General features: G+C 38.9%; 4 protein-coding genes across 12 annotated transcripts; 2 read left to right on the top strand and 2 right to left on the bottom strand.

The window, feature by feature from the left end:
• The first annotated feature begins 32,673 nt into the window (after positions 1–32,673).
• Positions 32,674–45,272, top strand: TSEN2 (tRNA splicing endonuclease subunit 2). Of its 3 annotated transcripts, XM_064454326.1 has the most exons (12): positions 32,674–32,801; positions 33,595–33,790; positions 34,599–34,680; positions 35,427–35,463; positions 37,305–37,836; positions 37,949–38,026; positions 38,643–38,693; positions 39,351–39,489; positions 41,215–41,251; positions 41,912–42,023; positions 42,623–42,712; positions 43,183–45,272. In XM_064454326.1, the coding sequence occupies exons 2-12, from the start codon at positions 33,617–33,619 to the stop codon at positions 43,240–43,242; spliced, it is 1,392 nt and encodes a 463-aa protein (XP_064310396.1). In that variant the 5' UTR covers positions 32,674–32,801; positions 33,595–33,616; the 3' UTR covers positions 43,243–45,272. The 3 variants fall into 3 exon arrangements, with proteins under 3 accessions (XP_064310396.1, XP_064310398.1, XP_064310399.1); XM_064454328.1 differs by lacking the exon at positions 37,949–38,026; XM_064454329.1 differs by lacking the exon at positions 32,674–32,801 and having other exon boundaries at positions 33,736–33,831.
• Positions 45,273–46,000: 728 nt separating this feature from the next.
• On the bottom strand, positions 46,001–51,701 carry MKRN2OS (MKRN2 opposite strand). 2 transcript variants are annotated; one of them, XM_064454334.1, is made up of 4 exons: positions 51,448–51,696; positions 50,505–50,554; positions 49,428–49,590; positions 46,001–46,759 (listed from the first exon to the last, which is right to left on the bottom strand). In XM_064454334.1, exons 1-4 carry the CDS (start codon positions 51,660–51,662, stop codon positions 46,540–46,542), a joined length of 648 nt encoding a protein of 215 aa, XP_064310404.1. In that variant the 5' UTR covers positions 51,663–51,696; the 3' UTR covers positions 46,001–46,539. The 2 variants fall into 2 exon arrangements, with proteins under 2 accessions (XP_064310404.1, XP_064310405.1); XM_064454335.1 differs by lacking the exon at positions 46,001–46,759 and having other exon boundaries at positions 49,435–49,590; positions 50,246–50,554; positions 51,448–51,701.
• A 45-nt stretch (positions 51,702–51,746) lies between these two features.
• Positions 51,747–70,146, top strand: MKRN2 (makorin ring finger protein 2). Of its 2 annotated transcripts, XM_064454331.1 has the most exons (9): positions 51,747–51,905; positions 52,329–52,457; positions 53,995–54,173; positions 54,977–55,281; positions 56,784–56,998; positions 58,531–58,641; positions 60,736–60,880; positions 61,488–61,643; positions 69,716–70,146. In XM_064454331.1, exons 1-8 carry the CDS (start codon positions 51,880–51,882, stop codon positions 61,629–61,631), a joined length of 1,254 nt encoding a protein of 417 aa, XP_064310401.1. In that variant the 5' UTR covers positions 51,747–51,879; the 3' UTR covers positions 61,632–61,643; positions 69,716–70,146. The 2 variants fall into 2 exon arrangements, with proteins under 2 accessions (XP_064310401.1, XP_064310400.1); XM_064454330.1 differs by lacking the exon at positions 69,716–70,146 and having other exon boundaries at positions 61,488–61,658.
• RAF1 (Raf-1 proto-oncogene, serine/threonine kinase) lies at positions 64,925–110,348 on the bottom strand. Of its 5 annotated transcripts, XM_064454321.1 has the most exons (19): positions 110,092–110,346; positions 99,395–99,450; positions 90,710–90,925; positions 89,717–89,829; positions 88,563–88,665; positions 86,874–87,031; positions 85,811–85,909; positions 84,211–84,364; positions 82,604–82,663; positions 80,822–80,849; positions 80,608–80,735; positions 79,457–79,574; positions 75,248–75,332; positions 74,096–74,272; positions 73,033–73,079; positions 71,457–71,575; positions 68,941–69,072; positions 67,067–67,201; positions 64,925–66,072 (listed from the first exon to the last, which is right to left on the bottom strand). In XM_064454321.1, the coding sequence occupies exons 3-19, from the start codon at positions 90,914–90,916 to the stop codon at positions 65,932–65,934; spliced, it is 2,004 nt and encodes a 667-aa protein (XP_064310391.1). In that variant the 5' UTR covers positions 90,917–90,925; positions 99,395–99,450; positions 110,092–110,346; the 3' UTR covers positions 64,925–65,931. The 5 variants fall into 5 exon arrangements, with proteins under 5 accessions (XP_064310391.1, XP_064310394.1, XP_064310392.1 ...); XM_064454324.1 differs by lacking the exon at positions 85,811–85,909 and having other exon boundaries at positions 110,092–110,348; XM_064454322.1 differs by lacking the exon at positions 99,395–99,450 and having other exon boundaries at positions 110,092–110,347.
• Between the last annotated feature and the right edge of the window lie 9,450 nt (positions 110,349–119,798).

The following is a 119,798-nucleotide window of genomic DNA, read 5'->3' as shown; positions in this document are numbered from 1 at the left end:
CAAGAAGTTTTAGTCTAACAAAGCCAGTAAGCAGTGGCTATATATCAATATGCTCCCAAAATATGAACGGTTAGTTCCATTCACAGTCTCTTTCATGACACAGGTCTTTATTGTTTGATGTATCGAATCCTGAGCTAAATTATTGCAAGAACATAAGCTCTACACTGTACCTTATCTAGACCATTTAGTGGGAATTCTCTGGGCAAGTCTTACTCTGGGCAAGCCTTACTCAAGGCCATAACTTCTAGATCTTCAGGGTTAAATTCTTTGGGACCTCTTAAATGTGAAATTAATTTACTTGAACAGATTTTTGCAAACAGCTAAAATCAGTTCTCAGCTCTGAAATGGGACAAGTTTCTAATTATGATTTTGCTAGCTGAATATAACTTTCAGCTCTGCTTTAGAAAAGGGCATGCATGGTAAATCAGAAAAAGAGCTTTAGCTGCAAATGAAAATAACCCTTTTATTGAGACACATATTGTTTAAGGACTTTCTTTTTAATTATTAAGCTTCCTTATTGTGCTGGAAATGGGCAGCATTTTCATAACAGCATTGGCCAAGAGGAATATCCATTGCTCATTATTTTATATGCTGTTACCCAACAAGGTTTTTTTAGTTCAGTGGAAACAACAAGGGAAAACTGTACTCTCTAGAGGCAGGGGAGGGAAGGAGAAATACGCAGCACCATTGGTTCTCACACTGGGAAGAGCTGGCAGTGCAGGAGAAGATCTTGTCCTGCTTGCTGCAATGATGATTAAAGCATTCTGTTGTGTCAGCATATCCTCAGTTTGTTAGTGCTAACTCTCAGCTGGCCATATCCTGCCAGATTTGCAAGCAAAGCCTGCCAAGCCATCTCAACAAAAATGTAGCTTTAAATATTATAAATGATGCTGCATTTTGCTGTGGAAATGTTTCCTGAAAAGGCTGTTCCAAAACATCCTTTATTGTTGGGGGAGGGGAGCAAAAGGGGCCTGGGAGAGGGAGGAGGGAGGAAAAAGAGCTACTTTTAATAGACTTTTCTTTTCTTTTGAGGCCAGAGATTCATTTCACATCATTCTGTAAGACCAAATGGATATTTTTTTCCCAGTGACTATAAAACATTACAGTAATAATTTTGTATGTAAGTTTTGGCAACTAAGCTTGGGGTGGGAGGAAGGACAGAGGGCATCTTATTTTATAAAGGATTGCAGTGAGAGATTTTGCAATTGATCAGTTAGTAAAGCCTTTTTGGTGGACATCTGCTTGCTGGCAAAGGAGATCTCTCTTCTTCCTGTTATATGAAATAAAAAATCACAGCAGAGCAAAGGAGGTGGCTCTCACAGCAAGGGTATGGTATGGGTTCTAAACAAAAAAAAAACAAACAAACAAAACAGGATTTGGGTCTCTATTTGATAACAGGATAGTATCATGAACTGTTCAATTAAATCTCTCCAAATCAGCTGTTCTCGTGAAACTTTTGTGGCTAGGTTTCCTTCTTTTTATGTACGTGACCAAGAACCAAAACCATGGGGACTAATCTACCTGTAGATTTCTCAACATTTGTGCAGACGCACACAGAAATTCAAAGCTGTTCAAACTCGAAATTCTAATTGTGGCCCATTTGTATGGGAAGGTCCTTTTAGAAAGAACATTGTCTCACCAAATTCCTTCAGAGTTCAGCCTCAGAGCAGAATAAATTAAAAGGAACGGCATGATTAGAGTCATGTAATCAGAATTGGATTTTCTGATGTGCCCAATCCAATAGTCCACCCTAATGTGCCAACAATAGTTTTGTTGCAGTGTGTCTGAATCCAGGTTGTATTTGCTATCTCTTAGCTGAACTTTAATCAAAAGATCTAGTAGCTATTTAGCTGACCATTTCTACACATCTTTTATACTTCCTTTTTTTTAGTTTTCACATTTTTCTGCGTTTCACAGGAGCAGTTTTTTGCCAGATTAGTTCTAGACTGCTAGGCAATCAAACACATAATAGCTGTGCTCTTACAGGCAAGATACAATGTTAATCTGGCTCTTCTGCATCCAGAATCTGCATATACAGTTTGAGGTACAAACATTAGGTATTAGTCTACGCGTTTTTACTATAAAATTTAAACAAGGGTAATAAACCCAGCTTCAAGGAAAACTGGACTTTCAAGGTACTTTGCCTTTGCAAGATCAGTTTATGGAATTGTCATGGTTTAGCCATGGCAAATCAGGAAACTGATTTTGATGAAACAACTGAGGAAAATTCTGAGTCGTCTTATTAAGCTTGCACTTGCAGTCCAGCGGAAAAAGATAGTGCAAATGACTATCATAAACAGCTTTTTTTTAATTATTAAAAATGAAACTATTAAATGCTTCAAAAATTAATATATTTTTATTTTGCAGCTCTTAATGATAAAATGTACAAAGATAATGGAAAATTAAGCCACTGGGAGTTCTTTACCTTTATTTCTGGGTGAACTCTAGAAGTAGTCATTGCATTTACCATTGTAATGCAAAGGCCCAGAGTCTGCTTGCAAGTATAATTCAAATCCGGTATAATGTTAAAGGCAATGGTGTTATACCAAAATTAAATCATAGTGGATGAAATCATTCTAAAAAATTGATTTTGAAAACATGACAGAGTTGTGAAGGTGGTATGTAGGAGTTATTTGGATAGCCTAAGTTCTGAAGAGGGTACTTATGGCACCTAGCAATAAAAACTTCTGTACTCATAAAGTGGGTATTTTCTGATGTAAGCTATTTTTTGATCCCCATAACCATAACCTTTAATTTGCTCTTTGTAGAAGATTGTGAGGTGCTTACCTCCAAGGTACAATACAAATGCAGTGTATTTCTACCTTGTGCTACCATAATAAACTGTCATTACTGGAGATTATACAACTTCACACACATATTATGAGAGAAGAAACAATGAGCTATAAAGTATCCACTTATATTTATAGGTAATCTTTCAGAGATGTTCACTCTTCACTGCACTCTATTTGCACATAGTAAAGCTATGTATGTTAACTAATACCAAGCCTGGAATGCAATTAACCAAGTTATATAGAGTTTGACTGAAAACCTGCTGAATTCAAGGAAAAATCTCCAAATCTGGTTCAAGCCCACGATGTAGTAGCTGTTTGTGTTTAGAGGAAAATCACATTTGTATTGTATATGATGTGACCTAAGTGCTCATTGTTTGGATTCTGGCAGCTCTCAATCAGACAAGATTTCAAGTTTAGTGGAATGGACAAGGGCTGTTCTATGCCAGTTGGCTTCAATGCACATTCAGTTCTCTAGTATAATCACATCTTCAGTCTCATTTGGATGTTTCCTTATCTCGCATCCCATTATGCATTTTCATCCAGATCAGCTCTCCCAAGTATTGGAAAGGGTCTGCTAGCAAAGGAGGAGAGACAATACAAAAGAACTCCAGGTACAACACTTCTAAAAATATTCCTGTCTCTACTCAGTTATACTATGTTTTTGTTCACAAAAGTGCTTCTGCCAGCGCAGAGTCCCAGTGAAATCGCCTTCACACCAGGACTACTTGTTGAATTGGCCTCCAGAGAATGAAAAGTAATAACGAGTTTCAGGCCCTTGACAGCTACCACTCACTCTTCAGTAATATATAAAGAAATACTTACTGTACAATTAGGACAGAGTGGATTTGGAGAGCAAATCTCAACTCAAGTTGTGTCAGAAGCATTCCTTAGTATCCATATTGCTTTTTGGTATTCATTGCAATGCCTACCAGACTACACCACAGCCCATTGCAGACAGATTGCGCACAAACAGTACTCTCCACTATGCTGTTAGAGTGAGGAGTTTGAGTACTGTCTGGGTACTGTTAGTACCCAAAGTGAACAGGACTTGATCCTAAATGGAACACTGGGGTTACCTGTCCCAAACACACAGAAAAGGTGTTTGCAAAGAACAATAAATGCCATGTATTTTTAAAAATAAATTAGAGATTAAAAATAGTGAAATGTATTGTCAGTGCCATTGCCGCCCACTTAGAAGCAATACATCCATGCTCAATAACAAGCACAATGTGAATCTCTTGCCAGCGCTCTGCCATCTCTGGGGTAGGCTGAAGCCTGGCTGGTTTTCAGTAGCTGAGAAATTTCCTTCTGTACCAGCAAGAATCATCTAACTTCCACTGGCAGGAACATTAATATTCAGTTATGGGCATTATTCAAACAAGAAGAGACTTTGTTGTATGAAGGAGTGTGTCTGACTGGTTTTCCTAGTTCATATCTTTCCATAAACAAACATCTGCACAAGGAGCTGACTCCCAGTGCAAACTAGAGGACAGCTTGTGGCTGCTGCTGCACCCCAGATTCTTCCCATTGTCCCCAGTTCCTGTTCTCTGCATCCGGCCTGTGCCCTTGCTGGGTGTGAGTGTCTGTCTTGCTCAGAGTTATGATAGTTTGGTTAGCAGCCAAGGGGCTGAGGATACAAACTGTAATAGCATTTCCTTCCCCAGAAACCATTGTGCCAGGGGATGGGAGCTATGCAGACCCAGCTGTTCCTGCCTTCTGCAGCTATCCTGCGGTCAATGGCAACCTTAAGGCATCTCAGGAAGGAGCATCTTGCCAATTCCATAAGGCAGCAAGCCTTCTCCACAACAGCTCTGATTGTGAGAGAACTAAGCGAGAACTTACAGGCAGTTTTACTGCTCAGCATGAGTGCATGATCAAGACTTTTAAAAATTATTACAGTGGGGCTGAAAACGGGAGTGCACTTCTGCAAAAGCAAATACATATATAATCCACAAAATGAGCTTCTAGTCTGCACCGGGACAAAAATGAGACAGTTCAGAACTTCCATGACTGTATCAAGAAAAGCCCTTGTGAAAACCCAGGTTCAGACTCTTACTCTTCTTGAGCCACAGTATTGTGATCTAGTTTTCCTCATCTCTGGCAGGTATCTTAGCCATTGCAGTCAGCTTCCCCTCCAGTTTTTTTCTGATGGACCTCTTCTACTTTGCATAAATAAGGCACAGAAAGTTACAGTACTCATCTGGAGGGCAGTGCAGGGACTTGAAACCTTTGCCTCTCACATTACAGCGGAGTGCTTTAACCCATTGGCCTTTCCTTGTCCCTTGTTTGAGCTTTCTCTGATCTGCATTTAGTCAAATAAATACGAGGTCTGGTATTGAGAAGTGCTGAGCAACAAGCAATTGGGCTGCAAATACTTAAATATAGATTTAAGAGGCTAACTTTAGGCACTGGTTTTGAAATTCTTGTGCAATTCACATTGTGAGATAGTGTAGGGACAGTAGTGTGTCTAGGAGACACAAAAAAACATTCTCCTTTACATTATAAACAAGCCTTAAATAAGTAGTAGATGAAGCTATTACCCAAACTGTTGTGGTGGGCTTTTCTTTTGGTTTTTTGTTTGTGGTTTTGTTTTTTTTTTTAAAAAAAAAAAAACACATTCCGAAGTACCCTACAGATTTTTGGAAAAATGTCTTGTGCACATTTTTTTTCTTTCAGTAAAATAACAACAATAAGAAAATGAATGAGTCCCATGTTACAGATCAGACAATGTTTCTTAACAGGGTTTTAAAGCTTGTTACACAAATGCAATTCCCATTGCCAAGAGTAAGCTAATATATTCTTGGCATGCCTGGTAAGTCTTAAATCACAGGCAATGGGTACATTCTGCTCAACATCCAGAGGAACAAAATTTCACTTTGATAGCTGCACGGTAAAGAACTTCGCATTCAAAACAAAGCCTATTCCACTATGCTTAGACACAAAAGACCTCCTCAAGCTCAGTAGGCGTTTTGCGTATGTTAGGACTGCAGGGCACAAGAATGTTGTCGTATGATTATATCTTCTGGTTTTCTTAGAAATTACCCCAGCTGCGTTTTAATGCTGCTGCTATAATTTGAAATGAGTAATTGCTCAATGGATTGAAAAAGCCAACATGTTTTATTGGGCATTTTAATATGTCTTTCAAATGTGGTCTCAAAGATAAAATCTCAGCCTCCAAATTGCACCTTTACCGAAGAAAACACGTTACTCTACTCAGACCATTCTCAGCTCTCTGGTTTCACAATCCTATGTATGACCAATCCAATGGAGAAGGTTAGCGAAGGAGTGGTCTTTCAGCAAATAGCTCAAAATGCTTTATAGCAATCGTTATCAGCTAGATTCATTTGACTGATGGGGGAAGCTGGACCACTGGGGTTGCAGGTCAGTGATTAGCCTGAGATCATCCAGAAAGCCAGCTGCATACAACCTCATTTCTTATTCCCCAATACTACAGTATTTTCTGCAGTATTCCTAAAAATGTTTCTTTTTCAGAGAAAAAAACCACTGGTCGTTTTATAAAACACCACCAGAAAGATTTTAATTTAAGAACAAGAAAGCTAAGCAAGGACTGCTCCTTTAAAATGTTATTTCCCCAGTTGTGTGTTTGCTAGCAAGTGAGCAACTCTTTTTTTTTTTTTTTTTTTTCTCCTAGTGGTTTTATGTGCTACTTTGTCATGCCTCATAGAAGAGCAGGGGTTCCTGGATAACATGTGAAGAAGCACTACTCTAGATCACCTCAGGTCAGTGTAGCTGTTTAATAAACAGTAAATCAAAATGAAAATCTCTAATGATATATTCTCTAACCATTGTAATGCATCCAGTTAACAGGCTAGAGCATATCACTGGAGCTGGCTTTGATTGGACAGCTTTTTCCCTCCTCTACGCTAGCTCTAAAAACAAGTGCTTCTTTTCTGATGTTGCAGACTTACTAAAGCCACCCACGATGGGAAATATCCATTGGTGTTATAATATTAAAGTAGAAAACTACAGTTTGCAAGAGGGATTAAAGGAGATGAGAAAAGATTCTGTATATTAAAATAATAATAACAGAAAGATAGAAATAGCAGGGGTCCTGTACTACTAAGAGAAGATGAGAAAATAACAGAAGACAAGTAAAGATTAATTGTTCAATGTCGTCTTTGCTTAAGTCTTCACAGTAAAAGGTTAATTCCTACCAGATGCTTAGAATAATTAAAACCAGCAACAAACTGGAGTATAGAGAGTAGGAAAAGAATAGGTTAAATATGTTCATCTGGGTTAGATATATTCAAATTAGCAAGCTGTAAGGAAATTTACCCTGGAGTATTTAAGGAAATAGCTGAAACAATCTGAACCATTACATGATTATCTTTAAGGACTCATGGATCATGGAGAAGTGGGGTCTCAAAGGACTGAAGAAAGACAAATTTCCTTTTTTTTTTTGTTTTTTTTTTCTCTTTCATAAAGGAAAAAGAAAGGACCAGGATAATTTCAGATTAGTCAAGCTTCAAATACCCAGTTGGTTACTGATTTGTTCAAGTAACTATCCATCTTAGAATATCCAGCCAATAGCAAGATAATAAGCAGTCCACATATTTTTGTCAAGAGTAAAATCACACCACATTAATTTCCTTTTCTGACAGATAATTGGCTTGTGAATAAGGGGGAAGCAGTAGTTATGCTATGACATTACTTTGCACAACTGAATGTAACATTCATAGAAACAAGCTAATGAAGCATTGAAAGGTGAAGCTATTAAGGGTGAAAAATTGGATGAAAAAGTATTTTTCAATAGTTTGTTGTCAAACTGAGAAATCATATCAACTGGGATGCACAAGAATTTTTCTGGGTACTGTTTGCTTTGAAGTTGTGCTTAATGACTAAGATAACAAAATATGTAGTGCACTTAGAACATTTCTAAATCACATCACAGAGACTTAAGCACTCTGGAGAAGAAGATTTTAATTCAACCTCATCTTCAGATATTGGAATAAGCGTCTGGAATCAATACAGTAAAGTTCAGCAAACATAGATGTGAAGCTTTACCTGTACAAGAAAAAACTGTAATATGCCATTACAAACTGTGGAATAATTGACAATGTGACATTGCTGCATGACGTATCTGGCTGAAGCAAATCATGATCCCAATACACAACAGTATTATGTTGCTGTTGCTAAAATAGGCAGGCTCTACTTGGTAGCCAAAACATCTGTTTGGCTGACAACTGACTCTTACCACCACTATCCATGATTGTTATGTCCTTCCCTTGAGCTTGATGGCACAGTCTTAAGATGCCTGAAAGGGAGACAGAGAAGGAGAACTGGAAAATAAAAATTTAAAAAAGCCCCTTATTTAATTTCTTGTGTAGGATGTTAATTTCTTTCCATAGGAAGACCCTGTTTCTTGGTGAGGAAAGCCATCACCCCAAGCCAGCAGTAAACCAGCCCATAATACATTCACTGTAGTTTTTCTTGATGGCATTTCAAATATATCTATGTCAACACTGGCTAACTACGGATGTTTCAAATCCAGGGTATACTTTAGAGACAGCAGCACTCTTTCGAAAGACATTTTGAAACCAGACAATTGTATTAATCTGTCTCTCCCTCTCTAACAGACTTACACTAACCAGTCTCTAGTGCATAGTCTACTGTTCCCACGAATTGCTGGAGAGTGAGGACTTGATGTTCCCCAGTTCAAGAAAAAGCCTCAGGAAATTGCAAAAAGTCCTAAAAAGCCACAGTTTGTTTTCATAACATTCTTTTCCTTTTACAGAAGTAATAGTTTTTTTTAAAAAACATTCTCTCTGATATTTCAGGAGTTAATGGACAGTAATGTTCTAAAAACTGAAGAAAAAACTATGGCACAAGACACGGGAAAGATAGCTTGGCTAATTATCAGGGCTTCGTTTATGTAAGAAGAAAGGATGGGTAAGTTACACCAAAGTGTCTCAGATTTTTTTTTGGTCAGCATCTGCTTCTGAATGGATTTCCAGGTTCCCTCTAGATCCTCTCCTCTAGCAAGACAAAAATGTGCATGTATACTATGGCTTGATTTCATATTACTTAATTTAAGACTGTCTAAAAGCCAAGCATCAAAGTAGTCTCATTCTACAGAAGGGGGAGTTCAGCATGGCATTAATCTCCTGCAAAGATCAATGTTTCAGGCTGTGATATGGCTTGCACTCTGGAGATGCCGCTCCTTCTACAGGCTATGGATGTGAATTTTAGATGACTAAATAAAAATGAGACAAGTCATAGCTTATAATATGCATCACAATAATGTGACAACCTATATCGTCTTTCCAGTCATATAGAGAAGGCTTCTTTCTCTCACATAATATATGAAATTTCAAAGGAGTCTGCTACTGTAACTAAATAATATCATATATCCATAGAACCTAGCAAAGCTGATGTCACTAGTTCACTCTTCTCTTTCTCTTTCTCTTCCTCTTCTTCCTCTGGTCTCCTTTTTTCCTTCTCACCTTCACATTCATGAGACTTGCAAAATAACCAGGACACAATTATTTTGTGTCAGGAAAAGGAAGTCTGAGGCACAAGAAATTTCGGGTGAAAAAAATCTGAAAAAAAAATCTAAAATTTTACTCTACTATACATCCCCTCCACTTGATGTGATTGCATATACTTCTCCCCATACTGGGATGTGGTTGACAAGATTGTTTCTAAGTCTTCAGGGTGCCCCAGTGGTGCAGTGATTTCACTTCACTGAAGACAGTTATCACTGGCATTTCCTAGGGACCTTGACACAACCTGCTGACAGAGTTGAGAGATTTGCTGTACCAAATATACACTCAGGCCTGTGCAGTGCTGAGCTTCTTCAAGGGGGATCTATCTCATTCATTTGCACTATATGCACAAGATTCATTCAGTATTTTCAGAAAAAAAATTTAATTTCAGGATGAAGTTCTCAAAGACCATCTTAAGTTTGAATTTAGAGCTTTCATTATGAATCCATTCACCTGAAAATCATTGCAAGAGGATCAGGTTGAGTTTGTAATACAGATGTGATCTGACGATAATATTTCTCTTAATATTCAAGAAAAAAGGATCAAATTTGCCTTTACAAAAACATGGTCCAGTCTTGCCTGGGAGCCCATTTCAAAATGCACCACACATGTTGGGTGCTTTGAACTGGCTGTTCCAGGTGACAGTTCTCCTCTTTGTTTTCAGCTGTTGCATTTATTATTAGAGAACAAGCAACAATACATTGAAAGCTTTCTTAATGTTTGTTTCTATTAGGCAATTGTATCTGCCAAGGGGATAATATGCAATCAGGGCTGGAAGAAGCAGCAACATTCGCAAACTACGGGTGGGTGAGGTGAAAATGTTTAGTGGGTGCATCCAAGAACAGAAAGAGAAGGGTCTACAAGGCAGACTCTTCATTTAAGTGTGATTCAAGTATTCAAATGTGGGGAATTGCTACTTCAGCAGAAGGTATAAACTGCCTTTAATAGATTGAACTGAGCAACAGATATCACATGATCAGCTGCTGCTGCTAACGTAACTAGTGCTACTATCCTTAGCCCTATAAAGGAGCTAGTTAGTTATTACTTTCAAAGACAGAAATCCTTATTCTATATATATGTCCATACTGTTCTCAGTAGCGAAGGTTTATGCACTGAAAGAAAGAACTTACTATGTAAATGTCCTCACCAATGTCCTGTGATAACAGGACCTGCAAGTTAATTGGATTTCATCGAAGTGTTTTCTGTATTTAGCTGAAATGTGTTGGGTTTTTTCCATTTCACTGGTAACAGGATTTTCAGATCTGGAGCTGCCAACAAAGCCCGCAAAACCCCACGTTTGAGACAACAAACATACTGACTGTATGCTTAACTACCTGTGTGAAGGTGCAGGTTTGCTCATAAAAGCAAGAGATTTTGCAGGAGCACAGGCTACACCTGCTATTGTACAACAGCATCTTGTTACCCAAAGTTTTGTACATTTGACCTCAAATAAACCTAATTCAGAAAAAGGGAAACTATACAGAAATGAAAGGTTGGACTAGATGATCCCTGAGGTCCCTTCCAACCTGAGATTCTGTGATTCCTCCCCAGCCGTCACTCTTTCAGATACCTCTACCACCAACTTCTTTTATTTCCCTTCACTCTGTCAGGAATAGTTCAAGACTCTCAGCTCCTGCCTTGGAAAAGGAGAATGGATTAGAAGATCTCTTGGCTCTCTATAGCACTATTCTTCTATTTTTCTGTTTCATACCATGATATTCAGGTCCTTCTCCAACTCCTCCACCCCACTTTCCTTAAATGGCAACATCTAACCTTGATATCCCAAGTGCTCTTTACAGCTTCTTTGAATTCCTGTTCTTCAGAACTGAGAACAACTTGATTATTCATTTTATCTGGAGTAAAAGTAGGCATCATGTAAAATACAGTCTTGCCTCAAATCCTTTATTTTACTGAATTTTCTACGCCATTTCTGTTTTAAGGTAACAGAAAGTATGACAAAAACACACACTGGACTAGTCTAGCAGAGGCTGAAGATTTCAGCTTCCTAATTACTGAAGACTTTTCTTTGATTTAGATGATAGATTTCAACACTTAAGAGATGACAGAAACTACAGCTCTAAGAAAGAAATAATTTTTCTGACTCAATGCTTTTGGAAATCTGTTCCTGAAGCAAATGAAAGCAATCAGTGTTTATCTATTTTTCAGCATAACTATTCTCCCTGTTATCAGCTGCCTGAAAAACGTGTGCAGTAACCTATAGCTGAAGTGAGCCTCCAATCTTACCATCAGCTTTTGCAGTTGCTCCCTGAAAATATAATGATATTTCATTATTGTTCCCACATTGCCCTGAGGTCTGTTACGGCATGTACTAAGACTACACACCCTTGGACAAGGTATAATAGAAAGAAGCAGGTGGAAAAATAAAATATTAATTCCTGCCGTATACTAACCTTTTACTATACCCAAAGAAAAGAAGGATTACAAATAAGATCTTACTTTTTGTTTGTCACTTGATTGATGGACTGTTTAAGTAATTCTCACTAAATGTATTTAAAACATATTTTTCCCTGCCACAGTGCTCTTGGATTTCTTCTCTGGGAACCTGTGTTTACAGAGCTTTGCAAGGCATAAGTGCTGTGGCTGAGTTAGCAAAATTCCTTGGCTTGCTTGTGTAGGATTGGGCATGTAGACAAAATACTGGAGTGACAATCTGTAAGCAGAATACCACTGCTTCAGTTTCTGCCCTGTTGATAGCAGTGGTTCACTGCCAGATGATAAAGAAATGACGAAATTATCAGCAAGAGAACTTTGTGACTTACAGACTGTACTGATGTCTGATTTTTACTCCAGTTGGGGAATACAGGATTGGGTAAATGTGTAACTATAGCAGAATCAAACCAAAGCACTTGGCACTAGCCTGGAGAAGCTGGCCATCTAGAAGGAGTCGGTGACTGATTAACTGAAGAGCAAATGCCAAGCTAAAGCAGATAGCACAGAGTGAATAGAAGGGCCTCTCTCTATGTTTTTGACTGCACTGTGCAGCTCTGGATTTACTAAGGTCATGGCCCCGTGCCTATTCTGAAATAAGCAATGCAGAAACGGCCATTATAAACAAAAATAACAACAACCAAAAAAACAAACACCCCACCACCCCCCCAAAAACCCCACACCCCCAACCTAATGGTTGTTTCCAATAGGTGATCCACTGTGTGCACACTCCTGTCACCTATACGGCAACGTACCTTCCTTCATCAGTAGTTCTACAGAAAACAAGGTGAACACTCAGAGCAAAATACTGCTTGGACCTTGTATCCACACATGAGCATTTCATCTCTGGTTAACGGACTGACAATTAACTCAAAGTAGATAATCCCCTTATAAAACCTAGCTTGGACACTCCCCAAACATTTGTTCCAGATGGCAAATGTGTAAACTTTTCTCCTTGTTCTGACCCTGTTTGGCAGTAGGATACCAACCCCATGCATACCTACTGCAAAGAATCTCAATCCGATTGCCTGTTTTACTTGGTTCAGAAGTGCAAGGTGCAGGCAGCTTTTCACAGGCACAACATTCTCTCTTCCCAGTCTGAGAAATAATGTACATTGTATTGTTTCACAGAACACTTCCCGAAGCCACACTTATGATGGAGAATTGCTCTCCATTAAAAGGTGAATGTTCTGAGGGTCAGAAAACACTAGTGGAACAGAAACACTTTTAATAAAAACTGCTGCTTTTATGCGCCGTTAGAAAATTTTCTGCTCCGTGAAGGATAGAGTATTCTGTGACAAATGTTCTCATTCCTCTTTCATTTTTAATCCAAATTCCCAGCTGTAATTGGCCTCAGGTCACATGCTATTTGTTCTGCCTGAACATCCTCAGATGATAGCAGAAGTCATTGTGAGTCATTTTCTCAGAAAGAGAGACTACATTGCACATTCTGTCTGTATGCCAGTCAGAGTGGGGAAAAAAAGCTCTCAAACACAGCAACACAAGAGAATTCCCTCAATTCTTTCTGTGTACAGAGAGGCAATTTGCACACCTCCTTTCCCCACACATTAGGCAGCAAAGATTCTTGGGGCAGTGGCCTTTCCTGGTTGCTCACCGTGAGAGAAAAGGCTGCCCTGACATCAGAGGAAGGGATAGCGTAGCCTGGGCTGACATACAGAAGAGGCAATGTGCCAGCCATCAGTGAGAAAGAGTTGGAAATCGCTCATACCAAAGCGGTTTAAGACAGATCTGTAAGCAGAATCACAGTGTGAAGAATTATTGCCAACCTTCTAAAATCTCAGCAGTATTTGGATAAACTGGCTTTAAAAATACTGATCCAATAAGTGTTTGGGCTCACATATCTGACCAACTCTCTGCAGGTACCTGTCTTAACTTTTGACTGTTCATTTTCACTCTCAATTGTTTTAGCAAGCAGCTAGATGACATCTAAACATCTTAAATGGGCTAAGCGGCTCTGCTCCCTGAAAGTCTATTCCCACCTCCTTGTCTTGGAGGCCTACAAATTTTTGGTGGCTGATCATTGTCTCACTTTGTCTTATGGTTGCCTCCAAACAGGACAAGCCTCTCTAGTTGTTGAAAAGTGAGTACTATTGAATTTATGTCTACACATCACTGTTCTGTTTGTGAAGATGAGAACAGCATCATTTACTTTGTGAAATGTTTGCTATTTTTCCTGATTAGACAAAATTGACTCATTTCGAACTTCTTGTGTCATCTATGCTGCCTCTGAGCCAGCAGCCTCTGAGCCAGCACCCTTTCCTGCGATTGGTGCTCCAAGGTAGAAGAGTATGGGGTCCTTCACATTAAAGAATTTGTCTTTTGGCCCTTAGTCTGAGCCAGCATTGATAAGCAAGATTTCTGAAACAATAGGGAGGCATGGGGTGTATTTCCACCCTAGTCCTGGAAATGGCTACACATGTACCACCAGAGCATACAGGCAAAGTTCTCTTATTTTCCTTTTGTGAATGGCAGCCACATCTTTGACCGAGAGACTCTAGATATCTAATATACCAGATTTAATACCCTGGCTCTGCCTCACTATCACCCAGTAGCTTGGGATATTAGATAGAAAGAATTTTTATTTTATTTTCACAAGTAGTAGCTCTATGAAACATAATAGGTAGGATCAACAGCCTGTATCATCTGCTTCTTCTGTCACATTCCTCTGAGGTAATATTTGAAAAGAATGGCTGGATTTATGGAATCCTACTGGGGTTCCATTTTACACATTTATTTCCTCCTCTGTTCATACATATGAGATAAATCAAATACCAGTGAAATCATTACCCTCTGGAGAATTAAGTCTATTTACCTACAGAACAGTTCAATTCTGGCAGCAAATTGTAAGTACCTGTTTGTGAAGTCACTCATGGCTACAGACACCAGCCTGGAAAGGCACTTCAGGGGTGGCTGTTAATTTAGCATTTGTAACCATTCATTCCTTACCTTGGCTGAGATAATCAACAACAGGGCTTGCTAATTGACTGGGTCCTCTTCCACATGAACAGGACTGCAATACCTATGTATGCATACAACACATACGTATGCAATACAAACAGCTTCTGTCCATATTTCATTACCTTTACACTATTCAATAGTTTTGCTGATGTATTTGGAAGTTCTTTTGGTTTGTGTTCAGTACAAACATTTTTCAAGGAAGACAACATTTGTATAAAGTAAAAATAATGCCTGTTTCATGATGCAATGTTCATAGCATATTTTCTAACGTTAGGTTTAAATTCTGGAATTACTGTAATTTTACACAGTACTATTTCTGAAATCTTTTTGTAAATGAACACAGCCAGTATTGCATTTACCAGCTTACCAGACTCTCATGGGAACCTTAGTCATTTGCACTAGCGCTGAATTTGGACCCAGAAATCTTGTATACTAGAAGCTGCAGATAATACCATAGCTGAGCTGCTGCTGATTATAGATAAATATATGTTGGCCAGATAATTTCTATAGCAATTTTTAAGCTTTCACAGGAGAAGAAATGGAATCATTTCTTGTCTGAGCAAATGATATCTATTTGTATGCAACTGTGTTAAGCGTAAGTTTGCACCCAAATTAGTAACTTGAATACAGCCTGAACTATGAGGCAATGTGTGGGGATGGCAGGGTGCTAACCGAGGGAACAAAACAACAAATCTCTTTCCTTTACATTTTACCTAGCAGTTTAAATAGGGAGATTTTAAGTTGTTTCAATCTTCTAAACAACACAGGCAGAGAAACTGCTGTATTCTGACTAGCCATAGAAGCGGATTATCTTTTGCAGCTGGTCCATGTGAAGTAGTGTATCTAGAAATTAAAATTAATCTTTTACAAGTGCTATGTAAGTCAAACCCACTTGCTAACAATATGCCGTGTCTTGTCACCACATGGGTGACTCAGCACAGCATCACCCCATAGTATCAGTATACAAAAAGAGGAAATGATGGGGGCAAAAAAGATATAGATGTCAGATGACATACTTCTGTAGAAACATTTGCTTTTGGTCACACAAAATGTGTGGGTCAGCATGTGCATAAACATTTATGACAAAAGAATGCTTCTGGTATGCTAGGTTTTTTTAATGCCATAATTTATTCTGAAATATGATAAAGAGTCTGTATTAATGCAGAATCATCCTGGATTATGCTGAAGACTTTGCACAGAAAAGATTTTAAACATCCAATACTGTTTTAAAAGGTGAGTAACTTTCAGAAGAGATTGTGCGTGAAATAATACCCAGGTTATATCTTATCTTCCTATGCCAAAGCAAAAAAAAATTTGTGGCAGAATGGTTCATTCCTTTCTTTCTGTGCTCCTTTGGGAGAACGGAGCAAATATTGACAGCAGAGTGTTCTGGTGAGGAGCAGAGGTGAGCAGGGGATCATGTGCTTCTGCTGCATCTATTGCCAGAAAATATGGAAGCCCCAGTTTGTGTCATTTAGCAAGCTCTGACTTCTGCTGCAGCCTTTAATTCAAATTCTTGGTGAATCCTCATCCCAGTAGCCAAAAAACTCCAGGGATGCTCTTGGAATAATCCTCAGACCATAGAAAACTAAAGGATAATTCTTGGCAGCGTGCTAATGTATTTTAAGAGAGCCTTTCCTATATGCATGGTTTATTAAAGACAGTGAAATTGCTATATATTCTTCTTCCTTCAAATAATGCACCTCCACATCTCTTTATAACAACTCCTTTATTCCCACAATGATGACATTGTCACATAAATCACACACATACAACAAGTAGGATTAATTATAGTTCCAGAAATATGCTTGCCCACATTCCCACCCCTTCACAGCCCACAAACTCCTGTGGCAATTAAAATATGCGGATTATGGGTTGCTTCCCTAGGGTCACTGGAAAGCTAAGGACAGATGCTTGGAATCCTCTTGCTGTCAGTAATGCTACTACTCTTAGACATTAATACCAAACAAACAAACAAACAAATAAATAAATAACCTAGGGCCAAGTTGGTTTTACTGTATTTTGAAACCTCATGTTGATGCAACAGGACCTTGCAGTGCTGCAATAGGCCTGTGTTTGAAAAAGGCAACAAAAGTTTCACCTCGTCTCAGTAGTACCAGACAAAGCCACACGAAATTCATGAGTAGCAGACATTTGGCGCAACTCCAAAACAGGAAGACCTGCTTGTTGTGTATTTGCCCTAGGTGCCCTTCACATGCCTTCAAAGTGATGGGAATGAAGTATGATGACCAAATGTTCTATGTTAAGATGTTAGAGAGCATTCATTTGGGGAGGGATACAAGACAGTGTGTTTGCAAATGCAACTGGAAATAATGGAACACAATTAAGAAAAAGAACTTTGGTTAAAAGATTAAGGAAAACTGAAAGACAATAATGGAAGAGTATTTTTTTCCATGGTAACTTCCATTTCTTGTGAACTTAAGAGCAAATTTACCCTAGTATTTAAGGTCAGCTTTGAAGTTACCTTTATCTTCCTGAGATGCCTCTTTCTCACTTACATAAGAGTGTCTGAAAACTAGGGAAGATCCTAGTGGAGGAGTAAGGAGTGGAGGAGTATGAATGTGGCAAATTGAAGGGAAGTCCTGACTTTTGTTCCTCTTCTTCCCCCTTTTTTCTCTATCCATTTCTCTTCCCTCAGAAAATGCTCTCCTTTCTGGCAGAAATGTGAAGAGTGAATCAATGCCTTCTAGCCAGGAAGGGTAAAGGAGACCAAAGGCTGCAAGCTTAGACAATACACGGCATAGCCGTGGCTGTTCTGACTGGGTCACATTATTACAGGGAGGAAGGGAACAAATTCTAAAAAACTTGAGAAACACTGAATTGTTGATTGTCTCTTTATGACAAGGAGCTTTTCCTGGATTTATTTTACAGGTTATCGTTCTTGCCTTATGAGAAGTGCAGCAATTCAGATCAAAGAAATATGCAGGTGCTACTGTGGACTTTCTAGCCTTGACAGAAGTTTTAAAACATTGTATGAAGGCAGACTGGGAGATTATTCAGATAAGGTTTGCTTTAAAACCCAAAGTTTTTTATGTTTCTCTCAGTTTCAATAGAAAGGAGGAATTTACTTCAGGATCATCAGAAAGTTTAGGCTGAGGACATAATTAATATTAATGATCAGTAGAGACCTAAAGATAGATTAAATAAAATGCTAGCAATTTTATGGTAGAAAACAATTCTGTGTGGCCTAACAGCCAATTTTACCCCTTTCACTTCTTTTTATGGTTGTGAACATTGTAGCACCGGTTTCACAAAAGGAAGATTCTGGCCAGTCGTGTAAAAAAAATCTCCTAGAATTAATGATACTAACATTGTTCCTAGACAGCTTTAACACATTCATTCTACTGTGTCTGCCTTTATTTTCCATTACAGTTGATGAAGTGAAGCTTCCCTTCTTCCTAGAAGACTTGCTTTCTTTTACTGCTAATACGAACTGATTGCTACTGAAAATTCTTCTCCCAAAAGTGGCTGCAAATGGGTAGTAAATGATGAACCCCCTTGCTTTCCACAGAGTTACATGTCCTGATAATGTCACCAAAATATTGTATACCACAGTCAGACCCAAATGACATTGGATCCTTTGGTTCAATGGCACTAGACAGATAGCATTGGAGTATCTCTGAAGAAAGCTAGTACTTTGGCACCTCCTTTTTGTTTTGGCTATACAGTGATAAGATATAGCAGACTCCTGTTTTTCTTATGAAACTAGTTGTTATCCACTACCTTCTTTCTTCACTGATAGAATCTGCTAATTCTGAATACATAGTGCCTCACAGAAATGTAATATAGATCACAGCTCTTAACTGTTCTCTTCAAAAAGTTAGCAGCCTGAATTTAGGTATCCTGTGGTGCAAGTAGAAGTTATTATATTGTAGGTAGTACATATATTTAAGTTATTTATGTACAATAACGTGATGTAACTTTGCAGGAATGTGACAAGAGACTAAACAGTTGAGCTTGCCTTGAAATTCTGATATGTGGAAGAAACACTGGCAAGATTATCTACATGGATGTTCTATGCAGAAGTCTAAATTACAGCGATGAGCTCCAGATCCCTCCTAATCCTAAACCTCTTATTTAAAAAAATGAGAGGCAGAAATAACATCTAGCCTTCCAGCAGTTGTCATGCATGTGGTTATTTTGCATGCCTCTGAAAAGAGTGCACATGTGTAAGTTAGCAGAGAAGCAGGGCTAGCACTGGAGGTCTCAGACCATGGATCCAAAGCCCATCTCACTTTATGTGACACAGTCTGAATGGGAGCCATTTTACTGCTGCATCCACAGTTTCAGAACCAGTATCAAGAGGAGGATTTCTTTCCTCTGAAACCTAATGTAACCTGGCTATTTCAGTTGTGTGTTGAGAAAGGGATTGCCTCTTGAGAATGAGTTCAGACACATGAAGTTTAGGTCTTTACTCAGCATGCCACACGTACTTTTTTTACAACCATGGTTATCATTGAGCAAAGGCAGTAGCTTTTGCAGAAATGAAACATTTAGAATTCTTTTTTTCACACTTTCCTTTGAAGTAGGAGAAAAGGTCACACTGGCGTACATGCTACCAGATTAGAAAGACCTGGGGTCTGATACACTTCAGCAATTCCTAACTGTTTTGTTCTGGCACCTTAGGAGATACTTATACTTAAATTTGCCATCCATAAAAATACGTATGGACTTACATAGGAGGATTTTGTTTAACAGAGCATGGGTTTATTTCATCTCTCTGTTCTGATTCAGTGTCACTTGACTACATAAAATCAGAAACAATAGAAGGCAGAAGCAAGGAATTAATTTTGTGTGTATATCTGCCATGTTTTAATTGTTAACATAATTCCTCAGTGATGTAAACAAATTATGGTCCTCAGACCCTCTAGAATTAACATCACATGAACAAATAATCTCATTTTATCAGATGTCATGGAGTGGGCTTCTCTATGGTTCAGAATCTGAACTTCTGCCATTACTTCCAGTTCAGAGTTGTAGAGGGGAACAAACAGTTAAATTTTGTCCTTAGGAACAGCTTGACTGTAATCTACATTTTCTGGGTCTTTGCAATTTGCTGCAATGTGCATACAGATCATGAGTGTGCATTAGAAAGACTTTTCAGATTCTTGCTGCTTACCTATGAGACCAGAATATTCCTTATGGAGTAAGGAGGTTTATGGAGATTTTAAATATGTATTATAGATACTTAATAGGATGAAGGAGTAAATTTGCATTTAGATAGATACTACTATTCCTATGAATACATAATTATTTTTAAATGAATTTTTGTAAAAGAATTACTTTTAAAGGATTTTTAAAAGGAATTATGAGAAATAATAAGTCTTAAATAACAGTACCATTCTCTACTAATATCAAGGTAAGTGGTATGCAAGTGGTTTCATTCCATTTTGCAAATAAGGATACTGAGTGACTGAGGTGTTACTTGCTGAGTGCAAGTCAGAACAGGGAATAGGACCCAGTATTCATATTTGCAGTCTACCATCCTGTCTGCCCAGACCACGGTGCCTCTAAATAGCCTGCTGGAAAGGTGTCAGAAATGTGGCATTTTTGTGAAAGTCTGTGGGGAAAGTATATAGACCTTGCATAATAGTCAGTTGCTGCTTTATTTATTCCAAGTATTCAAATCCAACCACGAGTCATTTTTTAATCAGTGTTCACTCAAGGGATTCATACACCCATTGCAAGAATTGATGTAATCATGCTACAGTCTTGCAATGAGTTGTGCTAATAGTCCCAAGACTTTCCATTAATATATATTACTGACAGCAGGCTGTCATTGGATAACCATGCCATTAATATATATAGTATCCAGCACTCACAAATCCTAAGATTTTTGCAAGAATCCATGGGTACTTATGTCGTATGATTTCTGTAGCCAGCAACAAGGACTGATACATGCATATGACTTTATCATGTGTTTGAGGAAAAGTGGCATGTAGATTTATGTGTCTAAAAAGTTATAGTGACTACAGACATTGTAGAAACATATATTTTTTTTGCCAACTACAAGGCTAGCAAATTTAGCTTAGGTTCTGGAACACAAGACAAGAGTCTTTCAGGTTCCTTGCATGTGACCAGAAGTATAAAGTTCCAGAGGTCAGATTAGACCCTCAAATTCATCCATGGTATGCCCCATATCACCAAATTATACCCTCAGGGACCCACCTGTCACTTACAATTACTTTGTATAGGTGTAACTGATTGAAACTCAGTAAAAAATTCTGTTTGAAGTTTGAGGAGATGAACCGTAATCAGCAGTTCACTCACTTGAAGTTGTGTTAACTCTACAGTATGAGGAGGAGAGAAAAAACCAAGTTTTTTAACTGGCCAGCTGATATGAACAAAGTACAACTCTATTGAGGAAGCAGCATTGTGTGCAGTCTAATTTTCAGAGTAAAGTTGCACTTAATTTAAACCAAACAGCATATTTACCAGAGACTAGGCATGGATCTCAGGGAACTTCTCAAGCATTAACTGAGTTAGTCTTTCAACACTGAAAGCTAGATGACAAGATAGAGAATGTGTTCTTTAATAATGTAGCAAACACTTTATGCTGACTCTACCAGAATTACTTTCTCCAATGACGTGTTGATTCAACAAGATGGGAACAGGAGGGAAAGGTAGTAGCTCAGCATAAACTATAGTTTGGTAAACAGCACTGGTGGACACAAATACCTTCAGCCGCAAAGGAAAACCATTCATTTAAAAGCTGGATCTCTTGGATATCTCAATTAAGAATAAGGTGACAACCTGCTTAGAAAAACTGCACAAACAGCCCAGCAGGCATCTAAAAAATCTCATTCTGTCTTTTACCAGCTGGTTACCAGGTTGTCTTCTGGTGAGGCTGACCATATGGTGAGAGACCTATTTTGAACTATTTTATCTATCACACATTGAGACTGATATTTTTGTTTTAAAAGAGCAGTATGGTTATAGTGCCCACAACCCATCAGACTTCCAGAGGGAATAAAAGCAGTTGCCAAATGGTCCTGCTTTCAGATTGACAGACAAGAAGACAAGTCTTCTTGTAGACAAGAAGACAAAATGCCAGCTCCATTCTGAGTCTCAAAGTACTGCAAAGTTCAACGCCAGTAAAATCAAAGGCATGAAGCTCAAATACTGAAAGATGCTTTCACGAAGATAAGAACAGGGACTCAGATGTAAGGCAGCTTTATAGCCTTGGCAGATGCCAACTGGAAACTTGTTTCTAACAGAAAGTTAAGCTAAGCCACAGTGAGGCGAATGAGTTGACACCGAGTTGGAGTGTACGGTAGTTTATTTAGCATGCAGATATCTTGATTTTCAGCCTGCTGTCTTAATCTATACTGTTCTTGTGACTGAAAAATTTATTTTTCAGTCTCCACCCACAGTAAAGAAAGTAATTTACTGGCAGTTGGGCCTGATTTAAGAATTAAAAAAGAAGGAAACATTAGTTGCATTTCTGTAAAAAGCACTTAATCAGCAAAGCAGGGTTCCTTTAAAACCTCAGTATGTTTAATTCTCCTTCCTTTTACTAAGCAGTCTTCCCCTTCAAGCCTCAATAATTTGTTTCCCAACAAAAGACAGAAATAGTTTTAGAACAGCTTTTACTAGTGTTTACTGTGGCATATCATGCTTATAAAATCTTTTTAATATGTAACCATTTAACTCCTCTTGGCAAGATAAATTCATGGTGATACAGATATTTTGTAAATACCATACTAACTTAGCATCTGAGTCAGAAGAGATTATAAAAGAAAATGGCATTTGAAATAGACTTGGACTTGCAGCACAGTGAGGTATATTAAGCAAAATTTTAGGATGAACTAGAGTTGAGAGTTCAGTATGTTCTTTATGGTACAGATGGCAGCTATGTGCCCTGAACTTCTGTGAGGGTATTTCTGAGGTCATCAGCTATCCCGTGGGGGAAATGAGTCAGCAAAAGCGTAAGTGATTTCAACACCTCTGTTATAAATTCCATAGAATAGTAGTAGGAACTTTACAAAGGTTTTGCTAATTTGGGACCTGTGAGACTTTCTACTGAGTAACTATCTTTAAAAAATTGCATGCACTGCCACAATATTTGCATTAAAGCACTGTTAAGGACTCAAGCAGGAACAAGATTTTATTTTGCTGCTCTATGGCTGCATTTGAAAACAGTCCCCGCCCTGGAAAAGGTTAAGGCAAGACACAAGTAGCTATTATAAGCTAAGTGAATCAAGATCATTAAGAGCGACAACACTTACACTATTGAGACAGAAGTATATAGCTATTTATATCACAATTCAAAAGTTATAGAAAAACATTTTTTACAAAGGTAGATATATCTAAAATGCTTGTATCAGTAAGCAATACCAATTGGAAAATTTATACTTCAAGGTAAAAACAAAGTTAAAGAAGCAGTTTTAAGGAAAAAGGTATCACAGACCCCTAGGACCTGGTAAAAGAGTACGGAAAGCATGCATGGTTTAAACTGTAATATTCTTTAGAAGTAAGCACAGAAATGTATATCTGAATGCTAAAGGGAATTACATTTTCAGCCATCAGTAATATAGGTAGTGAAGTTCAGATGTCATCACATGACTGTGGTCTGTTAAATGTAATGAATGTCACTTTAAATGACTGCAGAATTAGGCTTTAAAGTTGCAGCTACCCCCTGACAGCAACTTGCACGTAAGATGAACATATGCAAAATGCAGATACATGTGTCTTGGAGACTGTCCGTTCACAATTTTATTCTATTATCATTCTCCAAATGATTAAGCTCTATGTATCAGCACACAATGATTCTCTGGTCACCCTGGATGGACGAGGATGTGACAAACCAGGCAATTTCACCCCACTGTTCTAGGCAGCTTATATATGAAACTCATACAATTTTATCTAGAACAAATTGAGTACGTATAAGCTGTTCCAGATCTTAAACACTTTGAAAAGCACACATGGGAACCTTCTCAGAAGTGTATTCATCCGGGTGCTCTCTGGTTACAAATTATTTTCCCAATCCAAGATCCAAATACATAATCCAGTGCCCTAAGGACATTTAGCAGGATTGTGATTCTCCTAAAGGACTTTCTGGGTATAATACAATGAATGGAACGTATTCATCTATAGATGGAGTTTTCCATCTGCGACAGGTTGAAGGTGTTAAACAATTCAAATATCCCTCATTTTCCTCCAGTGTCTGAGGACACAGCAGAATGGAAATCACTTATACGATGTGGAAAGCCAATATATTTTAAATCAGTAAATTATGTGTGTAATTTCTATCTGCTATTGTCAGGGAAAGGATATGAGAAATGGGGTGTTTGTGTATAGTTTTGCTGGGACATTCAATTAGAAGTGAATGATGTTTGTATGTATCATTTTACAAATCTGAATACTGATATCTAGTAGTCATGTGACAGTTAATCAGCTTCTTCCCTTGTGATACAAAATCCAATCATGTCATAAATTGCACAGTAGGTTTCATAACATGCTGGAATGTGATGACAAGATTGTTCGTATTCAAATACTGCCACCCATATTGCTTGGCCACATGCCTCTGTTCTGGATTTATATAAGAAGCAAAAGAATTGTAGCTTCTTGTAAATTTTATCATGTGTGAAAATAACCTTGCAGAAACACACAGTAAGGGCTCGGCTTGGCTGCTAAAAATGCTATGATTTTTACTTTGTGACAACTAACACGCAGAAGCAATCCTGAGGTAAAAGCACAGTGAAGACCAAGCGCTTCAGTTTAGCCTTGAGTTAAACACACCAAGGTCAGCTCCAAGTGTGGGCTTGGATAATAGCATAGTTACATCATGGCAAAAATAAAGTGCTTAGCCTTCTCTTTTTACTTCAGAATACTTCCAACAGTTATTTATTCCAAGGTCTAAAAGCCTGCATTTGAGCAATGAAAACAAAGCCTTCTGTAATATGGTAGCTTCTCTATTAGTTTATCCATTTCCAAGTGAAGTGTCACATAAAATGCCACTCTTGCAACAGGTTTACAGAGGTAATTTTCAACCTACAACACATCCTCTGAGATTTGAAGCACTGTTGACTGGTTGGACTGCTCAGAAGAGTCCTAACCAAGCAGTTCTGTCCTGTGCCAACCTTTTTAATTTGCTCAGTTAAACAACATGTTTATATCTTATTAATATGTCCATGCTAACCGTCACTTCTTTCAGTGCCCATGCTCATGATCAGGGTTAACATGCCTGTTTTTGAATTCTTGGAATAATGTAGGATGTCTTTCTGAACCACCTCCTTTTTCATCCTCAGATTTCCAAATCATGTCTTGCTTACAGAGCTCACACTACGACATACCAATTCCACTTGACAGACTTGCTATAAAGACTTCCACTTTAGCTGAATCAGGAGATAGATATGACCGATGAAGCCTGGGTCTCTGAGCCCGAAGTTTACCTCTAAGGCTTTGGTGTCTGTGCCAGAGATCTGTTGTGTCGGTAAGTTAGCAAAGATGCAGAACAACTGGGTGAAGATCATACATCCTCCCCCAACTACTTCAAGAATATAAGATGTCCTTGAAGCCTAAGCCCCAGCAGCCTCTGTAAAGCTAACCATTCTTTCCAGCATGACTGTCCTTTACACAGCTTGACAGATAGAAACAAGATTTCCCTACTGTTTGCACTTCCTTTTATGAGATATTTACCTTTTTTTAAACTGAAACCTGGATTTCAAACACTACTGTGCCCACAGTTATAATCCTAGGGAATCCAGTTGCTAGCTGTTTGTACCTTACTCACTGTTTAAACAAGCCTGCATGATGTTATAACTACGTGAAGAGAACTGGCCAAAATTTGCTGTAGTTACTGCAGTTGCCACAATAGAACAGGCAAGGCCAAACAGATTAAAGTACTTCTGCAAGAAGCTTAACGATCTTTGAAAGCTATTTGTCATACTTTCAGAGCCTAGCCTAAGGGCTATGCACTTAAAAAGCAGCCCTTCAGTTTTAGGATTCACTTCTTTGTGCTAGTGACAATCCTTGTCCTATGGATCCAGTACCAGATGTATGATAAACCTTTAGCCCAGTGTTCATTATGGCTGAGACACCAAAAGAAGCAGAGCCCAGCAGGTAATGGGGAAATTAAAAAAAGGACTTTTTAAATTGAGTTCAAAAGGTACAGAGAGAGGTAATGAACAGAATACAGGAAGGGCAGGGACAAATGAGCCACCAAGCCATTAGAAGTTGCTCCCTTGGTTTACGATAGGTAGTTGTTTGCCTTTGTGTGCTCATAAGTGCATTTAAAATAAACAGAACATTTCCTAGTATAGGCCATGGCACTGGTTTTTTTCCTGGTAAAAGTTTTAAGAATACCGTAGGAATATTAAGATGCTGACATGTAAAACTCAACAAAAGAGCTACAAACCTTTTCCTGTTATTAAACAAACGGAAAGTAAATATTCAAGATTGGGATATATTCCATAAGAGGATGTTCTTGTGGGGGGGGATTGTATTTAAAAACATATATACTTTTGGCAACAAATTGATTTATTTGGTTTATTTCAGTTCTTGGAATGTGATGATTTAGGGATTTATCTTGATTCGCTTGTTATTTTGTCCTTTTGTCAGTTGTGACACACAAACCTAGACAGCATTTAGGATGAGCTTTGAGACACATTTCAGATAATATCTGAATCCAGTAGGCTTGTTTATGTGTTTAAAGGCAGCCAGCCATGTTAAAGCACATTCCCAGATCAGGCATGGTCTAGATTAAATGGAGTGACACCAAATTTTCATTTTGTTATATAATCAAAATAACCTATTCTGTTTCCTTAATATTGTAAAAGAGTTAAAAGCATTGGAGACAAATTCAGTTTTAGATGTTATACTTACATCTATGGGAATTTATAAATCACGAGTGCCTAGTTTTCATGTGGTCCTGGAAGCTGCCTTAAAATGATCTGGTACATAGCATTCTCTAAAACCTATTCTATCCTTACATTTAACAAAACTGAAAATGCCTGGGAAACCAGAAGAAAAACAGTGAAAAAAAATCTCTGGGTTATTCCCAGAATGGAATTCAGTAATTTTAAATAAGGCCTTCACTTCAGCTCCTTGAAATTCCCTAGTATTTTAACTAAATCGCTGGTCTCTGACCTATTATTAGTGCGTGGGTATGCAAATCACAAAAACATCACACAGGACATAAACTGGTATCCCTGTTTGCAGAGAGAAGTTTAGATAGATTACAGGTAATCAAAGAAGTGAGTAAGAATGTCACTGATTTGGCAAAGTAAAGATGACTCTCTGGATTTGCTGAGGCAAATAAGCAGAAATCATAGAATCATTAAGGTGGGAAAAGACCTCTAAGTTCATCAAGTCCAACCGTCAACCCAACATCACCATGCCTCCTAAACCATGCCCTGAAATCCCAGAGTGATGACAGAGATCCTCTTCTGCCAGTGTATACAAATAGACGCTTGGAGTTGTAGTCTGGCATTTCCCATGCCACAACACTCACCTCTTCGGCAGAAAATGAGCACACGCTTAAAATGGAGTGCAAACCTTGCTCTTGGCAGTTGCCATAAGGCTCCCTTGCCCTGCCAAAGCAGTGAAGAGGACCTTTAGTAAATGAATATCAAGGCCAAAAGGCTGTCTGCATACAGTTTGTTTAAAATTGTGAGCATAAAAACGAATGTGTGCTCAGTCACCATACTTACGTGCATGCAAGCATAACTGTGTTTTCCAACACCTGTCAGATACCCAGAAAAAGTAGGTAAATATTAGACTTCAATATTTGAAGAGAAATGTAACGAGAAAAGCAATTATTTTACAATTATGCAGGCATATCTAAAAATCTGAGCCAATTATTTTGGAATCTGCACACATCTGAACGCAAAAATGAAATGTGCATAGAAAAACTAAAAGCCAAGCTGAAAAAAGCCCCAAACCACTAAGAATCTTGAAAGCTTTTTTCCAAATATTTATTCCTACAGGTTAATACCAAGTACATAATAATTTAAAAAAATAATAAGAAAGGCAAGGTTGTAAACAACCAGAGAGATAACAAGATCTGAATAAGATCTGAAAAGTCTGTCAGCCTTAAAGGACCTTTTTCTGAGAGTATAAAATACACAAAGCAAAAGGTGGTTCGAGTGTTTTGAACTAGATTCAGTGCCTTTTTAGACAAAGAGCCAGGTGCACAATTTCACTAATAGGAAAATCTATCTTGTATTTACATCTTTCAACGGAGCATAGTATTTTTATGCATTTTGCACAGGGCAGCTACCTTCATTGAATTTATGATTGAAAATTGCTGAAATATGGACATCTAGTGGAGACATGTAATGATTACAGTTTTCTTTCCAATGGAAAGACAAAAAATGAAATGGACTTTTTACTGATTATCTTGCTGGAGCCTGGAGTTTTGTCCTTGCTTTTCGCTGCCTGGCCCATTGCTCAGTTGCATGAGGTGAAGGTGACAGAGCCAGAATTTGGCAAAACAGAAGCTATGCGTCATTTAACAACTTACCTAGGTGATTGATGAAGCAGAAAAACTAATGACCCATGAAGGAACAAATGTTTCTTCAACAAGAGGTAAATAAACCTGATATGGGAGCTTAAGGGATGGGTGAAAATCAGAGGTTCTAAGTGCCCTTAATTTCCCCTGAAACTGCAAGCTCAGACCTTTTCCATTAGTTTCCATGGGGAGAAGGAAAGTGATCATTTCAGGGGTGCTGAGAGCCTCGAAGCAGCGAAAATTAATGTTTAGATTTTCAAACACATATAGGTTGTAACACAAATTGAGAGCTAGCTATGAGGACAAAAGTGACACTGTGCACTGCGATGTCTGCAGGGAGAGGCTGATGTCAGCTCGGCCAAATGGTTCTATAAGAATCCCTCACCAAAGTGTATTTCATTTCCAAGAATACAAAATCATTTTCCATGTCTGAAGTAAGTATGCTAACTACAGACTCATTTCGAACCTTCTCTTTTCTCATGCTATTCACTTTATTGCCATCTGCCTCGGGATTTCTGCTATTATGGGATTTCTTACTGGGTTGATGCTTGGCCAATATTTGCCTGATTTCTCCTTTTTTGTCTCCTGTGAAAACCATCTGAAACTAAGCAGAAACGAACCTTGATTTATTTCTTTAATAAACAAAATGAAGATACTGCATATTAATAAAAATGAAAACTATTCCCTAGTTGTTTTTTTAAAGTTTCCAAAAACAGTGTCGTATCTCTGTCAAAGTTAATGTAACCAGAATTTCCATGGGAATTTCTGTCAGTCTGGGGGAACTGGAACCGGCTAATGTAAATAGCTACAGTCCACTCCCCAACTACTGCTCAGATCACCTTGTGAGAAAGTAACGAGCTTTATTGAAAAGTAAGTGTCGAAATGTTTCTTTTCCAGACTACATCTAGTATGGGATAAGAAAACTTTACAGGAACATCCTGTGGAAAGCAGAGACAGAAGTGAACCTAATGATGGATCATGTCTGGAATTTCACGGGATTCTATGCAAAACTTTTTCTTTCTTTGGTATGCAATCCAAAATTACCTGAAGACACTAGAAGAACAGGTCATTCTTTTAGGATTTTCTAACTTCCTCTAGAGTGCTACGTAGGCAAATAGCTTCACAGGTTGACTTTTCTGTTTCTTTTAATAAGCTTAAGAATGTAAAATATGTATTTAAAGAGTACCTGGCCTCTATGTTTTGGCTGAGAGAGGACTGGGAATTAACTTCCCAACTCCCTGTAAAAGTCCCCAAACATTCAGAAAACAACCACCTTGGGTAACAAAACTCCCTAGCACTTCCCTGCATATGGCAACTTAATATTACTGGCAATGAAAATTAGTTATCATGAGCTGTTACATATTAGTTAATATAATATTAAATGAGATTTTATTGGATAAATGGCATGTTTCATCTAAATGATTCCAGACAAACTTTGTAATATGACTGTTACTGTGGAAGGGCACAATAAACCACAGAAAGGCTGAGAGTACACGATTGCAAATGCTTACGTAGGTTTTAAAGGATATTACCGTGTATGTGGTCACAGAAAGAGTTTAACAAGCCTGATGGTGACAGCATGTCTTTCCATTTTAACTACATTTCAGTTCTACCCCTCTACCAGTGACTGAGAAATCAGGTAACAACACAGAACAGAAGCTAGCAACTTCCTCCTGGAAAGACATGTTGCTAGTTCAGAGGGACTCCTATGCATGCGCTGGTGTCCCCAAATGGGACCATGCCATAAGAAATTCTGGGTCTGGCAATGTAGACATCAGGATGTTGGGAGTAAGGCAACAGACAACTGAAAGTTATGTAGCAAAGGCAACTGTGTCAAAGTTTAAGGCAATGTGTTTCTAGAACTGCAGGGTTACAACCAAGTTGTTCTCACTGTGATTTGGAAAAGAGGGTTATATCAGTCTTTTCAGAAAGCTGACATGGCTTTGGACCTTAATTTAATAAAGAGCAATGGAATAATTCAGCTGAGTATCAAGAAATAGTAAGCAATCAAGTACTCTGCAATAGAAGCAATGAATCAGCCAGAGACAACACGAAATAGTCTGTTCTCATAATGCCGTTCCTGAACCGAAAGACTGTAAAAAAGAAATTAAAATCTGTAAGATGATTTACCAAAAGCTGTGGGCTTTCAGCCTCTGTAGGGCAGTATAGAGTCTTGCATTTTCTGCTGCACTGCAGAGATCAGAAAAGCACCTGGAAGGATAAATCCTGAAAACTCCCATGAAAGGGCTCTTCAGTGCTCTTAGTGCAGCCCCCCATATCAAGGCAGGATTAACTTTACTTGAACTGTTCCTGAAAGACATTTGTCTAACTGTTCTTAAAATTTCTGGTGATGGACATAATACAGTCCTCCTAGGTAAGACAGTGTTGTCCTCACCTCACAGGTACGATATTATTTTGCAATATAACCTCCTTGCTCCTGCTATTGTTTTCCAGTGGTCATGCAGAACAATGTATCTCTCCCTCTTTGCAATGGTCTATTTTGCCAATTTTACCATTTCTAGACTGAGTTATTTCAGCCTTTCCTCTTAGGTCACTCATCACTGTCTTCTTGACTCTTGACAGCAACATGGCATTTCTGACTCATTCCCAGTTTGTGATTCACTATAATCTCAAGGGTTTGCTTTTCAGAGCTACTGCCTAGTCATTTAGCTGCCACCTTGTCCTTTGCTGTCTCAACATAAAAAGGGAGATCCAGATATTTGTGAAAGTGCAAGTACAATTAATGATATTCTAAAAAAAAAAAGGCCATGACTCATCTTAAAGCAAGCTTGTCCTTCAGATAGCAAAATCTCTGGTTGAAGCACAATCTGGGCTTATAATCAGAAACGGGACCAGATACTTGGTTGAAGAAATAAGAGTGTGAGTCAGTTAATTGGCTGAATGGCACACGCTGCGTTTTCCTCTCAAGGCTGTATGAAGATAATGAGATGTGAAGGAAAGCAACTGACCTATAGCTTTTTTATGTTTTGTCTACTTCTCACTGTAATGTACGGTCTTGTAGTAATGTGTCTGCACAATGAGAAAACATAGATATATCCAGCATAGATAAACTCCACTTCCATTTAAATGAGACTTGATTTGACAAATTTAGAAGGAATTTTGAAACACAGCGACATCTTTGGTACTGGCTTACCTTCACATCGTTACCTAGAACACTTTAACTCATGGGTGTTTTAATAGAGGAGCTGTAAGAACGAACCCCAGCTTAGAGCTGTGTACTTTGGTGACAGGAATCCAACAGGGTCCTTTGTGGTTTAGCTTCAACGCTTTGTATGTGAATCAACATTGAAAATAAGTTAACACTCATGAGCTGGTATATAAAGTGGACCTCTGTAGGAAATAACTGTAAGAACACCAGCTTAGTATTCTCGTACTTTGCACATTTCCTGTGTGGTCTTATAACCACCACTGCCTCCCCCTCCCCCAGACTGTTCGTTAAATAGGAATGAGAGATAAAATACCTCATAAGAATAATGTATTTTTACAACTTTTCATCAGTGAATTCACTGATCTTTGCTGAAAATCAGACAGAATTCTCTACTGGGAGTTGGTTTCCCTGGAGCCAAAATGTCTTGATCCTCTTTCTTTGACAGTGGTACCTCACAAGATAACCCCACAATAAGAAAAAGTAGTTGCATTGTAGTCACATGTATGATTATGAATTCGATGAGCAAGGCTCAAACTGGTAACAAGTTCACTGTGTATCAAAACAGAAAAGGCGATGTTTGCTCCTCACTAACTAGTTAAAATGCTTTGCATTTTATTCAGGTACTTTTTTTAAATTGCACCACCTGCATTCAGCTCTGGCAATAAGCTGCACGATGACAATTGCCTCTGTTAACAAGTTGTGTAAGTAGCACTGCATTATCCCAGGCAGTTAGTTATGAGTCACGGCCATGTCAAGGGCTTGCTGCAGAACCAAAACCAATTGCTTCAAGCTGAAAATTTTCTCTCTGCCTCACCTCCCACAGCTATAAAATTTCATCCACTCATGTATCTCAAATGCCCCTCAGCACGAAGCTCATCTTTCATTTCAGGAGGGGTGTCCCACACGAAATGTCACTTTTCTCTCACTTTATTAAATCGCCCCAGTTGGTTTGCCGTCTGCGGACATTACTGCAGTATCGAGGTTGGCAGCGACTCGACACGCAGAGCTGCAGTGTGGCGGTCCCCAGGGAACCCAGCGTTTCTCCTTCTCGCAGCGAAGCGACCTGCGCGCCTCTCGCCCGGGAGCCCAGGGCCGGCCCCTCTCCCCACACATCGCCCAGCTGCCCCCTGCTCACACCTCGGGGCGGAGACGCCCGTGCCTGGAAGCGAGCTACGCCACAGCCAGCCTTCGCCACCTCCGCCCACAGGCGGGACGGGGACCTCACAGCCATAAAGGAAAACGGCAGCGCCCGCAGGGCCCACAGATCCCGACCCGCTCCCGCTCCCCGTCCCGTTCCAGTTCCCACCCCCGCCTCAGCCCGCTCCCGCCAGCCAGACGCGCACGCGCGCCTGCCGCGGGGGCGGGGCCGGGGCCTGGGCCTGGGCCTGGGCCTGGCAGCGCTACCCGCAGGCGAGCGGCCTCCTCGTGCGGCGGTGAGGGATGCGCGGGGTGCGCGGCCGCTATGGCGACGGGCGAGCGGCGGGTCGCGACCTGTGGCCGCCCGCTGGCCCCGGCGGCGAGGTGCCGGGGTCCCGAGGTGCCGGCGGGCTGGCCGGGCGGGCGGATGGAACCGTGGGTTCCGGTATCCTGCCGGCCCCGGCCCCGGCCCCGGCCCCGTGCAAAGGCCGCTCCTCCGTCTGGGCACCGGCAGGGCTTGTACCTCTCTCGACCAGTCGGCCGGGCGCGGGGGGGTTGAGGGCAGGGGGCTGCGGGCAGACCCCCGCGGCGGTCTTGCCTGACGGCAGAGGTTACGTGTCCTCTGCCCGCCTTCCCTCCTTAGAGGGATTCCCGGTTCGAAGGAGACAAACTTGACAAGCCGCTGCTCCTTCTCCAAGATTTATTGCCGTCATTATTCAAAACAGTTTATATTTAGGCACTTGCCTGGTGTGGTTTCTGCTATTCTACTCGGTCGTCTATTATATTCTTGAAGGGTTTTCAGCAGTTTATGTGCTCGCCTTTCATGCTAAGTTTACTTTAGCAACTCTTGGCTGGGAACTGTCCCTGCCTGGTCTTCGGGGGATACTGCAATGCCTGAGAGAAAAAGATTAACAAATAAGAGTAGCAAATCGCTGCTTATGTTTATTTGGCCTAATAGTTACAGAATTAAACTCAGATTATACGGTAGGATTTATTGTTGATTTGCTATTGGGAAGGGAATATTGCTGAAACATAAAAATGGGCGAACTTTAACTCCTGAACATGAAATGTTTTGTTTCTACTTTTTAGGAGGAAACATTAATGTTAGGAAATGGCAGAAGCAGTTTTTCATCCCCCAAGAAGGAAAAGAAGAGTTTTTGAGTCATATGAGTCTCCCTTTCCTGTGGATGTAGGTGGGAAGGATTTCAGAATATGCCAGGCTGAAATCATTAACAACAATGTTATTGTGAGGAACCCTGAAGATATTGAACAGCTTTATAACAAGGTGCTGTACCCTGTTTGCACAGCATTTTTAGTCTTTTAAATGTAGGTAAAGCATAATACTATATAAAATATGCCTGCCTTTATGCTTTCCTTCCCCTTCAGCCTCTGGTAATCCTCCGTGTCTCCCTCCTCTCCTGAAATCTGTACAAAACATGTATTCTGTATTGAATGTGAGGAGTATTTTGTTCTTATACTAGTAAATACATTTTGGAACAAAGTGATGTTGTGAGCTAAAAAACGACTGCAAAGGCTTCATGTTTGTTATGTTTATTTCTCCTTTCAACAGTTTATGCAACCTTGCAAAAGCCTTTTCTTGTTTTTAAAGCTCAGGAGGTTGGAATAGTAATCTTACAAATGCTTGTATAGTTCTTTAAACTTGAGTATTTCTTCCTGAGTAAAATAAACTACATTAAGCCTTTTATGTCTAATTACTGTTTCACCACCATTCTTACAGTGTAAATGCAGTAGCTTTATCCATCTCTCTGTTTTCTGTTATGCATTGTCACAGCATTGATATACAGGAGTTTCCTCTGCATCTGCTTTCAGAAGTCTATTTGGAGATGTTGACTGACAAATATGTAGAAGTGAGGAAAAAGACCCAACACCCTCCACTGGTTAAATCTTTGACTGCAGGTGTTTAATATTGAGCTAGTTATCAGAAGCTAAGCAACAAGCTTTAGGCAAAGCTTAAATGCTGCAGAAATTCAGTTATTTTTCTCAGCTGATCTTGGCAGTCAACATTTTATAATTTGGAAATAAGTTAATTTTTGTGTCGTGATATAACAGGGATTTTTTCCTTTTATTTGAAGGGCTATTTTGGCAAAGGTATCCTTTCAAGAAGTCGACCGACATACAGCATTTCAGACCCTTTACTGGTTACTAAGTGGCAAGGTAAATTGTGCCCATTTGTACTTCCATCACTATTCTAATAGTACTTTTCACTTTTCTTCACTCATTGAAGATCTGTGTTTATAAATTACACACAGAAAAATAATCTCTCTACCGGGTCAGATCAAGGATCTTTCTCTGCCTCCCATACCTGATGATGGCCAGTACAAGATGCCTAGGAAAAAATATAAGAACAGGAAACGTATGTCGATAGCTCTTTAGTGCATTCTCCTAAACTTCACTAGGAGATTTGTTGCTTAGGAAGTCTGTAAGTAAAGGTGTCATCATTGGACTTTTCTTTGTATAACTGCCCAGTTTTTCTTGGTTTTAATCTGTACATTTTAGTCTCTATGAAATCATGAGGCAAGGATATGTGAAATTTTTAATCTGTTTATAGCTGATTACATCTAATCTGTTCTTGGTTGTTTGTAGAAAGACTGACATTCTTTATTCAGCTTTTCCATGACGGTTAAGTCTCAGTGGGGATCACTGGATTTTATCATATCCCTCCATAATCGTCTTTTTACGGATTGGAGAAAAATAGTGTATTTATTTGTTCCTGTTGTACAGGCTGTTACCTCTGTAATTTTCCTTGTTCTGCTGTGTCCTTCTTGAATACAAGTGGGACCAAAATGGCATAGAGTATTGAAAATGGGGGTAATTAGTAGGCTGCAGGTTACCTCAGTAATCAAAATCACATGAAAACATTTTCATATTGATGAAACAATGTATTATTTTTCTTTATACAGGTGCTAACTTAAACATGCCTATAATTGCATCTAAAAAGTAAGTTAGTTTAATTCTCCTTTTTTAGGAAACAGATTATTTTATATTTTATCTTACTGGTTTTCAGATTGTTGGCTGTATAAATGAGGATGGAGACTTGCTTCTATTTCTTTTTTTCACTTATAAATCACATTAGAAAAACTAGAAATAGGTAGGTCATATTCAGCATGGTTTTTCATGTAAGCTTGCAGGTATTAACTGATGAATAGAAGCCAAAACTGACTGAATGCATAGTAGTATAGGTAATTAATAATAATATCAGGCGTAATAAACTTGTTTCTCAGCTGAGGAGGATAAAGAGAAGTTTCTGGGGCAGGCTATTTAAAATAACTCTCCCATTTCCTTATTGAAGTGTTACAGTGTGGGCTGAAGCAGCTCTTGAACCTTTGTAATACATAAATGTTTAACTTTTTTTTAAAGTCTCTATCGACTTTGCTATTTTGTACATTTAGCAAAACAGAGTGTTAGACCATTGAACCACGTATTTATTTTGTTCCACTTAAATAGTATATGAACTAATTGTTACACGAGTGTGCAAGTTAGTTACTCTGTTTGCTTTAGTCTTATGATAACTCTAAAAATTTTACTTTATTTAAATTTAAAAGATATGTTCCTTCAGTCCTCAACTTTAGGTAAGACAAACTGTAACAGTATCACTATTACTATTGCTACTGCTACTTGCAGAAATGCTTGTTCTTATTAGTCTACTTTGTGCCTGCTTTATGTGGCAGCAAATACAGGTGAGCATCAATGAACATGACATTACTTTCGTGCAGAAGGTGCACCGTGATCTGTTTCAGTAGAGATCTGTAAGTGCAAATTATATGGTTATTAAATCATAGGACAAAGGGGAGAGTATTTTTTTATAACATAATTCAGTGCTATAGTTTTTATAGCTTTATTATGAGACTTCAGAGGGAATTATGTTTTGTGTTGACACATGAAATTTGCATTTAATTGTCTTTGTAGTTCTTCGTTACCTGGTCTGTAATTGCTGTGTTAGGATTTTGTTTTGGGAAATGAAGAATATTGTATTAGAGTTGTCCAGGTTTGAATAAGGACAGCTGCCCTCACCTACCTGTAACTTTCACAGAATGAAGATTTATGTCTTCAACTGGATAAAAATGTTATCTTCCAAGGAGAAATAATTGAAGAGGCACTAAGACCTCTGTCATAATTGAAAAATATTAGGTATATTTAGAGCTTTCAGCTGCTGTCTCACTGATAGGATTACTGTTATTTCTCAGGGATTTGAGGGTTTTGGTTAAAACCGAAGGTAGCTTCTGCTTAAGACTTCTACGCTGGTGTTTTTCCTAGGCCATTGCTGATTCAAAGACAGCTAAAACTGTTTTGAAGATATTGTTCTCAGTAGTTAGCTGTATAATAGATGAAGTGTGTGAGAGCTCTATATGCAAAGTCTTGTTGCATATTTTAATCGTGCAAGCTCTGATAGCAAGATGTTTTTGCAGGGAATTCAGGCTTAAGGCTTCCGTGGGAGAAGGGAGTTTTTGACTGGTGAAGTTCTTGCTTCTTGAAACTGTATAGGAGTAGTCCTCAATGCATGGCTCTTGTGCAGTGTTCGGTAACAGTGTTTGTTGCCACAGAAATTTAAAAGGCAAAACAAAGCTCAAGAAGGTAGGAGAATCTTGATGTTCAGTAATGTGATCTGCAGCTTCCTGAAGACTGGAGGCCTATTATGCTGTGCATGCTTGTATTTTGCATAGCAGTTACTGGGGTCTGTGTGTTCAGATCTGTTTTGTGAACTGTGAATCTTTTTTTTAAGATACTAATTAAAGGATGTAATGCCCTAGAACTTCTCATTTATTTTACTTGTTTACTAGGTACCAGTGTCATGTTCAGTGGGCTAAAAGTATTTTGCAAGAGCAAGGATTTGATGATTGCTCAGTTACCAAAATTCTTGAAAATTACACTAAACCTCTTGAGCTGCCATTTTTGGAAGAGGGTGGAGCTGAACAAAGCAGTAATAGTTGCCACAGAATGGGCCCAAATACAGAAAATACAGAACTTTCCAGACAATCTTCTACAGACACTGGCAATGTAGTAGCCCAAAGTCCTGAGAATCAGAATGAAGGCTACAATGAAGCCTGTTTGGAAGGAGATCCAGTGTTTGATCCTGTGGTCGTATGTGGCTCTAAAGAACAGGAGCAAGGTGACTTGAAAGATGTAGCTGAAGTGTCTTGCCAGAAGCACAGTTTTCTCGTGCATTGCGGCTGCCAGGCTAAGGAGAGCACTGAGCAAAGGTCTTGTGAGATGATCAAGTCAAAAGAATGTGCTCCAGAATATGTATTGGTGCAAGAGGAAGAAGGAGGTAGTTTACGTCCTGAAGACGGCTCTGCTCGTGCGCAAGAAAATGTAAGCATAAAGAGCATCCTAATCTTTCAGAAAAATTATATCAGTGCTTTTTTCAGACTTCTGTATTTTTTCCAGTTTAAAGTTCTAGTAATTTAGTAAATTTTTCTTGTAGCTTGTCAAGAAGGAAAAACTAGTATGCAGAAGAAATCCATTTAGGATTTTTGAATATTTACAGCTCAGCTTGGAAGAGGTATGTTTTAAGTACAATACAAGTTGGTTTACTTCTAATCTGATAAGTAAACATTAATCTATTTTACAACATAACTGAATACCTGTTTCTGAAGTACAAGGTTCCTCTGTGTCTCCTAAGTATTTGGATTGTCTTAGTCATGAAACTTATTTTTCATAACCTGCGATAATTAAATGATATGGTTAAAAAAAAAAGTTGGGTCCAGTCCCATTTGCTGTAGTTGAATAATCCCACTGACAGAGTCCAGTGATAGGACTTAAGTATAGAAATACCAGGAATATAACATTTGTATGAATCCTGCTTCAATTGTGCTGCTTCTAAATATATTCAGGTGTGTTAGTTTTAACACAGTGCCTTCAGGACTCCACAGCACATGGATTGATTATTTTTTTTTGTAGCCTGTTGAAATGTAAAGGTCATAAAGGCAAATCTCAGAGGAAACTTTCAGGCAACTTGTTTGTCTCGATGGCATTAGGATTCTTGTATAAAATTAATTTGAGCCTTTGTTCTTGTATGGAATATAAACTACAACTATCAACCTAAACATACTCTGTTTATTCTTTTGTTTTTCTTTTCATTTTCTGTTTATTTTGGTTTATTCTGTTTATTTTTTCAGGCTTTTTTCTTGGTGTATGCTCTGGGATGTTTAAGTATTTATTATGGTGAGGTAAGAGATTGAATTAATTTTGGATTGTTGGGGATACCATTAGTTTGGCTACATTTTGGTCTGAAATTTTTACCTGCTATGGTAGTATTTTACTCTGTTAATTCTGAAGGAGGAAATACCAAACAGAGTAATTGGGAAGTTTTTCTTATAAGTAATGATAATTCTGTTTACGAAATACTGGTCTGAAAGTTTTATGTTTACCAAGATAGCTGTAGTTAAGCACAGTTTTTTGGTAGAGAAAGGTTTTTGTTGTAACTTAAGCAGAAAATAGGGGAAAGCAAGTATGGGAGGAATAATACAGTGAATAGTCTCTTTCCTGAAACAGGAAAATTCCTTCGAGTTTTAAGCATTAATCTGTAAGTATATCAAGCTACTGTTAAGGTAATGACAAAAATAATTGAAACCTATGAGATTTTCCTTCAAACAAGGACGTTGTGGGACTGATTGTGAAATGCTTATTAAAAAAAAAATCACAAAACACTAAATGGAGCAACAGGTTTCTGTCTTGTATTTAGGGATTCTGTATTTTATTGCCTGAAGTTCCTGCTCTTTGCAGTAGACTGTGAAATTTGATATTTGGCTGTTACGCTCTACTACACACAGTATTCTATATCTGGTTAATATAGTCACATTAATGCCTTTGCTTATGATTTTTAGGAGCCCTTAACTATTTTGAAGCTATGGGAAGTTTTCAGTGAAGTGAAGCCCAATTTTAAAACTACTTACATGGCATATCACTACTTCCGCAGTAAGGGTTGGGTCCCCAAAGTCGGACTGAAGTATGGAACTGATCTCTGTGAGTAGCTTCCTTAAAAAAGTGGAATCGTTTGCAACTGACTTCTTTTCAGGCACTGCAGGAGTCTGGTGCCAAAGATTAATTCAGTAACAAGGAGCTGCTTGACTGGAGCAGGCTTTGCTATTTGCAGTTGGTGAAAGACATCTTTGGCTGGACTATGGGTTAGCAATAAAGTTAGGAGGAGTGGAGTGTAACATCACATACCTAGTAGCTGAGGAGATGGCTCGAAAGGCCTACTGTTTTGCATCATGACGTTAATAATTAATACAGGATTGCACTGAAATTCACTTCCCAAGGTTCTCTATCCCTTTCTAAACACATCTTCTACAGTATTAACATGACAGTCTCTGGAATAGCAGGTTTGCATCTAGATCCCAATTCAGATTGAAGTCCACGCATCTCATTATGCATCCCGTTTAATGGAAGCTGGACTTCAGCTGAGCTTACTGCTAAGACTTTCTCTGTATGTTTGTTGTGGGGGGGATTTTTTGTTTGTTCTGGGAGGGGAGGAGGGGGAAGGGATGTGCATGTTTAACTGTAGGGTTTTTAATCTTACAGAAAAATTAGTAGTGTCCAAAATCCCTTGCTAAATAAGTATGAACTACATCAAGCTTATATCAACATAAACAGTACAGTAATGGCTGTCGTTACAGGAAAATGTGCACGAAGGGAGATATTTTTAATGTATGCACGCAAGTCAGCAGGTGTTGTAATACTGCTGATGCACTTATATAATTTTGGGGTTTGTGTATTTGAATCTGTTGAGGTTATGCCAAGCCAGTCATTAGGATCAGTGAGTAGGTTTGGCTGAATTCAACACTACTGTTTGTAGTAAGCTGGGCTGTAGATGGAGTATATGTGAGATTGATACTAGTTTGTTCACTGTTTGCTTGTGTTCTGGCCTGAATTTGGATTTGTGCCAGGCAAAGCAATTGGACTAGTTTAAGGTTAACAGTAATTCTGTCTTACTCCTGAGCTCCTCTAGTTTCTTGTTCTTTGGTGGTACCCTCTTAGAGTTGGTATTACTACAATTGCTTATAATGGATAATTTGCAAATCATGCTTGTCACTGGAATGAAGTGCTGCTCGTCCTTTACCTGACAGGGCCTTTGCTAGCCAGCTGTGTAAGAAAACCTGCACTACATAAAGTCCCCTCTTACAAGCTCGCGACAAAGGGACGAGGGGAAATGTAACCATTTAGCTCAGTTCCAGCAGTCCAGCTGCAATGAGTCATGTGTTCCCTTGGACAGAGAAGGAACTTTCAGTGGGTCTGGTGGGCAGTATGTAAGAACTTGTGCCCTTTGCCTCTCTTGTGGAAAATGCTTGCTTGGAACAGAAACTCAATGGCTTATTGTGATCTCTTACTTGTACTTCAGTGGCTCAACTTCTGTTGCAAATACAGTGCTAAAAGCATGAGACTGTTACAGAAAAATTCCATCCTAAACTTTTTTCCCCACAGCAATTGCTAACTGTCCTTTTTTTCTTCTACTTTTATCTTTTACTGGCTACTACCCTGCCCCAAGTCACCCTGCTGCTCCCATGTTTTTTTGTCTCTTCCCTCTCTCTCCACTTGCTGGAACAACTCAATTCTGAGCAGAATTCAAAAGCGTTTGTCTTGTGTAATTAAACCTTACAAAACATTTGAAAATATTTATGGACCCAGGTATTAATCACAGAGCTTCCAGCTGAGTTTATCTAACACTAATGTGTTTCTCTTTCATTTCAGTGCTGTATCGAAAAGGGCCCCCTTTCTATCATGCAAGGTTTGAAGCTCATGTTTCTAATTCCTTATTTTCAAATTAGTAAATTTCTCTCACACAAATTCAGTGTCTCCACTGGTTAAGCACATATTCTTCACTCAAAACACTTTGCCACATGCATTAGTACTGGGAATACAAAAGTCATTTTAACACAATTTCATTAAATTCATGTAACAGTAATAAGATATTAAAAATTAAAAGTTGCAGTGAGCATAGTTAGCACTCATGATGAATGCACTCAGGAAAGTGACTTGATTTAGTAAAACTGACTTAGGAATATGTGGGATGGATAGTCTATGTAACTTGGGAGAAAAATCTTTTAAGGGATGATAATTGTCTTTATTCATAGCTAGTCAGGTTGAACTCCTAGATAATGAATGATTATAGGTAATAAATTGATGATAAATGTCAGATTGGCATTTGTAAGAGAATGCTACAAGCATCAGTAGAAGAGTGGGGAGGGGACATGCCAGTAAGCACATATTCACAATGTCATCTTTTCTCCTCTTTTCCTAGTAGAAAGAGACGGAAGTTTCACTACTTGTTTACTGCATGCTGGCGTATTGTTTAACACCAATTTTTAGGCTCTAATTCTTACGTTTCACAATCTTCCTAAAATGGTAATTTTTCTTTGTGAGTTGTCCTGTCTGCTTTGTTTTCCAGTTACTCAGTCATTGCTGAATTAGTTGATGATAATTTTGAAGGTTCTCTTCGCAGACCACTCAGCTGGAAGGCCTTGTCTGGGTTGAACAGAACAACTGTTAATGCTTCTAAGGTAAGTGTAAGATGGTAGCTTTAAAATTATAAATGTACAGTTTAGTTCCAAAGAACAGGGAGTTGGAGTGAGGCTGGAAAGCGAACCCTTCTGTTTCTAGTCAGCTGAAGAGCATGTTGAATTGCCAGTAGGCAAACAAGAGCTTCCTTTGTCAATATCCAGATAAATTCTGGAAGAAGCTTATTAAAGTTCTGTCGCCCGTAGGAACACTACAAGTTGCATGAGGAACAGAAGAAAGACCTGAGGGACACTTTCCTGCTTGCCACTTCTGTTTTTAAAACCCTTTCCATCTACCAGGACTTTCTTTTGAACAGTGAGACTGAAAGCTTCTGAAAGATGTTCTCTGTTATAGCGCCTCATACACAGTGCTTCCATACTCACAGCCATGCTGCTCGGGTGTTGTGTTATAATTGTAGTTTATCTTACAGCAGTATTATGATTTGATAAGGAAAATGACATATGCATATTATACAGCTCTCCCCAACTTGGACTGCAGAAGACATAATGTAGGAAAATTGGTATCTGCACCTCTAATTAAAAACTTGTATAGAAAGAAATTAGTTGAAATTCATGTATTCATGTTTTCTGTTTACCACCAGGAACTTATGTTATGCTACTTGATTAGACCATCTGACATGACTGAAAAAGAGATGTCAACACCAGAATGTATGAAAAGAATTAAGGTTCAGGTGAGTAATTACTTCTCTGCTTTGCCTGTGTAGCTTTGCCTTGGGGCAGCTGGAGAGCTAATGGTAAGAGGCCCCTTGAACTGTTGCTTGCTCTTTAGCATGCTTTGGTTTTTGCACGTGTAGCAATAAAAATAACTAGATTCCTTTGTGCCCCAAGGCATGAGAAGTGCATTGCAGGCTCTGTAAAGACTTGAGGTCTTCAAATCTAAATTTTAATGTCGCTGCTACTGTGAGCGTAAGCATTTGCATGGGGAAATGGGGATACCTATGGAGACTGTGGCATTAATGTATGTTTAAAAATGGAGAAAAATGTATGAGACCAGCTCACTTCAGGAACAAACGTACTCATCCACTAAAATTTCTCAGAGGTCACATAATATACATAAATTTGCTAAAGGCTTAATCCCCATCCCTTGCTAATTATCTGTAGCTTCCCCCACCCCGACCCTAATTGCTGGTTTTTATTTCAGGAACTGATTGTAACTCGTTGGGTTTCTTCCCGTGAGCGCAGTGAGCAAGATGAACTTTGACTGTATAGGGAAAAGTTGGGTTTTTTTACCTGACCTTCTCATGATGAACCATTGCCTCAGAACAGTTTCTATCAATGTATTCAGCTGGTATGTGTAAACACTAAAGTGTTTCTCCAGTCCTTCCTGTTTACTGGAGAGAATTCTGTATTGAAAAACATAACTGAACTATGATAATGCATATGAAAGGGAAAAAATTAAAGCTGTGTCCCAACTCAAAATACTTGCTTGTTTCCTTACACATTTGTAAGTTTTATCTTTGAATAGTGGCTAGACTGCAGCAATTAGTAATGGTATTTTAAATATTCTGACAGATCCAGGCATTAGTGCTGAATTGGCACTACAGCCTGCAGAGCCACTGAAGTCCAAAACCTGAATGTCTGCCTGAAAGCTGATGCAATGAGGGATCAAACAGTTTTCTGGGAATACCTCACAGATCCTTCAGAGGTGAACTTGGGAATTGTAAGGCTAACTTTGCACGAAGTCCTACATTTCTTCAGAAATAAGGACTTAAACTTGATAGTCCTCAAGTTTACTGTTAAAAGCTAGCAGTAGTTGTAGTGAGTCAAATAACCTTTTGGGATACCGATAGTACCATTCTTCTTCAACCAAAACCTGACTTCATAGCCTTGATGAAGCTGCACAGACTTAGATCTGGGGAGAGATTTGGTTGTTGCAATATTAAGCATTGTAACATGTTGCTGCTAGGTGCCTAGACCCTGGAATTTAGTGGTCCCAACTAAAAGTGCTTATTTTCACAAGCATTGCTCAGAATTGAGGAACTCTTCCCAGAATGTGCAAGGATTTTAATTAATTCTTGGGTCTAAGCATTGAACAGCAGCGTTAGGTGTTGGGCAGTAGGTAATGCTGGGGTACCTTTCCCCATTTCGGTAAAATGTCTTACTTCACTTGGGATTTGCAGCTTAAGATTTCTCCTTGAAAGTAAGAGCCTATAATCTCCCCCGACGACAGCAAGATGCTCTTTACTTTTTTTGAAGATGCTGAGCTAGTGAGAGGAATTCAGTCTCTCTAGCTTGGCAAGTATAGGTCTGTGTTTCATCACCACTTTTTTCTCTTTTATCTAGCAACTACCATGGTTTATACATTTTATTTTTCCATAGTGCACTTGTAGCTTTCTTTGCTCTGGTGCATCGTATGTTGTAAAACAGGCTGAGAGACACCACTGTGTTTTGTAGAGTGAGGTATAGGATAGTGCTGAGCAGTTCTGCCTTGCCACACTAGGTGCCTGCTATTTTCTGACTTTTTCGTAAGATTTAATCATCTAGATTGCAGGTTCCTAAATCTGATGTTTGCCATTGCTAAGCCACATTTGGAAAAACAACCCCAGCAGGTATTCAGCTGTCTTTCAAGTAGAGCCAGGAGGTTTAAGTATCAACTATGCCGCATTTTAAGTATTGCTGCTTTAGATTCAGGCATTTGAATTCCATCTAAGCCTTTGAAAAATAGGCTTCCTTGTGCTGTTAAGATTTCCTCCCTGCCATGTTGTAAGAGAACACATTTGCTGCAACAGTAAGGATATGTTATAGGTGGTGACAATGACGCCGTTTTGGATTTTCTTTGTGCTGTTTTCATTCACTAGAAAGGGGGCTTTGCCTCCTGGGTGCAGGAAATTTTCCAGGGCTGGTAAAAATTCTGTCAACTCAGCCTGCTCCCAGCAAGCACAAAATTACAGTCTGGTTTACTGAGGCAGTTTAGATTGTAAAGCCACGTCACAAATGCAGGAAACTACATACAACTCAAAGTGGAAGATCTTCTAGTATTTGCTTTCATTTAATGACTTCTACTGGAAAGCTCTAAAATGAAAATGTTAATTGCATAATGGCTTCTTCAAGCTGAACGGGTATGTATATGTTAACTGTACATGGCAAGGCATTTTATTCTAGCTGCAGATGACTGTACTTCATGTTTCAGTACTGTTGTATCAAATAACTTACATGAGATAGTTGTACCATAGCACTGATACTTGCCACTGTATTTATATTTTACCAATTAAAATACAGTACTTAAATGAAGTATGGATTCTGACTCACTCAGAAATAACACACCATAATCTCTTTTTGTAAGCCAAATCCTAGCTGAAGAATTCTGATTTGCACCAGGAGTGGGTGGATAGGAGGTCTAACAGCAGCTGAATTGCACGTTTCAAGCTCTTTGTCTCTATGGTGTTTTCTGAATATGCTTTTAAAGGAACTATAATTTAGAATTTAGCAAGAAGTGGAAGGACATGGGGGGGAAGTGTGTAAAGTGTAGTGTATGGGGCTAGAGAGAGTTGGGGGGACAGGGTAAATGCAGTTTGTGTATATAAAAGCATAAACTAGATGCAGACAAAACCCCAATCACTGACGATTACTTCTCAGTCTTTGAGAAAACAGGACTTAAACCTATACTAAAACCAACTTCCTTTAGTAGACGGAAAAAAAGCTGAAATTATTTTCTTAAACTGTAATGTAAGTAAAGTGAAATTGCACAAAACTATGGACTGCACAATTTTGACCCCAGCATACACTTCCATGTAATGTACAATACGTAAAAGTGCTGTTGGAGAATCTTTTTAATTTTTTTAACTTAAGTTTCTTTCTGTTAAGTTCTGAAGTTTTAACTCTGAGATAAATCCTGAGGAGTCTGTTGCTTATTACAGATACTAACAGATCCAGACATTGAATTACCTTTTAATACTAAGCATCTTTCTTGGTTTGAGGAATAAATGTGCAAAATGTAAAGAAGAATTGGAAAATAAATATATCTGGCAAAAAGGATGGATTTATTTGTTGCTATATTTATTAGTAATTAAAGGAAGATAACTTTGCATGTAGTGAATCTGCATAAAGTCACAGACTTTGGATCAGCATGCGAGCACAAATTCCCTTTTTTAACTCATCAGTAAACAAATGTGACAGGAGAAAAACATTTTAGTTTGCTACAGCTTAAGCTACCACAGTTCAATTTTTAAAACCCTTAATTACATAGTAGTCATTATTTCTGATATTAAGTGTCTTGGCAGAAGACAGCATATGGTGAATGTAAATAGGAAAACATTTTTTCCTATGAATAGTTCCCACAGAAATTTTCTAGTAGTGTCAACATTGTATGTATGTTATTTCATTTGAATGTGTAAGTTCAGTTTCCTGATCCTTCCATGGCAGCAGGCTAACATCTGAAGTTAATAGTGTTTTTAAATACATGAAGTAGATCATGGATCTTAAACCCTGGCATCTGCAGTCTTAAGACTTTCTTTTCCTATTGCACGTTGTAGATGTTTTAACATCTACGTTGTAATTTTCAGCACTGTTTTTCTTGATCAGGAAGGGGTACAACGTAGAAATCATTAGCTGTTAGCTCCTGATGCAGAGTAATGTATTTTGAGGCTTTCTTTGTCTGTGGGATCACAAATTCCTCTGTAAATTCACTTTTACTCATTTGCTGTTTTCCTTGTGCAGTCAGTACACTGTTAATGAACGCCAGTGCATATGTGTAGCAGTTGTGGTCATGTTCTTCATACCTAGGAAAAGTATCTTGTGAGTAAGAACACTAATCCATTAATTACTGTGCATGGAGGAATATTTTACTGGGTGAAATAAGGAAGCACATGCTTTCCAGGAGCTATTGCCATGTTCCTTTAATGCCGGTACTTAAATATATTTCTATTCATCACAGGTTGTACGTTCCAGCCAGGGATACTAGAAATTGTGAGCATTAAAAAAAATATTATTTTTTATACTTATTTGGCTTTTACCTTGTTAACCTTTGCTCTTCCATGTATTGTTACTGTGTTAACTTGAAAACTTCTTCCTGCGGCAGTAATGTTAATTGTGTGCCACCACATGCACTTCTTTCAGTGTGGCATTAACTTGGAAGCTTACTTCAAATCAAGTAGATTCTATCACTAGTATGTTGATCAGTTGCTCTGTGGTGTGCCAGTCAAACTCCCACTGGTAGCACTGTGCCAGTTGTGCAAGGACAGAAATACTAACTGAATAGGAGAAGCAGCCATTTAAAAATGGTCTTGCCTTTTTTCCTGGTTCACCCCCCCCCTACACTAACCTAGTAGCATTTGGCACTTACCCGTTCTTTCCACTGTCAGAATGTTTCTCAGATTCTCCCAAATGTTTAATGCTGCCCACTAACTACTTCAGTAATTTATTCCATTCCCTCACCATGTTGCACTGCTTTTTCCACTGGCCCCGTATAACTGCACTTGATAAGGACCTGCTCAGACTCCTGTTTGCCATCTGCCTAATCCTCAGGCTTCTTCCATAATTGCCTCATCCTGTGTCACTTTTCCCTTGTTCTTCCTAGCCCTGTGACTCATTCCTTGCCTCATACTGCCAGTTGCTCCATGGTCTGTGTTGCCACAGGGAATCTTCTGTCAGGCTTGCCTGTCAGCCCTGGGAGTTTACAAGGTGGTTTAGCATGATCTGAGGACTGCAGGTATCAAAAGCGACCCTGAACCCAGTTCAGGACAGCCCACTGCTTCCTTCAAAGCTCCTCTGGTTTGTTAAGGGTATCTGAAGTGACCTGTAAGCTCCCATTTAGGAAGCAAGCAGTTTGCTACAGTGTACTTATTTACCAAAATAATTGTTAAGGAAAAATAATTATGAGTAACTTGAAGAGTGGCCATCATCACTGTTCAGTACAAAACATCTGGAAATGACAGTGGAAAAAAAAGTTGGGTTCACCAGCTCAGGGCTGAGTCTGGGGAGCGCCGCAGCATGTCCGGATAACTTCTGTGTACACGAGTACTTTACTGAGTCAGTTCCACAATTAAGCAGAGCATGTAACTTTCGTTTTTGTATTTACAATGCAAGAGAGTCTGTAATATGCTTCTTATTACCATCTATGTCTTCCACTTAGCATCTCATTTTTGGGAAGCATGTCTTTATATCCTTACAAGCAAACCCAGTATCTCTCAGTAATTTAAGATATTGTTGGTCATGGCTGTGGCTGCTGTTCTTTGCTGCTGTTAAGTGTCATCCTTCTAGTAAATGAAAAGCAATCAATAAAAATAAAATTGGGCTCGGCCTGCACTCAACAGAATTACAGGATTAATTTAGTGCAGTTCCTGTCACTGAAAAAATAAATAGAGGAGTTACCGGAACTTTTTTTAAGCTGTTAAATTTTCAGCAGTTTAGTGGTCACTGGTCTGTTTGTGGAAAAAGTAGGCCACTTTGTCAGAGGTGGCAGACAGGAAAATGAAAGAGAAACTTGTAGAAGAGATGCACACATCTACCTACCTTCTACCAGTGCTTCTCTGACGAGTTAATTTTAGTAACGATGTTAACACACTGGCAACTGTAAAAATATCAGAGACGCAAATCCTAATGGCTTTACAAGTTCTGTAGACAGTGAAAAAATTTATTCTAGGTCAAATTCTTTCATCTCCTGGTATTAGGGAGATAATGTATTATCTCTGAAATTTTAGTCAAGCCCATACAGAATTGCTGAAACCTGATTTTGATTTATTGTGGGGTTTTTTTTCCTTTTACATAAAATGACATCTATTTTCACTAACATCAGCACTTGACAGAACTATGCTCAGACAGGCTGTTTGTTAAATATACTGTTACTGATGGAGCGGTTCAAGGCCTGGTGTTTTCTTGGAGAGCAGGTTGCATTGTCATCAGCAGGCCTGGTGATGTGGCAGTGCATGTTTTAGCTAGGCTGTGTAACTTGTAACGCTGTCATCAGGCATTAACTGGGCAAGTTACGATCTGGGCAAGAATGCCATCAGTGTGTTCAGCCTCTAAGCACAAATACAGCTAAAACTGTTGCAACCTGGAAGAAATAATTACAGAATTGCACCTGGACTTTTCTACTTCTGTACTCAGCAGCACACTCTTAAAGGTAACGTTTCATTGAACTGGCTTTCTTCATGCAAAATTCTTTTGTTGCTGAAGAAAGCTTCCCTAAAATTATCTCTTATTTTAGAGCTTTTACACTCCAGCAGATGAGTGTGTTACTTCCAAGTTAAAAATACTTTTTTCTGTTTAGCAAGGCCACTAAGTTTAAGACAGCCTGACAGCGCTGTTTAGACTGGTTTGCTAGAAATGTGTGTTCTAAAGAAGCAAGGCTCTGAACGAACCACAAGCCTCACAGGATCCAAAACAGAATAGCCCAACTTATGATCCCAGATGAAAAACTCTATTGCATCCAGCTTTTAAACTGCATACCTATGAGGAAGCCAGGCCTCTCCCGCAGAAAACTCCTCTAGGAGCATATCCCACTGCTGAAGCATTCCAAACGCATCTGGCTGTACTAGTGGAATACTAATGCACTGTTCCCATCCAGTGTCAGCTCTGTGAACACCCTCTTCATTGTAATTGTACACCACACCTGAAAATACAAAGCAACAGATTGTCAGGTGACACTGGAGAATCATATCCAAATCTTGCCTCTTTTTTTTTAAGTGATGAAAGCTAGCATTAATTTTCTACGCTGCCATGTTTTCTTAGACTAGCTGTACCCCGCCTTCCTATCAGCAGCCTTCTGTGGCTACAGAGTAGAAAATGCAGTGCTTGCTTTTATCAAAAACCTGTTCTCGTTTTTACAGTGTAATTACAGATGTCTTTTGATAATGGAAGCAACTTAAGGACAACCAGGCTTCTTTTTTTAAACCCACAAATTAGACGACTTTTAGATTAAATATCTCAGGTGAAATTTTGCAGGGTGGGCCTACTCTAGGACAGCCTTATAGGATTTTTAATGTGGCTTTTTTAATGTGGGGACTTTTAAATTTTGTTTTTCAGTTGGGGGTATTTTTAGAATTAGCAAAAAACTTATGTTTAAGTCAAAATTTCCTGAAACTTTTTTAAAAGTAGTCTGCCTAGCTTTTTATTTCCCTGTGTCAGGAATAGAAGTCACCTGTCAATTCCATTCTATGCAGCTCTTCAGCACGAGAGGAGAGGTGTGTACTTTTGGTTTGAAGCTCTGTGTGCTCACTGCTGCAAGGTGAGATAAATTCTTGGACTCAAGGGTCTTTGATCCTTACATGATACTCTTTGGCAGGGAACAGTTAAGCTCCTGGTTCCGATTCTTCAACAGCAAAGCATCAGATATTTGGATGCTGCAGCCTGCATTTTTAACAGGTACCAGATACTGTTGCAACAGCCGAGGTGGCTCTGAAATAACCACCACAGCATTCAGATGATCCTGGGCGGAGGAGGCAGACCTCACCTGCGCGTACAGTGTAAATACAAGGTATGGGAGGCAGACAGTAGTTTGTAAGGCAACCTTAAAGTACTTTTTACCATTACTATTAGTTATTCCAACATGAAGATCAGATTTCCCGTCGTATCCCCTGAAAGAAAAGGAACAGTATTGGAGATGGATTTGAGCGTTGCTTGTTCCCATTAGAAACGTCATTATGCCATCCCCTCTTCAGAACAAGTGGTGCTTGTCAGGCTACTTAGATTCATAGAATCATTCAGGTTGGAAAAGACCTCTAGGATCATCAAGTCCAACTGTCAACCCAACACCACCAGGTCTCTTAAACCATGTCCTGAAGTACCATGTCTACACATTTTTTTAACACCTCCAGGGATGGTGACTCCACCACCTCTCTGGGCAGCCTGTCCCAATGCCTGACCACTCTTCCAGGAAAGAAATTTTTTCCAATATCCAATCTAAACCTCCCCTGATGCAGCTTGAGGCCATTTCCTCTTGTCCTATCACTACTAACTTGGGAGAAGAGACCAACACCCACCTCACTACAGCCGCCTTTCGGGTAGTTGCAGGTCTCCCCTCAGCCTCCTTTTCTCCAGGCTAAACAACCCCAGTTCCCTCAGTCGCTCCTCGTAAGACCTGCTCTCCAGACCCTTCACCAGCTTTCTTACCCTTCCCTGGACACGCTCCCACGCTCCAGCAACTCGCTGTCCTTGTAGTGAGGGGCCCAAAAATGAACATAGTATTCGAGCTGTGGCCTCGCCAGTGCCCAGTACAGGGGCACGATCGCTTCCCACTCGGGCCCAGGGCGCAGCCTGGGAGGCGAACCTCTACTGCGAGCCCAGAAAAGGCAGCTTCGTTTCCAGAACGGGGTTTGGCCAGGACTGGCGGGAAGCTCGCTCGCTCAGTCACCGCCTCCCGGCGCCGGCCCAGGGGGAGCGGGAGAGCCTGTGGCCGCCAGGCGAGCACTGGCCCCTTCCCCGGGCCTCCCGCCGCTCCCCTCCCCCGCCGGGGCTGTGCCGCCCGTACCCGAGGAAGGTGCCGGCGGTGGGCCGGAGGAGGAAGGCGCGGGGCTGCCGGTGCCCGTGGCGGAAGGGGCTTGGGATGCGGAGCGGGGCGGCGCGCAGCCCGGCGGTGGGCAGCGGCTGGTGGCAGGCGGGGCAGCACGGCGGCACCCGGCGGCAAAAGATGTCGGCCCCGCAGTGCCGCACCCGCAGGATGGCGGCGGTGGCGGCCTCCGTCATGGCGGCCGTGGGTCGACGCTCCGCCCTACCCGCCGTCTCTCTATGGTCCGGCTGAGCGGCGCTCTAGCCCGCCTCTGTGGGGCGGCGCAGCGGTGAAATGTGTCCGGGCGAGGGGATTGGCATTGCGGGCCCGTGTGGCTCCGCCCTTCCTCCCGGTGGCGGAGCGGAACGGAGCTGAATCCCTACGCGGGACGCCGGGCGGGCCGGCGTGGCGAGGATGAGCACGAAGCAGGTGACCTGCAGGTGAGCGCTGCTGCCTAGGCCTGGACCCGAGCCCGGGCCTGGGCCTGGGGCCTGCCTTCCCCGGCCCGGCTGGCGCGTCTCGGGGCCTCCCGGGGCCTGCTGGTGGCTGGGGCAGGGTGGCGGAGGCTTCCCCGGCCCGAACCCCCGCACAGGCCACCGGGGAAGGCTGCGCCTGGCCGTGCTGGCCTTGGCTCGTCCTTAGGGAAGCGGCGGCGGGTGCTGCCTGGTGCCCGCAGCTGCCCGGGGCGGAGCGCAGGGAGCTGCTGCGCCCCCGCTTGCAGCCCCATAATGGCGGGACTTTGCGAAAGAGGCGAGGTCGGGTTCGAGGGAAACGTTTTTCGAAGTTCCCTCTGGGAAGGAAAACCGCTCTTACGCTTGTCTTCACAAAACAGAGTTGTCTGACCAGAGGTGCTTCTCCCCCAGGTACTACGTGCAAGGAGTGTGTCGGGAAGGAAACAAGTGTCTGTTCTCGCATGACTTATCTACAAGTAAATCGTCCACCATCTGCAAGTACTACCAGAAGGGACAATGTGCCTACGGAGCTCGGTGCAGGTAAAGACCCGACTCTTTTTTCGAATAGTGTGTTTGGAAGAACTGGGCATAAAGATCGAGAAAACCTAAGATGACAAAGGGAATGAAATAATATACTAAATACGAGCTTTTTCTCCTAGTACCAAAACCAGTTTATGGGTCCAATATTATAATTTTACTTTGTCTTGGCTTCAGCAATTATTTTCCTCTATAGGAATTAAACTTCAGGTTTCACAAATGTTTTTCATCTGGTTCTTGCTATAGTAAGACCTATTAAATGCAAAAAACAGAGCCTGCAACTTCACACGAAACCGCATTTGGCAGCATGCTTTGCTTTCTGAGTGACTGAAGGGGCTGGAAGCGGGAGGTGTTTCAGCAATGCTTCACTCAGTTCTCTTGATGTAACCCGTAGCATCCTTTGTGCAGATTCTAATGCATGATTTCAAGGACTTTCAGTTCTGTCTTAGAGCAAAGTTGTTTTCTCATGCTCCCCTGGGTTTGGCGGGAAAAACCGGACAGTACCACACCTTCTCCTGAAGGCTTCTGGTCTTGAGAAACGCTCAAGTAAATACTATGTATTAGTTAACGTTGTTACATATCGCTGGGGACGGGCCGCAGGGCAGCCCATGGCTCCTTTGTGGAAAAATTCTGGTCGTGGATGAGAAACCTGTGTTTGTACTGTCACCTGACAAGGAGGACAGGGGATCTCGCAGCATCGCTGCAATTGCAGCAGCTTGGTTGTATTTCGTTTCCTCTGCTTTGTTCAGGGTAACAAACTTGGATCAGAAGATTGAACATGGGTGATTTCTGCAGCTTCCATTAGCTGCTCACACAGAATTAGTAATGTATGATGTCCGTGACGGCTGTGTTATTCACGGGGACCACATCATACATTGACTCAAAGGTGATGATGGTCGCAAAATGTGCTGCAGTTTTATTCCGGCTGTTTTGCTGGGTTTTGGGGTACTCGATGCTCACAAGTGATTCACATGCCTGTGGCATGTCTGTGGGCAGGTAGAGGTCCTAAGTGCAGGACCAGAAACAGATACGGAGGATATTTTTGTCTCCATCAGAAATATTCTCGCATTTGGGTATGGCCACGGCTTTACTGGACCAGCCTCATTACTGCACTGATTGCTTCTGCTCTGCAGCTGGAGCATATTTCCATTGCTTTACCAGATGTTTTGAGCCCTTTCCTATCCTGTGTGCAAATACTGCATTTCTTCTGTGGTGTGGGAGCATAACGTCTAAGCATTGCTGCTTGCAGGGGGAAAACAGAGGTCATGAAATGTTGCTCCTTCCTCACAGCATTTTGATGTTACTTCTCTTAGAAATGCCAGCAAACCTGTTTGTATGAGGGGATGAGGAAGATCTAATTTAGTATGCACATGAATAATGTTCTTTCAGCTATGCTGGGTGTCTCTGGAGAAGAAAATATAGGTGTGCTTTCAGAGGCATCCATTTTTTGAGACTGAGAAACCTTTCAGTCTGGCATCGGGGAGCCATCCCGCTGCTGTGCCAAGTTTAGCCTTTGTAAGCTTTGTTTTGTCTTTTGCAGGTATGATCACACCAGGCTCCCTGTGTCAGGGGGTGCAACAGCCCCTGCGCCACCTCCTCTCTCAGCAGCAGCGCTGCACAACCCTCGCCATCCTCCTGAGCACAGCGCACCCATAATCAGGAGCAAACTGCATGAGACTGGCAAACGGGAGAAGAAGACGCTGGTGCTCAGGGACAGAAGTGAGTGGGAGCGCTGCTGGGCTCGTCCTTGGTGCTTGTTAGGAGTTAGGGAGTTTTTCTCCTCTTACTACTTGACTTTTGTGGACAGCTGGAGAGGTTCAGTCAGACTCCCTACCTGATGAGGCCTCTTCCCTGGAAACACCTGTGCCTGTCAGTGCCTTTTAATGACTCTGTCTAGCTGATGGGCTTTTAGCCTGGCATTCCCTGAAGGGTGGCTGTTGGGGGGGGATTTTTTGGGGTGTGTTTCTGTTTTGATTTGGTTTTTTTGGTTAAAATATCTCTGCCTCTCAGATCTTTTTGTGCATTTTGTTCTCAACATGAGGGCATTTGAAATGGTGAGAAACTACTTTTTGTGAGAAACCTGTCTGCTTTGTGCTGGGGCACCTGGCATGCACTCTGTGGAGGATTGTGCCAGCCCTTGGGAACACGAGCACAGAGACATCCGCCGGTGCCTGAGAGGCAGGGCAGAGGAGCCGAGCCCTGCTGCCGCCTGCACACTGTTCCCACCTGTTCTCACTGTCGTACCGAATGGGCTGGTTGCCCTGCTGTGAAACAAGAGGAATTTTTAGCCTGTTTGTAAACAGAAAATAGCTGAAGAAATCTTGAAACTGAACTTTTCAGTAGGTAGCTTGTGAAAATTCTTGTGATTTGTGAGCAGAAGGGGCTCAGAGATGAGATTTCATTGAGAAGAAAACTTTTTTTAAAAAAAAAATCATAGGTAGTCATTGGAAGGTATATGGAGCTTCTTGTGTGGGTTTTGTGCCATGACTTGTATGGTCCATACTATGTTTCTGTCTCCTAAGACCTGTGTGGATTGAATGAAGAAAAGCAGACGACCAGTGCCACAGGTGATGCAGTGTGTTGCAGTGACCAAAATGATAATCTGGAAATGAAGCCCCATTCCTATTTGGAAGCAATTTGCAGTGGACTGGAAGATTCAGTAGCTGGAAGCTCCTGCGCTGACGGAGAGCAGCTGTGTCCTTATGCCGCAGCGGGAGCATGCCACTTTGGAGATCGCTGCCTTTACCTCCACGGAGATGTGTGTGAGATCTGTGGATTGCAAGTACTTCACCCTTTTGACCAAGAACAGAGGAAGGCTCATGAGATGGTAATATTAACAGGAAATCGGTGTGAGACTTGCTTTGCTTGGTGCAAGATCTGGTTCATTTGCTCTAAAATCCAAAGACATGTTTTGTAGGAGAGCCTGTTGTTCCAAAGAACTTCTGTTTTATTGTTTGTCTAGCTATAAAATGATTCTAAGAGTGGTCTGTTCAAGCATCTGGAGCTTAATTGGTAATGATGTTGCAGCGACTTCTTTTTTTCTCATTTCATTCTTATTGGAAACTTGCCTGCAGCCTCCTCCCAGAACACCCTAAAACTCTACCAGGAAAATGTCTTCTGTAGCTTATGCAGTGTCTCCATAGTAGGTTATGTACAGTGGGGGAGAGGAACAGTAGACTGCTGGTGTGTTCTGAGGCCTTGCCCTGCCACTCTGCCGAGCCACCAACCAAGGGTGTCTCCTCTTGGTCATCGCTGATTTCAGGGCAGGGCCAAGTAGGGACAGGTGGAAGAGAGTACTGTGATTTTGGAGCTGAACGTGAAGTAAGATGGCTGGAGGGACTGTGTGAGGAATTGGTTGGGTGAAGATGGGATTAAGGGGCTGCTCTTTTCTCTGCCTGGCTACCAGACTGAGGTCAGGGTTGGCCAGGAACAAGAGTTCTCAAAGCTGAGGAGAAGGACCAGCAGCTTTAGTGGTTACTGAATCGTAAGTGTCTCCAGAACCTGGAGTAGAATCTGAAGGGTTAAAAATCTCAGGTTTTGTGCAGTAGGTGTATACTTGCAAAATGTATAGGTGTAGGAGTTTTCCCTTCTCCCCAGGAGCTCCTTGGTGTCCACAGGGAATCCCGTCACTGCTGCTGGCCGGTGCTCGGCTTCAGGAGCAGAGGTGTGTGTCAGATGAGAAGGTGCAGTAGTCAGTATGCTGCTGTTAATGTGGAATTATTTTGTGTCCTTTTTTTTTATTATAAAGTCTTTTAAATTTATTTTACTTGTCTAGTCCTGAGAACCTTGAAAAGCAAGAGGTAAAACTATGCGGGTATAACCACCAGCTCACCTTGTAGTGCTGTGAAAGCGTAAATTCGTTATTGATAGTCACTACTGGGATACAGTGCTGAGAAATGTCTGTAACGAGAGACTAATTCCTTAGCTAGGGTGAAGCTTAATATCCGGTGAATGAGTGTGGCCTTAACGCTAAGTGGAGTAACATCTTGGTGGTGTGGCACCCGTTCTGGGCCCTGAATTAGATGGTTTTAGAGGTATTTGAAGCATTTCCTTGTGCAATACCTGTTCCATGACAGAGATACAGAAAGGTATAGATGAAGAGTGTTCGGGCAGTTTTACTCCTGAAGCTGCAGAGGACATTGAAGGGCTGAAATATGTGACTGAATTTAATATTCTTAAAGTTAAATATTGACAATGAAGGGTAGGAGTGATGCTCTTAATCAGCATACCTTGTTTTTCCTGTAATAGATCCCTTTCATAGACACTTGTTTTACAAGGAACAGGCTGACACATGGACTGCAATAACCAGTGACATCTCTCCTGTGACAGATGTGCATGGCAACATTTGAGCACGACATGGAGAAGGCCTTTGCCTTTCAGGCAAGCCAGGACAAGGTGTGCAGTATCTGCATGGAAGTGGTGTACGAGAAACCATCGGCCTCCGAGAGGAGGTTTGGGATCCTTTCCAACTGCAATCACACGTACTGCTTGTCTTGCATCCGGCAGTGGAGATGTGCCAAGCAGTTTGAGAATCCAATCATAAAGTAAGCTGATGTGAACCAGAGTCTCTCCTCTGTAGCCTGTGTCAGGGAGATGGGCTTTCCGGTCTGCTTTGACTTGATACGGGGATAAAACGGGTGATAAGGGATTCCAGAGCTGGAAACAGTAACATTAATAAGATTTGAGCTCAGAAAATCCTAGTTCAAGTGCTGGCAAATCCCAGGACGATGGAGTAGGGCTATGAGGAGAACTACCTTTGAGGCGAGTAGGATGCACCAGGTATCCTTTGGTAGCAGTTTACCCACATGCTGTGGTCCGGTGTGGGAAGAACGCGGCCTTCTGTGACTCCGCCTTCTCTCCTTGCATTGACAGTGGGGCAGAGGGCACATAGATGCTCTCTGGAGCAGCCGAGTCCTTGCTAGCCTGTGCCCTTTGCAGCACCTGGTGTGAGAAACCAGTAACTCCTTTTTTTTTTTCTGTGTCTGTATGTGCTTAATGACTGGATTTTTCTCTAAATGATAGCTTACCTAAGCTAAATGTCCCATTAATCACACATTTATCTTTATCTGAGTAAATGCCTTCATCTTCTAGCCAGACAAAAAAATGCATTCAAAACATGCTCCTCCTTAGATGACAGAATTTAAAACCTCCAATTAGGGCAATTTCCTTTTTCAAGCATCTCTTTGAAAACTCTCAAGTTACAAGGATGCTAAGGAAAAGGTGGGAAGTATTTTCAGTCTTCTGACAAAATAGCCTTTTCTGCACACCTTTCATTATGAATTTCACTGAAGTGAATGTTAGCTCCTTGGAATGCAACCTGGAGTTGAGCTTCTGGGGCCAGGGACTGAGTGCTGTTTCTTTCATAAAGAGTGCCCTGGGAACCAGTTTGAATGTGGATTAAATACTAATACAAATTCTTCAAACGTGTTTTTTACGATGGCAAACATACTGGTTGTTGCAGTTAATCTAAAGGAGGAACTTGACTTAGTTCTAAAAGCGCTGCCTGCTGGGAGACAAGGCGTTTTATGGGACTTGTGGGGAGAGCGTAATAAAGCCTTTCCTGGGCTTGTTGAGGTACCTGAAGTTGCATATTTGAATCTCAATCTTGGTTCCTGTGTAGAAATTCATCTCATAAAACCACCAGGCAAACAACTCATTGCTGCTGGTAGAAGCCAGATCCCGTTTCAAAAGGCTGAGAACTTCCTTTTCTTTTTTTCAACTGGTTTGGCTTTCAGCTGTGTGGGAGCAGCAGTACTCACATAATAAAGGTTTATTTCTGCCTGTTGGGATTAACAGATACAGTTTATTTCTGTCTGTTGAGGAAATACCTGTTACTTTTGTTCAAGTCTAGAAATAAATGCAAGGCAGTGCAAGCCCTGACTGGGCTGAATTGGATTATTTCAACTGAAACTAATGACAAAGGTGCACATGTGCGGTACTTAAGTGTGCAGGGGTGCTGCTTCAGTGTGACAAACCATCTCCCCTTTGCTTGGGAGACTCCTGTTTCCAGCTGATTTATTGAGGAGTATCGCTCTCAGAAAGTAACAGCGTTGCTGTTTTGTCTTGATCCGTTAAGGTCTTGCCCAGAGTGCCGTGTGATATCAGAGTTTGTCATTCCCAGTGTGTATTGGGTAGAAGACCAGGAGAAGAAAAATGAGCTCATTGAAGCATTTAAGCAGGGAGTGGGGTAAGTTCTGTAACCACAAACACTGTTTACATTGTCCTTAAGTCAAGTTTACATTGTCCTTAGTCAAAGGGCCTCTATTTTTCAACTTTATGCAGTTACAAACCATTCTACAGAGAATTCTTAATCTCTTTTAACAGTTTTATTTAACTTTGTGGCTGCTACGAAAGGGTCTGTTGCATAATTATAGGTCAGAAATTATTCAAACTCACTGTGCTCTGAAATGTTGATGTTATTTCAGTTTACTTGTCAAAATGGGCTTTGTGCATTTTCTGTTGATCCCTTAGACATAATTGCCTGGAAGGTTGTCAGTTACAGAGGAAAATAAACAGAGGAGGAAAATGTAATAGCCTCTGGAGGTATGGGATAAAAATTCACAGGGCTTTTGTAATGTCTACTGGAAATGGAAAATACTACACGAGTGCATTCCTTTTATTTTCTAATAAGTATTTGCCTGTTGCTTGGAGCGCTGGGAGAGTGCTGCTGACGGGTAGATTTACAGCAGCTTTGCAAAGTCGTGCTTGCCCTGCGTAAGGGTTATGTAGTTTGCAGAACAGTGAGGTACCGTTACTTAGCTCCTTGCTTGCTCTTTTTAAGGGTAAACAAGCAGATCTGTGCTTGAACCCAAGTGAGTGCTGACTATGTTGTTCAAGGCTGCGTGGCTTTAGACATCCTCTTTGGAGTACAGAAAAAAATAGGCCTAACTTAAACCTGTGTGTAGCTGTTGCTACGAGCTTTTCAGCTGCTTGGGAAGCTTTACGTCTCTCAAGCCCTGCTATAACACAGCAGAAGAAGTGTTGAAAGCAGTACTGCTCCATTAAGTGAACCCAGCATCGTCTTGTTTTCTCTTTTAGTCAGGCAAGATATTTGAATAAAATTAATCACTTTAAACTGAGGTTCATCAGATACGGTTTGTTTTCAGTGCCTTCTTGCTGTCATGGTTCTTCATGTTAATTTGCCTTGAGGGTAGAAAGTTGTTCTCAGAAGCCTCAGCTTAGTGCAGTTCTTAAATGGCCGTGCTCTCAGTAAGGTAAGCTTTTGTGTTGCTGGATAGAGGCTTAGGTGGTGTTGGACTGTTGTATAGAAGAGAATACAAGGGGTTTTGCTTAAGCAAGTGCTCAGCTAAGACTGAGCACTGAGCAGTAGTGTTGTAAATGGATAGAGTCTCTGTACAAAAGCGGTTTTTATGGCTAGATCTCTTGGCAGTCAGTTTAACTTGAGGATTTAGTATTGCATGGAATGAAAGAATGCTACTGAAGGGGAGCCCAGGTGAAGAGCAGGGGTCCTGTCAGCACAAATCCATTCTGATTTATGTGCCAGTGAGTGAGGGAAAAAGCCTGACCTAGAAACCTGGAAGTCACAGACAACTGCCATTCCAAACCAAGATTAATTCATTACACTTTTAATGCATTGCCAGGTTGGCGGGGGGGGGCGTGTTTGGTTGTCTGGGGTTATTGCTGTGCTTTCTTCTCCTTTTAGTTGCTATTTGAGAGGCTGTATCTATGCCTCAGGAACCAGTTTCATCAGTTGCATTTTCTTGAGTTTCCTCATCAGATGTTTTGCATTGTAGAACAATTTATCAACCCCCTCCCCACCACTGTTCCATGACCTCTGTAGTGAAGACCTTTATAAACATTTGCCACACAGCTAGAACAGCTTAGTTGAACAACAAAGCTGATGGAACCTTAAATTAGCAAAGAATTGGAATAGACCTTCCAAAGATGATGAGTAGGTTCATAAAACTGTAGTGGTAGAAAATACAGGAATGTTGCTAGAGAAGTGGCAATGGATTTTTTTATGATGAAAATGCAGGTGTAGGATCAATGACATTCTTTGAACATCCCTCACTTTCCATGTCTTAAGATAGTTTGGGGTTTTTTTACTTATTATGCTCTTGTATTTATTTATTTGTTTGCTTTTAATGGTCTTCCCCAACTCTTTTGACTGCTCTTGGTTTGGGACTGGGAGACTAGAACGCCTGGTATGTTAACAGTATTTTGCTGCACTGACTAAGGATGAGACAAGCAGCCATGCAGAGTGAAGGGTATCTATTTCCTACTTGCTGAAGGCAGTACTCTCTCCTTCTAATTGCATCAGGAAAAAGCCCTGCAAGTACTTTGAACAAGGGAAAGGAACTTGCCCGTTTGGAGGAAAGTGTCTTTACCTTCATGCTTATCCAGATGGGACACGAGCTGAGCCTGAAAAACCACGGAAACAGCTCAGCTCTGAGGGGACTGTGCGGGTAAGGGAATGTGCCAGTCAAGTGTCACTACAACCACATTTTGAATGTAAAGTGTATTACTTAGAGCAGCAGTAGTGTACAGCCTCAGATAAGTGAAGACAGCACCCCTCCATTTCCTTGATGCACAGGCTTGTTATTAGGGAAAGGAGAAGGCACCTTTCATTTAATAGCAAAAATTTATCTTTTTTTTAACCAATCCTTCTCATGGCAAACCTTTTGTCAAAGGAATGCTGCTGTTCAAGCTTTTGTCTGCAGTATTAAAAACATCTCCCTTGCCTACATAGAGCTGGGACTATGCCTTCTCAAAACCTCCTTATGACTTGGCCACGTCCCTGACTGGTCAAGGCAGGTTTAATGTAGACACAGCTCCATAACGTGGGCTGGTTTGCCCTCGCTTTATTCATGCTGTAACGTTAGAGAGAGCAGTTGTCACTTTGACTGGAATGGCAAGTGTTGCTGAGTATTTGTAAAGTCTGGCTCAATCCCAGCTTCTGAGTCTCAACTTCTGACTTTTTTAGACTAAGAAATAAGACTGATAACGGATAGTATTTTGATGGAACCATGACAAGTACCAGTTTGTGCTCAATCAGATTTTCTTTTATTCCAGTTCTTCAATTCTGTTCGTCTGTGGGACTTTATTGAAGATAGAGAAAGCAGGACTGTGACCAGCACAGACAATGAAGTAACAGAACTTGGAGAACTTTTCATGCACCTTTCTGGGACTGAGGAGGATTCTGCTATTTTTCAATAAAGAGAACTAAAGGTGCAGTAGCCTAAAGCAATCTACCTATTTATTTAGCAATGCTTTTACTTTTTACAGCAGTTTTAGAATGAATGTGCCCTGTGGTTTGCTTGTGCAGTCCTGGTTAAGTTTTCAGATAGTTTTTCTATGGCAAAAATACTAAAGTGTATTTAAATAGTTAAATTGATTGCATGGAAAAAACAACCCTTACTCCCAAGCGGGTTTTCTCCCTCTTTGGCCTAACATATGCTGTCTAGTGAGCTGAGTGGTGGTGTAAATGCAGCTCCTCTTTTACCACGCAAAGCTTAAGCTGTTAAAAACTGTTGTTAAATCTATTTTGGGTGGGGTTTTTTCTTCTTTTTTCCACTGTATCAACTAAATGTATATTTACAAAAACCCACTGGGAATAACGGTCAGTGTAGCTTTTTCTTCCTTAAAAAGGAGATTTAAGAACTAATACATTATACCTCAAAGTAGTACCTAGAGTTTGGAATCAAGTTTATTCTTATAGCAAGTGTTTCAGGAGCAGGGTCTGGCCATTTCCTGGCTCTCAGAGACTCTGTAAGTCAAGTTCCTATCCTTGTTTTGAAAGAATTTAAGTGTATAGTGCCAGGAAGCATCTCTTAAAACACCCGCTGTAAAGCAACTGCACTGATTTAATGTATTCAGGCAGAGCAATCACAAGTCACAACATACAGCTCAATTTAACTTACAGCACAACGTGCATTTTGGAAACTGTAATGAGTGCAAGTAATGTAGTCATTCCAACACTAAGAGTTAATTTTTTCTTCATTTTAAACTAGTTCAAATGTATTTCACCTACATTTTCTGATCTCAGTCTGCAACTCTACAACAAAACTGTTTCTTTTGTAACTGAAAATTACTTATAATTGCTGCTTTTCTTAACTGCACGGCTGATACTTGGGCTTCTCCATCTCCACACACCTCTAGCAGAGCAAGAGACACCTTTCTGAAGCTGCAGTACAGTCTTAGAACAGCCCAGGTCATTCTGCGAAGTCATTTGTATTAACTTTGCAGTTAAACTAAAAATTCAGTCTGGACACAACTGAAGTGGCTACAGTGTAATACAGCGTTAACGCACTGCAGCACGAGTGGAGTTCTCAAGCACATTCAGCGTACAACCTTGATGGCTTGAGGATAAGGCTGCATACCCTTGAAAGGTTGCCTGTATGCTTAGAGATTTGAGCAATTCAGAAAGCTTGATTGCTGAGACAACAAACTATTTGTATTGCAAAGCAAAGTATATTTAGAGACACTTGTGCAAAAAAAACCTTACCTCAGCACAGCAAATAGGGTGCTGCTTTGATGATGAAAAACTAGGATCTGGGTCACTGCCATAAAGCAAAGAGCAGGAACCTTAATCTGGCATTCATTTTTAAACACCACTGAGTTAGTGATTCCAGGATTACTCGCTTTGGCTGTGGGTTGGCATTTCTCAGTCAAAACTGAGAAATACACTGGATGAAAATATTGCATTCATGTATGGGTTCCAACAGAAAAGGGAGACAGCCCCCATCTCTGCTGGCCAACAGTTCCTCACGTCAAACATGTAAATTTTGTTCTCTGTTCTGACCTGGGAAATGTTAAAAGTTAACTTTAGAGTAGAAATAATTGTGGAAAAGTTACAATGCTTACTGCAGAGTCAGGCCTTAGCGTGCCAGTATCTATAACCACATACTCAGCTTCTTTTTAAAACCGGCATGTGAAGGCCTGCTCTAGTAAGTCGTATTGGTGTAATTCTTCATCAGTAGTGACAAAGGTGAAGGAAAAGAACGTAGCAGTAGGAGAGCTGTGGTACTGGAAGAGGAATGTTCAAGAGCGCTTGCCCAGACATAGTTTCTAACCCAAAATACAACCCTTAGCCTCCCTGCTGAAGCTTGTTCCTAGCAGCTATTACGCATTATTCCTTGCTGGGAAAAAAAAGGGAACTTTTTCAAGCAATGAAATATACCCAAAAAAGGTCAATGGAGAGGATGTTCTTTACCTTAAACAAGACATTCCTGGTTTACTTTGCCCCAAGAAGACATAAACCAGGTAACAATACCCTGTCATTAGAAAGACAAGTTTTTTTGAGCGCTACCTAGGGACAACAAACAGAAGTTTTAATGTGAGAGCAGTAAGACTTAAACTCACTCCTTTTCAATTCTTCACTTAGCAGCTTTCATCTAATTTGACATCAAGTGCTGGTCAAAATAAGCCTATTTATCAAAAATATTTTAATTTTAAAATTAGAAGTTAATGGTTTCTTTTTGGAAATTAGAGCTAAAGTAAAAGCAGCTTACCATTTCTCCTCCCCCCCCCCCCCCCCCCAACCTCACTCTTATTAATATGAAGATAAAATGAGAGAAATGATGTTCAGAGAGGGCTGCAGTTAATATCAAGATTATTAGAAGTCCTGCAGAAGTATTTCAAACAGTTTCTGTCAACCATCAATTTACTTTTTCGCAAGCAAATTTCATGGTCATGCTCAATTATCACTTAAGAATTAAAATTCCACCCTTCTTATAGTGTTAGACAATATTTTGAGGACAGTCTAGGTATTGGTTTTTAATTATGTGCCTGGCTTACATGCCTCAAGTTCCTCTCTTTCCTTTCAGAAGCACTTTGTGGGTTTTTTGCTTGCTGCAAATAAACTGAAATGACTACTTGGACATGTAAGCTGTGAAAATTCACAGCAAAAGTACCTCACCTAACCAATTTTAGGCAGCAGTTTAGATTGAGATAACAGTGGTAACAGACATCTTGTCTCTTCACTCGCTAGACCTCAGCAATGTATTTGGAGAGGAGTCCCACGCTTATCTGTCTACACCGAGAAACACAAAATCCCAAGCTTCCCTTCCAAGAACATAAACTTTGCTCTAACGAACATATTTAAACAATGCTATTTAAAAAATTCATTCCTATATTAAAGCACCCATTTTTTGTCATCTGCAGAGTTCAGCCAAGACAAAAAAAACCCACTTGCTTCTAAGTAGAAACAGGTTCACAGAAAATAAAATGCAGAGGAAAAATGATGCAGTTAAATAGCTTGATAGTAATTCAGTGTAGGTATCTTAACAAGTAGATGCTGCTGAAAGATTACAGTAGAATAAAAAAATCTTGTATGTGATTGAAAACCTATAGGTTGTCATATCAAGTGTGTTTTTACTTGAACTGCTATTAGCTATCCTAGTAACTTTTAAAAAGTTATTCAGAATGTAATTTTCTGAGTTTTTCAAATCTCAATGTATGTGTCAGAACTATGGATTACTACATTAAATGATGACATTGAATCTTAAACCTAAAATTTAATTTATTTTATTAAAATAAGATAATCAGAGGAACCTTGGCTTATAATAAATGCATTTTCTCAGGAGCAATAAAAACAAAATTAAAACCCAAATCAGCAAAAAAACCTGTATATGCTCAGTTTCCTCTTGATAGTGCATCTCTCGGACGACAGCTTCAGATGGGATGATGACTACGCTCATTTTGCAGAAGTACACTGATAATGTTAATTAGCCTTTTCTCAGCCAAAACACCTGTCTTTCCGCACTTACCACCTCATTGGGGTGCAAGAAACAAGTCAATAGTACCAAAGTAAGCTGCTTAGGTTGCTGAAGATGACTGTAGCAAGACTGGCTGGCTTCCTTCTCTGAGCAGTACAGTTCAGAAAATATTCCATTCTTTTGCAAGAGTTTTTCTTCTATGTGCAAAACTATTGCAAAACTATTTTGTGTTGAATTAGCATTTTAACTTATTTCATTGGCTTGATGAAAGCTCTTAGGCAGGAGCTGATTTCCAGAAAGTTTTTTCCTCTTCTCTCAGTCTTGTTTGCAGATACCCATTTCAGGCAAAACTCCCCCAACTTGAAGTGGCATGGGGCAATCAAGGAGCACCATAATGCATCAGCTTTCCTCAAATGCTGAGGCAAACCATCCTTGCTGTAAAAAATACCAATTTATCAACAGATTCAAATCAATCCAGGAACACTGCCAAAGAAACATCCATCGCTTCGGTGTATGGGGAAAAATAAGGCTCAAGTGCATCTATTAAAAAAATAGTTAATAGATCTCTTGATTTATATTCTGTTAACTATCCCAGTAAAAGAAAATGTAGAAAAAGGCAATGTGGAGCTGTGTCCCTGCAGGATAAGAACTGCAGAAATCCTTAGCAGCTTGTTCTTAAAACTGGGACACAGATAATCCTGCTGGCACCGATCCTGTACACTGAGGCATTAAAAGCACAACTTCTGTTACTTCTGTTCCTTTCCCATTGCTGGAGAGAACCAGGGAAGGGGAGCATGATCCTAAAACACAGGTAGTCTTGTGGATGTTAATGTGCATGAATTTATGTCCTCTGTGTGGGCGGCGCGATGCAGAGATGGTTCAGAAGCACTCCGGTTGATTTTGGGTAAAGAATGTTGCAACAATTCAATCGACGACAGTATCTGAGGGAAACACAAAATGAAAAGGCAGCTTGTTAGAGCTGCTTGTCTTTAAGACTTAAACCTTCGTGTATTATGGCTTTAAGCATATGGTTAAGAGCAACAATACAGCATGTGGAGACACTGAAAATAACACCCTAGGACTATGCTGTATGGTTTCATTGCTACGAGGAGTCTGAGTTTCAGAGGATGGGAGGATACTTCTCATTAGTTCAGACATTAGGATCAATTAACAAGCAATTCTCCAACAGAGTAACAGGGAAAGAATTGCATCTTCTGCCTAACAGTCTGTTTAGAAACAACATTTTGAAAGAACTTTTTAAACAACAGAAATTAAACTTGATTGTAACAGCAAGAAGTTATTTTTCCAAAATCTGCTAATATTTAATTCCAGCTATTTAACGAGTATGATAAAGCACCTTCATCATCCTCAGAGTGACAGGAAAAGGTGAAGTACCCTCTGTAAAAATACCAAAAATTGCTACATGAATTTAAATCCCCCCGTGCGTTTTGTTTGCGTGTTCATAGCTGTGGGGAAAGAAAGGAGGAAGGGTTTCTTATTTCCCTCAGACCTATACTAAAATAAAATACAAATACAGATTTGATTTTTTACTGGGCTAGGGTTTGGGGGTTTTGTTTGTCTGGGTTTGGTTTTTTTGTGTGGTGGTGTTTTTTTTCTGCTTGCCTCCAAAATATGTCAGCTGTTGAAAACCAAATTGCTATAGTGTTAGTCTAACATTGCTTCAGTCTGCATGCAGAGTATTTGTTAATGACCTTTACAGCAATTACGCACAATCAGAATTATGAACTGCCTAAGGGAGCTGCATTATGAAAGATGAACATATGAATAAAGACAAAAACAGGAAGCAGGCTGCACTTTATTCCTACGTCTACCTTCAGTTTCTCAACCAAAGCTTGTATCCCTGTAGGATGTTTTGTGTGCTAATAGCCATTTATAAAATACTCTGGAACTGGTTTAGACAAAAAACACACTTACTTGTGGAAACAGAGGTCGTTCTTCCCTAACTTTCTTCAAACAGTCTGCTACAAGCCTCTTCATTGCTTTGGGGCAGTTCTTGTACAATTTACTGAGGTCTGGAGAAGCATACCCTCGGCCAACCATGAAAATAATCTGGAAAAGCAGCAGCAAGTAGCAGAAAACCAAAGTTGTAGAAGTTGTTTCACTGGTTGATAGCTTTAGTGTCCCAAAGTCATTAAACATGAAAAGGCACACACACTAGCAGATACTTGTAGATTTGTCCAAATTAGTTAACTGAAACAATCGTCCTGGTTTTGTGTAATGCCGGACATGACTAAATCAGAGTGACACTGTGGTTTGTAATGCTCAATAGTGAAGGCACTATTGCATTCAGAATGGGACAGGAGATACTGCGTGACATGGACATGACATGGCAAGTTCCTTCAACTGATGGCTACAGCGACAAATTATCCCCAATTTGGGCAGTTAGCAGCAGCCAACCAATTTGGCACAACAGCTTAATCCATCAGCAGAGCTGTATTTTCAGTAAACATTTTGCAAAAGGAGATGTATGGCTAGCAAGTGGAAAGAGATCATAACCAGTGATAACTAATGCAGCAAAAAAGGAAGAGGGGTTTGGTTTGGGACAAACAATAAAAGACATAATTAGTGTTGGAAAATACATTTTCCATTTTCATCCAAGTTAATATGGTCATTCTTTAGGATTTTCATCAGACTTCCTGTAACCTTAATAGTTGACTATTTAGTATTGGTAAGACTGTTATTCGGCTTGGTTGGTTGAGGGGAGTTTGTTTCTTTGAGGGTTTTACTGGGGGGGAGGAGGGGTAAACAGAATTAAATGGGCTATTTCTTCTTCAACTAATGTTGCCTCAGGGGAGGGAAAATAAAAGTCCATATAATGTTGCTAAAATGAAGTATCATTGTTCTTCTCCAGGAAATATTCTATCCTTCCCTGGAAAACTTAACTTGAGGGGCAAATGTCGCATGTTCTGTGAGAGTAATGGTTTTATTAAAGCTTGCATATAATTTCAATACTATGAATTAAAACGTGTTCCAATATCCCAATTCGTAGACAGCCTTAAAAATAAGAAAATACTTCCTTAACAGAACTGGCCTCTTCTACTTGGAATACAGACTATATAACATAATAGGGGTAAGATCTAATATTTTGTCCCCATACACACACACTGCTTATTATTAAATCTTAATTAAAAAAAAAAAAAAAAAACAACAACAAAAACACAAACCATAACTGAGGATTCAGTAAAATAGAGATCAAAGAGATCTAACAGTCAGAGGGTCATGTCCTACAGAATAAGTTAGCTCTACACTTGCTAAGCCAGAAAAAGCATTCCTGTAAAGAACACAGTTGAGGTTTCTGTCCTTAATGTGCTTCTTTATAATTATTGGTTAACTGACTTGGTAAGATTACAACTTAGTAAAGAGTAAATCACCCAAACTAACATTCAATACTAAAAGGTTTGACAATAGCCACTGTTTGGTTTTTTTTTCACTTGGTAGAAAGCACAGAATCTAATCTTGCTGATAAAAGAACAGCACAAAGGGGAAATATCACATAACTGCAAATATATAAACCCAGATTCTACTGATGTAGCAAAAGCTTTAACCCATTAATAAATTAACAGGGCACTTCAATTGTTTATAAATAGAAATTTTTCTTCCTTCCAGTAACTGTCACTGTCAATATTTAAGTAAACATACATTTACACAGGTTTACTACTGAAACAAATAATGTTGTGAACAACATTTAAGTTCTTATTTTGTGTTTGTCTTTATCTTACATTTCTCAAGGGCAACAAAATGTACTGTGTCCAGAAATAAAATGCAGTATCCCAAAGAATGTTTCGCACCTGATCTCGGTTGTTTATGTGGGAGTATGGCAGTTCTCCTGTCATTAGTTCATATAATACTATTCCATAGGAGTAGACATCTGACTGAAAACTAAATGGGTTACTGTCCTGCATCCGTATCACTTCTGGTGCCTGTAGAAGAAGGAAAAAAAAGAAACAAATTACGAGCAATATTAACAGAACGTAGAAATGGAACGGATGAGAAAAGGGGAAAACGTTTGGAAAGCAGAGAGAATGAGCTCAGCTCAAAATTTATGAGCAAAGGATACCTCAAAACCTTTAATGAGTTTACCTAAGGCTCTGGAAAGCGGTAGTACTACTCTACATCTCAGGGGCGGGGTGAGGGTAGATCAATACAATTGTGAGTAAGCAAAAAAGCAACGCTTCACCTAACATTTTACCATTAGAAAATTATTCCAATTTGCAATATGTTTAGACTTTTGTTACATCTTACATACAACTGAGTTTGAGTCTTTCAGACTCATTATCAGTTCTTACACAGGGATTGATTGATGCTAAAGGGGAAAAACAAAATTCTGGTACAGACAGTCTCTTGTAAAATTGATACCAAAATATTTACATGAAATGTGAAAGCCAATACCATATATTGAAGATCAGGGAAGAAATGCAAGAACATTCTTGAATCATTGCAAAACAAAGCAAAATCGTGAAGTTAAAGAACCTAAAAGAAACAATGTGGAATGATTTAATAGAACAAGATATAAACTATCAAATATCTTTCCTGTTGACTAAGGTAGCTTTTTCTCCCCTACAGAAGTCCCTCAGAATTACTGAGCAAAGTATGAGTTAAAGTACAACAGTATAAAACTAAGTAAGAGATTACATCAACTTTCAAGGAAACAGAATCAACCTCCCCTTCTAAGGAATGATAACTCAGCAAAGATGGCCTATAAATGATTAAAATTTTAAAACTGCAAAGAGCAAAAATGCAGGGGTTTTTTTTTTCCTGTTTCATTTATATAGGCATACTACTATGTAAGTTAGTTTTAAAACCTTTTATGGAAAACTAAAAAGTTTTGGCTTTTGCATTTTTTTTTTTAAAGAAAAAACTGTTTCTGGTTTTGTAATTTTGTTTCAGGTGATTTGTGTATTTTAGATGACACAAACAAATGTTGGCCAAACATCCTGATATGCTTAATGAACACTTCCTGACTTTTCTCACAATACATATACTTAAGTAACAATGCAGGCTGCAAGCCTAGTAATAAAGAATTATTTTTTTTTAAAAGGAAAATCTGTTTCAAGTAACACCTGCAGCTCATTCTGTGCTAAATGTCAAAAGATTTAAAATGTACTAATATGTAGCATCAAGCAAGTCATTTTGATTTGGTTACCCTTCTCTGAAGTACCCGCCACAAATATTGCTGCATGCCCTACCCTGGGAGATCGAAAATATTGGTAACTAATACTATGCCGTTTACTTAAATTCAGCATGTAGACTAACAAAGATGGGTCAAATGAAACTTAAAATATTTTGTTCATTTGGTACGAGTGTTAAATAAGACATTCTTGCAAAAATCATAATGATGCCTTTTAACCTCGTAACAGGCACTGTTCCACTTTTTCTATTTTCTCTATTGAAGTTGCACATTTGAAAAGTCACTAAATAGATTTTCTCCCAGTAATTTTTGGAAGGAAAATTGTGGAACTGCCTTTTAAGTTCCAGCAGAAGTTAAACATAAAGGCAATTGTTGGGAACGCCCTCTCAGAGAAGGTCTTTGCAGTACCACTTCCAAAACGAACTCCATGAACTTTCCAGTAGAACGTGAGAACTTCTGCACCTAAACAACATTCATCTGTTATGGTTCTGAGCTGCCTCAAAAGCCACCGCAACTGTCTGGTGCAGGGTATGGAGCAGTAGTGGGTCTAACAGCAGTATCTCGGTATACATCAAAGGTCTCGCCACAGTACCAAAAATGAACTGCGCTCATTCCTGTACTTCAAGAAGCGCTCCCTACTCTTTCCCCAGTCCCCTGCCAAAGCTGCCAAATGTGCCATCAGCAAGTGTGCGTGAGAAGGGATGTTGCCAAGTCCTGAGCAGGGGAAGAAGCAGCTACAATGAAGAACATCGAAAAAGACAGGGTTTCACTGGCCTCAAAAAGCCACCGTTAAGCAGATTAAAGGCTGCTCTCCAGTGAGACAAGCTCATTTGGGGAAAGGCAGGATTACAGCAGGAGAAAGGCTCTCCTCTTCCCTCAGAACAGCTCCTTGCACTTCCACTGACAGCCCTGTCTCTGCCCTAAATATTTAAAATAACTCCCAAAATCAAAAGGAGAATTCCTTAGGTGAATGGCATCTACTTTGGACAATTAAGCACTCCAGCACTTCACTCTTCAATTTTAACCTGTCCTACAACTGGAATAAAAGTCTACGCAGTACTAACAGCATCTGTTGATTCATTTAGATTTTAAACTTTAAAATAGCATTCAACTGACAAAACATGTATTAACAGCATGAAAGCCAGCTACTTAAAAGCAGTGAAACATTTTGCTCACCATCCACAGGATCGAACCAGTGGGCTGTTCCACCTGTTGGGATCCACTCCACCTGGATTTTACAGTTGCCAGACCAAAGTCTCCTATTTTCACTGTGAGGCCTTCATGAAGAAATATATCTAAACATTTGTTAAAGGAAGTCTGTAGAAAACTTGAGTATACAATTCTGAATTTTCTGACACGATTACAAAGTGCCTGTTTAGGTTATCACAAATGCAAGCCAACTATCCAAGAATATTACCAATTATTTTTTTAAACCTGCTACAAGTTGTAGCTTAAACAGAGGAAAAGTCATTTTATGGCATCCATATTTACAGAGTTCACATTTAAGACTAAACAAGACCAGATACTTCAGCATTATTTGTACATTTGTCTTTATGGTGAGTTAGGATAGAAATCAGTTGTGTTAATTAACATCAGTGTCTGCAGGCACTTCAACTGGTGTCAAGAGACACATTGGGAAACAACACAGAAGTCCTCACAACTCAAAAAAGAAAACTAAGAAAAAACAATTACAATTAGAAACAAATCCCAAAATAAAATATATTTACATAAAGCTCTCTGGCAGATCTCCTGAGATTTAACTGTTTCAACTGGAAATATTTGTAACCTACCTACTTAACAGATTTGGCTGTTAAGATTGCTAGCTAGCGCTTTCTTTGTTGGGTTTATTTAAGAAGATATCATTTTACAATCTCATTTAAGAATGTTTTAAGTTCAAAATGATGACTCAGAAATATAAACATGACAGACTCTTACTTCTCATTTCCATGTCAGGAGAAGAGTTAATTTATTTCACAAAAATGGTCATCGTTACCAGGAATCACAAACTCCTGACCTCCTAAATATATTAACATGATTGTTTTTCTAGCTCACCTGAAAATAGGAATCCATTTTCATTCATCCAGTTCCATTATGGAACTACTGAATTTGGCGTATTTTTTTTATGATGTCATTTGCAAAACATTCTGTTCACATTTTATGAAAGGAAGCTGAGCTGCTAGCTCAATGGATGCTCTTCTTGGCAATTTCAAAAGCAGGAATTTTCAAAGGCAAAAGACATCAGAACATTTTTACTCCATATGCATTATGAAACTTACATTTTTGAAAGAAATATAGTGGTAAAAGGTTGCCTCTTCTTGAGTTTAAAGTAAGATTTTTTGACTCCATTTCTGCCAGTCATGTGAAGATGCTTTAAATTTATTGAAAATATATGGGACACAGTAACAAAACCCGCATGTGCACACATACATCAGCATGCACAGGCACACGTATCTCCTGTCAAGTAAATGGTGAAGCTTCTCTCCAATAGAGCATTTGGATAACAGAATTGCATAAACATCATTTAAGTAAAATAAGACACTTTTGGAGCGTAACTGTTGCACATCTTTTTTCATCTTTATCACAACAGTTTGACAAGCAACCACATGTTCTATGAAAGCCCTTCCTAAAAAGGCATTTCTTACTCATTAGTAGCTACATACATTTGAAGCAGCTATTTCAACCCCCCAAAAAGCTCCATATTAACAAATCACTCTCACATGAAAATAAATATGGTTAAGTTAGTAAAGGATACTATTGGATTTCATGTCTCTGTGGATGATATTCTTTGCATGTAAATAGCTGTGAAAGAGAAAAGCAGATAAGTACCATTAGGAAGGCTGTCAGTAAATTGCAAGGCTGAGTTTACGTGAACAGACGTGACAGTTTACTTCATACTCAACCATTTCACAGACTTCTTGCTTTAGGCAATTTACAGGATGCATCTACTTTGAGACCAGAGAAATGTGGCAAGTGCTAGCTGATGTCTACTGCCTTATGCATTACAGAAAGTAGAAGCAATGCAGTAAATAAATCTCAGGAAGAGAAGAGTGGCATCATTGTTATATAACTGTATAATGCCCTAGAAGACTGGGGGCTGTCCCCACATGCATGAAATTTGTATGCTATGCTAAGGTTTACTTTTTACAAGCTGCTTTAATTTGCCATCACAATAGATGTCCTCGTTTTCTGGGTCTCTGACTGGTAACCTGTGTCCTAATCTACAAAATGGACGAGTACTGACAGTGTGAGCCAATGTCAGCATCTGCTATGCTACAAACATTGTAACATGTTCTGAAAGAGAAGTGAGGTGGTTACTGCATCACCTCAAAACATCTGGAGAATGCTTCCAAAAATACATGTGCATGTGTGAGTCCTGTAGCTGTAGAATAGGAACAGCCATCCCCTCCTCTCGCAGTATACAGTGCCATGAGTATAAATTAGTGTTTGCCAAACACTGCCATGTTTAAGTAACACAGGGAAGGAAAAAAGTTAATTCTGTGTTTAGAATAGGATCTTACCTAGTGATTACAGTAAGACCTCAAGCTACAAAAGACGATAAAATACAGAAAAGCTGACTGTTAAGTGACTAGTGGTCTAACATGAACAAAGGCAAGAATCTATGGGAAGAGAAATACTAAATGAAGAGAAGAAAGCATACAATAGTGCTGAATTAAGGATGCACGAAATCCTGACTTAGTATACCATTTTGACCCGTTCCTATTTTAGCACAATAATTCCATGTATTAGGGTTTGGGGAAGAGAAGGGAAACACCATTCTAAGAACAAAAATAGCCAGCATTGTTTATGCTACTCACTCCATTCCCTGCGCTGTCTGTCGAGCAATATCAATGAGCTGGAACATTTGGAACTTGGTCTCTTGAACATGCAGGTGTTTATACAGACTGCTTCCTTCGCACCACTGTGTAACAATGGCTAGGTTATCTTTAGTCATGTAGCCCATAAAAAGCAAAATATTAACATGCCGAGTCTTCCTAACAGAAAGTAGCAAAGACAGAAATTAGTATCTTTTGAAAGAAATTTTCAAGTTTAAAACAAAAAAAATGCATTCCCAGAACATATTTCAGCTTTTGAGTCCAAAAACACGAGTTTCCTGCACAATTTTTGTTAAGTGACTCTGTGTGTAAAGTTTGTTTTTATAAAAATAATAAAATATGCCACGGTTGCCAATTTATAATTTTTAAATAAAGTCAACTGATTTGCTGCTTTTTAGTTAAAATACTTCCTTTTGGTTCCAAGGAAGTTATTTAAAATCAACCTTTAAGAAGATGTCATGAAAATTCATGGATTTTGAAATTACTAACCAACATTCACACTTGCAAATGGTATTAGAAAAAGTTTTGGAACAACAGAAATCACCCTGAAAGCTGTGAAAAAGTGACAACTTTAGATAGAAGACTGAATCCCAACAGGAAACTAAAGGGTCATTATAAACTGCAAAGGAATTAACAGATAATAGAACTGGTTCAGTTCCAGGATTAACACTACAGACAGTTAATTGGACACTACAAGAACAGTATTCAGAAGCAGAAAACAGTTATGCAGATCAGAGCATACACTAAAAAAAGGAATTATGCTCCAATTTTAAAAGGTACAGTTCAAGTATTCTGTCCAGTGATGAGATATGGCAGAATTTATTAATCCTCACCTTTTACAGCATGGCAAAGGTGACCTGAACAATTATGGATGTTAGTATCATTTATCTGAAAAGACGACTTTCAGAAACAGTGAAGAATCACCGAAACACTCTGAATTAAGATTGCTGCCTCACAGCTCCACAACAATATTCAGAAGTATCATTATACAATCTCTTTTTTATTCTTCTGCTCTGAAGATCTGCCTTTTGCGCCTATCAAACACAATATTGGGCAAGATGGCTTAAAGGAAGGGTAGTAGTCAGATTCAGTGCCTTGGAATAACAGGATTTAGCAATGAGACTACCAGCTCACCTTAATACAGCCACTTCATTTCTGAAAGCCTGGAACTGTTCTGGGGTTGGATCTACAACCTTTAGTATTTTCACTGCTACATCCCCTGAAAATATATATACACCATAAAAGTTACTAAAAATGCAGCTCCCCCACCCTCCCCTCCAATATCATTAACATACAGTATACTTAAAATTCCTGATTTGTGCACAATACACCTCTACAAATTTGTACATAGGTCAAGGCCTTCCTGCAGACACATGAACTTCTGTAGTATCGAGCAATTAATTTACCTGAATTCAGCCTAATGGAGAAAGGCATTAATTGTTCACGTGCTTCCCCTCTATTTTTTAACAGCTATGGCCAGCTAGAACTACACATATGCTTTTTCAGGATACAAAGCTACTAAAATCTCAAATAGTTGTTGAAAAGGAAGGTATTCTAGTGTAGGTGCATTCTCAGCACAATATTTCAAGCACAACAACACATCAGAGTCTCTCTGCTTCCAAACAGTAGCCAAAGTTTCATCACTTTTCCTTTTTTCTATCCAGCTTTAGCACATACAAATATACACACACACCTTTGTATTTTTATATAATTAAGTTTATATATTAAAGTTTTAATGTATATATAAACTATATCTATGTATATATACACACACATCCTTTTTAATATAAACTTTATTTAAAAAACAAACTTTCTAAATTTAAATATTGCTAAATTTCAGGAATGGGAGGGATAAATTTTCTGTCCAAGAATACCAGAAAAATCATGAATGATACAACTGATTTTAGTATTTCAATAACAAATTTGGGGACCATGGAAAACAGAATATCTTACTCTGCTTTTAGCTTATACATTGTAAAATTTTACTTCAAAGCTTCATTTGAAATGCTTTCAGTGTCAGTGCTTGCTTTAAATTTCAGTATCTATTAAAGGGTAATACAGAGAGGAACATAGATGATCCAATGCTATGTGTTTAGAACCTGTTTCTGAGAATAAGGTTGTAAAAACCTTTGCAGTGTATGTCCAGAAAACAGTAGAATTGAAGTGATTTTAAAAAGGTACAACAGTGGAATAAAGTCGACTGTTATAACAAAAGCGAAAGCACTAACAGCAAGACCCACCAATTCTTCAGTGAAAGAAGTACACATCATTCAATTTAACTACAGATGGACAGTGTTTTAGAATTCAAGAGGGGAATAAACTTGCCTTGACAGGTAAAAGCAGCTTAGGAAAACTGAAACTTCGATCTTAGTCCACATGCAGTAAAAAGATTTGAGAGATGCTTACTCCAACATAGGCTTAACCTATAGCTTAAAGGCTACTGCCGCTTAACATTACAGAATCATCACCTACGTTAAAAAAAACACCTAGAATGACAGATTTCTCTGCTACCGCAATCACTATTTTCTTCTTAATATGGTCTCTTTTCCAAGGTAGATTTGAAAAACATGTTAGCATGTCTTTAAAATAGAATGATCAACTGAATGCATTAGGAATACTAACCGCTCAACTGAAAAAAAAAAAAGTGCTGCCACAAAGTATGAGAAGGTTTGCAAACTGGTACTTGAAAGTTTCAGAGTACATCGAGTGAAATGCTGTATCTTCCACTATAGTTACCAGTCACTTAATTTGCTGTATAATTTGAAGTCACAAAGATGCACAAATATGGAACATATTATTATACATTTATATCATCTTTCTTTAACTTCAGTTAATGCACTGTACTTCCTATTTCATCCTCTAGCATCTTCATAAAGAGAACCATCTCGCATTTGCAGTATGCGTAATGTTCTGTAACTTACAGATAGATATCTCTGCTTGCAGACTGTAACAGGAGAACATAACTGGTAGAAAGACTACACTTTCATGTGACTACCAAAATCACAGGCTTTGAAGTAGCCAGTTCCTATGGCAACTCCTGGTGATGTACAATGAGAGACCAACAGATGGTCTACAATACTTGAAATGTATTGCTATGAGCTATGCCAAGACAAGGCAAGGATGCAGTATCCACTGATTACAGGCCAAATGTTTTCACATAATTTTTCAATATATTCTCCATTATGATCCTTGCTTTATGGCTGAAAAGATATTTTTAACCTTACACTGTTCCTATTGAGTCAGGTGCCACCCTTTTTTTAGGCTTGATGGCATTTCCCAAGCAGAATTCTCTACAGAAACAAATACACAATAGCACTTGTTTTGTTTAGCAGCAATCTGAAGACAAATCAGCTTCCACCAACCCCCCAACCACCAAAACCCTAGAACTGATTACCAGGGTCAAAGGGGAAATGTGAGTGTTTATGATAGGTAGTCTTCCAACCCATTTAAACTGCCTTGGTTCTCTTTCCGCCTTTTAAATTTAGAAGCATGCTACAGGACACTACAGGATCCAAATGGGGTCTGTAACAGAAGTGGTGCAAATACGAAAATTAGTACTTAACCATCAGAACAATCTGGAAAAATATGGAAGTGCAAGAGAAGTTCAATGAGATGCACTCCTCAGAGTAAGACTGTCCTTGACACTTCATTTTTATTTTGGAAGACTAAATCAGGGAAGCTTACTGGATAATACGGTTTAAGCTTACTGGATTAATACAGTTTGCATGTAAGTTATACACAATCTTCGACAGGTACTCTCCAAAGGTTCGAAGAATCATAGAATGTCCTGATTTGGAAGGGACTCACAAGGATCATCAAGTCCAACTCCTGTCCCTGCGCAGGACAACCCAAATTTATACCATATCTCTGTGGGCATTGTCCTAGTGCTTCTTGAATAGCGTCAGGCTTAGTGCCATTACTACCTCCCTGGGGAGCCTGTTCCAGTGCTCAGTGCTCATTGCAAACAGCCCTTCATAGCTGGGCATGTTAGGAAACCCAACATCTCTAACTTACAGATTTTTTTACTAGAGTTTGCAGCAATCTGCCCACTTCAATTAATTTCATTTAGATTCACCAAGACATTTTTATTGCTACATTTGTACTATTAGAATAGGTTACTATTAAAAAGTCTGCAGTTTCACTTATTTGTGCACTGTGAACTCCCAGTTTCTTAAATTTTAAACAAAAAATACTTTAAACCCTTGAAATCCTTTAAGACCACACGGCAAATGACTGTTACAAAAAAAAAAAAATTGTTTTAGTAATTTAACTTTGACTGTCCTGAGAAATCAGAAGAACTATACACAGTTACCACAAATAAAATATTGAATGTTATCAAGTTAGGTGACAGCCATACAGCCATCCTGTGCACACAACTGAAGGTTCTTCGTAAATATGCAGCTCAGTGTATTTCTTGTTTAACATAGGAAGAACCGAAGTTCTTGATACACAAAGGATATTTGTTCATGTGAAATTCAAGTATATTAACAAGAAATTCATTTATTACTTTTAGTGAAATCTTATTTAACCTATCCGTCCTCTTGATTTCTGTGTTCCATTTCACTTATGTAACGAAAATCAGTTTAACTGCTGATGAATACTACTTCTGGCATAAGAATAGCCTTTCCATTGATGTTGACAACATTTGGGCTTTAAGATGCACAAGTATTAATGCTTTAAAAATAGAAGGTGGAAGATAAGTTTTCAGATTTTTTTAGTCAGCTTATTTTATGACAGTAATGCTATTTAAATTAGGACCCGGAGGGGTTTGTGTGTGTTTCTTTTTAAATCACAAGCCCTGAATTTGGAACCTAATTCTGTAGTTCTGCAATGTGACTCTTTTCAAAGTATCCCAGCTAACTTTATGATATAAACTCTCACATCAACCATTTTTCCGTAGAAAAACTCCACAGTAAGAGCAGTTTATCCTTATTTCCTTTCCCTGCCGCCTTGAATATAATTAAACCACAGAGGTATTAAAGTAAAAGGTAAATTTCATTTAACATGAAGCTGTGAAATTTCCCAGCTAATTCTGCTATTTCAATCCTGATAACAGAAAGTGAAGCCTTTTCAGAAAACAAGCTGTTGTAGAACACAGTAATAAAGAAAACAATGTTGGCTCCAATATAGAACATGTAGATGGCAGTTGTGAGATTCAGATTTTTATGTCTGTTCTTTGCCTTAATTTCCCCACTGTTAACATTAGGAAATTAGTATTTGTAACCTAGTATCTTTAGTGGTAGATAAGCACATAGCATCATTAACACAATTTTACCTTTTTCAGGACTGCTGTCCTACAGTATCAACATTTTGAGAAGACGGTAACACTTGTCAAGAACTTACCATGCCATTTGCCTTTGTAAACAGTTCCAAAAGAACCTGACCCTATTCTGGTAGAAAGCATGACTTCACTTGCTTCTATTTCCCAGTAATAACTGGAATCTCTCTGTCCACGAGGCCTCTGGAAAAAAGATTGGCATGGGTTTACTCTAAGGATTTAATCAAATAGTTTATATATATACACACACACCCCAAGAAAGAAATAACTTTATATCAGCTTAAGATGCACCAAAGCTTTAAGGGTTTTGTCCTGCACTTTGGGCTTTTTTCTCCTCAATTTGTCAGGGGTGGAGCATTTTTTTTTTTAATAGTAATTAAAAAGAGGATCTTGGATGGCTTTAACTACTTAAGAAGCTATCACTAAGTTCTGTGCTAGAAACTTAAACCCTGATCCTAGATCTTAAAAGGAACAAATATTTTATAATCAACTATTGAAAGACACCTGAAACACTTCAGGAACTTGCTGACTTTTTCAAAATTACAATACTAAAATTCAGGAACTGAAATACATATTTAAAAGGAATAAACCAAGAAGATGAGAACAGGATTCTCAAATGTTTAAATGATTAACAGCTCTGAGTCCCACTAAGCAAGTGTACTTTCATTTATAAATCTCATAAGCCTTCAAAGAAATCTGAGATAGTATTATTATAACAACTCTGCTTTCTTCCCCAGCCCCCGCCAAGTTTAAATCAAGCCTTTGAGGGAAAACTTGCATTTTGTTAAATCTGTTTTGCCCCAAGACATTTTGACTAACTTTACTATGAAAATGACAGCATTATCAATATCCATCTTCTATGGAACCTATGGCAGTACAGTTCACATAGTGGTAACAAGGCTAACTTTAAATACATTAGAAAAGAATAAAAGCCTCTAAAGATTTAAAAAGGTAATGCTTTAATCTGCACTGAAAATAATTTCACAATACTGTCTGAAATCCAAAACACTTTGTTCTGGATATTTATAACGCAAGGCAATACTGCTAACTTTGCCAAGTTAGTCAAAATTGTACTGCTATTATATACACACAGTGCAGAGCAATCCAAGATTACCATCAGCTTGTATTGACTTTTAAGTACAGAAATATATCCCAATGCACCACTACGCCCAGCCTAGTTTAATTTTTTTTTTTAATCAAATATTACTATACTTACAATTTTGTTTTTTTCTTGTGTATTGGATCCAGGAGCTCTCTCTCTTTGGGCTGGGACTGGGGTTTTGGGCTGAGACCAGCCAGTGGGGCTCATATTGTTAGGACTTCCAGACAGAGCAGAGGGTGAAGCTTAAATATAAAAATAAACAAAAAAATTATGAACCAGAAAATAAATTTAAAAATATTATATATTATCTTATTTTTGGAAACCATACCTGATTCACTATGGCTTCTAATTGCATCCTAAAACAGAGGAGACAAATAAAGTTAATAAACATGTAAGAACAGATAAAGGAACAAGCAGGAACAGCATTGAAATCATTCCTGACAGTTTTGGTCAAGTGGTCAGCTTGGTTATTTTCTAGTTACAAGAATCCTATATGCTAAAAAACATGCATTTTGTGAATTTTTACAAAACATTAAAAATAACCACAGCATATTAATAAATATTACTACCAAAAAAAGAGGGGAAGGAAAAAAAAAGACACAGAACAAGAAGAAACACCAGAAATACTGTCTGCATTCCCACCACTGGATTTATGTACATGCTTGTTTTCCAGATCTGAACATAGCTCCTGTGACAGTCCTGTATCTCTAGAGGACAAGTTCTCAAAAAGGTTTTGGGTTACAACTAGGAAAACTTTTTTAAGTCCCTAAAATACTCCAAGTCAATATACATTTTGAAGTACCTCTACTGTACTATTTCAATGCAAAAAAGGCTGTGTCTAGTGCCCTAATAAAGAACATCTAGTTTTCAAACCATTTTTCCACAGATTAAAGTTTGGTGATATTTGAAAAGCATGTTCGTACACAGTTCACTACTTAGTACAGTGCGACAACTCTCATCTCATGCCACAGGCACTTTACAACACATTTCTACAACCATGCACAAGATAAACTAAGCTCTGACAAACATGACTTTACAACTTTTCTCACCTGCTACGTATTATCCCAAAGTACATACAGGAAAGGTAAATTATCCAGGTACTGTGTAAGTACAAAGCAAGAACATGCACTACAGAAATGTTAAACACTGTCAAAGTTAATAGAAGTCAGTTCAAACGTTCTAACTAATTAGTAGAATAATAAATATAATATTTCATAGCAGGACACAACAAGCCTACATAAATGCATTTATGGAATATATCATTTTAGCTAGTTAGTTGCATTCTCCCAGGCTTGACTCTATATACAGTATTCTTGCAGAGTACCTCTACTCCACACCTCAGTGGATTAAAAATCAGCAAAAACTACCAATGAAGAACTCTTGCAAGTTACTACTTTTGTCCATTTTGAGGACAACAGAAATCCTTACAAACATCAATTAGTAACAAGTGATGGTTTTTGTACATCAGCCTAAGGATGAAACTGCTTTCAAGTAATCTGGCAAAGGATAACTAAATAATTTTAAATTGTTCTCATACTTATGTAGACATAATTCTTATTTAAGAAAAAAATATTTTTGAACTTCAATCCTGAATGTTTTCTTTTTTTGCTTATGAATCCTATGGCAAATGAACTAAAACCAGTGTTCTTTAGAGTTGTTCTTACAACACAGATAATACCATACACAGTGCTATAGTCTGCCACCTTTGCTTCGATGTGAAATAAGAATAGTATATCATGTTCTCAATCTAAGGGGTTTATACAGTTATATTGAACAATAGTTTCCAAAGGAAAAAAGCCACACAATAGATGTGTTTGCGAAGGTTTTGCTTTAAAAACTGTGTGACTAAATGCATCTCTAATCCAAGCCTATTCAAATTCACACCAAATTTCATAGTAGTATGGATTAATTCAGCTAAACTAAAAATGAAGCTCTTCTATCAGCTTACGTCTTCCAGTTAACATCCTCATTATTTAAGTATAAACATGCTCTAAAGGTTTTAATCAAATCAATGCCAGATTGAACACTTCCCGTGGACACTGCCATGGCTTACAAGTTATAGCAATCCTGTTAATCACAAGAAAACAAAAGGCACCAAGAAAATACCTACTCTTCCCCTCAAACAAAATCGTCTGCACCAGGAACTGGGAGAAGCATTCAGGCTGTTATTCTAGGCCAACACGGTAAGAGATAAAAGAAAAGAACAGAGGAAGCATAAAAAATATTAAAAAATTAAAGGTTAGGATAAATGAAAGAAAAAGTAACCTAATTTGTTTGATATATATGTGATAATTAAGTGCAGAAAACTTTTACGTATTCCTGTTCAAACCCAAAAGTTCACTAGTATCAATCCTTTGGTAAACCACTTTATTAAGATGGTCTTTCTCATGTCATACTAGAAGGTGTCTACTACCTTTTTTTGTGGTGGTTGTTTTTAAAACTTTTTTTTAAGGCCTTTTGGAAAGCAGCTATTGCCTTTAAGACATGACAACTGTTTTTATTCAGTCCCTATGATATTATGAAGAGCCACAATAGAAAGCATTTCTGTCTTTACTGCTATACATAAAGGATAGAGAAAGCAGTGTCTCCTTAAACGCTCATCACACTACAAACCTTGGTAATTCATAATCTCTTTCTTGAGTGCTTCATTACTTTTTGTGCTATAGAAGAAGGTCAGCCAGGCTTCTGAAGCAGTAAAAAAGCTGTAAGCCTAAGAAAACCGAAGAGAAAGGGATGGTACCTCTCCCCATAAAACCCAGCTGACACAAAGCTTCCAACCTAAAAAGCTTCATGGGGCTGCAGTGCCCTGTTCTTCAGTTCCACCAGAGGTCCAGAGGACATCTCTGGCCCATTTCAGAGTCTTCACATTTCATAGAAGCCTATTAACTACCAGCTCAAGATGCAAGTAAACTCAGCAAAGGCTTTTGCTTGGCCTAAAGTGTTTTTAATCTACTCCACAGCAAAAACCCAAACAGTGCGCTCTCAAGTCCTGCAGTTCAGCCCTTTCTCTCTACAAGCCTTTCCTGCACACTACTCCCTGATCTCGTTAAGGTTATCTCAAAACAAAACCCAACACAACACTTCAGGCCTGACTTCAGAGAATTGTCTCTCACTACTGCCAGTCTAAGGTGGGGGTGGAATGGAAGAGGTAAAAGAAAAAAAAATAGGGGTGCTCGAAAGCAACAGCAGAAATATTCTCAGATACAGATGGCTTTAGCACACAAGCCCAGAATCACTGCTAATTCCATACAGGTGTAAAACAAAACATATTGCCAGTAAGCTTTGACTTGAGTATTCCAAGAACTACACCCAGACTTACAGTACCTGTAGTCTGATTTAAAATAAACACCAGCCTGCCCCGTCCCCCAATCCAGATTTGTAAGTTTGAAAGAACATACTGATTAGGCATGTCTAAAAATGTCTTCAGCAAAACTGAGCTTATTTTCTTTTCAGATCCGTGAAACTTGATTGTTAAGCTCCCCTAAGTCTTTATGGACACCAAAAGTCTATCTAGAACTTCAAATTTGATAAAGACTGCAAAAAAATGAACTATCAACTGTCTATGCAAATATGTCACCTACATTCTTCATCACTCAGCCAACTAAGGCAAACAGTAAGCAAATGACAGAAAGCAAAGAAGAAAAAACAACCAGTGACTATTAGATGGACAGTCACAATTTTAGTTTAACTTTATGCAATTCCTCCTACTAATATTACCTCAATTATCCGGCTGTCCACAGGCATTGTAGTGCTAACCATATGGACATTCGGTGTGGATGTAGATCGCTGTCTTTGGGAAAGGGAGCCCTCAGAGGAAGGATTTGATGTGTTGAATGTGAAGGCATGAGGTGTAGAATACCTGTGCTGGGAACTGAGAAGAAAAGAGAGAAAGTTGTGGTTATTTTTTCCCCTCTAGCAATTGAAAAACACTGTTCAATGTAACCTGTCCAAAGGCAATATATACAGAATTCCAAAAAGAGAAAAAGTTGGGACTTACACACTAATTAAACTAATTGACCAGCTGAATCATTCACAGTTTAACTTAGGAAATAAATTTTAAAACTTGAAGATCTTGTCAGCTCACATACTTATCTAGTGTATTTAACGTAAGTCTGTTTCTGCTGTACAATTTTTGCCACAGCTCACCTCAATCCCCATCAAATCACATATAATACACTGATAAAATACTGGCTCTGCTAGATTAATTCAGGTCTGTGAAATTGAAACAAACTGCTCATTTCAAGCCTGTTAAATGCATAGCAGTAAAAGTAACTCTTAAGCTAAGCCTTGAATTTGTAAAAGTTTGCAAGACTGTTCAATGGTTTGCACAGAACAGCCAGCAAGGAAGTCATGAAACCCAATACCATTTAAAAGGAGGCCAACACTAAAATCCAGTTCCACAAAGGGTTATAAATCACAGCTAAGGTCACTCAAACCTTATTCATCCCAAATCACACAATTATCTTAACTGAAATCAACCAGCCTTCACAAGAAGCTTAAAAAAAAACCCCATTAAGTTAATGAGTCATTGTTCAACAATACTGGAAACAAAATAAGATGGCAAAGAGAACAGAAGATCGATTCCTGATGCAGTTCCCACTAAAATAAATAAATAGAACCATTTGCAAGTCAGCTACATGCTCTGTGCCTCATTCCCGAATAGGCCAAGATTTTTCAAAATGATGTAGAAAAAACCAAAAGATGGCCTGCCCTCTTCAGCCTCTAGAATTTCAAGGAAAAAGATACAGGCACAAGTTAGGATCGGAAGACAGGCTCCTTTGAAAGGAAAACAATTTTTATTCTAGCATTTAAAACTACAGGAATGTTCTATTTAGGTCTCAGAATTTTAAGTGGAGCATATTTTCCATTTCCACTGTTCTCTCTTTAAACTTTTATCGGTGATCATAATATTAGAACGTTATTTTAGTTCATGTATGCAAGTCATGCAAAACAAATCACAAGCCCTTACATGTATACTACCTGATCAGATAAAATAAAATTCATTCACAAAAATACTAAAGGGAGCCTTAATTTTATTAGACAGGAAAACAAAGGTCTCCAGAGAACCTTTAATACCCTCCTTTAAAAACCTTACAACTAAAAATTTAAAATATAAAATCCCAAATCAATGTTTTGCTTGAATCTAAGAACAAGAAAGGTCACTACATATTATTTATGATGAAGTGGTGTTGCCTTCTTGCACATTTATCCCAACCATCTGTAAGATTGTTGTATTTTTGAGGAATTGGGGGTGTTTTGGTTTGTTTTTAAACAACTGTATTTCCCAAAACAGAAATGACAGGAAATACTAGCTTACCTAACAGGTATCCGGGAGACAGACTCCCGCATCCGCCTCATTGTCAAGGGAGGTAGTGCAGGGACACCACTGTCACTGATATTTGTATTTGGGAACAATCTGAAATATCAACAAAAACAATTACCATTTCAACTGCTACACTACCTCCTGTACAATGCTCCTTAAAGCTGAAAATTTAAAGGGCTGTTTCTTTCCAGCATAATTAACTTCATGAATACATTCCTCTCTTTACATAATATTTTTCCTCTGTGTATGGTTTGACTAAAAATTGTCTTCAGACTCCCAAAGAAAATTTCCATGTGTTCTTTCTAAACTTAAGACAGAAATCTTTCTACATCAGAGTTCATATTTTCCTGAAAGGGTATGTGACACCAAATTTTTAAAGTTCTATTAAAGCCAGGTAGCACCAAGTGGCACAAGTCATCCTCCACTCTAACAACTAGTCTGTATAAGAAAATGCATAACTGTATGACCAAGTTTAGGTATTAAAAACAACAATCACTAAGTAAGGCACATAAAATCAATTATAGGTTTTAAGACTTTTGCATAAGAGGACTTCTTAACTTAATGATTCTCAACATTTTCTAGTCAATATTAAGGAAATAGACTTCATCAGTTTTCTCACCATTTCAAGCATTTTCAACAGGGTGTCAAAAGTTGGGTTAGTTCTGAACACTCATGCTTTCAACAGCTAAAAAACAACCAAGTCATGCCTTTTTTGCTTCTAACAGAAGTGTTATAAAGAGGAATTACTATTATACTGGTGAAGGAGAGGGCATTATAGCAACTGCCTGGTCATTCAGGATCTTTGTTTGCTTGTCCCAGAATATTAAAATTTACAGCAAGAACAAAACACAGTTAATGTAAACGGCCTTCTTCACCTGGGCATAGACAATCATTGCTGGCTGTTTTATGAAATCAATACCCAAGTTCTGTAAATTGATGAGAAAGTGACTACACTTCCTAACAATCCAAATTTATCTCTTATCATAAGAGATTAAAAAAACCTATGCTTGTCTGTCACAGAGAATTGCTGCTGCTACTGAAAAGGAACAGGTCTTACAAGAGTTGCCTGATATTGCTCCAGTCGACACACATGGTTGGAACTTTAGTGCTGCAGTGTTCGTGGAATTTATAACCACATGTCTGACACCGAAACCCATTTAGCAGGAACTTCTGGCAGATGTCACAGAAAGCAAGCTTTAGAAATGTCTTCCGGGCCTATAAAACACAGTAAATGATTAATCCATACTACTAGCATCCCTCCATTAGCCGAGATGAACATCTTCAGAGCTTGACATAAATAAATACCATGTTAAAATGTTATCAGTGGCCCCAAAGTGCTACTGAACTCAAAACCACACCCGAGTATTCTTGCATATATTTTCAGTTTGTTTGGGAACCTGGAAAGCTTACAAACATTTAAGGTTTTGTTCACCTGATTATTCAAAAAAAAAAAAACCCACACCACACACACCCAAAAAAAACCACACCAAAAAAAGGAAAAGCATTCCATCAAATTCAAAAGCACTATTTTGTGCTCAGTAAGGTGACAGAGTTGGGTGGGCCAAGAATTGGAGTTTTTGTTTGTTTTTAGTATCACCACAGAGGTAAAGGAGGATCAGATCTTAAGAACCAGCTCATTTTTCAATTAGTCAAAACACTTCTGTGTTTATGACTAACCAATACCCCTTGATTAAGAACTAAATTCCTTACTAAATAAAACAGTTTAAGGAAATTCTACTTTTTTAAATGCCATCTAACTTTTTTAAAAGCTTCTGATATACAAAGAAAGATTAAAATGAACCAAAGGATTTCTTCCTCCACAGCATACAGCCGAGGAAGGCTCAAAGCTTGATTTTCCGGAGATCTGGAGAAAAAATATTAGTTTTTCTGGTGACCAACTGCAGATAATTTTATTTGTAATTTTCTAAAAACATGAAGTAGAAGCAAAGCTACCTTCAGTTTTTGTAAATCAATCCTAACCTTTCTAACGGATCTAAATGATAATCCTTTAGTTTTACCACTTGGCACAATATATTTCTGAGACAAAACATCAAAAAAGCTACTATATATATTCTCCATCCCAGGGAGAACAAAATAACGCAAGGTAAAACAGTTAAGACACTATATCTTTGTATAAAATAAAAAATAAGTAATAAAAAAGGTCTATTTATTTGCTCTGTAGTGAGCAAATAATCCATTTTTGAGAAGGAACTCCAAATCTGAAGTCTTTTATCCCCCCAGAAAACACTGTCAAATTATGGGGCAGCGTTAGCTCACAGAACAGCATCATGACCTTGCAGAATTAACAGCACCCCAGGACCATTACCAACAGGCCAATAATGCTGCCAAACTTATCTAACATTTTTTGACTGATGAGCCAGGGACTGAAAATGCAAGTTCTCTCCCAGTTCTGGACTTTTAAGGCATGATATCTTAATGTGACAGTTCCAGAAATATGTATTTATATAAAATAAAAATGGCAAACATTACGCATATTCTTCAAAGATCTAATGAAAGCTTTTAAAGTCTCTGACACCTAAGAGCCACTAAATGTAAATTGAATTCTGGCATTTCATTTAACCTATCTAATTTGTGGGGAGTAGAGGTAAAGGAATGACATCATTGCTTCTGAAATCCCTCCATGTTTTAAAAGCCAAAAGGCATCTAATGCCTAAAACATTCTTTGACTGAATTCGTGGTTCAATTGATACAATTTGCAACAAAATACAGAACAGGAAAAGCTTACAAAATTGTGTGTAGTGAGTGGAACATGATCAAGAAAGTCCACTTGCAGCTCCTCTCCAATCAAGGAGGCAGCATCTGTATTCCAATCCAAACGCACTTTTTTCCTGAAAGAAACAGAAAATAGGGACAATAAAATTACTTCGGAGATCAGAAATCTGGCCTAATCAATGATCTATGTTCTGTGAGTTTTCTAGAGTAAACTGAAAACACATACAAAAATGTGTAGCTAACCTCTTATAGCGAGCTATATTTCAGTGTCTTTCACTTAAACAAATTAGAAGCAACTTTGAAAACATAGCGATTCATCTCTTTTTCTGTTTATTTTTTAAAAGGCTAAGTCATTTAGATATATAGATTATTTAAAATAAGACACCTAGAACTTGTAATAGAGTCACAGAAGTACCCTTATAAACAAAACATAAGTTATGAATGGCAAACTTAGTGATATGTGAGCTGCATTACGTGCTTCAGCACTGAAGTTACTGGTGACCCTAGAATGGACTCAGTTACATAGAGATGTAAACCTACAAATGACTGCCTCATAATTGAGGCTTAAAAGAGCATTAAGCCCAAGCTTTACAAGGTGTGAAGTTAAAAGTATTAACTCCATGAGATACCTTCACTCCCTCAGCTTGTAAAAGAATCATTTGATATTTAATAGCAGCATCCCCAGTCCTACCAAAAAATAAGGAATATCTGAAATGAGATTTAAATCCAAACACTGAAAAGTTGTAGAGGAATGTAGAGCCTTAAAACTGAGCGCACACCTATTCATTTAAGTTGGCTAAGAATCACTAGCACTGAACTTTACCAACTACAAATGCAGAAGAGAAATGCACCTCATATGAAAGCATATCACATCATTTCACCTAGAGTATGACAAAAGCCTCCGTAAGACAGTATAAGCACTTGAGTGTACCCATCAATTTTGAGCGTTTTTAATATTTAGCTTTAAAACAAAAATAAAATTTTTAATACCCAGGAAGCTGAAGGAGCTTCCCTAGAAGAGGGTAAAGAAAGCAACATTGAAGTATTCACAACCAAACTGCTTTTAAAAGAAACAAGCAAGAGAGAGGAAAGAAAGCATTATTGCTGAAACCAAGATTTTTACGTTCTCTAGTCGAAAATTTCACATGTAACATTCTAGACTCTTACCCTTTTGGTTCAGTAAAAAGTCGAAAAACTGCACAGCATTCTGGCTGCAGACCTCTCACTTTAAGAGCCTTCATAAGACAGTCATGTAAGGTCATCCCATTTCGCACATTTACCTGTGACAAAAGGAAAACAAAATTTAGTCAGTGATTGCAGAATCTGTTTAAGCTTTATTTTTTCGGGGGGTTGGGGTGTGTGTCTTTTTTTTCTCCTGTTCTTTATAAGTTCCAATAAAACTGCATAGCTATGAAGTTAATAGATAAATAAAAATTACTTGTATGATGTAACAACAGACTGCTGTGCCTTCTGATTTAACTCGCCACACATTAAGCCAACCTGTTAGGCAAACACATTTTCTACCATATATGCAACTATTGTGAGTTTATGCAAAGGACTTTTTGAAGCCATTTTATAACTTTTCAATTTCTTACAATCACTAAATTTCTGTGAAAGAGGATTTTACACAGCACTCATACAAGTAGATAGCCTATAAAAGTAATAGAAATGCAGGCCAGTGGAGTCACCTTAAATATAGAAAAAAGCTTAATTTATATTTCAGGGAGCTTTGCATAAGACTATTATTAATACATTCAGCTCCAATAAATCTAATAGAAGTGTTCCCTCAAGAAGTTTCAATCCAGCTTTAACCACCACACATCACTGTGGGCATTCAAGCGAAGAAAATGGTGACAGAAATGACTACGTGTTTTACTTCATATAGGCATCATTGCTTAGGTCAGCCAAGTACTGGTTTTTAATGTTTAATATGTCGGCAAAGCATATGGCTCATGTATATTGGAAAAATACAACGCTGAAGTAGAGAAATACAGGTACACTGCTTTCAAAATATGTCCTCTAGAATTAACAAGCCAATGACAACACGTTTAATGACAGGAAGACCATTTGTGAAGCTTGGCACTTCTCTTGCCAGATGCATGTCAATGTTAGCAATGTAAACAGTATGACATTTTTTACATAAAGGTAATGCAGACTTACCACCGTGCGCTGCTTATTGGGCAAGAAAACACGAATAGTATTACTAGTTTTGGAAGTATCTGATATTTTGCCATCATCAGATGCTCGGCGTTGATAACCAAACTGCTGAACAATAGTAGGTGAAATACAGTTTGGGCCATCAAAGACAGAATCCTTGAGTCCAAAACCATTACTGATAGTCTTCCAAGCTCCCTGAATGTGTTCCATTGATGCGGTCTAACAAAAACAGGAAAAAAAAAGTCAGGGAAAATTACAATATCCTCCATTATAAAGTGGTACTCTTCCTGAGACAACAGACCTCATGGCCTCTTTTGAAAGCATCTGAAAACTGCACCACCTTCTCCTGTGTGACATGATCAACCTACACATACATGGTATAGTTCACCCATATCTCCAAAATTAGCCTGTGTCTTGAAAGCATTTGACTTTCCGCACATAAACAGATCATCAGTAATTTATGCATAATTCCACTCACTGCATCTCTGGTGTCACAGGAACAGTTTACCATCATGTTAATTTAGATAGTCAATGCCTGAGGGGCCTTTAGAAAGGTGGCTAGACACCAGCTGCAGGCCAAAAGTACAGTCCTATAAGACAGATGTGGCATGTAAGTGTTAGCACAGACTGTACTGTTAAGTACTGTTAAGAAAAAGACACCCGACAGAAATCATAAATAAAAAGCATTAATTGAGGAAAATCTACTTTTATCAGCGATTTCAGGGCTTTGGTTTGGGGTTGGCCTTTTTTTTTTTGGGGGGGGGGGGGGGGTGAGGGAGGGAGGGGGGTTTGGTTGTTGGTTTGTTGGTTATTTTTTCTAAAAGGGTAGCAAGTTTAATACTGTTAGTGTACAATGAAATACATAACATTTTAGTAGTATCACAATTTACATAGCATGAAATAGACAAAAAATTCTAACATCTCACCACCACCACTGTGCTCAGTTACATTTCAGCATAACACAAACAACCTCCCTGCACACTTTCAAATCAGCACACAGTACTATTTTCACACACTCAGGGACAAAGAAAGGTATCAGTGTATTTTTCCCCCCAGCTATCACAACTTCAATGGATCTTATTCAAAACTAAGCAAAAACAAAGTCTGACACAGTTTTGAAAATAAGCACAGTAGTTTATTTCCTCCCTAAAACTGCATCCTTCTATAAACATCTGTGAAACTGATGTTCAGAACTACACAGTGCAAGTACACATCTTTTGCCATGTTAGTAGATTGTTTCCAAATTAATCTTCAGTGATTGTGCACACCACCTACATTCCTGATCACCTCTACAAAAGATGAAAAAAAGTCATATTAAAGCTGCAAAGTCAAAAAGCAAATCACTCAGAAAACGCCAAAATAAAGGTCTTGCAAGCAACCCTAACTCTGTCCCTTATGGCACAGGAAAGACTTATACTGAAAGACCTACATAATACCAAACACTCCTTTACTGAACACTTAACAGTATCTATTAAAGTCTCATTTCATGTGCCGTCCTGTACCTCCTTTGCTGAATCCTCAAAAAAAAGGAGCTCCTCTTATTCCAAACATTCACATGCTTATGTCAGAGAAAAGAGGACAGTGTTTGTTACCATTGAAGAGCTGAAGTAACGGAATTCAGAGAAAAAACAACCAACCCAAAAAACACCCCCACACACTCCACTAGTGTTAAGAGTCCATTTTGGGATGCCCAGAGGATAAACTTCAAATTTCAGAGTGTTTTCACTCACAGCACAACTCAGTATCTTTAGCTGGATTTATAAGTATTTAAGATCGCTACAGACCTAAACCCAGATCTGACTAGTAGCTAAGGAAATGTTTAACTACAAACTTAAAGAAAAGGGTTTGGTTTATATGAAGCACCTACCACCACAAGCAAACTCTGCAGCAGAGCTCTAGGCCTCTTACACTCTCTACTACAAAGGGATCTTTCAGTCAGTTCATGGACATTTCTTTCACTGACAATGTATATAATGACAACATACATATCCTCCCCTTCCCTCCTGACAATCGTTGTCATTCCTGCATCAAAGCTAACAGCTGTGCAGGACCAGTTGTTACTGATGTTTAAATACTTTGAACTTTTGAAGATTTAAAACTCAATACCCAATCAAAATCTAATAGGACACAGACATTCTGAAAGAAGGAGGGGGGAGGGGAGATAAAATTGAGGAGTACAACTGAGTTCAGCAACCACAAACAAGTACAACAGTCTTGCAATTCATGTGCATTGCCCTACTGTCAGGAATCAGAAAGGTGAAAAAGAAGTTCTGTACAGTTGCAACAACCGTATTATGCATATGGACAGCTAAAAGAGTAACTAGTTAGATGGTAACAATAAAAAGAGTGGAGATAAACTGTTAGATAAGAACAGTAAGATGAAACACAGACAGCTTGTTCTCTTTCCTCTTCTTAACTTACTCACTATGGGGAACCCTACTTTATTTCACCATTCCAAGTAATACATAAGACAAAAGAGGAAGTGGACCTCAATGGATTTCTCTGCTGAGCAAGTTGAGATAAGTAATAGTGGGGCAACCATCAAAACCTCTTTGTTGTCACTGCTGACATCAGCTGACAGCACCCTAATGATACAGCCTTTATATTTAATATTTTGATATGCTGCCAACACTTCCTGAAAAATTCAAGAGAAAACAGGAAATGACAAAAAATTCAAACTCACACCTTGACAAAAGCTAGATTTCATACCAAAAAGGGTACTTCCTTTCTCCAAGGGTGTTATCTCATCCAAATATGAAAGGCCTACTGCAGGTCTGCATGTAGAACAGCCTACTAGAGAAGATCACAGAAACACATTTTGAGGTTGTTGTACGCACACTCAGAAAAAACAAAGACAGCAACAGCATGCTATCAGCCTTCTGTACAATACAAATGTCATGTTTATCTTTGATTATGCACTTGCATCCTTCTGTTTCCTAGGATCTTTGCCTCAAGCAAGTTCTGGACATTCTCAGGACTGTGTATGTTTGTCACAATCCTCTCTTCCACCAATACCCTACTCTCTTTTCACCATGCTTCACCAGTGCATTTTTGCCATCTTTCTGGCTGCAGCTGATGACTGTGTCCCTGGCAGCTTGGGTTCACTCACAGATGTGGAGAGGTCATTTTTTAGAAAATGAAGAGTACCTCCTCACCTCAGCAGGCAAATTTAAAACATGCCATTCCTTAGCTCTCCTTCGTGCCTAAACTGAAGGCTATCGGTTCTACACACACACTCCAAGGAGTCACCACTGAAGGAAGACGATGAGAACTTGGCTCAGATTTGGCCTTGAGTGGACAGACATGCAAGTGGCCTAAGGGTAGAGGGGTAGGGGAGAAGAACAGGAAGTTTAGAAGATATTTGCAGTCTCCTGGGGAGAGACAGGGAATCCATGATGATAAGCTGCTAACCTGCTCTCAGCATTCATGGTACAGGGCATGTGGTTGCTACGGTGGGGCCTGTTGAAGAAACAGCACTAATCAATTGTCCTGCTGCTGACTTTTGCAACCCTCATGTGGGATGATAGAAGGCTCTAGCTCCTCAGAAATACCTCTTCACTCAGGCCAAGAAGAGTCCAGCCAAGAACACTTCCATTTTGATACTGCATGGGCAGCCACCAGATACGTTCACTCTCAAACCTCGTAACTGTTCTTATTTCAAATTATTATCACAGAAGAATATCTGCTTCCTAAGTAGTAATTTATCAATGATTTACACCTCTCCCTTTGCCCTCTAGTGTAAAGAGAGCGAGCTTAAAAAATTTGTATGAATATATGCAAAAACATCCACTTTGAACTCAAACAGCTCACTGCATACATAGCTATGAGGTAAGAGAATTAGCATGGCAACTACTTGACCAGCTTTGAACTGGAAAAAAAAGTAATCACACAACATAATATTGCACATATGTACACGATTTCTAGTTGGTTCATCGAACACGGAAGCAAGCAAAACAGAAGACAACAGACACTATTTCATAGGACACAGGTTAGTTGCATTTCTGGCCACCTTAACAGATAAGATGTGCACAGCATAGGTTACCATTGACTGCCCTGGAATCTGTGCCCTAGCATTGATTTGTTTATTCATTTTGGGGTCTTTTGCTCCAACCAACATTTGATGAAAGCCATTTTTAATGAAATTAAATTCATTTTCTCCAATTCTCCCAACCACACCAATTCACTCCATTGACAAGATGTCTGACATGCTCTAAAGAGAAATTTAATTTAAAATAAAGGAGGAAAGATTTTACAACAATAGCTTCATAAATTCTTAGTTTGTCTCTTCTAGAAAAACTATTTTTTCTTCCTTTAACTGAGTTATAAGCATGTTTCTGAAACATAATCATTACCAGATATTAGATTTATGTTTATACCATGCTCAAATAATCCATTGCCAGCTGAATATTTTCATGTACCTTTCTAGAGTTTTTCTTCCTGCAACTCTTCACTTTCGTGAACATTACTTCAAACAGCCTGGCTACAACTGAAAAACTACAACAGCAGCATTCAAAGAACAGCTTAAGATATTAAAGTATGACCATATCAGTCCTCTTGTAGATCCAGTACTGCTAGGAAACTGATACTGACTTGTTTCATATTAAACGTTCAATCTGACCAGGGAAAAAAAAAAAAGAATCTCACCCTATTCCTCCACCTCCCAGAGTTACACTGCGCACTGTGACCAAGACCACATTTTAAATTAGTACTTTTTGCATAAATTACAGATTTTGAGTGTTACTCACTTGAACAAACATTAAAACCAAATGCACAAAATAGCTGCGCAATGCGCACACCTGACAGTAACAAATTCCTACAGATCATTCACTCATACCCACTCAGATTATACACTCATATCATTCATTCATATCCAAAAGATATTTTAAGTTACTTTAACTTTTTCCAAGACTAGCAAAAAGCGTTTTGTCTGAACTGTTAAAAATTTCAGTCTATCTCCCTAAGGAATGCTGAAACTGGTAAGGACAAAGCCTGGAAAGTTTGCAGGATACAAAGCTAAATTCCTCTCAGCAAGGCACCTAAACTCTATAGTATTTCCTTTATTTCTGAAGCAAACACCAAAGCTTTTAAAGAAAATATACATACAGTTCCCCCTCCCAACACACACGCTGCCATTTTTATCCACATGAACAATTAACAGCCACACTCATGTTTAATGAAATACAAAGGCAAAACACCACAGAAGAAAACCCAGAATCCTTTCCAAAATGAACACTTTTGTTAGAAAATAAGCTTCAAAAGTTGCTTATAAAAGAATTTTTCATCTCCAACACAAGACGACCAATAATACATTTAACTGTGGCCTTTTCTCAGTTCCCCTCCCATACAGTAATTCTCAATTAATTTAATATTGCATGGGTGACCCGTTGTCTGGGGAAAAAAAAGGAAACCACACCAAACACATCTATTGTGACATATAACAGTATTTTTTAAAAGTAGCTTTTCATAGCAGTATAATACAAATATGGACCCATTTCTATATTAATAAAGCTGTGATCAATGTAAATGTAAACGTAAACACAGGGCATGAGTTAGATTCAGTCTAACAACCCAAGCAGATTTCTCATACATCTGCAAGGCTGCAGTTTTTCCTTTGAATGTCCATTTTGAGAGATCAATGCCAAAAAGCTAGCTCCCTCCAACAGAACTGAGAAAAAAAAAAATTAACAGGAGGAAATGCTATTGTTCAGGGGCAGGAGGGAAAACAAACACAAAAATCAACACTGAAAGATTACACCTAATTTCTGCCTCAATTATCCTGATCTTGAAAGAATCTTTTGTCACCTTTTTCTCTATTTCTCTGAACCATTCATTTCTTAGTTATTACTTCAACCATTATGCTGCTAATGTAACTTTGAAGTATTTAAGGAAAAATTAACATTGATTTTCCAGTAATTGGGCTCTATGGAAAGGAGAGCACAAGGAATACAATTCTCAGTCTGGCACACTTTCAGATTGATTAATCCTTTGCAAGATTAATCCCCTTCTGTATTTAAGAGTAACTTTCACAGTAAAACTTTGGTTAGTAAGCATAAACCAAGTCATACCATTTGGCTGTACTTTGCGCTCTGGTTAGTAGGTATTTGTCACCAAAACTATCTGCACCTTTGGCTGTTCTGTGCCTGCTCTCTGTTGATTAGAGCAGCTGCAGGCTACTTTTCCTAGCCAATTTTTAGGAAGATCCCTTTGGTTTGTCCCTTCCCGAGTCAGTCACCCTTTTCTTTCCACATAAAATTTCTATCAATGCAGAGCTCTAGAAGTTTCCCTACAAAACCTCAATTCCCTCATCACAGAAACAGAAGCACAGAATGCTCTGCTTGTATCTAAAAGAGCAACGGGATATAGAATCCAAATCCTTCCTTTTCCCAAAGCAAAAAAGCAAACCCAAGTAAAAAGAAAAATGCAGCAGGTATTCCCAAGCACTCAATCAGAACTTTGTAAAATTTTAGTTAATTATTGTTGATTTATATAAATTCACAAAAAATTATAAAATTCCTACTACAACATCTGTGAAAGGAAAAGGCACGCAAAGGAAGTACAAAAATTTTGCACATACATTTTGTACGAGTTTTGCTAACAAAGCAAAAGAACTCTACCATCATGGGGTAAAACCGCCACTTTTATTATAATTTTTATCTTATAATCAAAATTGATAGAACACATTGAGTGACCACCTCTCAATATTTAACATTATGAAGACTATTAAAGCTGAAGGGATATTTAAGACATCCTCATTTTTTAATTTGGTAAGTTCAGATACATTACTAAAAATAAAAAGCATACTGAACACTGCTTTCTTACAGCTGATTGTATCAGAATCATATTATACGACACTCTTGTCACACTTAGACTGCTTGTTTCTTCACCATAATTTTAAATTCTTCACAGCAGAATCCTCCAAAGATTTATAAAGACAAATCTTTAAAGCGGATCTTGCACTGCAAAAGTGGAGCTATGAGTTTACGTGTGTACTGACATTACACAGGCGAGACATTTTGGACAAGCATTTTTTTCCCTCCCAAGACTTTCTATCAACTGTACATACATTCCAACACACGTGCCTATTTGCATTCTGAACTTGCTCATGCTTGAATAGTTTCAAGTACAGATGAAAGCCCCAAACTGTGTTTAGTTGCCTGGAACTCATCCACTTTACAAGCAAGGATAAAGTTACTCAAATGTCAGCAATCCACGAAATGCCCTTCCCACACAAGTTTTCAAGGATTAAACAAAAGTGACTGAGAATCCCAGCACAAAGAATTACTGGCTCTGTCCTCCGCCAGTTGCACATAGTAAATGAAGTAATACTGAGGACACCACCACTCAGAACAGATCAACTTCAGTTGGTATGTTTAAACCAACTTCAGTTTTGCTGAAGAGGAACACAGCCCAAGATTAGGTTATTCAAGTAACTGATGGGAGCTGCCAGTTATACAGGCTAACTGTACAGTTCAGACATACTACAGTTACTGTTAAAGTATGATTGCAAAATACCAGACAATGCTAGATGACCTGTACAGTTAGCCAGATAGCATGTAGTGATCCAGCTAAATCAAGAGTTCGGTGTTCTGTGCATTCACTCAGGGCAGCTTTAGACTAATAAATTTAGTTTATTGAATGTGGGCTCGGTGCCAGAACCAGCAGTGCCACTGGGAAATCAATTCTGCATTTCTAAGAGCCTGGGCATGGAAACAATGTACAGATTGGGGGTTGGGGGGTAGGAGGGAATAGGGGCAATAGCACCAAGAAACAAAGAAATGTTTGGAAGGGACCTTGAGATATTTTTCTGCAAGAAGACAGAAAAAATGATTCACACTTATATTTTATAATAAAGTGCACCTGGGAATAGTTGATCACATGTTTCTGCAATATGAACTAAATCTAACACGATACTACTTGAGTATTTTAGTTACAAACTGCCTGGAGAGCTCCACTAATCATTTTATTGTTTCCTATGCACTGGTATTTATAAAGAAGCCTGCATAAAATAGGAAATAAAAACTGAATGTAATTAGAAATTACAGATTGTATACAAGCAGTATGACTTAGACTATGTCAAACATTTATTGTCTTGAGTGCCTCCAAAAAGAAATCATACTCCATTTTAACTCTATCTCACATTATCTTACTAAATAAGCCCATGAAATTACAGTTCTGGATTGGGTGGGTTTTTATTTATTTTACAAAGTGCCATAATAGACTTTTTGTTTCAGAGGTACAATGTCAGAGAAGAAAAAAAGAAACATTATTGTAAGATAATGTCACAGACACTATTTACATTATGTATGGATTATTCAAAACAGATCTGTAGTTGCATGGAAAGGCAAATGCTATTTGGAGAAGACAGGCAAACAAAGATCTTAAGTTCTAAACTGAGGAGGGGCTTTCCCCCTGCAAAGTAAATATCCATGCAGACTGACTGAAGTAGGAGCTTAAGTTAAACATACACTTCTGATAAAGCAAACACTGAAACAACTGTACGCATCATATCAATTTTGTGGAATTTCTCAAAAAAAAAAAAAGCACATTTTAGTAGCAGTGAAGGAATATAAGAACAGAGCTCAGCTGTGGTAGGTGTCCCTTCCCCCATGAAAGACCCAGGGACCTTGGCAGAAGGAATGGGGCAGGGTAAGGAGGAAGGGAAAGATAACCAGAGAAAGTTATTTATACCTTTAGTTGTCCTTTAATCGAATGAAGTCTTATGACAAAAGAATGAAGTACATCATCTGTGGAAGGTAACACAAAAATAGAAGATATTTACTATTTTCACAAACTTATATACATGCACCTCATAGCAAGTTAATAAAAATTTATTTTGTGAATTACATCAATAGTAAAGTCAACTTATCATCCTTTTACTGTTAGAGTTTTCAGGGCCTTCTAGCCTTTCATTGTTTTATGCAACATTTCAGTGTAATGCAACACACTGTGTAAAGCCAGACTGCATGACAACAAAATGCTATCCCAGCTCAAAATAATCTCATTCTAATACAAGAACATCATGAAGATTTTACAGCTTAAAAACTCACTGAAGTAAAAATTAACGAGTTGAATACTTTCTTCTCAGACACCAGTTCCTTACTTAAAGTAGAAACACTTTGCTGACTCACAAACATTATGACAAATCTTGGATCAAAAAAAAAAGTAATAAGAAGCTAAGCCTCTGAAGGCTATCTGTATCTTGCATATAAGCATTAACTGCAAGAATTCCTAGGGAAGCTGAAGAAGTCTTGATTAAAAGACTGGATGCTCAGATTAAAAACAGACATGCAAGTCAAATGCACAAAAATATTCACTAGATAGCATTTTACCATTCACTTTCTTACCCAAAGTTCCTATCCTAATTAGCAATTCCAAAAACAATCCCATGCAGAGACAATTAGAGAAGGCACAGAGGCAACACCATCACAGACATTGAGGCTGGAAGGGATGTCTTGAGATCATTTAGCTGAAACCCCTCCTCAAGCAGGATCAGCTACAGCAGGCTGCCCAGGACCACAGCAGCTGGGTTTTCAACATCTCCACAAATACACACCCCACAGCCTCTCTGTGCAACCTGTTCCAGTGTTTGACCACCCTCACAGTAAAAAAAAAGTTTTTTCTCATGTTCAGATGGAGATCCATGCGTTTTAATTTGTGCTCACTGACCCCTGTGCTGTCACTGGGCACTAGTGAGAAGTCTGGTGTCCTCCTCTTCAATTCCCTCCCATCAGTGTATTCATACACATGGATAAGATCCCCCAGAAAGTTCTCTCTTCTCCAGGCTGACTAGTCCCAGCTTCCTCAAGTCTGTCTTTATATGAAATACAAGAAAATACCCATTAAAAAAATCAAGACGACATCTTATATTGCTAGCTCACTTTTGGTTAGAAGTATTGTCTCTCCTGGATAGAGCAGGCGGCAGCGGGGAAGCTGTAGTGATTTTACCCAAGACAGCAAACTCCCAAAGACTAACAAGAAACCAGAAGAATGCTTTGGGATCTCCACCTTGATCCCCTTAGTAATTTTAAAACTAAAACCTACTTACAGTCTGAACTGTATGTTTATCCTGCTTACTGACTTGCATACCTCTCTGCAGCAAACATTTAGGACTGTGCCATACAAAATATTGTGAATATTGTTTCCATCAGGGAAAAGATAAGCAGGGAGAATGGGGAGAAGGGAGGAAGGAATGCTATCTTCCGCACACCAGAGGAAAAGCTGAGATCTTTAATCGTAACAGAAGACAACCAGTCAGCAATAATGACATATTTAGGAAATAATCCACACTGAATCAAGGTAGAGGTGGTGGTGTTTATTTTTAACAAATTACATTAGAGGAATAAGGTGTGGAAAGTGATGTGACCAGAAAATAGGCGGGGGCCAGAAGCAGAGAAAAACAGGGAAGATCAAAAACACCATAAGAACCACAAGAAGCAGCAGAGGACCAGAGAAAGACATCCTCATACAAGCCAATACGGGCATGGGGGCATAAGGGGGAAGTGTTGGGTTTGTTTGTTTTGGTTTTTTTTGAAGTAGCTAGGTTGAAAATTAGCAAACTGATAAAAACAAGGATATAGTTGTGATCCTCACATTTAGCTAAGAGGTCAAGACTAGTTCCTGAGGAAAACAAGAGCTAAAATCTGAGCTGAAAAGAATCCGAGACAAACTTTGAGAAAATTAGTCCAGTCAGTATGACAGATAATGTTAGATGAAAGAGAAGAGAGAAAATGAGTGTGGCAGGGAAGAGGTTTTACGGACTGAAAGCCTAAAGCACTTTTATTTTAAAATCAGCCACAAGATTCGTAGATGAGATTCCTTTTTCAAGAAGAGAAGGCATAGCATAAAACCAGTCTGATGGGTTGAAGAAATAAGTACAATATTCCTACCTGCAACCAAAGTAATAGCTGTAAGGGAGTAAAAAGTAATGTATTTTTCTTGACAGATAAGAGGTACATGAAAACCAAAAATCAGTAAGAACATTTGCTAACAGAACTGGCAACAAGGAGGGTTTGAGAAGCAAGTGATTTGACAAAAATACCAGCTGTTATTGCAGATGTGAGATTCAGTTAAACCTGAGAAGTAGAATTGTTCACCTAAGACAATGGCAATGCCAAGGGAAAAGAAAACAACCCTATACTGGAGGAAGTTTGCCTTCTTGCAGGATTTCCACTTGAGACACTTCACAGTGGAGAAGGAGCAAGGGAAGCAGGTGTTCTGTAGGAGGAACACTGAACTCGCACAAGTCAATCACTGATCATACTTCGGCGTCAAACCACTGCTTTTAAGAACTTAAAAATTCTGCTACAAATATACACCTAATTGCACAAATAGCCAGAACAAAATTTTGAAACAGCGTTTTAAAACAATTGGTTTACGTTTCAGTGTTGTCAAGTCACTTTTGAACTACATGCTGAATGTTTTAGAAAATGCACCTGGACAACACTGTATGTAAGATCAGGTAATCACAAACATTAGACATTTCAGTACTGTGATTCAGATGGTCATACATCTGCATATGTGATACCCTATCTGTGATACTTCCACAACTGAGCCCCAGCATTACACTGTTATGGCGTTCTTGCTGTTTCCTCCAGTTTTCACTACAATCAGTTTGGCAGATACACCACTCTGTCACTGGCTATGCTGAAAACCTGTTCCCAGAAAAAAAATATTAAATTCATTTTCTATTGTGTGAAGGAACCATCAGCTTAAAATTTAATCAAAACCCACTAGGCATTTTAGAAGTTATGACAAAAACTTCCTACTACACTTATTACTGGGCTACACTGTTAATTCCCTGTCTTTAAAAATCACATTGCCTATTTAAAGTCTCCACATGAGAAACTCAGAAAGACAAAACACTCAATATACAAAGGAAACCAAAATTTTAAAAACCCTCTGCCAGACATAAAATATGCAGACAGAAGTGAAAGAATATCTTATAGTTACAGCAGCGGTATTATTTGTGGTGACATAAGGAAAAATATTTTCTAGTGTAAGACAACATTAGTCTCACTCTGATAGGTTTACTGAAAGTTTTCTTCAGAGCATACAGCACTTCTGTAAAGCAAAATAGTTCCAGGTACTGTCCTGTAATTCAACATCACAAGGGCAGATCTTACTGGAATAGGTAAAAATAGCACGAGTGGACATGCCAAAGGAGAGTCTTTCCACTATATGCCCAGTGCTTAGATTGCAACATCAGCTGGCTCTCTTTTTATAACCTCTTGATTGCCAGTGAACAAGTTACACAGTCAACTTAAAAGGTTTGAGAAATCTAACAGTAAGCTTTGGAACTCACTTCCAGCTGAAATCAATCCACTGTATCACTCTGACATGAACACTTTATTTCAGCATGCTGTTATTGCCTCTGTAAGCTTTATATTTGCTTCTAAAGCACTTAACATAGATGAATGATGTAATTCAGAATACACTTTATTTTTTGTTAAATGTCAGCATAAAATTAGAGGCTTGCACACTTTGTTGTTTCTTTTGGCTGCAACACACACTGGAAGCTACTTAAGTTACTACGCTCTCACAGCCACGCATGTGCCATCCTCCAATTAACCTGCTTTGGCCCATTTCTGCAGACACACCCCCGCAGGTCCAAACACCCTGGAACAACCACTCCCTAGCACCTGAACTCTAGATGGGCTTTTTTTCCATGTTTCTACATAAAGATAACAACCACCACAATATGAATGTTTAAAACTGCTAGACCAGTGATCAAACAGAGATAGAAATGTTGTTTTGCTAGAAGAAATTCATGCTCCTTAGCCAGCAGCTTCACTTACAGATGACTGAAATTGCTTAGCTTTCTAATTAGGTACAAGGGAAACCAGTATCCTCCCATCTTCAACACCACAAACAGGTTTCTGCCTGCTCATGCCTAAAGATCAGTATTGATTGGACATGGCTTCCAAAAGTTATTGGAGAGGCAGATGGGGAGGGAAAACCAAGCTATAAAACAGCAGGATGTCACTTAGCTTGCACAGTTACTATTACATTTTTTCCCCCTCAGTCTAAGAAAAACTATACTATGATAAACATATTTAACTCTAAGTTGGAAAGTGCTGCCATAATCAAAAAATGTTTCTTATTTGTACACGTTGGGCCCAGTACTGTGTGCCCGTATGAAGAAATATACACAGGTCTCATGCAAACTCAAAAGCACACAGATTTTAGGCACATTTATCATGCTTAATGCATGGGTTTTAATACAGGTTTTACAAAAAGAACTCATAAAATTACAAAGATGTGCCCAGATATAGAACTGATTTTTAAAAAAAGTATTTTAATGGACTTATGAAATAGATTAGACCCAAAGGAATTCAAATTCTATCAGAAATTATTAAAAATAAGAAAAATATTTACCTGACATTAATCTTGGCATTAACAATTGCCAGGTAAATTCTGAACTTCCAGAATTCTAAAAAAAGCTTTTATATTATGGAACCTAAAATTGAAGTCATAGCCTATGTCATAAATAGGATCAACTTACAGTGAAACTTAGAAGAACATTTCTAAAACAATGTTTAAAAACAAAAAAGTCTAGTTGTTACTATATATCAAATCCACCTTTTCAACTGGAAGCTAGAGAAGTAATTGCAGGCTCTTTCACCCCCACCTTCAGTGGAATTAAAATCTACCTTGTTTCTTTTACCAGAAATTTATAAAAATATTTTATTTTCTATCACAATCACTTGGGAATAACATAACTAGCGTTTTTATTAACTAGTGTTTCTTCTTCCCAGCAACACTGCCACCATTGAAGCTTCCAGTCTAATGGTCCTCCCTACATTTGCCTTATTACTTTGTAGGACTATCCCTATCTGTTCCCACATTTCTGTGACAATTCCATGCAAATGAAAGGGAGTACACGTATCTTCACATTTCACTATACCTCCTTCAGTTTCACCAAGAAACTCTGATGTAAAATCTCCCACATGGTTTCATCTACACAGGGAAAATTTTAGAGTAAAAAGGATGATAAAATACTTGGTTGTCCAACAAGCAGTCACAGTGGGGAAGACACTTCATCTCTTCCACAGGTTGTAAGAGAAGAAAGAGAAAGCAGTGCCTCTTGTGGTATGCTAACAGACCAAAAAGACCACCCTAGAAAATACTGAAAGCACGACCAGACTTCCAGCAAACACTGAGAATAGAAGAAAGTGGAATATGCAAAAACTAGCTGAAATTACTGATAGAATTGACAGGGACATATACTTGAAGCAAACCACTAGCAAAATAAAAGACATTACAGAAAACTAAAAAGGAAGATTAGTCATATATTAAAGTTTCTCAGTATATACCTAAACGTTAGCCCTGCAAAAGTATAAAGGCATTAAAGGCATCTATCTTCTATTTGCCCTCTACCTTGCGTCTCCCTCTTGCTAGTCTCTCCTCCAGCTAGGTGTTCCTAAAACATTCATTTTCAAAACCCTAGCTTGTTCTATAGGGAAAAAATTTATGTAACAGAAGACTATAATGGGGGCTCTGAGCCATTTTCTAAAGTCTAAACCTCTGAGCCAGCTTTAATTAATATGGTTAACCCCATGCCACACCCAGCTGCAAGTTAGTGAAGCAACCTCCCTCTAGCTTGTGAACTAAAAATATAAAGATGTCTCAACTGCTCTTAACCGATACTACGTATTTCAATTGGAATGCAATATTAATTAACACCCTTTTGTCAGCTGTTTGTCAGAAATTAAATATTTTAGGGTCAAACCAATAGCAAGTACGCAACGTAAGCTGAAATCTGAAATGAAGCAATGTAATGCAGTACTAAGAAAACAGGCAGCACTACCAGAATCAACATCTGCAGAGCCACAACACAGCGAGTGAAATGATTCCAGAGAGCAACGAAACTGAGAAAAACAACAACATAAAAAGGGGCTTGTATCAGAAGAGCTGGAGATACAGGTCCCATCTGCAGATTTTCAGATAGTGCAAAGAAAACAAGGCAGAGTCACATACTCACCACATACACAGATTATTTGCAAGGCAAGTCTACAACTCTTCTACTTCATGTTAAAACCAATCAGCTTTGATGTAACTGTGCTACTGCTCTGTTTCATTTATGCAAGTGTGCAGGATACATTTGGAACATGCATAGGAGAACTGGCAGAACATACACACCTGCAACTGCCAACAAATCCAATGACCTGCATTTGCCACCGTATTGTTCTACAGAAATCCAGACTTTTTCTACGTTAAAATCTAAAATGCTTGTCATTCCCCATAAGCAAGGAAAAACCTCTGGAAAATTTAATTCAATCATATTGACTATGTTGCTTAAAACCCTAAAAAAAACGATACTCACATAGACATTCTATTTATTATCAGCTATAATTCTTGACTCTGCTGTCTACCACGAAAATGCTTTACTCATTTACAAATGACTCAAGAACAGCGCTTTGTTTATCCTCATCTACTGTATGCATTGCAGCATTTCAGTACACAAGATGACCATATTCTATTAAACTGTAAAAGGTCAGTACACACTGCTGCAATAAAATCAACTTAGTGTGAAACAGATTACATTTATAGTATAAACGCAATATTCAAGTCACAAAAGGAATAAAGGTGCACCAGCTGTTTTTCAAAGCAAAATTGTTTATTAAAAAAATAGCATATGCAGCAAGAGCCAACCAGGCACTGAGAATTACTGACAGAACATTGTCCAAAACAGACTTTCTTTTCAGAAAAACTAGGATCACTAAATACATATCTGGTTTACCCATGCAGAATAAGTTGCATCTACTTCATGCTGTCTCAAAACTCATGAGCTAATGCATGCTCATTGCTAAAATACCTTGTTAATTTGCCATAAAGCTAGCATTTTTACCTGATTTCCTAGTGGTATATCAACTCCTCTTTCAATTAATTTCTAGAGCTGACAAAATATTTCCATAACCTGATTCAATACACAACGGATGTAATTCATACCAGAAAATACTAAAGGGTTTTGCATAAGCAATTACACAAAATCAATCAAAATAGGTACAATGCAGATGTAAACACATCTGCTTGTTTACAAATTAAACTTATGTGAAACTTACTGAAATTGTGCTTAAATTACCATGCTTAAAATTAGAGTTAAATCACATTTTAATCTTGCTTTGACTATTTTTGTAACTTCCCCAAATAAAGATAATTTTGACTTATGGAATTTGATGTTTTTAGGAGAAATAGAACCCCAACTTCTATTCCTCTTCACACAGCTACACAGTCCTAAGATTTCTGCATTTTTAACTTAGAAGATGGTCCAGGAACTTATTTCTTACAAAACAATCACCCTTTTCAATTATTCATTTGTTTCAAGCTGAATTTGCATGGAAGTTCATGGAAATTCAACTGCACAAAAACACACTACCCTTGTTTCCTAGGCAATCATGCCACCCAGCTGTCCTGCCTCTCCTCCAGCAACTCTTGGGCATGCTAGCTTATTTCAACTAAATACTTAGGCAGAGGCATCAAGAATACAAAATTCCCCACAGGCTATGAAAACAGGAAGCCAAAGTACGGAAGAATCCTTCGTTCTCCTGGCCTCTGCATCAGCTGGGCCACCACAGCACAAACCTTTGGTGTGCCAGCTGCAGCAGCACATCACCACGTGACAAAACCAAACCAAGAAAAAACCCTCCCTCTTGCCTAGCTGGCAGGCCGGGAAGGTAGACAAGCAAGGTAAGAACTGAGGGACAGGAGGAGGAGAAAAAGGTAAGGCAAATATCAAGGATGGGAAAGTAAGGGGTGCTAGAAGTGTTACAGAAGCATGTCAAATGGAATGACTGAAGGTGTCATGGAAGAGAAGGACAGTATATCTGCAGCAGAGATTATCAAAACAGATTTGTATTTGGGTCTCTGAACTAGACTTTGTTAGTTCATTTGCTCTCATAACTTCATTAGGAATATTAAAATACTTTAAACATTCTGTATCCATAACACAAAAGTGTATTTATCAGCACAACTCCTGCATTTGAAACCAACTGATTTTTAGACTGACTTACACAGTGAGTAAGTCGAACTAACAGCTTTTGGTTCCCATCTCCTACAAAAGTTTTAGAACCAACAGCTCTCAATCTCAATTTAATTTGTTTTCAAAGACAAAAAACAAGGGAAACTTGTTTTTTCTTCAACTCCTGGTTTCCCAACAGTGAAAGAGCCAAACAAACAAACTGAGGGGAGGAGGGGAATACATGTCCCAGAAGAAACTGGTGCTGACTTAGCATACCAAGAAGTGCTGACCAATTATTTCCGTGGGTCATGTTTGTGGTTTAAAAAATATGAGTTATTTTAGTAAGTTGTAGTAAGTTCAGGCCCTAATTCAGCAGTAACTTCACATGGAATTTGAATAATCTTTGTCATCATTAAAGAATAAAAAATGGAAAATTTTATGTACACACCAAAGGCATTCAACTGAAAAACACAGTTTTCTATCTTATTTGGAAGGAAAAAAAAAATATTTTCTCTGCTACTTCCAGATTCTCTTTCAAAGCAGGTTAGTCAGCAGCGTTACAGAATACGTTGTCCAGTCCTGAAGATATTAAGTATGGCAAAAACCATATGAAGAACATATTCCAGATTTCTGAAAGCACCACTGCTCCAACCCAAGCAAGCTAGTTCACACCTGAATTAATAATCTAAAATTAAATTGCTCACTATATTAATCAGTCACTCATTTAATGATTAATTGTAGCCTTAGGGTTTACCTACAGAAAATATTCATTAAGACAAACTCAATTAAAGCCACTTCCATTCTGAACAGGTGTCCACAGAACAAATTTAACTCAACTGCCTGAAATTAACTCTCACATTCACCAATTTAATCTTTTCTTCTGCACCAACATGGTAGACATGTCCTAAAGGATGAGCGTGTCCATTCAAATTATATCCTAGTTTTACCCAATGTAGTGATCCTTTAGGCAATATTTGCAGGCCAGTTTTCCAGAAGCATTAAAATAAAAGCTATTTAAAAATAAGTCTTTTGTACAAAACTATTTTCAGGTATTTTAAGTTAGCTTCGGTTTTTGAAGAATCTTAGTTTTGCTTCATTGTAGACCCTTCTTGTTTTGCATACCTACAACAATCTACAATTGCATCTGAATGCACATGGTGCTGTAGCAATTCCACTACAACTGGTTTTGAGGTCTCATTGTTCCAGGTAAGGTCTCTGTATTAAACTGACATCACTTAAAGAAGGAAAAAAAGATTTACGCAAATTATTTAGCCTGATGTAGGCAAGATGAGCAATGGACAAGAAGTATACTGCTGTTAGCATGGGCAGGTTATTTGCGCATACAGACTGTAGATAAAGAGTCCATAAACAGCACAATCTGTGAGCCCTGGCTCTAGAATAACACCATTCACACATGGCAAATTTGTAACCGTTTAGAAGAAACTGGGAAACTAAAGAATCTTACTCCAGTTTTCAAACGCCTTTTATTAAACTGAATCTAAGTTCAAAAAAAAAAGGCAAGCAGCTCAAACCGAAGAATGCCTAAGCAGAATGCTTTCAGTTATACTAATACAACTTAAACGCGTCTTCCGTTCTCGGTTCAGAAGACAGTAGATCAAAGCAATAGAAAGGTGAGGGCGTCCCCACTGGAAGCAGAGGAGGGACAGAGCTGCCAGTAGCGAAGCGGGGCCCCGGGGAGGCCGGGAAAGCGGAACACCCACCGGGCATCCCCCCGCCCTCGCCCAGGCAGGTCGCCGTTCCCGGCGCTCCCTCCTGGACGCCCGATGCTCTTCCCGCCCGCTGGCTGCCGCAGCACCGGGCCGGGCGGTGACGGGCCTCAGATCCGGGCACACCCGCCTGGGCCCGCATCCCCCCGGGGGGCGGCTCCGGCCCCGGGGCTCTGCGCTGGCAGTGACAGGCAGCGGCCACGACACGCCTCCCCGCCGCCACGGGCCTCAGACCCCCCGTCTCCCATACCCCAGGCTTTTTGGCATGGGGTCCGGGCCGCCGCGCAGCCTCTCCTCCGGAGGCGGGAGCCCCTGCCCGGGCCCCGCGGCGGACGGGGCGGCCCCGCCGCAGGAACGCTGGCCCCGGCGGCCAGGGGGGGGGCGGCGCACACCAGACGATACGACCGCAAAGGGCTTGGCGATGAGCCGCCACCCGCAGGTACCGAGACGGCCGATTCCCCCCCTCCATCCTCCCTCGGCCCCTGTCAGAGGGTGAGCAGCCAGCCTTCTCCACCCTAGCTTCTCTCACGGCCGAGGCGGCGGCCGGCTGACTGCGCCTGGGGCTGAGCCGCCGCTGGGAGCAGCCGGCGCCGCTCCAGCCACCAGCACCGAGGAAGAGAGAGACGAAGAGAAAGGAGCCCTTCTCTCCTCCGTTCCCTGCCTTATCATCTGCCGCCCGCCGAGCCCGGCGCCGCTCCTACCTATGTCACTCCGTGCCGGTAGCTCCCTCCAGGCTCTCGTGCCTCTCAGCCCCGTTCGTTCCGTTCCTCATCTAAAATGGCGCCCTCACACTCAGCGAGACATTTATCCTCCGCCCATCGACCCGTCGGCACTCGGCTCCTTCCCTTTCGCCTGTCTCTCCTTCTTTTCCCATCCTCCTCCTCCCCGCCTCTCGGCCTGGCCGCGGAGCGCCGTGCTGTCGATAGAGCCTCCGCCCCCTCCGCGGGCCGCCATTTGGGAGCGGCGGCGGCTGAAGCGCCCGGGGCTGCCCCCGCCCGGCGGCGGCAAAGAGAGACGGGGCGACCTCGCTGCCTCCCGCCTTCCCCCACCCTTCTCGGGAACCGAGCTGTGGCGGGTGTGTGTGTGTGTGAGTTCTGCTGCCGAGCTGCCTCCCCTCACTCCCCCAGAGGCGCCCGCAGCGCCCCTGCCGCCAGCCTGGCGCGACAGTCCCTTCCCTGCAACGCCCCCCCCCCCCCAGCCCCGCCTGGGCTAAATCTCTTGGTTGTTTGATAGTTAATTAAATGGAGCGTATCGGCAGGGAGTCACTCCGGGTATGCGCTCCGATGGGGTCCCGCTGGCAGGGCCGCCCCCTCCCCAGCCGACACCTGCCTCGGCCGCCCTTCCATCAAAGAGCCCGTAAGTCTTACCTGTTCAAAAGCAACCCCTTTTTCTGAAGGGAACGGGCAGAAATTCCCAAGGGGTGCTGAGAGGGGTGGGGGGTAAACTGCTGGGGAAGGTATCTGGGGAGAAGGAAAAAAAAAAAAAACAAAAACAGCGTGCAACCTCTTTTCCTGGAGGAGAAAGGGAACAGCTGTCAGAGCAATCCTCTGTATGCAACTCAGCACAGCCTCCGTGTAAGAGTAAAGATTCTGAAGGCCTCTGCTGTCTGTTAAGTTTATCCGGTGCACCACAAACTAAACTGTTTTAGATCAGGCTTTGAAAAGGTACACTGTCACACGTCACATGTGCACAGTTAATTTATTATCCCAAAACAAAACGTCTAAGGATAGCTGTTGCAAAGTAAAACATTTCTCCTAGAACTATTTTTAAAGACGGTACATGTTTGCATTTACAGTCATGTAAGTTACATTAATGGTTAATTAAACAAGCACTTCTGTAAAAAGAGCCTCCAGCAAAATTCTCTCAGCTTTATTTGGGATTTCTCTACAGAAGAAGGTTTATTCTGGTATAAACCAAGGCTTGAGTTCAGCTAAACTCACATTAACCTCATAGAGGCATAGCAAAGGCAAAAAAAGCAGTGCTGTTGGGCTCGCCTCTCCGAAGCACCAAATAAGAAAAAACATACAGTCTTTAGTGACTGGTGCTCCCCAGGAAGAAGTGCAGTTGGCAAGTAATAGGAGATTGAAATGGGGATGGTAACCAGGAGCTCTAGATGGCTGAAACAGAAATTTCCATGTATCCAGAATACTGTGATTCAGTACTTTATTCCCACATGTTCTAGAAGTTATCCACTTATTCCGGTGTAATAATGCCTTCAATTTAGACGATATTACTAAAATAAAGATTTAACTAAACTTTTATAGCACTCTTACAGGACAAACCACGGGGATTTCAACCCTTCTATTAGGAAAAGCGCGGCTTCTCTTCTTTTTCTCTTCCCCACATCATAGGCTCAGATCTATCAAAAAAAAACCCAGAAAAACAAATCCAGACCAAGATAGTATCTACCAAGTACAAAATTTATGAATATGAATCAATCTTTTCAAATTCTTATAGAGTAGCTTTTCTCTTAAGTGTCACATTTAAACTGAAGGAGTTGTCTGATACACATACGCTGTTTACATGACTTTAACAGGAGCCATATCCATGTATGACTGCAAGAGGAAACACAAAATGAAAGCAGTATGTACAATAAATACATCGTTTAAGACTAAACACATCCATGTAATATGGTAGACTGGTACAGATTTTGGCAAAATATGCAAAAGGAGCTTAAAATATTGTAATGTAAAATATTAATAAGAACATGCCATGAGAAGCTTAAAAAGAAAAAAGGAAAGTAAAGAGGGATAACCACCTCCAGAAGAGATGGTTTTGACAGAAGACCATTCATAAAGTTTTAAACTTCTCTTAAAAGAGTAGAAGGATCAAGGATTGTAGTCATGGAACAAATGAACACAGAGATGGAGGAAAGGGAGCCAAATTTCAGATAGTTAAACAATGTAGCACATGCAAAGAAATACAATAATGACAAGAAATAAAAAAGCAAACAAGGAAATGAAGCAAAGAAACTAAATTACAGCACTATAGTAGATGGGAAACAAAAATTGAACAAACTTTCAAAAATAAACTGAAATTTATTAGCATTCTTCCTGAGGTTGATCTGGTTTATGTTTGTGTTTAGTGGTTGGGTTTACAATAGGTTTAACATGTGAATGTGCAGGCATACAATCAAATCTTACATTTTCACCATCTGAAGTGTTTCCTACCTTTATAAAAAGCAGCCCAAGGAGTGATTAGAAAGAGAATGAGGACCAGTGCCGCTAGGGTTTAGAGTGGGCTAGTGACAGTAACTATTATCCTGAGATATTACGCAAATCTGTCTAGTGGTTGTAGACTTGGGAACTCCCTTTCACCCAGTTGGTATGTCATACAGGCAAAGCAATCTCAGCTTCACAGACTTCAGTTTCCTCATAGTTAAAAATGGGGTGGATGATACTGAGCGACCATCTTTGAGAAGAGTTTTAATATTGACTGCTGAAAAGCAGCATGTAAAATTTAAACCTATTTTTTATTTGTTTTGGTGCAGTTTGCTATGTGCAATATTCATGTATTCCCAGTATACTTAACTGCGATTACTTGGGGAGTCTCAAAAAGTACAAAATTTTTTAAGTGGCATCGTATAACCTTAATTGTATCTTTAGTGCATAAAATACCTATAAGCCTCAGAAGAATGAGTAGCAAGAATTATAAGTGTAATGCTGGTTGGGAAAGAGAAGAATTGTATATACATACTTTATTATGGAATTTTGGGTATCAAATCTTACTCCTCAGGCCAAGGATTGCTATAGACAGACTTTGCCATTTTATCCAGGGTTATTCAACCTGAGCCACAGTCAAAGCATTGTGCTTCTGCATGTTATTTTGACAGATGCTATAAATTACTTCTCTTATTCCACCGTAAGATTTTTTTTTCAGTAAGAAAACATTGTTTAGGAAAAATTTAAGACAAATTAGATACAAAAGAAGCCCAATGTACAGAGGCCATGAAGAAAACAGCCTTTAACAAATGAAGCAATAGCAACCTGAAAGGAAAGTATTCCAAATGAAGAATATCTTATTTGTATGATGGTGCATAAAATACATATATTTTATAGTTCAACTGATAGACTTTATTATTTCCCCATGTCACTGAAGTGATCAAAGAAGAGGGGTGGGAATGTAATTTATAGTTTGTTTGGTTTTTTTCATGCATTGTAGAATTTAAATTTTATACATTACAATAGCACATCTTATATATGAAGCTGTTAACAAAGCAGTAAACTTGTTTTGCTGGAATGGAAACCATAGCACAGTCTGTTCACATTAATTATTTATGTTGTTTTATCCTGAGCAAACTCTTAACTTTTTATTTTATCCATATCCAACTAAACGTGGTTGCTGTTGGGCTGGCTACAGTGCATACCTTTTTCCACTCTGTTCAGAATGTCATCAGCCAAATCATGAAGCCAAATCTTGGGAGTTTTTCTTTTCCTTACTAAAATAACACCTGACTTCCCATAGGCACAACACAAAAGACACCTACTTCCAAAAGCTTCAGTCTTTATCATCAGTCATAGATTAAGCATTACTTCCCTGGAAAGGCTGGATTCTAGAAGCAGGTCCATCTAACCAATTCCTACACTCAGAGAACTCAGGGGAAGTCAGTCAAGCTTTGAGACAGGGCTCTGTAGGCTTCTGTATCTGCAGGTTCTAGCCCCCAAGGATTTTCCTCAGTAAATCTTCATCTCGGTGTAAAGTCATGTACTTTACGATACAGAATGGATTGTCTGATACAAACCCCATATATGCTGTTATTACTTCACCCTTCAGTATCTATTTTAAATTTACTTCAGTTTTTTACTTGCAGGGTCAAGCCAATTTAAGTGCTTTAAGACAGTTACCAGAGCTGCCTTGCAAAGTTTCCTTTGTTATGTTTTACACACACATACACCCTGTGAGGCACGCTGCCTGAGGTAAATACATTGTGCCATAGTTGCCTCCACAATACTGCAAACAAGTTTTGCCATATCTGTTGACTACTTCATTCTGTATATAAATTTAAGTTATTCTCTCTTTTTTCCTTTCTTTCTTCTTTTATGCAACTTTAACATTTTCATTTAAGAAACATGTTTATCTAAAAAACATATGCAATTCATGTAATGTCAGGGACTATAATCCTCTACAGATTTGCATATTCTTCCAGAACCAATTCTATTTCTAATACTATAATCCTTCTATTATGTATTCATACTTATGTGGTTCTTGGGTTATCCTTGTATAAATGTAACAATAAAAATATTTGATGAAAATGTCAATTGCAATAGATCTTCAATACAGGTTTTGTGGGAACACTTCAGAGTAAAATTGAAACAGATTTTCATCAAGCCTTACAGTAATAAATAAGTTATTTTGAGAGAGCAGCTCTATAAAGAGTAAGCAATAATCTCGTACTGAAAAAAAAAAAGGTTGTATTAGCCTTTCTTTGCCGATAATCTTACATGAAACATTCTTAAAATTTTCAGCAAACTCTCTACCAGTTCTCAGTCCTCCATGCGCTCCTACTGTAATTTATGGTATCATAGATATCCAGTGTCTCTGGGCTTGTTATATGCAGTGCAGCAGAGAATTTCTGCTTCTCCAATTTCAGTGCAATGTGATTTGCTTCTAGGAAAATTCAGAGGTACTGCACTACCCCATCCAGTTCTTTCAGAATCTTCTCCAGACAGGAGGAGTTAAGTTGCTTTCCTGAATTTTACATACTCATTTGCAGTGCTTACTACCAAGGTTTTATTTTCTTCTAGCGTGAAAAGAAGTTGTGACGCGTAAGAATGCTGGTTATAACTTTGAAACCTGAGATTTAAAGCGCAGGTCCTGCTTACAGACAATTGTCCCTGCTGCACAGCCCATGTCCATTGACTCATTTGCTGTTATGGGCCTTGGATACCCATTCGTTTGCAAATGCAGTACAAGCTGACTGAAAAAAAGTAAAAAGTCACTAAAGCCACGTGGTTTCAAAGTGATCCCTGTTAAACTGTGTCTGACAGGTAGAGTTGTATTTTATCAGGTAACCATAGATGTGGGGTTTCTCTGTAATTGGAAACATATTGGAGGGACAGCAGTTAAGATTCCCAATAGAAGGGAAATCTAATCTCCCAAAGATAATTGAGAATGTGGGTAACATACCTTTCATCACGGCTAGACCTTAGGAAGCTTCAAAGAGGAGTGTAAGACAAATGTACTAAGTTGGTATACCGCCATATACCGAGAATATCAAAGCATGAAAATAATTGTAGAATAATGTTTTACAAATTTAACGTGGAGATGCTGAACTGATGGGTGCCACCTGCACAGTGAATACATAGTCTGAATAAGAATTATGGGAGCTCCAAGGGGGGGGTGGAAATCTAGGCTTTAATTCGTTGCTGTTTGAACAGTCATTCCTTCTTCATAAACAATAAATACAGCACTTTGATTTATACACATATTCTATTTCTTCAACCTAACCAAACTAGTTTATTGGGTTTATTTTGACTTTCTGAAGAAGTCTAACCACAATAAAATCTATTCAGAGCTAGGTACTACAGTTTAAAAATAGCAAAGCATAAATACGTCTTTCCTGACAAATATTTTTAGAACCTAGCTTGAACATATAATTGCTCAGCTGCAGAAGATTATTTTTATTATACCTGATACAGATCTACATAAAAAGACTGATCATCTGATTTAGCATGACTTCAAGCTATGCATTATTTTTCCTGTGCATGGACAATTTATAGTGTATAGTAACTGAACTGCATTCAATTCTTAGTTCCTCTAGAAGTTTCTCTAGAAGAATGTAATAAAGTACACTAGGATGAGAGCAAAATATCAGTTTTCTATGAAGAATCATGAGTATTGAATCAGTAGCAATAGGGTAAAATAGGAAGACGTGTGCATGCACATATGTCTCTGACTATATCTGAGTTTGTGTATATATGTTCAGAACATATGGAAGGATGATAGGCAACAAAAGAAGAAAAAAAGTATATACTTCCCTTTACCTTTCCATAAATCCTGTCTGTTGTGACTCTTCATTAAAAAGCCAACCACTTTTTTTCTAATAGTTTTGACAAGGAACCTATTCTTTCTGTCATATATTTGTACTGTGTACAGAAACACTCTTGTTCTTTTTGATGTCACAGCAGGCTTTTATCAAAGGTAGATTCTAAGAGACAAGGGAGTCAAAAGAAATCTAGCCAGCTTACCTATCCAAGCTGCTGTTCCCAGATAAAGCCAGACTAATTAAAATATAGGTATAAGGTTATAGATACCTGGCATCATTCAAAGATTCAATGTATCTAGCAAGAAGGCAAATTAAAAGTCCATTTTAGCCACGTGCATGCATTCAGGTACTAAGAGAATGTATGCACAAAAATTACTAAGAACTGTCATTTACTGGTTTCTGTTATAAAAAGCTATGCAAAGTAAGAAAAAAAAGTATTTGGCTTTCAGCACAAGCCTATTTATCCATTGTCTTTCAAGTTAATCTCAAACATTCAGATAAACAAAGGTAGGTGATCAAAGGCATACATTACCTTTGGCAATATACCCATATTTTAGCTAGCCTTTGATACTTTGTACCTCAGTGTCATATATAGCAAATTGTGCTTAGAAAGGTATGACAATTAAAAATTATGTTGTAAGCACTTAACTTCAGAAACAGTATACTAATGAAAATATGAAAGATTTGTATTATTAAGGCAATTAAGCTTGGTAGCCGTACAAGTATAAGTTCATAACAGATCTGTATAAAGCGTGCTGATACGTAGTATTTCAGAGCTAGACTGAGGTGCCTTGGTGAAAATTTCAGAATATACTGATGGACCACATCTCTATTACAGACATTAGCATTATTCTTAGCAGCAGAACGCATCGGTAGATTTCAACATGTGAAGCTCTGTAGGATGATACAACAGTGAAGGTATGCTATTTAAAAAAAAATTTCTGTATGTATAGGGCTAATTTAGTCCCTGATTAAAAAGGTGGGGGTGTTTTTGTCAGATGTTTGTAATGTGTTAAGGCTTTTTTGTGGTTGTTAGTAATTAATTTCTCTTAGACTGGACAGTGGTAATCAAATTGATTATATGCATCAGGATATACTTTTCCTCCAATAGAAAAGTCAATTTAATTATGTTTAAAGCTTCTAATACAAAATTATGTTCGTTTTGGTCTTATTTTTGTAAGAACTTTTTAAAATTTCTTTTTGCAAGATAATAAAAACCCAAAACAATGCTGTGAGCAAAACAACTAAATTACTTGAACAGTAATTAGCAAAGACATCAGGTCAAAGGAATGCAAACATACAAGTCTATTGCTATGCCTCACTGCAAAATTCTAGTATGCTGTGTTAGTAGATTTGTTAAATCTTTCAGCAATTGCAGAGAAATAAGTATCGACATGTCTGGTTGTACCTGTGTATTTTTTAATACTTTCAAGATGTATATCTAATACTCATGTATTCAGATTAATTTATTCAGACATTCCTTAACTTCAAACTTATTTCTGGTGGAGACAGAAGCTTTCTATTAGCAACAAATTATGTAAGCCTTTCTTCTGCATTTCACGTAAACAGAACAGTGACGTAAGAACATAAGTAACTGCTAAAACATTATTGCTGAGACATCAGGTTGATAGTAAGGCCAAACAGAAAGAAAAAAAAAAGGGGAAATCTTTCTTGGGGACTAAAGCCCTGTTTTTCATAAAGTAAGTGTTGCTAACAACTTTGTGAGTTGAATTAACCTGATTCTGTGTTGACACACTAACTTTCAGAGTCCAAAAAAAAAAAAAAGGGTATTTTATTCCCCCTAATACATATAAAATGGACGGAGGGAAAGAATAGCAAACTCTTGTTGCCAGTATATAATATGTATTTACCTATAATTTCAACTTGGGGTTTGATGACTTCAACATACCACCTTTTAATTCTTGTACATACGCATTCTATTACCTTAATTCTAAATGGAGTATTGCTTGCAGTATTTAGGGTCAGTGGTGCTTTATGATGGTTCTGTAACTGAAGTAAACTTAAATCTTTCCTGAGGCAAGTAGGGTGAAACTCAAAGGCATTATTGCTATCTGAGGAGGACCAATTGCTGAGACATCTCCCAGGACATACTTGACAGATACACCTCTTTTAAAATTGTCTTTTGAAAATAAACTAAGGTGGATTTTTTTTCCTCTTGTGAAGGCTATACAGTGAATATGAAACCGTATGACCAAAGATATCTTATGTTGGTGCACATAGTCTTCAGACGCTTTGATGCAGCACACTCTGGGTAAATTATCTGACTTTTTGTAGCTTTCAGGATCACAGACATAAAATTCAGCTATTTTAACTAAGTATTAGGGTGAAACATTCAGTACAAAGCAACAAAGTTATTTCTCCAAGTAATGGATTTTGATTTATCACATTTTCAAGTAGGGTCATGCTCTTAGCTGACAAGAATGCAAGCAAAATTATTTGTCTTGGTTATTTCCCCCCTAGGCTTCGTTTAGTATTTGATAATATACAGTCAACTATGCTTATTCTTAAATATGTATTGGTGATTATAGACAAAGTTTTGTTCAAAATTTTTGCAAATTTTATAAGCAAGTTTCCAGATTATTTGAAATATATGATACCTTATATATAATTATAAATTAAATATAAGTTAATATTTCACACCTGCTTTGTTTATATCTAGGGGAGTTCAGGATATTTCCATTGAAACCAAAGGTCTAACCTCAGATTTTTAGTGCTATCATAGTAAAGTCTATTACTGAGATTGTATAATTACTACACTTCTTTAACTTCTACGATTGTGCTTTCCTACCCATCTCCATATAGCTTAGACATATAGGAAGGCAAGATTTAGCGTAGAATTTTGAGTTGGGGGATAAAAAAAACCCAAACCACACAAAACCAAAAGCAACCAAACACAACCTTAGAACACATACACATAGGATTAAAAAAAAAAATCATTACTTCTCAGTATCAGAGGACAGAATTTACTAAATTTAGTGAACTCCCTATTAGTAAATTGACTGTAAGAAAGAAACAGCATCTCCTCCAGATGCACCTGGCATTCCGCTTTGCTTCCAGGTTCTCTCCAAGGTGGGCTATTACTTTTAAATTCACAAATATGTAATGATATGCGCCAAGCCTTAGTGCAATTACATTTTCATTTGAACACACCTTGGAGCAGTCTAGAGTGTTTAAACATTATCAGTGCAAAGCTTTAGCATCATGCACTACCGCAGGTGTAACAATTTGTCCTTGCAATATTCAAAAAGTGGTGAAATCTGTTATTACAATATATCCCAATTCCTCTGGTATCTGGAGGAGAGTAGAGAGTGCTACCACAGTAAACTCTGAAGTTAAAGACATTGAGTTATCCTACACATGTATAGTACACATGTGCTAGCTGGTTAAGGAACTGGCTGGATG

This window comes from Phalacrocorax carbo, chromosome 6 (assembly GCF_963921805.1).
Source record: "Phalacrocorax carbo chromosome 6, bPhaCar2.1, whole genome shotgun sequence".
Classification (NCBI taxonomy): Eukaryota; Metazoa; Chordata; class Aves; order Suliformes; family Phalacrocoracidae; genus Phalacrocorax; species Phalacrocorax carbo.
Note: the sequence above shows the minus strand (reverse complement) of the source record. Positions and strands in the feature narration are given on the sequence as shown.

What these genes read in the sequence shown, in the direction of transcription:
- TSEN2 (XM_064454326.1), top strand. Translation starts at nt 33,617, where the DNA reads ATGGCAGAAGCAGTTTTTCATCCCCCAAGAAGGAAAAGAAGAGTTTTT. An exon ending in TTGAACAGCTTTATAACAAG is followed by an intron (nt 33,791 to 34,598) that starts GTGCTGTACCCT and finishes TTTTATTTGAAG; the next exon opens with GGCTATTTTGGCAAAGGTAT. An exon ending in ACTGGTTACTAAGTGGCAAG is followed by an intron (nt 34,681 to 35,426) that starts GTAAATTGTGCC and finishes TTCTTTATACAG; the next exon opens with GTGCTAACTTAAACATGCCT.
- MKRN2OS (XM_064454334.1), bottom strand. Translation starts at nt 51,662, where the DNA reads ATGACGGAGGCCGCCACCGCCGCCATCCTGCGGGTGCGGCACTGCGGG. An exon ending in ACCGCCGGCACCTTCCTCGG is followed by an intron (nt 50,555 to 51,447) that starts GTACGGGCGGCA and finishes CTTTTCTTTCAG; the next exon opens with GGGATACGACGGGAAATCTG. An exon ending in GAGGCCTGGCTTCCTCATAG is followed by an intron (nt 46,760 to 49,427) that starts GTATGCAGTTTA and finishes TACTTTTCCTAG; the next exon opens with GTATGAAGAACATGACCACA.
- MKRN2 (XM_064454331.1), top strand. Translation starts at nt 51,880, where the DNA reads ATGAGCACGAAGCAGGTGACCTGCAG. An exon ending in AGAGGAAGGCTCATGAGATG is followed by an intron (nt 55,282 to 56,783) that starts GTAATATTAACA and finishes CTCCTGTGACAG; the next exon opens with ATGTGCATGGCAACATTTGA. An exon ending in GCTCTGAGGGGACTGTGCGG is followed by an intron (nt 60,881 to 61,487) that starts GTAAGGGAATGT and finishes CTTTTATTCCAG; the next exon opens with TTCTTCAATTCTGTTCGTCT.
- RAF1 (XM_064454322.1), bottom strand. Translation starts at nt 90,916, where the DNA reads ATGGAACACATTCAGGGAGCTTGGAAGACTATCAGTAATGGTTTTGGA. An exon ending in CTTTTTACTGAACCAAAAGG is followed by an intron (nt 88,666 to 89,716) that starts GTAAGAGTCTAG and finishes TGTTTCTTTCAG; the next exon opens with GAAAAAAGTGCGTTTGGATT. An exon ending in CACTCACTACACACAATTTT is followed by an intron (nt 87,032 to 88,562) that starts GTAAGCTTTTCC and finishes TGTGTTTTATAG; the next exon opens with GCCCGGAAGACATTTCTAAA.